General features: G+C 43.6%; 3 protein-coding genes across 3 annotated transcripts; 2 read left to right on the top strand and 1 right to left on the bottom strand.

Moving 5' to 3' along the window:
* Positions 1-4,676: 4,676 nt before the first annotated feature.
* On the top strand, positions 4,677-4,916 carry LOC105944190 (cyclin-dependent kinases regulatory subunit 2-like). The gene has a single exon (XM_045157667.1). It carries the CDS (start codon positions 4,677-4,679, stop codon positions 4,914-4,916), a length of 240 nt encoding a protein of 79 aa, XP_045013602.1.
* An 8,922-nt stretch (positions 4,917-13,838) lies between these two features.
* Chp1 (calcineurin like EF-hand protein 1) lies at positions 13,839-60,787 on the bottom strand. Its single transcript, XM_004660801.2, has 7 exons — positions 60,513-60,787; positions 48,871-48,943; positions 31,321-31,401; positions 27,336-27,463; positions 21,159-21,220; positions 15,796-15,918; positions 13,839-15,669 (listed from the first exon to the last, which is right to left on the bottom strand). The coding sequence occupies exons 1-7, from the start codon at positions 60,577-60,579 to the stop codon at positions 15,616-15,618; spliced, it is 588 nt and encodes a 195-aa protein (XP_004660858.1). The 5' UTR covers positions 60,580-60,787; the 3' UTR covers positions 13,839-15,615.
* Positions 60,788-61,392: 605 nt separating this feature from the next.
* Positions 61,393-112,868, top strand: Exd1 (exonuclease 3'-5' domain containing 1). The gene is made up of 12 exons (XM_045156981.1): positions 61,393-61,428; positions 67,261-67,446; positions 74,005-74,073; positions 78,130-78,187; positions 78,455-78,582; positions 89,576-89,634; positions 93,044-93,130; positions 98,132-98,236; positions 98,669-98,749; positions 109,510-109,653; positions 110,958-111,149; positions 112,335-112,868. Exons 2-12 carry the CDS (start codon positions 67,314-67,316, stop codon positions 112,866-112,868), a joined length of 1,590 nt encoding a protein of 529 aa, XP_045012916.1. The 5' UTR covers positions 61,393-61,428; positions 67,261-67,313.
* The last annotated feature ends 1,855 nt before the right edge of the window (positions 112,869-114,723 follow it).

Below are 114,723 nucleotides of genomic sequence, written 5' to 3'. Positions count from 1 at the left end.
TCCCTTCTCTACTCCCTATGCCTCCTCCTCCCCCTCTCCCTCTTCTACACCACATGCCTCCTGCTTCACCGCCCACTTTCCTCCTACCTATGCAACTCCCCACTCCCACTTCTTCTCCACATTCCTCTTTCTGCTCCCCATGCCTCCTTCTCCTCCTCTTACTCCAGTACTCTTCATGCCTCCTCCTGCCCCTATCCCATTTCTACTCCACATGCTCATCTCTTCCTCTCCTCCACCCATACTCCCCATGCCTCCTTCTCCACCTCTTTCTCTTCTACTCCCAATGCTTCCCTTTCCCCCTCTCTCTTCTACTCCAAAGCCTCCTTCTCCCCACTCTGCCTTCCCTACTCCGACATGTCCTTCTGACCTCTTTCCCTTCTCTGCTCCCCACACCTCCTTCTCCCACACTTCCCTGCTCCCCAGGCTTCATTTTAAGCCTTACAACCCATATCCCCTTCTCACCCATAATCCTCCCCTGCTTCCTACACCTCCGGTTCTCCCAGGCCCTCCCCTGGCCCACACTACTATTCCTACCCTACTCCATCCCCTGCTCCCCACACCTCCACCACCCCTTTCACTCCCCTGCTCCCCACGCTTCCTCCTTCCCATCACCCTCCTCTGCTCCCCACTCCGTTTCCTCTCCTCCTCCCTCCTGTTTCCCAAACCTCCTCCGCAGCCCTTCTCTGTCCCCTGCTCACCTCACCTCCTCCCTCCCTCCTCCCTCCCCTGCTCTGCCCTCCTCCACTTCTCTCCCTCCCCTGCTCAGCACTCCTCCTCCTCCCCCTCTCGCCCCACTGCTCCCCACACTGCCTCTTTCTCTTCTCCCTCCTCTACTCCCCACTGCTCCTCCTGCTGTCCTCCCTCTCCTGTGGCCCACACCTCCTCCTCCCCCCTCCACCTCCCCTGCTCTGCAACGCTCCTCCGGCCCCTGCTCCACACTCATACCCTGCACCTTCTCCCTCACCTGCTAAGCGCTCTGCCGCAGCCGCCTCTTCTCCCTGCCTTGTCCCCCCACACCACCACCTCCCCTTCTCTCTCCCCTGCTCTGCACTCCTCCTCCCCTTCTCCTTCCCCTGCTCCTCTCCTTCTCAATGCCCTGCTCTGCACTCCTCCTCCTATCCCTCCCCTGACCTCTGCACCTACTTCCACCCCTCTCCATCCCCTGCTTTCCAGGCCTCTTCCTCCCACTCTCCCTCTCCTACTTCCCAACCCTTCATCTCCCCCTCACCGGGTCTCCATGCCTCCTTCTCCCCTTCTCCCTTCCCTACTCCTCATTCCTTTTCTCCCCCTCTCCCCTCCCTACTCCCCTCATCTACTTCTCACCCTCTGCCTCCCCTACTCCCCATTACTCCTTCTCCCTCCTTACCTCACCTACACCCCAGCCCTCCTTCTGCTTCCTCTCCCTCCTCTACTCCTCATGCCTCTTTATCTTGGCACGCCCACCTCTACTCCTATGCCCCCATCTACCACCCCTGCACCCACAAATCCTCCTTCCCATACCTCCCCCACTCCTCCTTCTCCTCCTATCGCTCCCCTATTCCCCACGCCTCCCCTCCCATTCTCCTTCCTCTGCCCCAAGCCTACTTCTGCCTCTCCCTCCCCTACTTCCCATGCATCCTTCTCCCCCTCTCTGCCCTGCTCACCACGCCTCCTTCTCCTCCTCACCGCCCCCTGCCCTGCACACCTCCTTCTCCCCATCCCCTCCACTGCTCTCCCCATGCCTCCTCCTCCCCTTGCCTCTTCCCTACTCACCGTGCCTTCTCCCCCTCTTCCTCCCCTGCTATCCAGGTCTCCTTCTTCTCATTCTCTCCATTACCCCACATGCCTCCTTCTGCCCTCTCCCTCCCCTACCCTCCATACCTTCTCCCCCTCTCCCTTCCCTACTCTACATGCCTTTTCTCCCCCTCTTACTACCCTACTCCCCACATCTCCTACTGTCCACGTCTTTTTCCCCCATCGGCCTCTCCTACTCCCCATGTCTCCTTCTCTCCTCTCAATGCCCTGCTTTCAAAGCCTCACTGGCCCCTCTGCTTCCACTACTCCCCTGCTTCACTCTTCCCCCTCACTCCTCTGTGCCTCACACCTCCTTCTCTGCCTTTCCCTCCTGTACTCCCCATGCCTCCTTCTCCCCCTACCCTTCCCCACATCTTCTCCCCTATTAGTCCCATACTCCCCACACCTCCTCTCCCCCTCCCTCCTCTGCTCCCCACACCTCCTTCTTCCTCTCTAATTCCCCTACTCCCATTGCCTCCTTCCCCCCCCTCAGTCCTCTGCTCCCCAAGACTCCTCCCTCTCACTCCCCTATGTCACACAACCTTCTCCCCCTCGGTCCACTACCCCCCACATTTCCATCTCCACTCACTCCCCTGCTTTCCACACCTCTTCCTTCCCCTCTCCCTCCTCTACTCTCCAGGACGCCTTCTCACTGTGCTCCCAACCCTGCTTCCTACTCCTCCTTTTCCCTCATTCCTCCCCTGCTCCCCACCCCTTTTTCACCCTCTGCTTTCCCCACTCCCCACACCACCTTCTCTCCCCTCACTCCCCTTATCCCCATGCCACCTTCCCACCCCTCTACTGAACACTCCCCTTTCTCCCCTTCTCCCTCCCTTGCTCCCCACACCTCCTTTACTCCCCTTCTACTTCCCACTGCTCCTAATCCTCTCTATCCCCCCTACCCCCATGCCTCCTTCACCCACCCTCCCTCTCCTTCTCATCACGCCCCCTTCACCCCACCCTCCCTCTCCTTCTTATCATGCCCCCTTCTCCCTCTCGCCTCCCCTGCTCTGCACTCTTCCTTCTCTCCCTCTCCCACCCCATGCCTACGTCTCCCCCCACCCTCCTCTGTTCCCCATGTCTCCCTCACTCCCTCCCTTACTCTCCACCTCTACTTCCCTCTCCCTCCACCCCTCCACATGCCTCCTCCTCCCCCGCTCACTCCTCTGTTCTCTGTGCCTCCTTCTCTCCCTCTCCCTTCCCTACCCCATATCTCCTTCTGCCCTCCTCCTGCTGCTCCTCATGCTTCCTTCTCCCCCTCTACCTCTGCTGATCTCCATGCCTTCTCTCTGCCTCTTCCTCCCCTGTTCTTCATGCCTCCTTCTCCCCTTCCTTCCCCTGCTCTGCCCACCTCCTCCACTCTCGCTCCCCTACTCCCCACAATTTTTTCCCACTTGCCTCCCCTATTCCCCAGGCCTCCTTCACCCTATCTCCCTCCCTTACTCTCCATGCTTCCTTCTCCCCCTCTCCCTCACCTCCCCTACTCCCTACACGGCCTTTGTCCCTCTTCCTTCTCTACTCCACATGCCTCCCTCACCTCTTCTCCCTCCTCAACTCTCACCACATCTTCTTCTCCCCGTCTCCCCTTTAATCTTCCGCTCCCCATACCTCCTGTTCCACACTTGCTCCCCTGCTGCCCACACCTCCTTCAGCCACTCTCCCTCGACTCCCCACAGCTCCTTCCGATCCCCTCCCTCCCCTGCTCTCCATGACTCCTTCTCCCTCCTCTACTACCCCCACATCCTTCCACTCCCTCTCCCTCCCCTGCTCCCAACACCTCCTTCCTACTCCTCTCCCTCCTCTGCTCCCCACACCTCCTCCTCACCCTTCTCCCTCCCTTACTCCCCATGCCACATTTCCCCTCTCCCTCCCCTACATCCTATGCCTTATTTTCCCCTTCGCCCTTCCCTACTCCCCACGCCTCCTTCTCCCATGCTCACTACTGTACTCCACACATCTCCTGCTTTTTCTCTTCCACCCCTATTCCCCATACCTCCTCCTTCTCTATTCCCCAAATGATGTTTTTGCTTTCAAAACAGATTTGCCAAGGGTTGTACTAGAATTTAGCTGGCTGTTTTGGCTCAACTAAGACTAGATTCTGCTCTACTCCATGTAAAGTAACTGTCTCATTTCTGGCATCTTAAGTCCACTGCTTATAACAAAATTAACTCTTAAGACATATTCCCTACTTTAGGGTACAGCCTCATGCTTAAACAGTGGTTCTCATCTGAGAAAAATAATTTCAAGCTCTAGTTCTGTTTCCAATGTTCTCTGGGTAATTGGTACCCACACAGGTATCTGAACTAATCAAAAATGTTTTCACCCTTGGCACCCTCTTACCATCCATCAGATTTCTATCTGGGGAAACCCAGCAGCACAAAAGGGGAGACTCAGACAGGCTATGAAAGACTCTGGGCCCAGAAAGAGCTGCCAGGGAGAAGGCGAGGCTACCAATGCCTGTGGAGTTGAGCTCCCCACCAGCGTTGATTGACATAGCCTCCAACAGAAGACCAGGACCACCGACAAGCAGGGAGGAAATAAAGTCAGACCACTGAGTAGATGGAAGAAAACCAAAGTATCCTTCCACCCACGCTGGAGAGATGACTCAGTGGTTAAGGCACTTGACTGCCAAGCCGAATGACCAGAATTCGATTCCCCAGTACCCAAGTAAAGCCAGATGCACTAAGTACAGTGGCAGGAGGCCCCCGTGTAGACATCCCCTCCCTCTTCCTCTCTCCTTCCCTCTCTCTTTCTTCTGTCTCTCAAATAAATAAAAATATCCCCCCCCCCCCAAAAAAAAAAAGGTTTTCAAAGATGAGTCGTTGAGCTGCTTGGGAGCGGTCATGTTCGCTGGTACACTCGCTTGGTACGCTTTGTGTTCCGCCGCTGTGCGCACCAGGAGGATGGCCCACAAGCAGATTTACTACTCTAGCAAGTACTTTGATGGGCACTATGAGTACCGGCATGTCATGTTACCCAGAGAACTCTCTAAACAAGTACCTAAGACCCATCTCGTGTCTGAAGAGGAGTGGAGGAGACTTGGTGTCCAACAGAGTCTGGGATGGGTTCATTACAGGATTCATGAGTCAGAATCGCACATTCTTCTCTTTAGACGACCTCTTACACAAGAACAACAAAAATGAAGTACATCTTGGATCCTCAAATCTTTTTCCATTTGAATGTACATGTGTGTGTATATAAGGGTGTAGTATTCAGTGAATACTTGACAAATGTACAAATGATTCATCCATACCTGTGCATGAGCTGTATTCTTCACAGCAACAGAGCTCAGTAAATGCAACTGCAAGTAGGTTATTGTAAGGTGTTTAAGATAGTTTCTAGTCAGTTTTTCTCTTAATATAAGTGCCTGTTTGACTTTACCTGTTACTTTTGTTAAATAAAGTTTGTATGTTGCATTTAAAAAAAATGTTTTCAAACACAGGTGCTAAGACTTCATACTGTCTTATTTTTATTTTTCTAACACTTTCTAGGTTAAATTAATTGGTTGGTTGGTTTGTAAGTTAATTGGTATTGTTTTCAAGACTGGTAACAGGTTCTGCCTGTATTTATAGCTATTAGATAGTTAAAGTATGAGATGCACCCACCTCTATGCCTCAGATATGGCTTATGCTGCCAAAGGAAAAAATTTTAAAAGGTTGGACAAAATGATTTTAAGAAGCTCTGTGCCATTCTTTAAATCTATTTCAATAATCAAATGTGCTCCCTATGTACATACATCCAGGCTGGTGTAACTTCCTTTCTAAGTGTGTTAATCACCTGTGTAGAAGCCAAAGCCAATTGGAATCATCGGAGCAAAAGGCGCCAATATTTTGTCCTGTGCTCCCAGGTCATGAGGCCACTGGAGATGATGGGACCCTCCTACACTGGCCCCTGGTAAATCATCTGTCTTCCTGAGCAGAGAGGATACGGAGACCCAAACGAAAATTAGTATACAGTGTGAAACAAGACAGCCACAATTGAAGAGCAGTCAGTCCTATTGCCTTCCCACAGAAGGGAAAACTACTTGGCCAGCATGGTCCTGACTCCTCCTAACAGACAGAAAACACCAGTAAGCTATGGGGCTACTCCTGGGTCCCTAAAGTCTCCTTTGGAGAGCCATTAGTGACCTCCAAAATTAATCCCTGATTAAATTTTGGCTATCTGCTTGGTCTTAAAACACTCAGAGAGAAATGTATAACCAAAGATAAAAAATACCTTAAATATATGAATGACCTATTATGTAATCAAGAGCTTTTTCAAGAGGGGAAACAAATAAGACCTTAAGACATTTTTCCCCACACGTAGTAGTTTTAATTCTATAATAAAGAAAAAAACAACTATAGATGTCAAAAGGGTTATTTTCAAATCTAAAATATAAACTCTGAGACCAAAAATATATTTGTACAGCCTTTAATGACACCCAATGGCTCTCTATTATCAAGGTTAAATGTTCTTTGTGTTTCTGATAACTCTGCTAATATCTCATCTGTTTTACAAGCCATATGGAAACAGATTCAGGCCATGTCAAACACTACTGTGCCATTCAACGCCCAGTTCTGGAAGAAAATCCCAGCCAGCTCATGCTCAGATGGTCCTGAGAAAATCCAACTCCATCTACCTGGGTTCCCTTGACCTCAAGAAGGACCAGTTTGCTGTGTACTCACTTCTCATTAACTCCTTACTTTCTTTATTGCCCAATAAAACTTTGCCTCACATTCCACGAGTTGATGGTCTTACTTGTGCGACACCAGACCCCATAACTCTGACTTCTTTCGCTTAACATTTTTTAAGGTTTATGTTTCAGAAAGTATCAATACTTAATTTTTGACAACCTGCCATGTTAGCTACAAACCTATTTCATTCATCCATTCATCAGATGCTGGACATTTGTTTCTACTTTTTGGATGTTATGAGTAATGAACCTACAAACATTCCTATACGATTTTGTTGCTTTCATTTCTCTTCGGTATGTCCCTAGGAATGCAACTGCAGGTTATAACAGTCCATTTAAAAAGCTATTTTCGAGGGCCTACACCTATTAAACTCTATCAAAAACGTAAGTGTTGGGGCTAGAGAGATGGCTTAGCAGTGAAGCCTAAGGACCCCGGTTCGAGGCTCAGTTCCCCAGGTCCCATGTTAGCCAGTGCACAAGGGGGCACACGCATCTGGAGTTCGTTTGCAGAGGCTGGAAGCCCTGGCGCGCCCATTCTCTCTCTCTCCCTCTATCTGTCTTTCTCTGTGTGTCTGTCGCTCTCAAATAAACAAATAAACAAATAAATAAATAAATAAAATTTAAAAAAATAAAAACAAAGTGTTATCTCAATTTTACAGGTGCTAACTTACTCTCCATTGGAGAATCTGCTTCTCTTTTTCAGATAGATGCAGATCCTAAGGAGAGAGCTGCCCCAACCTACCTCAAAAGGGGCCCAGATGAAACTAAGGACAATTGGCGAAACAAGCAAGGGTGATGTTTTCCTGATGAACTGGATACCAGCACAAAGGGGAAGGAGACCAACACAGAGAAAAATCAACTCCTCCTACCAAATCAGAGGCCCCCAACACTTCAGCATGAAGCAGACCAAAAATGAACCCAACATGGCTCAGGGAAATTTTGCGGAAGAGGGGGCGGAAAGAATGTCAGAGTCACATGTTGGGTCATGATATGCAGAGACATTTATCATACCAATAACTGTGGACTAACTCCACAATGCACTACCCATTTATATCAACAAGGAGGGTCCATTGGGAGGGGGTAGATCATGGATGAACCTAAACAATGGTACCAAACTGCCTGTATTTGTGGAAAAGAAAACTAATAAATAATAATAAAAAATAAATAAAAAGCTATTTTCCAAACTACCTTAACATGTCTATCGGCAATGGAAAAGAGTTCCAAATTTGTTTTATTTTTGAGACTGAGTCTGATATAGAGTAGGCTGACTTCCAATTTGCTCTGTACCGAAGATGACCTTGATCTTCTTGCCTCTTTCTCCCATGTGCTGGGATTAAAGGCATGTGCCACCAAGCCTCGTTTGTGTGATGCTAGGGATCAAGTCCAGGGCTTCATTCACACTAGGCAAGTCCTCTAACAACTGAGCTACATCCATAGCCCTTAGTGTGAGTTTGTAAAATTACACCTTTGGGGCTGGAGAGATGGCTTAGCAGAGAAGGACACTTGCTTGAAAAGCCTAACAGTCAGGGTTTGACTCCACAGTACCCAAATAAAGGTAGATGCAAAAAAGTGGCCCATGTGTCTAGAATTCAATTGCAGCAAGAGGCGGCCCTGGGATCCCATACTTTCTCTCTCTCTCTCTCAAGTCTCAAATCAATTTAAAAAATACAACTCCATCTTGTTATTTGGAGTATGGGGGGGAGGATATTTTGAAGGTAAGGACTCACTCTAGCCCAGGCTAACCTGGAACTAACTCTGTAGTCCCAGGATGGCCTCAAATTCATCATAGTGATGGTCCTACCTCTGCCTTCCAAGTGCTGGGATTAAAGGCATGCACTACCACACCTGGCTCTTGCTCATTTTTTTTTCCCTTTTCGCAATTTTTATTAACATTTTCCATAATTATAAAAAATATCCCATGGTAATACCCACCCCCCCACTTTCCCCTTTGAAATCCCATTCTCCATCATATTACCTCCCCATCTCAATCATTGTACTTACATATATACAATATCAACCTATTAAGTACACTCCTCCCTTCCTTTCTCTTCCCTTTATATCTACTTTTTAACTTACTGGCCTCTGCTACTAAGTATTTTCCTTCTCACGCAGAAGCCCAATCATCTGTAGCTAGGATCCACATATGAGGGAGAACATGTGGCGCTTGGCTTTCTGGGCCTGGGTTACCTCACTTAGTATAATCCTTTGCAGATCCATCCATTTTTCTGCAAATTGCGTAACTTCGTTTTTCTTTACCACTGAATAGAACTCCACTGTATAACTTGCTCATTTTTTTGTTTTGTTTTTTTTTTAATTTTTATTTATTTATTTGAGAGCGACAGACACAGAGAGAAAGACAGACAGAGGGAGAGAGAGAGAATGGGCGCGCCAGGGCTTCCAGCCTCTGCAAACGAACTCCAGACGCATGCGCCCCCTTGTGCATCTGGCTAACGTGGGACCTGGGGAATCGAGCCTCGAACCGGGGTCCTTAGGCTTCACAGGCAAGCGCTTAACCGCTAAGCCATCTCTCCAGCCCACTTGCTCATTTTTTAATCAGGTTGTTTAGGGGCTCAGTGGTTAAAGGTACTTAATCCACAGCCTGTCAATCAGTGTTCAAATCACCAGACCACATAAAGCCAGATGCAAAGTGGCCAATGTGTCCTTAATCACAGTACACCTAAGGCAAAGCAAGACAGAGTTGGACAAATCCAGAGGCTTGGACTGGAGAGGCGGCTTAGCAGTTAAGGCACTTGCCTGCAAAGCCAAAGGACCCAGGTTTAATTCTCCAGGATGCACATAAGCCATATGCACAATGGGATACATGTGTCAGAAATTCACTTGTAGCAGCCAAAGGCCTTGGCATGCCCCTTCTCTCCCTCTCTCTCTCTACCTGCCTATTTCTCTCTTTCTCTCAAATAAATAAAAATAAAAAACAGAAGAAGCCAGGCATGATAGCATACACCTTTAATCCCAGCACTCAAGAGGCAGAGGTAGGAGAATCACTATGAATTCAAGGCCACCCTGAGACTACATAGTGAATTCCAGGTCAACCCTGGCTGGAGAGAGACCCTACAGGGGGTAGGGGGAGGGTTTGAGGGCCAGCTTGTCTAGCCTTCCCAGTGGCAAAACAAGAGACCCTGTCTCAGACAAGGTGGAGGGAGAGGATGACACCCTGAGGTTGTTCCCTGACTTCTACATCTGCACTGTGGCACATGCGTGTCCATATGCACAGACACACACAAACTGGGTTATTTAGGGCTAGGAATATAGACAACTCAGTGGTAAATGCTTCCTTAACATGCACCAAGTCCTGTGTTCAATTCCCAGTACTGAAATAAGTAAATTCAGTTAGACATGATGAAACACATATATAATCCCAGCACTTGGAATGCTGAAGCAGGATGATGGTGAATTTGAGGCCAGCCTGGGCTACCGTAGCAAGACCATGTCTCAACTTTTGTCTTTTCTTAGGCCTTGTGGATACTAAGTACATGTTCTACAACTGAACTCTCTCCAACTCTAATTATTCCAATCTACCTACCTTTCTTTCTTTTCTTTTTTTTCAAGGTAGGGTTTCACTAGCTCAAGCTGACCTGGAATTCACTATGTAGTCTCAGCGTGGCCTCAAACTCATGGTGATCCTCCTACCTCCACCTCCCAAGTGCTAGGATTAAAGGCATTTGCCACCACGCCTGGCTCTCTCTTTTCTTTTTTAATATTTTTATTTATTTATTTGACAGAGAAAGAGTGTGTGTAGGAGAGAGAGAGAGAGAGAGAGAGAGAGAGAGAGAGAGAGAGGGGGGGGGGGGGGAGAGGGAGAATGGGTGTGCTAGGGCCTCCAGCCACTGCAAACGAACTCCAGATGCATGCGCTCCCTTGTGCATCTGGCTAACGTGACCCCTGGGGAATCAATCCTGGGTCCTTTGGCTTTGCAGACAAATGCCTTAACTGCTAAGCCATCCCTCAGCCCCCGCTTTTTAATTTTTTATTTGAGTGATAAAGAGATAAAGAGAGGGAGAGAGAAGGGAGAAGAGAGAATGGGTGCACCAGGGCATACTGTCACTGTAAATGAACTCCAGACACTTGTGCCACCTTGTGCATCTGGTCCTGAGGAATCGTATCTGTATCCTTAGGCTTTGCAGGCAAGCACCTTAACCACTAAGCCATCTCTACAGTCCCTGTATTTCTTTTTTTGAGACAAGGTCTCATGTAGCCCAGGCTAGAAGCCTGAAACCTGCTATGCAGCTAAGGCTGACTTTGATACCTTTTGAGTTAAATTTTATATATGCTTTGAGGCAGGAGTCCAAAGTCATTCTTTCACTTGTGAATATTCAATTGCTTTCGTTGTACCAAAACAGGATTCTTTGTCACACTGAACTGCTAGGTAGCCTGTCAAGGACCAGCTGATTATAAATGTGAGGGTTTATTTCAAGATTCAAAATTCAGTCCATCTATCTATATCTAATCTAGCATACAAAGGAATAGGTTTCATCATGGTATCTTCACTTACATATATTTCACATACACTTCATATACATTTTAAAATTTTTATTTATTTATTTATTTAAGGGTGACAGAGAGAAAGAGGCAGACCAATGCGAACCTGACTGCAACAGTAAAGTTGGTACCAGAGGAGTGGGATTGTTGTGAGACACCTGATTCTATGGCTTTGGCATTTTGGAGCTGATTTTCAATAGAAATGTGAAAAGATTTGAAACCTTGGCTGAAGAGATGCCATGCAGTGCTGTAAGTACAGCTTGATGGACTACTCTGGTCAGAGTTGAAAGACCTGAATGCAAGAAGAACTATGGACTATGAGATTTGGTTTATGAGAGTGAGAAAGAGCTTTGCTTGGACTGAGCTAGAAGCAGCTTATGTGAGAGGCTTGCTATTATGCCTGTGTCCTGAGAATTTGTGCAGGATTGAATTGTGTAGAAATGGACTGGTGTGAGCAGAGGGATATCGCACAGAAATTAAATCTTTGGGCTGAACCTCCTGCCTGTTCAGCTGCAATTATATGAGATTACAACCACTGGGATTGGGCCAACTGAACTGCACTGGGGCAACAGTAAGAGTGTAGTCTTTTGAGGGGGGCTGAATGCTGAAGGAGTGTCCCATTTTTCAAAGTCTGCTTTATTCCCCCCTGGATTAAACAAATTGACACCCCACCTGGTATTACGGATTATAAGAAATGCAGGAAAGAGAGGGTCACTGAATTTGCAACATGGCCTTGTGTTTTCGAAATGGCCACGGGCAGCATGAAGCAGGTTTGCCTGCATGAAGCCATGAGGATGAATCATGGGTTGCAATGGAGAGGCCAGGACCACAAGACAGCTTCCAGTAATGACAGCTTCCGGTCTTGATAAAAAGTTTCCTAGGACTGTGAGCAGCCTAGTTGGAAGAGAAGAATTGGAACTCCAGAGTTTTATGTTTGCCCTGTTTAAGTCTTGTATTCGTTGAATATTTCTTTGCTATGCCCAATGCCATCTTTTGCAGTGTGAATGCCTATTATGTGCCATTATGGGGTGTGGGAGGGGGATTTTGTGGTATTATGGCTCAGTTAAATGACCTTGGATTATGGGAATGTTTAAACATTATCACGACTGATAAAAACTATGGGGACTTTTAAAGATGGACTGAATGCATTGCATTTTACATCATGGGTGGTTACCAGTATATGGGGGTGTGATAGTTAAGGTGTTGTCAACTTGATCTGTTTAGTAATCCACAGAAATCCCTTTCCGATGAGTCTCAGAGGTTGCTTCTAGGAAGGATCAACTAAAGGAGGAAGTCCTTCCCCCAGAGTGAGTCCTTCCACTAGAGTGGGCGGCCCCGCTCAGAGGGGGACTTGATATAAGGAAGCTCTGGGTGAAAAGAGGCTCTTCCTTCCTTCCTTCCACTTGGCTGCCAGAGCTGCTCGCTACCTTCCAGCGTGGATTGAAGACCGGTGAGGACTGAAGACCAGCATCAACTGAAGACGGCTCCTCAGGAAGCCTCCAGGCTTTCCAGCACCATCTGCAGTGCTGGGTCGGGACTGCTGAGGCTTCTGGACACAAGGACTGAGCAGCTACCAGGCTCGGTGATTCTCGGGCCTGCAACTGCTATTGGACTACTATAAGCTGATCCAATAAATCCCCTTTTTATTTTTTTTATTTTTATTTTCTTTTTGGTTTTTCGAGGTAGGGTCTCACTCTGGTCCAGGCTGACCTGGAATTAACTCTGTAGTCTCAGGGTGGCCTCGAACTTGCGGCGATCCTCCTACCTCTGCCTCCCAAGTGCTGGGATTAAAGGCGTGCGCCACCACGCCCGGCAAATCCCCTTTTTAAAATAATTCATTCTAGCAGTTCTGTTCCTCTAGAGAACCCTGACTAATTCAGGGGGTCTGGGGCAGAATATGGTGGTTTGATTCAGGTATCCCCCATAAACTTAGGTGTTCTGAATGCTAGGTTCCTGTTGGGCCTTGAGAGGCCCAGGCATGAGAACTTCCTGAGCCTAGCTAAAGTTTGGTGATCTGCCTCTGGCCAGCTATGACTCAGCAAGATGCCTAATGGTTTCTGGCCTGCTACTTCCCAGTAAGAGTTGGAATTCCCGCGCACTTGGGACCAATCATCTCAAAGGTTGCGGTTTACTATTGGCCCTTACCTCTCCCCCCATCCTGGAATATGACTGCCTATAACAATAAAGCAAGTTCCTGCTTGGACAAGACTCCCGAATCAGTGTGGTTTTTCTCTGGTGAGTAGGAGAGGTCCTGAGTCATCTGACGTTCACCGAACCCATTGGGAGGACCCAGCGGGCCTGGTCCTTCCTCGGCACTACCTGCTGGGGAGGAGCCTGGCAGGTTCCCAACTGATGGAGATTTAGGAATTAATGCCTCCTGGAGGTAGTGTATTGTTGGGGGTGGACTTATGGGTATTATAGCCAGTTTCTCCTTGCCAGTGTTTGACATACTCTCCTGTTCCTGTTGTCCACCTGATGTGGGCCAGGGGGTGATGTCCACCATCAGCTCATGCCATCCTTTTTCCTGCCATTATGCAGCTTCCCTTCAAGCCTGTAAGCCAAAATAAACCTTTGTTCCCACAATCTGCTCTTGGTCTTGATTTTTGCCAGCAACCCAAACCTGACTGCAACAGCTTACACAGAAAAGCAAACAAGTAAATAAATAAATAAAAACAGAAAAAAGAAACTGAGCCTTACTGGGAACAGTCAGGAAGCAGTTAAAGCTGAAACACTGCCTTTCAGCAGAGTGTGGCCGTAGATGAATGCTTCCACTTCACACTGTAGCCGAGGACACTTCAACTGAGAGTATAGACAGAAACCTGAGCCTGGAGACACCATCTGGGACTGCAAACTTGGTTATATAAAGTTATTATAAAAGAGACAAAAGTCAACCAAATTGTTTTGTTTTAACCACAAGTATTTATTGATGGACTGAGGAACACAATTAATGGGACAATAAGGCACAACTGTGGATTAAAACAGTTTGCTATACAGCCAAAGGGATGGCATAATTTTAGGAACCTTAAATATGTAAATCAAGAAGCCTCTGACGTACCTCGATAACACATCAGTATCAGACAATTCAATTCCTATACATTATTTGATCACAAAGTCAGACTGATACTTCATGAAGAATTACTCATTCATATATACTTAAGCCACTCAACCTGGCCAATCCCCGGTTCCCACATTTACCCATTTTTTTAAGCAACTTAATTGCTGAATAACTGTTTCCATATCTTGGATAGCCTTCCAAAGCAAGGAAACAAGCAAGCAAGGAAGTAATACATCAGAGAAAGTACCAGCCAAGGGCACATAGATGAATAGACTCATACAGACACAGGGTGGGAAGAGCCTGACTCCACGAAGTCTACTCTAAGCTGACTTTAGCAGAAAAGTTGCTCTAGCTTACTCAAAGACCTGTACTGCCATATTAGGAAGTGCCACCAGTGCTAGCATTTGAGCTTCTAAGGGATTTGCAGTGGTTTACCCAAGGAGCAAGGGAGGTCATGTGACCAAGAAACTAATGAGATAATACATTCAATGTTTCTGACCTGTGTTAGGGGCTGAATATGGCTTCCAACATTATCGTTTGCATGTCTCAAACTCACAAAGAATTTTGTACAAAATGTTAGGGACATTGAGGACAATCTTTCCTTCTTTGCACTGGGGTAAGTCAGGCACTTCTGTAGCACATTAGTCTGCTGCAGAGTGGATGCAGGCAGCTTTACAGGGTGCCTCACCTCCATGTTCACTCTGCCATGAGCAGTTCCCCAGCACACGTCAGCAGTCACTGGTGAAGACGGTGTCCCAAAGTGAAGCAAACCTGCAGGCAATGCCTCTTTTCGGGATCACCAACACTATACTTGCATAAGGAGGCGTGTAAGGATGTAAGCAGAGAATCAGCGGCTGGAGGTAGAGTGACCTAGGAAGCCACCTAGGAAACGTGGCTAAAGGCTACCTTCCAAGAGGGACATCTCCACCCAAAAGCCTTTTGACAACAGTGCTGTGCAGGGGACCAAGACAGAGCCTCATTCTTCCAAGAGAAGTACTGGATACTCAATAGTTCCTTGAAAGGCAACACTCAGAGACCCACTAAGTGAAAGAGAACAAAAGTGCCAGGCCCCTGAACTATTCTGCCAAGTCAGAAATGGGTTTAACAGCAGAGCCTGGAGTTTCCAGTACAACAGAGAGAATCTCAAGGCGCAATAAAGAGGAGCGAACGAAAGGCTGTGTGGCAGGGAAGTAGGAAGCAAAGGACGTGTAAGAAGGATGCAGGAGCACGCTGAAGCCTCACTGCAGGGAAGGCAGCATGGCCGCAGTCTCCAGCCACTGGAAGCTGTGCCAGCTGGCTCTTGGCATGAGTCCCTCCCATGTCCTCAACTGAACAGACAGATGTCATTCAACAGCTGAACAGGGAGAGATGCACTTGCTCGTGAAGAACTGGTGATGGATCCTGAACAGACATGGACTGAGGGCACCACTCTGTAACACCCTGTTTGTACACCAAAGGTAGGTTTATGTGGACAGAAGAGATTTGGGGCTGTCATGCAAGAGCCATACCCTGGGAGGAAGGAGATAATAAGGTGAGGTGGGTGGGGCTGGAGAAGAAGAGGATGCTTAGGTTCCAGTTCTTAAATACTAGAAAGCAAGGACAATGTGTCTCTGCCCTTTTAGTGAAGAAATCGGATACTCATTTTCTGTTCAACATCCACCTTCTCCAAAACCTGGGATTGAAAGATTAAAAAAAAAATTATGAAGAGTATTAACACTTTCAAGCACTTTTCCAGACCCCAGTCTGCCCCTCCCTCCTGTGCAAAATTTAACTTAAAATCAAGAGGTGATTGATAGACCTTAACAAATTCTGTGAAAGATATGGCACTGTCCCCATCCTGATCAGCTTCCTGGATTGTCCTGTCTGCGATGCTGCCCAGCTGCTCATCTGAGATATTTACTCCAACCATCATGCGTAGGACCTGCAAACAAAGAGCCTGGAATTATGAAGGGCTAGGGGTGAAAGAGAACCTTACTTTATTAGATATAAGGCCAACTCAATCAATCTTCCTTTGATTCCCTCGAAGTTAACAGCTAGAAAACGGAAATCCTCAGCTTCTCACTTAAGCCACTGTATTTTATTTTGTTTTCCATTTCATTTTAACACATTCCCAAAATTTTTTATTTATTTATTTGATGTGTACATCTGGTGTGCGAGCTGTGAGCATAGCTTAGAGGAAAGTGTCTGCCTAGCATGCATGAGTGCCTGGGTTCCGTATCTCTGATTTCACACACAAAAAAACTGGGTTGAAGCCAGGTGTGGTGGCACATGCCTTTAATCTCAGCACTTGGAAGGCAGAGATAGGAGGATGACTGTGAGTTTAAGGACAGCATGAGACTACATAGTGAAATACAGGTTAGCCTTGGCTACAGTGAAACCCTTACCTCAAAAAAACAAAAACAAACAACAACAACAAAAAACTGGGTTGTACATTTGCAAAATTGTTGTGTTGGAGGTTGGGTGGGGGAACAGGAGTGGTGTGTTCTAAAGATTACCTAATTCAGTCCATTAATGAAGTTGGGACTACCAAAGTCTGAAGTCCTAGGAACTAGTGGCAATGACATGTCTTCTCAGGCTTCTATTTCCAGGCTACTGTTCCTGCCAAAGGTCCACACTGTGACTTATTGCCCCAATAGAAAGTTTATTACCAGAGCTAGTGAGATGGCTCCGTGGTTACGGTACTTGCCTGCAAAGCCCAACAACCCAGGTTTGATTCCCCAATACTCATCCAGATGCACAAGGTGGAACATGTGTTGGAGATTATTTGCAGTGGCTAGAGGCCCTGGTACACCCATTCTCTCTCTAAAATAAATAAACTATTAAAAATATTTAGGGGACGCGGGTGTGGTGGCACGCACCTTTAATCCCAGCACTCGGGAGGCAGAGGTAGGAGGATCACCATGAGTTCAAGACCACCCTGAGACTACACAATGAATTCTAGGTCAGCCTGAGCTAGAGTGAAACCCTACCTTGGGAAAAAAAAAAAAAAAATTAGTGGCTGGAGGAATGGCTTAGCGGTTAAAGCGTTTGCCTGTAAAGCCAAAGAACCCAGGTTCAATTCCCCAGGACCCACATAAGCCAGATGCACAAGGGGTGCATGCGTCTGGAGTTTGTAGTCGCTGGAGGCCCTGGCTGCGCCCATTCTCTATGTCTCTCTCAAATAAATGAATATGAATATATATATTTAGAAAGTTTATTACCAAATAGAAAACTTTATCATTAATTTAATCATTGTTTCTATTTTTTTGGTCTCCCTTTTGTGATCCTAGAAGTTGAAGTGAGGGCCTCACACATTCTAGGCAAGCATTTACATTCTCACATCTTCAACCATCTTTTACTTTTTTTCTTCCTCCTTTTAAAATTTGTTCTTATTTTTGTTTTTGTTTTAATTTAATTATTTGTAAAGAGAGAGAGACATATAGAAGACAGACAGAGAGAATGGGTACACCAGTGCCTCCAGCCACTACAAACACATAGGATCTTCCCTAACCTAGGATGACTTAGAATTCACTATGTAGCATCAGACTGGCCTCAAACTCACAGCAATCCTCCTACCTCTGCCTCCCTAGTGCAGGGATTAAAGGCATGCACAACCATGCCTGGCTATTTTTAAAATTTTTTTAAAAATATTTTTACTTATTTGAGGTTTGGAGAAATGACTTAGTGGTTAAGGCGTTTGCCTGCAAAGCCAACAGGCTTCAATTCAATTCTCCAACACCCATGTAAGCCAGATGGTACAAGCCAAGGAGATACATGCATCTAGAGTTTGTTTGCAGGGGCTAGAGACCCTAGCATGCCCATTCTCTCCCTCTCTCTTTCTCCATGCCTCTTTCTCTCTCTCAAATAAATAAAAATATTACAAAGAGAAAAAATAAAAAATATTTTATTTATTTGAGAGAAAGAAAGAAGCAGGGGGGGACAGAGAGAAAGAGAGAATGGCAGATACATAGAAAGAATGGGCAAGCCAGGGCCTTTAGCTGCTGCAAACTAATTCCAGACATATGCGCCACCTTACGCATCTGGCTTATGTGGGCATTGGGGAAGCGAGCCTTGGTCCTTAGGCTATACAGGCAAGCATTTTAACCACTAAGCCATTTCTCCAGCCTTTTTTTTTTTTTTTTTCTGATTTTTTGAGGTAGGATCTCACTCTAGCCTAGGCTGACCTGGAAGTCACTATGTAATCTCAGGGTGGCCTTGAACTCATGACAATCTTCCTATTTCTGCCACCTGAGTGCTGGGATTAAAGGCATGTGCAACCACGCTCAGCTCTCCAGCCCTTTTTAATTTTTGAAACTAGGTCTCATTAAGTCCAGGCTGGCTTTGAATTCACTCTATAGTTTAGGCTGGCCTTAAACTTGTAAATACCCTGCCTCAGCCTTCCACATACTTAGGGTTACAGCCTGTGCCACCAGGCCTAGTTTTGTATACACACTTGTCAATTTAAGAAAATTTCGCCAGGCGTGGTAGCGCATGCCTTTAATCCCAGCACTCGGGAGGCAGAGGTAGGAGGATCACTGTGAGTTTGAGGCCACCCTGAGACTCCACAGTGAATTCCAGGTCAGCCTGGGCTAGAGTGAGACCCTACTTTGAAAAAACCAAACAGAAAAAAGAAAATTTCCTTCTATTCCTAGATTTATAAGACTATTGTTTTATAAATCATAAATGGATGATAAATTTTATCAAATGCCTTTTCAATGGAAAAGACCATTTTTTATAGCTGGGTGTGGTGGCGCATGCCTTTAATCCCAGCACTTAGGAGGCAAAGGAAGGAAGATCACCATGAGTTCAAGGCCACCCTGATAATACATGATGAATTCCAGGTCAGCCTAAGCTAGAGTGAGACCCTGCCTTGAAAAAAAGGAAAAAATAAAACCATTTTTTATTTTTTAAATAGTTAATACAATTATGATTCATATTGGATAAATCAACTTTGAATTCTCCTGTAAACCCATCTTGACTATGACAAAGCATCTTGTTCACATATTGCTGGATTCAGTGTGTTAATAATTTGTTTGAGATTTTTTTATCTATGTGAATATAAGGAGCTGGATGGTGATTTTTTTTCCTTTTACTATCTAAAGTTTTCATGTCAAAGTTATGCAAGCCTTATAAAATGAGATGAGGAATAAGCAACTATCAAGATTGAAGCATTAAATAATATATAATAAACAGTACCTATTTACAAGTATTTTAAAAATTACTTTGTCAAGAAAGATAAACCTCTCTCTCTGAAAAGCGTCCCGCCCCCACCCCAGATTAAAAGTAGTTTTCTTGATATCTCAAAAGTCCAGGAACACAACTGGGACAAAGTTATTTCTAGCCCTATATTTACTTTCCTCCTCCCAACAAAGGGAGTTGTAACATTAAAACTAGAAGAAGAAAAATCAATCCTCCATTTCAAACACACCTTTCTGGCTGGGCATGGTGATGTACACCTCGGATCCCAGCACTGGGGAGGCAGAGGTCAGAGTAAGTTCAAGGCCACCCTGAGACTACATAGTAAATTCCAGGTCAGCCTGGGCTAAAGTAAGACCCTACCTCAAAAAACAAACAAACACCGCCACATCTTTCTGACTTGATCTGGACTCGCTAACAGAAACTGCAATTCCAGAGTAGCTGCTGCTTTTTTTCTTCTGTACTCACAAGACATAAGTCTGACATTTCATACGATGAACTCTTCTCACTGAAGATAGCCCCACCTCAAAAGCAAGAGGCAAAGAACACTGACCTCCTAATTATCTTTTGAGTTTTGCTTAGATAAAATGTAGATGATTTGGGCTTGGTCCTTAAACTGGTCAACTTCTAAGTAAAGATATTGAATGGCTTCAGATTTGCTTAAGATTGACAGAAACCACTTTTTAGGTGTATCTTGAAACACAGATTTCACCCCGTGGAAATCCATGAATCTACTAGCCTCCTAGGGTCCTCTAGATTCCACAGAACAAGAAAGTTTTCTCCTATCCTGAACTAATAAAAGGCAAGCGGAAAAAAAAAAAAAAAAAAAGGTGAAAACTACGCAGCAACAGTGACAGGAGGAAATCCAGTGACAACCTGGAAGGCAGATTGCCATCCATGGACAAGGAAGGACAGTAAGCGCTGACTCAGAGACACTGGCATTAACAGCCGTGGACTCACCGCATGTCTAAGGAAAGGTGAAGTGACAGAAATGACCCCAGTGTTACCAGAATTAACTGACTGCTAACAAGCTGATGTGGCAATAACTGAGTCATCTGATCTGAATCACACTATATATTCTGCCTCCACCACTCAACACCTAACACACAGTTAGCTTTTACATGGTAGAACCATTTGTCAGGAAGACTTAATGACCTATTTCAAGTGTTTCCATGTCTTCTATTCTGCCCTTTTTCTACAACAATACTCTGTTCAAACAGGGATTAAATAAATGCTTACTGAAGGGAAGAATAATTCCTATCTATAAAAATAAGCAATCTGGGGCTGGAGAGATGGTTTAGTGGTTTAGGTGTTTGTCTGCAAAGCCAAAGGACCCAGGTTCAATTCCCCAGGTCCCACATAAGCCAGATGTACAAAGGGGTACATGCGTCTAGAGTTCAGTTACAGTGGCTGGAGGTCCTGGTACACCCATTCTCTTTCTTAGCTAGTTCGTGTTCTCTCTCTCTTTCTCTCTCTCTCTCTCAAATAAATAAATAAATAATTTTTTTAAAAAAGCAATCAGGCCTGAAGAAATGGCCCAGTGGTTAAGTGAATTTCCTGTATGTGGCCCTGGAACCACCAGAATTTGAATCTCTGGATCACACATGCACAGCTGGGCGTGGCCAGGCATACTTGTAAGCTCAGTTCTGTAGGTGAGCAGAGAACAAGAAAGATCACAGTCTGCTGAGCCCAAGTCTCAAAGCACAGCCCTGGTGGAAAAGTGATGGAGCAGGACACTAATGGTCTAGTCCAGCCACTGTGGGTAAGCACACTCAGCCCCAGATGAGTAAATAGGGCACCCCACCCCCCACACCTCATACAATACACACACACACACACACACACACACCACCACCACCACCACCACCACCACCACACAAATCAAAAGAGAAAGAGCATGAAAAAGAAACAAAAAAAAAAAAAAAAGAAATCAATCAATCAATCAGGTTCCAAAACACAAGTTGTTTTGGAACTTTTCCAACATACCTGCAACAGCTCATCACGGGAGATCTTGTCATCTTTATCCAAATCATATAGTCTGAAAGCAACTGGTGGGAAAATACAGTAAGTCAGTGGAAATTCTGCAGTAGTGTGTTCCTTCAGAAAGAGCTAAACAAGCATGTAAAGGACATTAGACAGAAAACTGAGAGCCAGTTTACAAACTTCCTAAAACAGCTGCCATTACTCTTAGGGCATTATGTCTGAAAGACATTGCAACATTTAAGAGACTGAGACTTGATGTAAGTAACTTAGGTTTTTTTTTTTGTTTTTTTGTTTTTTTTTTTTTTGTTTTTCAAGGTAGGGTTTCACTCTAGCTCAGGCTGACCTGGAATTCACTATGTAGTCTCAGGGTGACCTTGCACTCATGGTGATCCTCCTACCTCTGCCTCCTGAGTACTGGGATTAAAGGCGTGTGCCAACAGGTCCGGCAGTATCTTAGGTTTGATGAAATGTGGTCTCTTTTCCAATACATTAGAAAGAAATCAGCCAGGCATGGTGGCCCACACCTTTAATGAGTGCAAGGCCACCCTGAGACTACATAGTGAATTCCAGGTCAGCCTGAGCTAGAGTGAAACCCTACCTCGAAAAACCAAAAACAAAAAAAAGAAAAGAAAATCTACTAGAGAAAGTACAATGTTCCTTTCCTTGTACTATAATGTTGGGGGGAGGGGGCAATCACAAATGACCCTCAAGTAGTTCTGTAAGGGAGTTTACCTCCCACAAACCATCAACTTTACCATGCACTACCCAGGAAACCAACCATGAGAGCTCCATGGGCACCATAACAATTGACTACACAGCATTGCTCTGGAAATACAGCCACTTTGGCAAACCTGTGTCAAATTTCAAATCAAAGCTGGTAGTCCTGTAGGTTAAAAACAGGAATTTTCACCACAGAACTGATAACAGTGGTATGTTCAGCACTAAGTGAGACATCTCTATTATACCCTCAAAGGTTCAGGGTTCACTGCAGAAGAGGTGTCTGAAGAAATGTAAAAGCCAAAGAAAAGGCAAGACTACATAAAATGCTGTCATCCAGATACAAAGTGGCCTTGATATTCATGACCTCACAGTGCCTCACCCTATCTACACAAGACCTTCATAATACAAGGAGAAAAAAATGATGACATCAAAATAGAAGAGAAGCCGGGCGTGGTGGCACATGCCTTTAATTCCAGCACTTGGAAAGCAGAGGTAGGAGGATCACCATGAGTTCAAGACCACCCTGAGACTACATAGTGAATTCCTGGTGAAACCTTACCTCAACAAAAAAAAAAAAAAAAAGGTTTTTACACATGCCTTTAATCCCAGCACTTGGGAGGCAGAGGATCACTACAAGTTTGAGGCCAACCTAGGATTACAGAGTGAGTTCCAGGTCAGCCTGGGCTAGAATGAAACCCTACTTCAAAAAAAAAAAAAAGAAGACAGACTAGTTACAAAGTAGGGATCCAAAAAAAAAAAAAAAAAAGAAGGGATCCAACTGAAGGGTGAATTTTGGGGAGAAAATGAAGGTAGTGAGAGGGAATGACCATGGTTTATTGTCTATACTTACAGAAGTTGTCAATAAAAGTTTTTTTTGACATACCTGATACTGAAAACTTAAAACAGGGGTAGTCATGAGCCCTAGGGGTGTTATATCTGCTGCTGTCTGGTGAAATGTATATACTATGTGTATCAAACTGCCCAGTAAGCACTTCTCTTAATGTTCATACCCATATATTAATGCTACTCTCACTTTGGGTAAAGAATCTTCTCTTTTTTATTTTATTTATTTATTTTTTCTTTTTTTTCTTTTTCAAGGTAGGGTCTCACTCTAGCTCAGGCTGACCTGGAATTCACTATGGAGTCTCAGGGTGGCCTCGAACTCACGGCGATCCTCCCACCTCTGCCTCCCAAGTGCTGGGATTAAAAGCGTGCGCCACCACGCCCGGCAAGAATCTTCTCTTTTCAGATGGCAGTGACCTTGGGATAACTCAGAAGGTATCATAGTGCTGGAAATAAATTTCTGAAGTACTGAGTAACATCTCAATCACACCTTCCAAGGCTCAGGGTCTAATGTGGAAGAGGTGGTGGAAAGAATGTAAGAGCCAAAGGAAGGTAGGACTCCTTACAATGTGCTCCCTCCAGACATAAAATGGCCTGGATATCCATGACCTCACAGTGCCTGACACTACCTACACAAGACCATCATAACAGGAGGAAAAGATCATGACAGCAAAATAAAAGAGAGACTGAGATGGGGAGGGGATATGATGGAGAATGGAATTTCAAAGGGGAAAGTGGGGGGGGGGAGGGTATTACCATGGAATATTTTTTTATAATCATGAAAATGTTAATAAAACTTGAGACAAAAAAAGTGACATAAGCAGCTATCATTCACTTGCAGCAGAAGAGGCCCTGCATGCCCAGACACATATATGCATGCATGCATACACACGCAAATAAATATATAGTACTTTTAAAAGAGGAAAAAGAAAAGTTTTTTGGAGAGGAAGGGATTCAAGGTAGGTTCTCACTCTAGCCCAGGCTGACCTGGAATTCACTATGTAGTCTCAGAGTGACCTCAAACTCTCAGCAATTCTACCTCTGCCTCCCAATAAAAAGTTTTTTAAAAAGCCCAGGCTGAAGTGATTCATTCATTATTACAGTCTTGCTTTCATCCTTTGTAATTTGTGATAATTGTGCTTTTCTTTTTAATACAAAAAAATGTATAAAAATAAAAATTTGAAAATGCAAAATAAGTTAAAAAAAAAAAACTTGTTTTGTTTGTAGTATTCCTTCTATATACCTACATACCTATTTGAGAGAGAAAAGAGAGACAGAGAGACGATAAAGACACACCAGGGCTTCCTGCAGCTGCAAACAAACTCCTAAAGCATGCACCACTTTGAACATCTGGCTTTAGGTAGGGAATCAAACCTGAGCCATCAGGCTTTCCAAGCAAAAGACTTTAACTGGTTAATCATCTCGCTCTCCAGTCCTTTTTTTTTTTTAACCCCCCTTTTCTTTTTCAGTTTACTTATTTGCAAGTAGAGAGAGAGACAGAATGGATACACCAGGGCTTCCAGCCACAGCTAGTGAACTCCAGATGCATGTACCACTTTGTATATCTGACTTTTTACGTGGGTACTTGGGAACCAAACTTGGGTCATTAGACTTTGCAGACAAGTGCCTTAACTGCTAAGCCATCTCTCCAGCCCTTTTTTCTTTTTTGAGACAGTCTTACTCTATCTCAGGCTGGCCTAGATCACAGTGATACTCCTACGTTTATTTGCCTCAGCCTTCAATACTAGCTAGGCTTAAAGATGTGAGACTCCACACACATTTTTTTACTTACTTTTGGTTTTGTATTTTGAATCAGGGTCTTATATAGCCCAAGCTGACCTTGAACTCCTAATCCTCTGGCCTTCATTTTCTAAGTGCTGGGTTACAGGTATGCACCATTCCAAGAACTGGATTTTTATATAGCAAGGTCCTGATGTTCTCCTGGCTTCCTTATATTCCCTTTTTTAAAATTAACAATAAAAAAAAAAGAAATTGGGGGCTGGAGAAATGGTTTAGTGGTTAAGCACTTGTCTGTGAAGCCTAAAAGGACCCTGGTTCGAGGCTCGATTCCCCAGGACCCACGTTAGCCAGATGCACAAGGGGGCGCATGCATCTGGAGTTTGTTTGCAGTGGCTGGAGGCCCTGGTGCACCCATTCCCTTTCTCTATCTGCCTCTTTCTCTCTGTCTGTCACTCTCAAATAAATAAATAAAAATGAACAAAAAATAAATAGAAATAGAAATTGGGCTGGAGACATAGCTCAGTAGCTAAGGTGCTTGCCTGCAAAGCCTAACCTGGGTTCAATTTCCCAGAACCCATGTAAAGCCAGATGCACAAAGAGGTGAATGCATCTGGAGTTCATATGCAGTGACTAGAGGCCCTGGCATGCTCATATCCATACTCTTTCTCCCTCTGTCCCTCCTCCTCTCTTGCTCTCTCCCTCTCTTCCTAAATCGTTCTCTCTCTCTCCTTGCAAATAAATAAATAAAAATTAGCTGGGTATGGTGGGGCATGCCTTTAATCCCAGCATTCAGGAGGCAGAGGTAGAAAGATTGCTATGAGTTTGAGGCCACCCTGAGACTACATAGTGAATTACAGATCAGCCTGGGCGAGACCTTACCTCAAAAAATAAAGTGTGTGTGTGTGTGTGTTTAAAAAGAATGAAGAGCATTTAGCATTTTTTTAAATGCCCTGGGCTGGAGAGAAGGCTTAGCTAAGGCACTTGCCTGCAAAACCAAAGGACCCAGGTTCCGTTACCCAGGACCCACAAAAGCCAGATGCACAAGGTGGCACATAAGTCTGGAGTTTGTTTGCAGTGGCTGAAGGCCATGGAACACCATTCTCTGTCTCTATCTGCCCCTCTCTCTCTCAAATAAATAAAATCTTTTTTAAAAAAAAATGCCCTGCCCTGGGCTGGAGAGATGGCTTAGCGGTTAAGGTGTTCGCCTGCAAAGCCAAAGGATCCTGTTTCGATTCTCCAGCACCCACATAAGCCAGATGCACAAGGTGGGGGGTCACATGCAGCTGGAGCTCATTTGCAGTGGCTAGAGGCCCTGGTGTGCCCATTCTCTCTTTCTCTCCCTCGTCTCTCTCTCTCTAATAAATAAATTAATAAAAGTAAAATCTTAATTTTTTTTTTAATCTATTTGAGAGAGACAAACACAGAGAGAAAGGCAGAGAGAGAGAGAGAATGGGCACGCCGGGGCCTCCAGCCACCACGAACGAACTCCAGACGCATGCGCCCCCCTTGTGCATCTGGCTAACGTGGGTCCTGGGGAACCGAGCCTCGAACCGGGGTCCTTAGGCTTCACAGGCAAGCGCTTAACCACTAAGCCATCTCTCCAGCCCTTAAATTTTTTTAAAAGCCCTGCCCTAACCCTATTTTTCAAATGTATATAAATATAACATTATGTGCTCTAACCTATTTGTATTTTTTTTGTTGTTGTTTTACCAAGGTAGGGTCTCATTCGAGCCCAGAATGACCTGGAACTCACTGCGTAGCCGATGCTGCCCTAGAACTCACCATGATCCTACTTCCTCAGCCTCCCGAGTGCTGGGATTAAAGGCAGGACAGGCTGTATTTGTTTTATATTTGTTAAATCATCAGGTAAAAACTTGATAGAGCCCGTTTATTCTGTGGCTTCACAAACCTCTCAAGACATCACTAGGCACCTTTTCAAGGGAGGCTAAGGCTCGATTTCATATAGTTTCAGTATCAAGTAGTGCTAAAAGAAACGCAGAAATTCAATTTCAACTTTCTGGAGAAGTGTTGAAAGGGATTGGGCAATCTAGTGAACCACTAGGGCAGAAGGAAATCTAGAAAGTTTCCAAAGAAAGGAGGCAAAAAGCAACTGGCACAAAATGTGAACGCTGCGCCTCTCTACGACTTCAGTTTTATCCGGCATCTACCAAATCCCATGATGAGCACAGGAATAGCGCCTATTCCTCAGGTATGGCCGGGATCCTTTCAGAGCTATCACTCTTGGATCTTGACGGTGCCTGGCACAGAGGAGATACTAGTGCTTGCTTAGCATGTACAAGATCCTGTGTCCTATACCCAGCACCACATAAAATTGGGAGTGGTAGCACACATCTGTAATCCCAGCACTCTAGAGGTGAAGGCAGAAAGATAAGAGTTCAAGACTAGCCTGAGCTACATAAGACCCTGCCTCAAACAAACACAACACACATACACACAAAATCAATGAACTATAGAAATAATCCATAAACCAGGTGGCACACACCTTTAATCCCAGCACTAGAGGGCAGAGGAGGATCATCCTGAGTTCAAAGCTGCCCTAAGACTACACAGTGAATTCCAGGTCAGCCTACACTACCTCAAAAAACTAAATAAGATCCATGAAAGTATAATTTTCAGAAATCCTTAATATCCCACTTTTCACAAGAAGAAACTACAGCCCAAAGCTCTTAAGTAACTAAATTACTATCCAAACACTCATGGCCAAAACATGATGTACCTGGGATTTCAATTCAGCCAGTTCAGCTCTAGAGTCTGAGTTCTTAAACATTCTTCTCTTGTAAATTATATTGAATGAATGGATAAATAAATAAATGAATGAAAGAAAATATTTCAAGCCACATGAGTGAAGCTCCTTACAGTGCAGTTTGTTGCTTCGGCTGTTGAGTGGTTCTGGTCCATTCACATCTTTGCTCTTTTCATTATCCTCAATGGGTCGGAAATGAGCCAGAGTTCTCATGAATCCACGGAAGTTTACCTGGTCCTCTCTGATGAGGAAAGACAACAAACAGAACACTGTGTCAATCAAGGTAGGGTTTCCTGTTTGTTGGTTTCATCTTCTGTGATGTTTGCATTCAAACTTGGTCTCCCACAAGCTAGGTTAGCACTCTGCCTCTAAGCTGGACTCCTACCTCCTGGGTGGGTATTTCTTAAGGACTTAAGAAATGGACAACACTTTGAGCTAGAGTGGTCTGAAATTCACTGAACATTTCTTTCCATAGCAAGGTGCTCATACAATATCTCTATCAAGGCCTCACCCTAACCTTGTGAAGTAGGTCTACTATTCCCATTTATAAATGATTAACCAGGTCAGGGGAAATAACAGGACTTAGTCAGGATCAGCGTTATCAACTGAATTTACATATATATCAATTTTAAAAATGGAGTTAGAGTAGGGCCAGTACTTACAACACTGTTTTGAACTTCACAGCAAGCACCACCTTAGCCATTTCAACCTAAGGACTCCTAAGCTACTCCATATGCCACTCTGAAATAAGGTATACCTAGAAGTACTTTAAATTTAAGGATATTATGAAAAAACTCAGGGGTTTTTGTTTGGTTTTCTGTCTCACTCTAGTCCAGGCTGACCTGGAACTCACTCTGCAGCCCAGACTGGCATCAAACTCACAGTGATTCTTTCAATCTCAGCTGGAATTAAAGGCATGAGCTACCATGCCTGACATTTATTGTTTTGAAATAGGGTCTTATTCCATAGCCCAGTGAACACTAGGGGAACAGGAATATAGCAGTTACCTTCTCATTGCTGAGACAAAACACCCTACCAAAAGCACCATGTGCAAACAAAGGGTTTCTTTCAGCTTACAGTTTCGAGGGGAAGTTTGTTTCATCATGGCAGGAAAAGTATAGCAAAGTGGAAGCTGGCATCATGTCTTGTCACATCAGCTGAGAGGTAGCAGCAAGAGTGAATGTGCCATGGAGCCGGGCATAGTGGCATACACCTTTGATCCCAGCACTTGGGAGGCAGGGGTAGAAGTGAGTTCAAGACCACCATGAGACTACATAGTGAATTCCAGGTCAGCCTGGGCTAGAGTGAAATCCTACCTCAAAAAAAAAAAAAAGAAGAAGAAGAAGACAACCTAAAAATAGTAACAAAAGCCAAGCTGGGCATGGTGGTACATGCCTTTAATCCCAGCACTCAGGAGGCAGAGGTAGGAGGAGCACCATGCATTCAAGGCCACCTTTAAATTACATAGTGAATTCCAGATCAGCCTGGGCTAGAGTGAAACCTTACCTCAAAAAACCAAAAAAAAAAAAGTCAGGTGGTGGCTCACTCCTTTTAATATCAGCACACAAGAAATGCAGAAGAAGGGCTGGAGGGTTTGCTCAGTGGTTAAGGCACTTGCCAACAGAGCCAAAGGACCCATGTTCTATTCCCCAAGACCCACATAAGCCAGATGCACAAGGTGGCACATGCACCTAGAGTTCATTTGCAATGGCTTGGAGGCCCTGGCACTCCCATTCTCTCTCTCTCTCTTTCAAGTAAATAAATAAATAAAATTTAAAAAAATAAAATCAACATTAAAAAAAAATAGAATGTAAAAGTCAAAGGAAGGGTAGGACTGCTTGCAATGCTGTCGTCCAGACACAAAATGGCCTTGATATTCATGACCTCAAGGTGCCTGGCACTACCTAAACAAGACCTTTATAACTGGAGGAAAAGATGACATGAAAATATTAGAGGCTTGTGCCACCATGCCCAGTTTATGTGGAGCTGAGGATCAAACACAGGGCTTTGTGATGCTAGGCAAGCATTCTCCCACACTGAACTACATCCCAGGCCCTTTATAATATTTTCAAATTTCATAACCTTTCTGTATGAATTTACTTCCAAATGAAAGCCTTTTTTTTCTAATTGAAAGCTTTTAAGGTTTAGTTCTACACTAATGATAAACAGATTACAAACAAAGTTCTGAAGACAGGTACACATACTTAGTAAAGTTAAAACAGGGAGGAAGGCAGAAAAAACCTAGTTTAATATATAGGAAGAGGGCTGGAGAGATGGCTTAGCAGTTAAGCCTGTGAAGTCTAAGAACTCCGGTTTGAGGCTGGATTCCCCAGGACCCACGTAGCCAGATGCACAAGGAGCACATGCATCTGGAGTTCGTATGCAGTGGCTGGAGGCCCTAGTGTGCCCATTCTCTCTCTCTCTCTCTCTCTCTCTCTCTCTGCCTCTTTCTCTTTCTGTCTGTTGCTCTCAAATAAATAAATAAAAGTAAACAAAAAAAATTTGTTTAACTTAGGAAGAGAAACAGGAAGACCCAGAGCTACTTGCAACTACACAACCTGCCTCCAAAGCTTCTTTTCAGGTGGTGCTGACCACTGAGATGACTCAAAAGTCACCATAGGGCTGGAGAGATGGCTTAGAAGTTAAGGCACTTGCTGCAAAGCCAAAGGACCCACGGTTCACTCTCCAGGTTCTAGTAAGCCAGAAGCAAGATGATGCAAGTGCGCAAGGTTGCACATGCACACTAGGTGGCGCACACGTCTGGAGTTTGACTACAGTGGCTGGAGACCCTGGCATGCCAATTTCTCCCCTTCCTCCTTCCCTCCCCCGACTTTCTCCTGCATACATGCACAGGTTCCTTCCCTCCCCCCACCACCGGATAAAAAAATAAAAGGCCAGTCTGTTGGGCTTGCCTCAAAAAAAAAAAAAGTCACCAGAATGGTGTGTTCAGCCCTAAATGAGACATCTCTATCATAGCATCCAAGGCTCAGGGTCCATTGCAGAAGAGAAAGTAGAAAGAATGTAAGAGTCAGGCTGGATGGATGGCCTAGTTAAGGTGCTTGCCTGCAAAACCAAAGGACCCAAGTTTGATTCCCTGGGACCCACATAAAGCCAGATGCACAGGGTGGCACAGGCATCCGGAGTTTATTTGCAATGGCTTGGAGGCCCTGGCACTCCCATTCTCTCTCTCAAATAAATAAAATTTAAAAAATAAAATAAAATCAACATTAAAAAAAAAAATAGAAGCTGGGCGTGGTGGCTCAAGCCTTTAATCCCAGCACTTAGGAGGCAGAGGTAGGAGGATCGCCGTGAGTTCAAGGCCACCCTGAGACTACATAGTGAATTCCAGGTCAGCCTGAGCCAGAGTGAGACCCTGCCTCAAAAAACCAAAAAAAAAAAAAAAAAAAAAAATAGAATGTAAGAGTCAAAGGAAGGGTAGGACTGCTTACAATGCTGTCGTCCAGACACAAAATGGCCTTGATATTCATGACCTTAAGGTGCCTGACACTACCTAAACAAGACCTTCATAACTGGAGGAAAAGATGATGACATGAAAATAGAGACACAGCTGGGCGTGATGGCGCATGCCTTTAATCCCAGCACTTGGGAGGCAGAGGTAGGAGGATTGCCATGAGTTCGAGGCCACCCTGAGACTCCAAAGTTAATTCCAGGTCAGCCTGGGCTAGAGTGAGACTCTACCTTGAAAAACCAAAAAAAATAAAAAAAAAAAAAGAAGAAGAAGAAAATACACACACACACACACACACACACACACACACACACACACACACACAAAAAGAGACACTGATTAGAAAGAAGAGATTCAACTGAGGGTGGATTTGGAAGGGGTAAAATGGAGGTGGTAGGTGAGAATTATCATGGTCTATTGCTTATATTTATGGAAAATATCAATAAAAAATACTTAGGGCTGTTTAATATAACTGAGAGGGGTCATGACCTGAAATCACACGTAAGTATTATTATGTTATTATATGAGTATTATTTCAGATTAGCAAACAATTTAGGTTGGACAGCCAAAGGACAGAATGCTAAGGAAACGAACCCAAACAAGAGCAGTCTAACAAATCCCTGACTCACCCCTCTGAAAAGAAGGCATTGATGATTCTGTCTCCCAAGGGGTTGATGGCAAGTTCTGGAATCCTCTGGAAATCTTCCCGGCTGCCAAGAGAATCACCTTGAGTTAGACACTACTAGCTCTGGCATAAACTACTTTAGGTGCAAGAATGTTACTTTCTGGAATTTACTTCTGTGGCAAACTGTAGTGAGTAGCTGCAAAAAATAGCACTTCAATAGATGCCAAGTGGTCCTTGTACCAACTCAGGTGTGGAAGCAGCCACATTTGACTTCGCTACATTCCAGTAAATTCAACTAACAGGTTACATCAATAACCCAACCGATGTGCAAATTCTAAATTGTTCCTTAGTAAATGATTTCTTGAACATTACCATTTTGTACTTAATAACTAAGTCTGGAGAGTGAAAAGCAAATAGAAGGAATCAACCCCCACAGAACTTGAATATGGGTTAAAATCTAGAGGAAACTTCATGTTCCTGTTGGGAAGATCTTACAAGTCCTTACAAAATACACGACATTTGTAAGTGATGTTTTCATTTAAGAAAACAATGCACAAGACACAGTCAAAAGAATGTGGGAACAAGGCATGATGACTAACACCTTTAATACCAGCACGTGGTAGGCTGAGATAGGAGAATCACTGTGAGCTCTGGGTCAGCCTGAACTAGTGTAAGAGCTTGCTGCAAAAATAATAATAATAATTAATTTAATTAAATTAAGCAGAATGTGGGACTGGGGAGATAGTTCAGATTCAAAAATAAAGCCAGGGCTGAAGAGATGGCATAGTGGCTAAGGTGCTTGCCTGAGAAGCCTCAGAACTTATGTTCTGATCTCCAGGTCCCATGTGAGCCAGACACCTGTGACACAAGCTCACAATGTCATTGAGGTGCACAAGGAGGCACACGCAGCTGGAGTTCATTTGCAGCAGCTGCAGGCCCTGGCATGACAATTCTCTCTCTGCCCCCCCCCCAAATAAATTTTAAAAATAAAGCTAGATGGGTGTTTGTTTGCAGCAACAAAAAACCCTAATGTGTGCATACACATTTGTACAAATAATTTTGTTTTTCTAGCCCAGGCTGACCTGGAATTCATTATGTACTCTCAGGGTGGTCTCCAAGTCACAATGATCGTCCTACCTCTGCCTCCCAAGTACTGGGATTAAAGGCATGTACCACCATACCTGGTCAAATAATTTAAAAAAACAATGTGACAACTGATTCCTATACGTTCAGCTTTTCTCCCATTCCTTTCTACAGACCAGAAGTAGAAGTTTTTAACTTTAAACATGGTAAGAGTCATTATGTTCATATAGCCAAAGGATTGCGATGAAGTGACTATCAACTAGTATTCGTTATACACAGGACACATGCTGCTCTTATTCTACACATTACTCCAATTTCATGCCAGTGCTTTATCTGTTCTCTTCTAGAGCTGCAGAAATTGAATTAGAGAAACTTGCACTTGCCACAACTAAGAGACATAAATTCTACTTAAATTTAAGTCTGTAAGTCAAAATAAGTTCTTCTTTGTAAACATAAAACACATTAGTTTCCCCTATTAAACTGTGGTTTTTGAGACAGGGTCTTAATATGTTGCTCAGGGTGGCCTAGAACTCACTCTGTAGACCAGGCCGACCTGAAACTCTTGGTATTGCTGCCACAGCCTCTGACTGCTGAGATTATAGGCCATGTGCCACCACACTGGGCCCATATTAAAGTCTTTTTTAAAATTTTTTTATTTATTTATTTGAGAGTGACAGAGAGAAGGAGGCAGAGAGAGAGAGAGAGAGAGAATGGGAGCGCCAGAGCTTTCATCCTCTGTAAACAAACTCCAGATGTGTGCACCCCCTGGTGCATCTGGCTAACATGGGTCCTGGGGAATTGAGCCTCGAACTGGGGTCCTTAGGCTTCTCAGGCAAGCGCTTAACCGCTAAGCCATCTCTCCAGCCCAATATTTTTTATTTTTATTTATTTATTTGAGAGCAACAGACAGAAAAAGAGGCACAGAGAGAGGGAGAGAATGGGCGCGCCAGAGCTTCCTGCCACTGCAAATGAACTCCAGATGAAGGTACTTGCCTGTAAAGTCAAAGGATCTAGGTTCAATTCCCTAGGACCCATGTAAGCCGCATGCACAAGGTGGTCCATGTGTCTGGAGTTCATTTGCAGTGCCTAATCTATCTGTCTCTTTCACTAGTTCTCTCTCAAATAAAGTTAAAAAAAAAAAAAACTAAGTATTTTCCTAAAACTATTTTAGTTTACATCCTGTGTAAAGAACACAAAATTCTCTGGCTCTTCAAGCATCTGGTGTTCATCTGCAACAGCAAAAGGCCTTGGCAGAACCCCCTCCTGGTTCCTACATACATGTGCAAATAATTTAAAAAAACAACTTTAAAATAATAAAGCTGTCTTGATGGCACATGCCTTTAATCCCAGCAAACACAGGCTGAGGTAGGAGGATCACTATGAGTTCAAGGCCAGTATGGGCTTCAAAGTGAGTTTCAGGTCAGCCTGGGCTACAGTGAGACCCTGCTTCAAAAATGATTTTCTCTTTTTTAATGTATCAATGGTGTGAAGGACAACGAAAGAGACCTGGGGTATAAGCAAGTGATAGAGATGTGCTTAACATACTCAAGGCCTGGGGTTCAATCTCTAACACCAAAACAAGAAAAGACAAAGTAAAGCCGAGGCAGAAGACTGTTCAGGCTAATGAGACTAAAGAGATGCACGAGCACGGATGGGGGCAGCTCAGCTGGCAGAGTGACTGCCTAGCACGTATCAGACCCTGGGCCCGAGCTGGCATGGTGGGTACACCTTTAGTCCCAAGACTGAGGAGGCTGAGGTAGGAGCATCACTGTGAGTTTGAAGACAGCTGGAACTGCAATGAGTTCCAGGTCAGCCTAGACCTGAGTAAGACCCTACCTCAAAAATAAAATTTTTTTTTCTTAAAAAAAGGGGGGGATCCAGGCATGGTGGCTCACACCTTTAATCCCAGCACTCCAGAGACAGACAGAGGTAGGAGGACCACTGTGAGTTCGAGGCCACCCTGAGACTATATAGTGAATTTCAGGTCAGCCTGGGCTAGAGTGAGACCCTACCTTGGAAAAAAAGGGGGGTGCTGGAGAGATGGCTTAGTGGTTAAGTGCTTGCCTGTAAAGCCTAAGGACCTCAGTTCAAGGCCCAATTCTCCAGTCCCACGTAAGCCAGATGCGCAAGGGGGTGTGTCTGGTGTTCCTTTGTAGTGGCTGGAGGCCCTGCCACCCCCATTCTCTATCTATTTTGCCTCTTTCTCTCTCTATTGCTCTCAAATAGATAGATAAAAATAAACAAAAAATTTTGAGGAAAAAAAAAAGACCCTAGGTTGATCCTCAACCTCTCATAACTGGGTAAAGTAGCACAGATTTGTAATCCCAGCAGTTGGGAAGTAGAGAGGATTCAGGATTAGGAGATCAAGGTCATCTATGGCTATATAAAGTTCAAGACTAGCCTGGGCTATAGGAGACCCAAATGTTGAAAACCAACAACAGGGTAGGGCTGAAGAGATGGCTTAGCACTTAAGGCACTTGCCTGCAACACCTAATAACCCAGATTCAATTCCCCCATACCAACGTAAAGCCAGATGCACAAAATGGCATATGCACCTAAAGTTTGTTTACAGCAGCTACAGCCCCTGGCATCCATTCTCTCCCTCACTCTCTCCATGCAAATAAATAAATAAAAATATTCTTTAAAAAACCAACAACAGGGCTCTAGAGATGGCTTAGCAGTTAAGGCATTTGTCTGCAAAGCCAAAGGACCTCAGTTCGATTCCTCAGGACCCATGTAAGCCAGATGCACAAGGGGGCACATGCATCTGGAGTTCGTTTGCAGTGGCTAGAGGCCCTGGTGTGCCCATTCTCTCTCTTGCTCTCTGCCTCTTTCTCTCTCTCTCAAATAAAATAAAATAACGTTTAAAAAGAAAACCACAAAAAGAGGCTTCACTTTTGTACAAATTGTAGCTGTAAAAGTTATATCTCTGGGGCTGGAGAGATGGCTTAGCAGTTAAGTGCTTGCCTGTGAAGCCCAAGGACCCCAATTCGAGGCTCAATTCCCCATGACCCACGTCAGCCAGATGCACAAAGGGATGCACGCATTTGGAGTTCATTTGCAGTGGCTGGAGGACCTGGCGTGCCCATTCTCTCTCTCTCTCCCCCTCTTTCTCTGTCGCTCTCAAATAAGTAAAAAAATAAAAAATATTTTAAAAAATTACATCTCTGGCTGGGTGTGGTAGGGCACACGCTTTGAATTCCAGCACTTGGAAGGCAGAGGTAGGAAGAACACTATGAGTTCAAGCCAGCCTGGGAATACAGTGAGTTCCAGGTTAGCCTGGGATAGAGTGAGACCTCACCTCAAAAAAAGGAGGGCGCTGGAGAGATTGCTCAGTGGTTATGATACTTGCCTGCAAAGCGTAACAACCCAAGTTTGATTCCCCTATAAAGTCAGATGCACAAAATGGAGCATGCATCTGGAGTTGTTTGCAGTGGCTGAAGGTCCTGGCATGCCCATTCTCTACCTTGGTCTCTCTCTGCATGGAAATAAATAAATGAAATATATTTTTTAAATTACTACTCCATCAAAATGGAGAAGAGCCAGGCGTGGTGGCGCACGCCTTTAATCCCAGCACTCAGGAGGCAGAGGTAGGAGGATCACCATGAGTTCGAGGCTACCCTGAGACTACATAGTTAGTTCCAGGTCAGCCTGGACCAGAGTGAGACCCTACCTCGAAAAAGAAAAAAAAAAAAAAAAATGGAGAAGAAAGCACGAGTGCTGCTATTCTAATGGTCCTGTGAGGGATGTGCCAATGGTGTTTTCAACGTGCTCTCCGTCTTCCAAATTACTGGTGAGATAACTGATTGCTAGGCTTACAATAAAAAGTCAGCAAAAAAAAAGAGAGGAAAAAAAAAAAGTCAGCAGGCCAGGCTGTGCACGCCTTTAATCCCAGCACTCAGGAGGCAGAGGTAGGAGGATCACTATGAGTTCAAGGCCAGCCTAAGACTACATAGTGAATTCTAGGTCAGCCTGTTCTAGAGCAAGAACCTCCTTCAAAACAAAGAAAACCATTAACAGGCTGGAGGGATGGCTTAGCAGTTAAAGCACTTGCCTGCGAAGCCAAAGGACCCAGGTTCGATTCCCCAGGATTCACGTAAGCCAGATGCACAAAGGGGGATGTGTCTGAAGTTCATTTGCAGTGGCTGAAGGCCCTGGTATGCACATTCTCTCCCTCTCTCTCTCTTTCCCTCTTCCCCTCTCTCTCTCTCAAATAAATCAAAATATATTAAAATATATATAAGGCTAGAGAGACAGCTCAGCGGTTAAGACACTTGCTTGCAAAGCCTAACAACCTGAGGTTTGATTCCCCAGTACTCATGTGAAGCCAGATACACAAGGCTGCACATGCATCTAGAGTTCATCTATAGCAGCTAGAGGACCTAGAATGCCTGTTTTCTCTTTAATTACAAATAATTAATTAAAATATAAAAAAATTAAAAACAATTATACTCTAACCATAAAAATATAGACATACACTAATCATCAGGGAAATGCAGATTAAAACTACATTGAGATTCCATCTCACTCCTGTCAGATTGGCCACCATCATGAAAACAAATGATCATAAATGTTGGCGGGGATGTGGAAAAGAGGAACCCTTCTACACTGCTGGTGGGAAAGCAATCTGGTCCAGCCATTGTGGAAAACAGTGTGGAGGTTCCTAAAACAGCTAAAGATTGATCTACCATATGATCCAGCTATAGCACTCCTAGGCATATATCCAAAGGACTCATCTCATTTCCTTAGAAGTACATGCTCAACCATGTTTATTGCTGCTCAATTTATAATAGCTGGGAAATGGAACCAGCCTAGATGTCCCTCAACTGATGAGTGGATAATGAAGATGTGGCACATTTATACAATGGAGTTCTACTCAGCAGTAAAGAAAAATGAAGTTATGAAATTTGCAGAAAAATGGATGGACCTGGAATGGATTATACTAAGTGAGGTAACCCAGGCCCAGAAAGCCAAGCGCCACATGTTCTCCCTCATATGTGGATCCTAGCTACAGATGGGCTTCTGTGTGAGAGTGAAAATACTTAGTAGCAGAGGCCAGTAAGTTGAAAAGGAGACATAAAGGGAAGAGAAAGGAAGGGAGGATACTTAATAGGTTGATATTGTATATATGTAATTACAATGATTGTAATGGGGAGGTAATATGATGGAGAATGGAATTTCAAATGGGAAAGTGTGGGGGTGGGGAGGGAGGGAATTACCATGGGATATATTTTGTAATCATGGAAAATGTTAATAAAAATTAAAAATATATATAATATGTACAGACATATTTAAGATGGGATATTATAAAGTAATACTGTATCAGAACACTATCTCTTTTTTCAGTTGTGTGTATGATGTGTATATGTGTTTATGTTTCTGAGGGCTGGCATCCACATAACAGTATGCATGTGGAGGTCAAGGCAACCTGAGGTATCAGTGTCCTCACCTTCCAACTTGCCTGTGTTCTCCAAGTTAGCTGAACCATGACCTTCCAGGATATTCTCTAGTTCTGCTTCCCTTCTCACTGGAAATATAGCTTTTGAATATGGGTTCTGGAAATCTTAAAACATGTACACACTCTTGCATGGCAAGTGCTTTATCCACTGAGTAATCTTCCCAGCCCTGTTTATTTTAATATTTTTTATTCATTTTATGGAGAGTATAGGTGCTCCAGAGCCTTCTGCCACTGCAAGTGAACTCCAGGTGTATGCACCACCCTGTGCAACTGGCTTTATGTGGGTATTGGAAAACCAAGCCCAGGCCACCAGGCTTTGCAAGCAACTGCCTTCAACAAATAAGCTATCTCTCAGCTCAGCTGTTTTATTGAGTCAGAGTACTGCTATGTAGTCAGGACTGACAGGACTTGCTATGTGGCTGGCCTAAGCTTTAGATCCTTCTCCTCAGCCTCTTAGTAACGGGCTTACAGGCAAGCACCATTACGACTGACTCAAAATGTAACCTTTTGGGGGGGGGGGGAAGGGGAGTAAGTTCTAATGTAGCCCCTGATCCTCCTGCTTCACTGATCTACTTCCCAAGTACTGGGGATAGAAGAATATACCACCATACCAAGCAGAACAGTGCTCGATTATTATTATTTATTTCTTGAGCTAGGCCTATAAAGCTGAATACAACTTGGAGCTTATCCTCTTGCTTCCACCTCTCATTGCTGGGATTACAGGCATGTGTTACCACACCCAGTTTATTCAGTGCTGGGTATCAAACTAAAGATGCTTCCCCACGGCCACACAGTTCAGTTTAATGTCTAACAAGCTTAAGTACTTTTAGCTGAGAAGTTTAAATACAGATCTAGTGTCAAGTAGTAGTTACACAACTTGACCAGCATTAGTTCATGGTCAATAATGAGATTTTCCAATATCAATAAGGGCTTACTTCATGTCCTGTAATTGTATTTAACTTGTCTTTAATTGTTTTGTAAGGTAGGACCTTACTATATAGCCTACCTCAGCCCCAAGGGCTGAATGACAAGTATATGCCACCAAGCCTGGCTTTGCTCTAGTCTTAGTAGTTTGTATATACAATGGGGTTCCAGTAACCTGGAACTTTTTTTTTAATTTCATTTATTTAGTTAGTTGAGAGAAAGAGGCAGATAAGGAATGGGTGCACCAGGACCTCCAGCCACTGCAAACAAGTTCCAGAAGTATGCACCACCTTGTGCATCTGGCTTACGTGGGTCCTGGGGAATTGAACCTGGATCCTTAGGCTTCGCAGGCAAGTGCCTTAACTGCTAAGCCATACTCCTGCCTCCACCTACCAAGTGTTGGGATTAATCCTGTTTTCCCTCTTTCTTTTTCTTCCTTAGCAGCACTGGAGATTAAGCCCAGGGCATCAGCCATGCAGGCAAGTCTTCTACTACTAAGCTGAATCAAAGCTCATCTACCTTTCTTTCCTTTTTTTTTGGTTTTTCGAGGTAGGGTCTCACTCTAGAACTCACGGTGATCCTCCTACATCTGCCTCCCAAGTGCTGGGATTAAAGGCGTGCGCCACCAAGACCTGATCTTTCTTTTTTCACACAACACCTACAGGTATGTTAAGAAATTTCTCGTTTTATAAAACATGTTGGAGTGGTACTCTGAAAGCTCCATTCTAACCAAAGCCTTTTGTAGATCCTGCTTTGTTTTCCCATTAGGAACAATTCCTACACAGGGATGTGGAATGCCAAGAATATACACTCTAGACATTCACTCAGCAGAATTTAGCTTCAAGTCCCAGACATGCAGCTACTACTAGGGAGGCTGAGGGAGGAGGATACCTTGAGACCAGGAATTTGAGGCCAGCCTAGAAAACACAGCCAAATCCCATCTCAATAAGTAAATAGATAAGCCAGGCGTGGTGGCGCACGCCTTTAATCCCAGCACTCGGGAGGCAGAGGTAGGAGGACTGCCATGAGTTCGAGGCCACCCTGAGACTCCTTAGTGAATTCCAGGTCAGCCTGGGCTAGAGTGAGACCCTACCTCGAAAAAAAAAAAAAAAAAAGTAAATAGATAAAAGGTGGTTAGAGTTGTAGCTTAGTAAAAATCTTGCCTCACATGCACAAAACCCTGGGTTTGATCCCCAACGCTTTCTAAAACTGAGTCTGTTGTCACCTAGCACTCAGGAAGTGAAGGCAGAAGGTTCAGCAGTTCAAGGTCATTCAGGGCTACATAGTGTGTTCGAAGACAATGTAGGCTACATGAAACCGTGTCTCAAAAAAATAAATAGGCTGAAGAGAAGGCACGTGCCAGCAAAGCCAAAGGACCCAGGTTTGATTCTCTACTACCCATGCAAAGCCAGATGCACAAGGTGGCACATGCATCTGGAGTTAGTTTGCAATGGCTAGGAGGTCCTGACATGCCCATTCTCTCTATCTGCCTCTGCCTCTCTCCCTCTCTCAAATAAATAAAATATTTGCAGTGGCTAGAAGCCCTGGCATGTACCGTCTCTCTACCTGCCTCTTTGTCTCTTTCTCTGTCTCTCAAATAAATAAAAGATTTTTATTTAAAAAAAAATAAGTTGAGCTGGACATGGTGGCATATGCCCTTAGTTCCAGCACTCGGGAGGCAGAGTTAGGAGGATCACTGTGAGTTTTGAGGCCACCGTGAGACTAATTCCAGGTCAGCCTGAGCTAGAGTGAGAGCCTGGCTCAGGAGAAAAAAAAAACTTACTGAAAACCTATAACAGGGGTTGTCATGAGCCCTAGGGGTGTAACATCTGCTGCTGTCTGGCTAAATGTATATACTATGCTCACCAAACTGCCCAGTAAGCACTTCTCTTAATGTTCTACCCATATATTAATGCTACTCTCAAGATGGCAGTGACCTTGGGATGACTAAGAAGACACCATATTACTGAGAAGAAATGACAGAGGAGTACTCAACACTTCAATAATTCTATCTCAACTTCTAAGGCTCAGGGTCCATTGCGGAAGAGGTGGCGGAAAGAACGTAAGAGCCAAAGGAAGGGTAGGACTCCTTACAACGTGTTCCTCCAGACACAAAATGCCCTGGATGACCTCAAAGTGCCTGACACTACCTACACAAGACCATCATAATAGGAGGAAAAGATCAGGACATCAAAATAAAAGAGAGACTGATTGAGAAGGGGAGGGGATATGATGGTGTGATTTGATTCAGGTGTCCCCCATAAACTTAGGTGTTTTGAATGCTAGGTTCCCAGCTGATGGAGATTTGGGAATTAACGCCTCCTGAAGGGACCATATTGTTGGGGGCGGGCTTACGGGTATTATAGCCAGCCAGTGGTTGGCACACTCTCCTGTTCCTATTGTCCACCTTATGTGGGCCAGGGGGTGATGTCCACCCTCTGCTCATGCCATTGTTTTCCCTGCCATCGTGGAGCTTCTCCTTGAGTCTGTAAGTCAAAATAAATCCTTTTTTCCCAAAAGCTGCTCTTGGTCGGGTGTTTTCTACCAGCAATGCAAACCTGACTGCAACAGTAAAGTGGTACCAGGAATGAGCAGAGGGATATGGCACAGAAAAAAAAAGGAAATCTTTGGCTTAAACTGCTGCCTGTTGACCTGAAAAATGAGATATTATTGCCTTTGAGATTGGGCCAACTGACCTGCTCTGGGGCAACAGGAAGAATGTAGGCTCTCTTGAAGGGGCCTGAGTGCTCAAGGAGTATCCTGTTCTTCAAAGTTTGCTTTATCCCCTTCAACATGGTCTTGTGTTTTGGAAATGGCCATGGGCAGTGTGAAGCAGGTTTGCTGGTTACCTGCATGGAGACCCCATGGGGCCATGAGGATGTACTGTGGATTGCAGTGGAGACCCAGTAGAGATGCTGGGACCACAAGATGGCTGCTAAGGAAAGCTGCCCTCTCTGATGAAGTTTTCCAGGACTGTGAGTTGCCTAGCTGGAGGGGTGGAATTGGAATGCCAGAGACTTGTTGCTGGTCAGAATTATTGGATTGGAGATTTGTCACTGGCAAGAGTTGTTGGACTTGAAGCTACAAAGTTTGATGTTTGCCCTGGTTGTTTTAATCATGTATTGCTTGAGTATTTCTTTGCTATGCCCAATGCCATCTTTTGCAATGTGAATGTTTATTCTGTGCCATTATGGGTTTTGGGGGAATTTTCTGGTATTATGGCTCAGTTAAAAGATCTTGAACTATGGGGATGTATGAACATCATTGGGATTGATTAAAAACTATGGGCACTTTTAAAGTTGGACTGAATCTGAATACATTGCATTTTACATCGTGGTTATCAGTTTATGGGGGCCAGGGGCGGAATGTGGTGGTTTGATAAACGTAGGTGTTCTGTTGCTAGGTTCCCAGCTGGTGGAGATTTGGGAATTAATGCCTCTTGGAGGGAGTGCATTATTAGGGGTGGGCTTATGGGTGTTATAGCCAATTTCCCCTTGCCAGTGTTTGGCGCACTCTCCTGTTGCTATTGTCCACCTTATGTTGGCCAGGGAGTGATGTCCAACCTCTGCTCATGCCATCATTTTCCCCTATCATCACGGAGCTTCCCCTCGAGCCTGTAAGCCAAAATAAACCTTTTTTTTCCCACAAGCTGCTCTTGGTCAGGTGATTTCTACCAGCAATGAGAACCAAACTACAACAGATGGAGAATCGAGTGACAAAGAGGAAAGTGGGGGGAGGGAGAAAATTACCATGGCATATTATTTACAATTATGGAAGTTGTCAATAAAAATCAATCAATACAATTTTTTAAAAAGAACTACACCATCATAATAGAAAGAAAAGATCATGACATCAAAATAAAAGAGACTGACTGAAATGGAGAGGGGATATGATGGAGAACGGAGTTTCAAAGGGGAAAGTGGGGGGAGGGAGGGTATTATCATGGTGTATTTTTTATAATCATGGAAGTTGTTAATTAATTTTTTCTTTTCAAATTTTTTTATTAATTAATTTTAAAAAACAGAGCTAAAGGCCAGGCATGGTGGCACATGCCTTTAATCCCAGCACTCAGGAGGCAGAGGTAGGAGGATCGCCATTGAATTCAAGGCCACCCTGAGACTACATAATAAATTCTAGGCCAGCCTGGGCTAGAGCGAAACCCTACCTGGAAAAAAAAAAGCTAGAGAGATAGTTTAATGGTTAAAGCACTTGCCAGCAAAGCCAAAGGACCCAGGTCCAATTCCTTAGTGTCCATGTAAAGCCAGATGCACAAGGTGGCACACACATCTGGAGTTCATTTGCAGTGGCTAGAGGTCCTGGAGTGCCCATTCTCTCTCTTCCCCCCCCCACCATCTGCCTCTAATTAATAAATAAATAAGCTTTATAAAAAATATTGAAGACTAAATAAATACCAGGCTGGCAAAGTCACTGAATCATTAAGGCATGCTTGCCTGTAAAGCCTAAGGACCAGGGTTCCATTCCCCAGTACTCACATAAAGCCAGAGATATGGCACATGCATCTGGAGTTCATTTACAGTGCATCGATTCTCATTTTCTCTCTCTCTCTTCAATAAATAAATGACATATTTACAAAAACAACTGAATACCAAGCACTTCCTCCCACCTCTTCTCTCATGGAGAATTTAGAAACCAGCACTGAGAGTAATACCTAGCACATTTACAGGTAATCACTAAATACCTACCAAATGGGCAACTCAGTCCATTGGTTTTGCATAGTTTAAAATAGTGTTTGAGAGCTGGAGAGATGACTTAGTGGTTAGTGTACTTGCCTGCTAAGCACCCTGGTTTGATTCCCCAGTACTCACATAAGCCATATGCACAAGGTAGTGCATGTGTCGGAGTTCATTTGCAGTGGCTACAGGCCTCAGTGTACACAATCTCTCCATCTGCTCCCCCCTTCTCTTTCTCTCAAATAAATAAATAAAAAGATTTTTTAAAAATAGTGTTTGACTACCTATACAAGACCATCATAAGAGGAGGAAAAGATCATGACATCAAAATAAGAGAAAGTGATTGAGATGGGGAGGGGATATGATGGAGAATGGAGTTTCAAAGGGGGAAGTGGGGGGAGGGAGGGTATTACCATGGGATTTTTTTTTATAATAATGGAAGTTGTTAATAAAAATTTGAAAAAAAAAAAAAGTGTTTGAAAGGTTGACAAATCTTACCTAGATTTTAAGTAGCAAGGGACACTATCTAACATTTGGAATGTTTTCATGTTTTCTCATTTTACAAAGAATTCTCCCATTTTTTTCTAGGAAACAGTGAAAATAAAACACATGTACAAGCCGGGTGTGGTGGCACACGCCTTTAATCCCAGCACTCGGGAGGCAGGGGTAGGAGGATCGCTGAGAGTTCGAGCCCACCCTGAGACTACAGAGTGAATTTCAGGTCAGCCTGAGCCAGAGAGACCCTACCTTGAAAATGAAAAAAAAAAAAAAAAAAAAAAAAAACCACACACACACACACATGTACAAATCAATCTTCTACAAAGAAGGGCTCAGAATTAACATAAATTCTCTATATTTAGTGGTTAAGCCTAAATTTCTGAAGAAAATCTAGACCCAAAATCAAGTGAATTACTAAAGTAGTGAAGCTGGCTTATTCTACTGTCCCTCTGCTGCTGTAACAGTGTGTCATCAATGACCTAAGGAGACAAGTTCATATTGGGTTGGGCTCCAAAGTCAACATCAGTTTCTAACTGCTAATCAAGCATGATTCCATTGGAAAATGTGAAATCACTGATGAACACAGACCTGGGAACACCACTGTCACCAGCATAGGCATATTAAAAAAAGTGTCAACAGGGCGTGGTGGTGCATGCCTTTAATCCCAGCTCCCTGAAGGCAGAGGTAGGAAGATCACTGTAAGTAAGCCCAGACTGACCTGGAATTCACTATGTTGTCTCACGATGGCCTCAAACTCACATTGATTGTCATACCTCTGCCCCCCACCTCCACCAGCACAAGGATTAAAGGTGTGCACCACCATGGCCAGCATGTTTTTTTAAAAAGAAAAATGGGCTGGAGAGATGGCTTAGCTGTCAAGGCGCATGCCTGAGAAACCTAAGGAACCAGGTTCAATTCTCCAGGTCCCACGTAAGCCAGATGCACAAGGTGGCACATGCATCTGGAGTGCATTTGCAGTGGCTAAAGGCCCTGGCGTGCCCATTCTCTCTCTCTCTCCCTCCCTCTCTCCGGCTGTAATAAATAAAAATAAAATCTTAAAAAAAAAAAAAGCCAGGTGTGGTGGCACAAGCCTTTAATCCCAGCACTTGGGAGGCAGAGGTATGAGGATCACTGTGAGTTCAAGGCCAGCCTGAGACTACACAGTGAACTCCAGGTCAGCCTGAGCTAGAGTGAAACCCTACCTCAAAAGAACAAAAACAAAAAATTAATTGATTGACTGATTTTTGAAGGGGAAGAGAGATGGAGAAAGAGAATGGGTATGCCAGGATCTCCTGTCACTGCAAATGAGCTCCAGACGCATGTGCCACTTTGTGCAACTGGCTTTTTGTGGGTACTGGAAAACTGAACCCTGGGCCATCAGACTTTACAGGTCAGCACTTTAGCTGCTGAGCCACCTCTCCAGCCCCAGTGTTCTTTTATATTTGTGTTCTTTTTTTCCCTTTGAGGTACGGTCTCATTCTAGCTCAGGCTGACCTAGAACTGACGTTATAGCCTAAGTTGGCTTAGAACTCATGTGATCCTCCTACCTCTGTCTCCCAAGTACTGGTATTAAAGGCATGAGCTACCACACCCAGCTTTATAGTGTTCTTTAAAGCATTTTAAACACAGAAGTTTTGGGGGAGGGCGGCTGGAGAGATGCCTTAGCAGTTAAGGCACTTGCCTGGGAAGCCTAAGGACCTAGGTTTGATTCTCCAGGTCCCACATAAGCCAGATACACATGATGACATATGCATCTGGAGTTCCTTTGCAGTAACTAGAGGTCCTGGCACACCCATTCTCTCCCTCCCTCCCTCCCTTTCTCTCAAATAAATAAATAAATATAAGAAAAAAAAATTTAAACACAAGAGTTTTTAATCTCAATGAAGTCTAACTTCCATTTTTGGTATGTAGATATCCTATTGTATAGTGTTGAAGATACTATTAAAACTATGGGACAGCTGTGACTGTGACTAATGCCAGCTACTCAGGAGACTGGGGCAGAAAGATCTCAAGTTTGAAGCCAGCCTGGAATTTAGTGAGACCTTGTTTCAAAGTACAATGTGCCTAGGGGTGTTAACTCAGTGGTAGAATGCTTGCCTTGCATGTAAAAGACCCTGTGGCCATTTCCCAGCACTACCAAAAAAAAAAAAAAAAAAAATCAAAACCTGAATTAGTGAGTAAAAAAAAACTAGTAAGATGAGAAACCTATTTTTTTCTTTCAGCCATGATCTTTATATTTTTTTGGTTGTTACTGCTATTAAAAGATAATCGTTGCTGGGTGTGGTGGCACACGCCTTTTATCCCAGCACTGAGGCAGAGGTAGGAGGATACCCGTGAGTTCAAGGCCTCCCTGAGACTACATAGTGAATTCCAGGTCAGCCTGTGCCAGAGTGAGACCGTACCTTGAAAAAAAGAGAGAGAGAGAATCATTAAATTTTCCTGCTCCATGATGGCAGCTTATGCTGTCAGTTCAGTGAAACCAAACTGACAGGACGGGAACAAATTATTCTACCATTATTTTAGATCTTGGCTATCAAATCTGAAAATCTAAGGCTAGAATGAGACCCTGATTCAAAAAAACAAGAACCAAAAAAAGAAAAACAAGTTTGGAATGCTCAATTACAATGGCCAGGCATGCATGGTGGCCCAAGCCTCAATTGGCAGCACTCTGGGAGGCATTTGTAGGGGGATTGCTGTGAGTTCAAGGCCAGCCTGAGCTAGAGTAAAAACCTACTCAAAATAATAATCATAAACTACAATGATATTCCACTTCACACCCAACAGTATAGCTAGACTATAAAAGAAATGTTGGTGAGGATGGAGGGGACTAGCACCCCGACAACTGGGAGTGGTGACTTGTTACAATCCTGGCACTCAGAAAGTTGGACTGCTGTGCATTTGAGCCCAACCTGTGTTCAGAGTTAGGTGCTGTCTCAAAAACACAAAGAGGGCTGGAGAGATGGCTAAGCGGTTAAGCACTTGCCTAGGAAGCTTAAGGTCCTCGGTTCAAGGCCTGATTCCCCAGGCCCCACGTATGCCAGATGCGCAAGGTGGCACACACATCTGGAGTTTTTTGCAGTGGCTAGAGGCCCTGGTGCACCCATTCTCTCAAGTAAATAAATGATGAAGAAGAAGAATAAGAAAAGAGGAGGAGGAGATGGAGGAGGAGGGGAGGAAGAAGAGGGGAGGAGATAGAGGAGGAGAAGAAAAGATAAAACTAGTACCATCATAAATTGTGGTAGAAATGTCAAGTAGGACAGCTTCTGTGAGAAATGGCTTGGTGGTTCCTCAAAAGTTAAACAAAATTGCTACCTGACCAACAATTCCATTTGTAGGTACCCAGGGGAAATTAAAATGTTCCAAAATAGCACCATTCACAGATTATAAAAGCTCTACACACAAATGTCCACCAACTAGTAAGAAAATGGATATACAAAGTGCTGTGTCCATATACGGGGGTATTATTCAGTCCTAAAAGGTCAGCCTGGGCTAGAATGAAACCCTGCCTCAAAAAAAAAAAAAAAAAAAGATAAGGGCTAGAGAGAGGTGTCTCAGTGGTTAAGCATTTGCCTGCAATGCCTAATGACCTGGGTTAGATTCCCTAGTACAGATGTACAAAGTGGTGCATGTATCTGGAGTTCGTTTGCGGTGGCAGGAAGCCTGGTGCACCCATTCTCTGTCTCTCTCCTTGCAAATGAATAAATAAAATTTTTTTAAAAGAAGAAAAAGCAACAGCAACTAGGTATAGTAGTGGATGCCTTTAATCCCAGCCATGAGTTTCAGACTAACCTAAGGACTACCTGGTGAATTCCAGGTCATCCTAGGTTTGAGAGAGACCCCAGTGGGGGGGGGAGGGGCTGAAAAAGAAAAAGAAAGACGGGCTGGGGGATGCACACCCATAGTCCCAGCTCTCAGGGAGGCAGAGGTAGAAGGATTCCTGAGAGTTCAAGAACAGTGGGGCTACAGAGTGATTTCTAGGTAAGCCTATGCAAAAGTGAGACCCTGGGGGGGGGGGGGGGAGAAAAATGCCTCTAGATACATTGTTCATGAGTAGCAAAATGGCCTTCGGATGAAAACTAATCTAGACTAAACTACTGCATATCTTGTCTAGTATTAATATACATATAATATACCCTCGTGCTATGGGTTGGGACAAGAGAGAAAACAAAGCAACTTAGACCATCTTGGGTCAACTTCATCAAAACCAACATTTAAGCCAGGCATGGTGACACAGGCCTTTAATCCCAGCACTTGAGAGTCTGAGGTAGGATCACCATGAGTTCCAGGTCATCATGAGACTACACAGTGAATTCCAGGTCAGCCTGGGCTAATGCATGGTAAACCCACATTGCGGGGGAGGGGGGAGACAATGTTTAGAAAGAGCTGTGAAGCAATGCTAGTGAAGAGAGCTGACATCTTGAAAATACATTCCTAGGACTGGATCCTTGGCCACCCAAACTAATAAGAGTTGGACTAAAGCAGCAAACACCTACTGATAAACTTGCTATCACTGTTCTGCTTATTTAAGACCTTTGTGGACCAATGCTGCTTAAACACCAGGACAGAAATGACCCTTGCCAGGGCTGGAGAGATGGCTTAGCTGTTAAGGCATTTGCCTGCAAAGCCCAAGGACTCAGGTTACTTCCCCAGATCCCACGTAAACGAGATATATATGGTGGTGCATGCATCTGGAGTTCATTTGTGGTGGCTAGACGCCCTGGCACATTCTCTCTCTCCCTCTCTCATAAATAAAGTTAAAAAAAAAAAAAAAAAAGAAATGGTCCTTGCCTTCCACATGTTGAGAGACTCATCCTATCTACCATGGGGATAAAGGCAGCTATTCAAACCCTGCTAGAGAATTTCTGGTTTCTGTGAGAAAATCAGGAAAGGAACTGCCCACCTGAGAGTCCCGTTCTCTCCTTTGTCCAGGCTGGTGAACCGGCTGTACAGGCGAGTAATCTGACTGTGGGAAACTGAAGAGCACAAAATTAGTCCCATGTGAAGTAGACTTCCAGTCACACTACACCCACAGCCACCATCCAATGCTTCAGTGTGGGAGAGAAGGGGAGAGGTACAATTCCAAGTCTCCTTTAGAGGGTCAAAGCAGAGAGTTAACTAAAGAGTGAAAGGATCTAGAAAAATAACTAAATCAAGAGCAATCAAAATTGGCTCTAACAAATGAAGTTTGAACTTAATGAAAAATATATGAGGCCTGGAGAAATGGCTTGGTAGTTATGGCACTTGCCTACAAAGCCTAAGGATTCAGATTTGATTCCCCAGTACCATGTAAGCCAGATGCACAGGGTGGCATACATGTCTAGAGTTTGTTTGCAGTGCCTGGAAGCCCTGGCATGCCCATTCTCTCTATCTGTTTCTTTCTCTCTAAATAAATAAATAAATAAAAATAAGTTTGTGAGCCGGGCATGGTGGTGCATACCTTTAATCCCAACATTTGGGAGGCTAAGGTAGATCACTGTGAGTTTGAGGCCAGCCTGAAGCTACATAGTGAATTTCATGTCAGCATGGGTTAGAGAGAGACCCTACCAAAAAAATAAAGAAAAAAAGAAAGAAAAGAAAAAGCAGGCTCGAAGATGGCTTTGCAGTTAAGGTAAAGCCTAAGGACCCATGTTCAACTCTCCAGATCCCACATAAGACGGATACCCAAAGGTGAGGCAAGCACACAAGGTTGCACATGCACATAAGGTGGCACATGCTTCAGGAGTCCAGCTGCAGTGCCTGAAAGCTCTGGTGTGCCAATTCTCTCTCACACTTGCTCTTGCTCTCTCACATTTAAAAAAAAAAAAAAGCGTGAGACAGCCAGGCATGGTGGTACATGCCTTTAATGCCAGCACTCGGGAGGCAGAAATAGGATTGCTGTGAGTTCAATGCCAGTTTGAGATTATATAATGAATTCCAGGTCAGTGTTAGCTAGAGCAAGACCCTACTTAAAAAAAAAAAAAAAAAAAAAAGTGGGCTGGAAGGATAGCTTAGCAATTAAGGCACCTGCCTGAAAAGCCAAAAGACCCAGGTTCAATTCCCCAGGACCCACATTAGCCAGGAGGCACATGTGTCTGCAGTTCATTTGCAATGGCTGGAGGCCCTGGAGCACCCATTCTCTTTCTCTCTGTCAAATAAAAATAAAATATAAAAAAATGTGTGAAAGGAGGGGGCTGGAGAAATGGCTCAGCAGTTACAGGTACTTGCTAGCAAAGCCTGACAGACCATGCCTGATTCCCCAGTACTAACAAAAAGCCAGATGCACAAAGTGGCATGTACATCTGATTTCATTGGCAGTGGCAATAAGCCCAGGAGTGCCCATTATCTATCTATCTATCTATCTATCTATCTATCTATCTATCTATCTACCTACCTACCTACCTACCTATCCTCTCTCTCATAAATATTTTTTAATTCAGAGTTGTTAATCAGTTTGTCATATCAGACTACCATTGCTAATTAGGCACCTTATTAAAAAGTGGGGCATTATTAGTCTGGGGAGATGGCTCAGTGGGTAAAGGGCTTGCCACACTGGCATTAAATAAATAAATAAATAAATAAATAATTTTTAGAGCGTGATTTTTTGATTCCTAGCACACACATAAAAGTGCCAGGAGTTGGGCTGGAGAGAAGGCTTAGCGGTTAAGGCATTTGCCTGCAAAGCCAAAGGCAGGTTCAAGTCCCCAGGACCCACATTAGCCAGATGCACAAGGGGGACACATGCATCTGAAGTTTATTTGCAGTGGCTGGAGGACCTGGCACACCCATTCTCTCTCTCTCTCCCCCTCCCTCTCTCTCTCTCAGTCTCTTTTTCTCTCTCAAATAAATAAATAAATCAGGGCTGGAGAGATGGCTTAGCAGTTAAGCACTTGTCTATGAAGCGTAAGGACCCCGGTTCGAGGCTTCATTCCCCAGGACCCAGGTTATCCTGATGTACAAGGGGCACATGCATCTGGAGTTTGTTTGCAGTGGCGGGAGGCATTGGTGCACCCATTCTCTCTCTTCCTCTCTCTCTCTCTCTTTCATTCTTAATAAAAAATATATATATATAGTAGATCAACTTAGGAAGATGTCAACATCTGATGTCCACAAACATACAAGTGCACCCACCCACACACACACACACATACAAACTGTAGGAACACAGTAAATTTTTGAAAATGCAAAAGGGCATTTTTAGGAAACAGTCTAGTCTCCTGGCAGATTGAAATTAAAAAGGAAAAAAAGGGCTAGAGGGATGGCTTAGTGGTTAAGGCATTTGCCTGCAAAACTAAAGGACCCTGGCTCAATTCTCCAGGACCCATGTAAGACAGATGCAAAAGGTGGTGCATGCATCTGGAGTCCATCTGTAGTGGCTGGAGGCCCTGAGGTGCCCATTCATATTCTCTCTCTCTCTCTCAAATAAATTTTAAAAAATATATAAAAAGGAAAAAAGAAGGGCTAGGGAGATGGCTCGGCAGTTACAAAGCCTAACAACCCCGGTTCAATTCCCCAGTATCCACATAAAGCTGGATGCACAAAGGCACATGCATCTGGAGTTTGCCCACAGAGACTGGAGACCCTTGCATACTCATTCTCTCTCTCTTTCTCACTCTGTGTGTCTCTCTACTTGAAAAAAAAATTTTTTTTAAAAGATTAAGGTTTACTGAGACCACATAGTGAATTCCAGGTCAGCCTGAGCTAGAGTAAAACCATACCTCGAATAACAAAAAATAAGTAAAGTAAAAGATTAAGGTTTAATCATCAGTATTTTAAGAAAGGGGAAAAAAAGAGAATGAGACTACAGGAGGAAAGACTACAGCCAAAAAGGGTATGACAAGTTCAGACTATCTATACATTCAAGGGTTAACTGAAGTAGTTCTTCTGGTACTTGTCCTCCCCTGGCTCAAGGAACAGTGCTTGGAACAATGGAACAAAGTAAACAGGGCAAGAGGTAAAGTGAGAAGCCAGTGACTCAGGGCTGGAGTGAGAGAACACACCAGGTTATCTGTGAGCTCTTCAGCATTGGTTTCACTCTCAGCAAGGAGCTCTACTAAGAACTAAAGTGAGCAGAAGAGGAGGAAGAAATTAGAACAGCTCCCATCCAGGGCAGAAGAAAGAGGAGTCGGCTGCTAAAGGAAACAGACACGGACTGTCACAGCCAGGCAGGTGTGAGTAGCTTTCAGTGGACTGTAAGCTCCTGAAGGCTCTGATTTCATTCATAGTACCACAAGGGATAAGTAAATGGGGATGCGAGGAATTGATGAAAGGAAGAAGCATGGAAAGCTCTGGGCACTTGGCAAGCACAAAAAGTTAACCACTCTCATCTCATTGTCCCTACATAGTGAATCTGAAGGCACAGTTATACTGCTTTGGGAACTACTCCCCACCTTCCTCCTGACTCTGCCAGTCAAAACTGCTTTCTTAAGGAACCTGACTAGTTTATCCTGGCCTGGCCTCTGGCCTCAAAGGCTACCCATGTACTAAAGTTCCTTTTTTTAAGCTTCCTTTTCTCCCAAATTACTTCATATATAGGGTCAAGAGAGAAGCTATTTTTAAAAAACACCTTCTTTGGGAGGGGAGTGTTTTCTCAAGGTGGGGGTCTCACTCTGGCTCAGACCCACCTGAAATTCACTATGTAGTCTCAGGGTGGCCTTGAACTCACAGCGATTCTCCTACCTCTGCCTCCTGAGTGCTGGGATTAAAGGCGTGCGCCACCACACCTGGCCACCTTTCTTATTTTTTAAAAAATTTATTTTGTTGTATTTATCTGAGAGAGTGAGAAGGGGCACACCATGGCCTCTTGCCACTACAAACGAAGTCCAAACACATTCACCACTTTTGTGTGTCTGGCTTTACATGGATACTGGGGAACTGAACCTGGGTAGCAGGCTTTATAAAGCAAGCACCTCTAACAGCTGAACCATCTCTCAAACTGCTAAGCTTCATTTAGAAAAAAATACACCAGTAGATGAATACTAAGTTTCCCAAAAAGAGGATTTAGAAAAAAAAAACAAAACTTTGTTCATAGTATCAGCATTTCTGTTTTATTTAATATTCCACCTAACACTAGTCATTTCTACAATTCATATAGTTCTTTTATTTTTATTTATTTGAGAAAGAAAGAGGCAGATAGAGAATGGATGCACCAGAGCCTCCAGCTACTACAAACAAACAGGTAATACATGCATCACCTTGTACATCTGGCTTATGTGGATACTGGGAAATTGAACCTGGGTCCTTAGGCTTTGCAGACAAGTACCTTAATCACTAAACCATCTCTCCAGCCCTCTGTAACTCATATAGTTCTAACAGCTTACTTTTAATTAATTCTAATTTTAACATATTGGTTTGGGGGGTGTTTTTGATTTTTAGTTTTTTGAAGGGGGGGCGGTCTCACTATAGCCCGGCCAACCTGTTAACTCATTTTGTAGCCCAAGTTGGCCTTGAACACAAAGGCTTTGCAAGCTAGCACCATCTCTCCAGCCCATTTATGCAATTTTAAATTTGGAAAAAATGTTATGATCACCAGGTGAGGTGCCTTTAATCCCAGCACTCAGGAGGCAGAGGTAGGTGGATCATGGTGAGTTCAAGCCTACCCTGAGACTACATAGTGAATTTCAGGTCAGCCTGGGCTAAGGTGAGACCCTACCTTGAAAAGCCAAAAAAAATTAAATTAAATTTTTAAAAAAGTTATGATCTCTACCTACAATTAACAAATGAGCCATTTAACAGCTTCTAATATAAATCACTATGTAAAAGAATAGACACAGAACCCTCTCATAGTATTTTAAAACTCATTAAAGGGATATTAGCTTATGGCTTCTTGAGTTCAGAATGCACAAAATAATTACGTATATAAATGCTAAAGCAGGGCTGGGGACATCTCCAATGGTTACAGGTGTCTGCTTGCAAAACTTGATGGCCTGGCTTCAATTCCCCAGTATCCATGTAAATCAGATGTTATAATGATATAGGTAAACATAGCTTTGTTAACAACAGAAAACTTTAAAGTGGGTGCTAAGTCCACTGGGACAAAAATACAAAGCAACCCCCAAAGCATAGAGCTGAGGTTACCGACATGTGCAACCTTGGCTTTTTACATGGGTGCTAGGAATTGAACTGTCTACCCAGACCCAAAATCTTAAATTCTTTCTTTTCTTTCTTTCTTTCTTTCTTTCTTGCTTGCTTGCTTTCTTGTTGTTGTCTGAGATAGTGTCCTGCTGATCTGGTACTTGCTATTATGCTGACCAGTCTACCCTTGCACTTGTAGAGACCCTCTTGCCTCCCACTCCTAAGTGCTGGGATTAGAGATATGAGCTATCACACCTTTTGAAACTGCAAATCTTTTTGTCATGTGAAAATATAAATTCTAGAATCTGAATCTGGGTATGGAGATGCACCCCTGTAATCTCAGCATTCAGGAGATGGAGGCAGAAAAGAAATCCAAGGTCATCCTTGCCTACAAAGTGAGTTTGAGATGAGCCTAGGCTTCATGAGACCTTATCTACCAGAAAAAAAAATTTTAAAAAGCATGCCTTGAGGCAAAGGAACCAGGATCTCCAGTGAATTCCAGGTCAGCCTGGGATAGAGCAAGACCCTACCTCAAAGGAAAAATAAAATTAAAAAACCTTCTGAATCTGATAGGTCATAACAAGTGTCCCATCTCGCTACAGCCTAAATGATCTGTTCCTTAATAGTATTTGTTGCAGATTCCACATATCTCCTTCTTGTAGCATATTTTGTATTTGTATTTTTTCTCTCCTCTTAAAAGCAGAAAACTCGCCGGGCGTGGTGGCGCACGCCTTTAATCCCAGCACTTGGGAGGCAGAGGTAGGAGGATCGCCATGAGTTCGAGGCCACCCTGAGGCTCCATAGTGAATTCCAGGTCAGCCTGGGCTAGAGTGAGACCTTACCTCGAAAAACCAAAAAAAAAAAAGACAGAAAACTCAGGGCTGGAGAGATGGCTTAAGTTAAGGCACTTGCCTGCAAAGCCAAAGGACTTAGGTTTAATTCCCTAAGACCCACATAAGACAGATGTACAAGGTGGCGCATGCATCTGGAGTTCATTTGCAGAGGCTGAAGGCACTGGCACACCCATTCTCTCCCTGTCTTCTCCCTCTCCCAGTCTCTCTCAAATAAATAAAATAAAATATTTAAGAGGGGGCTAGAGAGTGGTTAAAGCGCTTGTCTGTGAAGCCTAAAGATCTAGGTTCGACTCCCCAGTAACCACATAAGCCAGATACACAATAGTGGTGCCTGCATCTGGAGTTTGCAATGGCTAGAGACCCTGGTGTGCCCATCCTCCCTCCTTTCCTCCCCCCTTCCCCCCCCCGCTATATATATATGTGTGTGTGTGTGTGTGTGTGTGTGTGTGTGTGTGTGTGTGTGTATGTACATGTTTGTCTCTTTCTCTGCGTCTCTCAAATAAATAAAAAAATATAAAAATAAGCAAGCTGGGTGTGGCAGCGCACGCCTTTAATCCCAGTACTCAGGAGGTAGAGGTAGCAGGATCTCAGGGCAGCCTGAGACTACATAGTGAATTCCAGGTCAGCCCAGGATAGAGCAAGACCCTACCTCAAAAATAAATAAATAAATAAATAAATACCCAGAAAACTCAGCCGATTATCTTCATAGCTGCTGTTAAAGTTAGTGATCTTTTACATGAGTAATTCTCTAAACACTCTATGCACCAAATTCCTTTCCCTCCCACAAAAAAAAAGTTCCTCAGGGTCTACTCCCTCTGAGCCCTGCTCTTTAATTCAACACATGGCTTTTCTTTCTGTTTGTTTGTTTGTTTGTTTGTTTGTTTGTGTTTGTTTTTGTTTTGTTTTTTCGAGGTAGGGGTCTCACTCTAGCCCAGGCTGACCTGGAATTCACTATGGAGTCTCAGGGTGGCCTCGAACTCACAGTGATCCTCCTCCCTCTGCCTCCGCCTCCCAAGTGCTGGGATTAAAGGCGTGTGCCACCATGCCCGGCAACACATGGCTTTCTTACCCATTTCTGGCAAGTGTCTTGGCCAAAAACTAGAAAAATATAGAACTTATTATCATAACTTCAAGCCTGCTAAAGATTTAGCTAACTGCATTTCCAACTGAATAGGAGACAGAGCTCAAAGGGTCTCTTACATACAGAACATTATGATGTGAAAAGGAAGGCCTGAAAGAGGTCCTTCAGTTGGAGGCAGTGGCACCTAAAAGCTGAAGGTTGTTTCTTTTCTGTCGTCGTTTTTTGAGGTAAGGTTTTGTTCTAACCCAGGCTGACCTGGAATTTACTATATAGTCTCAGGGTGGCCTCAAAGTCACAGCAATCATCCTACCTCTGCCTCCTGAGTGCTGGGATTTAAAGGCGTGTGCCACCACGCCCAGATAAAAGCTGAGTTTTAAGAAACTGTTCTCAAGCAATTTTCAATGTCAGGCTTGTACTCTTGGAACTGCAGAGAAACCCACACCCTTCATATCATCACTATATACTTTCAAACAAAACCTCACCTGTTCAACAAATGCCTTGCCCATACCCACGTGACACACACCTGGCATGAACTATGTCTCATAGTTACAGCAATCCACACCAGGTTATTCCTACAGCTAAGTGAACTAAGGGTGTTTTACAGAAGTTCTCAAGACATTATGTCCAATTACATCTTTTATTCAAATGTGTTGACTTATAAAAATGTGGAAGTTCATACCTTTAATCACAAGGCTGAGAGAGGATTGCTGAATCAGAGACCAACCTGGGATACAGAGTTAAGTTCTTGGTCAGCAAGTCTAGAGTGAGACACAACTTCGAAGGAAGGAAGGAAGAGAGGGAGGGAGGGAGGGAGGGAGGGAGGGAGGGAAGGAAAAAGGGAAAGAGGGAAGGAAGAAGACAGAGAAAGGGAGGGAGGGAGGGAGGGAGGGAGGGAGGGAGGGAAGGGGAGAGAGAGAGAGAGAGAGAGAGAGAGAATAGTGGCACATGCTTTTAATCCCAGCACTTGGGAAGCAGATGTAAGAGGATCACCATGAGTTCAAGGCTACCCTAAAAGAATACATAGTGAATTCCAGGTCAGCTTGGGCTAGAGTGAGACCCTACCTTGAAAAACCAAAACTGAAAAAAAAAAGAAAGAAATATCAGCAAGGGGACTGGAGAGATGGCTTAGCAGTTAGAGCACTTGCCTGCAAAGCCAAAGGACCCAGGTTCAATTCCCCAGGACCCATATAAGCCAGATGCACAATGTGGTGCATGCAGCTGAAGTTCATTTGCATTGGCTGGAGGCCCTGGCGTGCTCATTCTCTTTTTCTAAGTAAATAAATAAATATATATAATGGGAAGAAGTGTTTTAGTGGGAAAATGTTGTAGTCAGGTTTGCATTGCTGGCAGAAGTCACCTGACCAAGAGCAGCTTTGGGGAAAAAGAAAGGGTTTATTTTGGCTTACAGACTTGAGGGGAAGCTCCATGATGGCATAAGCAGACATCAACCCCTGGCCAACATAGGAGTACAACAGGAAAGTGTACCAAACACTGGCAAGAGGAAACTGGCTATAATACCCATAAGCCCAACACTAACACTGCCACCAAGAGGTGTTAATTCCCAAATCTCCATCAGCTGGGAATTTAAGAGAACTGTAATCCCAGTACATGGGAGGCTGAAGCAGGAAAATCTCAAATTTGTGGCTAACTTGGCCTAAACAGCAAGATTCTGTCAAAAGAAAAGGAAAAAAAGAGAAACTCTGTGGATGGATGATAACCAGATGAACTGAGGATTCAATTCCTAGGGAAGAGGAATGGCTTTGTAGCAGACTAGAGGAGAAAGTTCCTGGAAGCCACCCAAAATGCTCTAGGTTAAGTTTATCTAAATTGAATCCAGTCATGCATGCATCAAGTCCCAATTCCAGTCCTCTGCAAGGCCAGCTCACAAAGACTCTCTCTTCCCCTAAGTCCACAAGATGGGTGCCACATGATTTCCGCTCTCAAATGCCATGATGCTAATCAGAACATGAGCTTATCTCCCAACAAGGTTGTGGAGGTCTCTGTCACTGTCTGAGACCTAGTATAATATGAACACAGACACTGATTCACTAGGCTTGCTCGCTACCTGCGTACACTTGCACTCATTCTGGAGAGCGTCTCTCTCTTGCTGGAGTGGGTCTCTGGCAAGCAGGAAAACAGCTCTCCCAAGACTACTGAGATTTGTCCATGAACCCATGAATCTCGTAGTAATAAACAGTCCAATTGTCAGAGCCTTTTCATTTCATCAAACATCAAGAAACTAGGATGAGCCGGGCGTGGTGGCGCACGCCTTTAATCCCAGCACTCGGGAGGCAGAGGTAGGAGGATCGCCATGAGTTCGAGGCCACCCTGAGACTACATAGTGAATTCCAGGTCAGCCTGAGCCAGAGTGAGACCCTACCTCAAAAAAAAAAAAGAAAAGAAAGAAACTAGGATAGGCCAGGTGTGGAGGCGCATGCCTTTAATCTCAGCATTCGGGAGGCAGAGGTAGGAGGATCGCCATGAGTTCAAGGACACCCTCAGACTACATAGTGAATTCCAGGTCAGCCTGAACTAGAGTGAAACCCTACCTCGAAAAACCAAAAAAAGAAAGAAAGAAAAAAGAAAAGAAAAGAAAAGAAAAGAAAAGAAAAGAAAAGAAAAGAAAAGAAAAGAAAAGAAAAGGAAAAAGAAACCAGGCTGGGATTACTGCTCCCTTCATTATGAAGCACAAACAGCTTTTCCCGGCTGGGTGTGGTGGCTCATATACTCTAAAGGAGATGGCAGGAGGATCACCATGAGTTCAAGGCCAGTGCAAAAATGGGCTGTGTAGTGAGCTCCAGGCAATCCTGGGCTACAAAGAGTCTGTCTCTAAAAAATAAAACAGCTTTCTTCCTCCTCAGTACACTTCCTCCTTATTACACTATTTTAAGCACAAAATGCTTTAATTTAGGTATCACCTTAGACTTAAAGTAGTCATTATATTTACAAGTGTTCAGAGGTCATGGCCACAAAATGTAGTAAAAAGCTTGCTGAATCCAAACTGCCTATATTTCCACTCCTGAAGCCAGTATAAACCATAAAATGACCATAAGAGTAAGTGACCAAACAAGTATTGAAAGCTGTAAATAGCTAACCACTTTCTGTCATTCATTCAAAACTGTGAGGAGGCCTTGCCTTGGTCAGTGGTGAAGTCGTCATGGTTAAAGGACTATGGAAAAGCTTAATGGCCATATGTTAGTATAGTACAGTGAAAGAAGCAAACCAATCAGATAAGAGGTGGGACTAGATAACATCTATTCCAAGTTGAAGATTCTAGAAAGTTAAACTTGTCAGACAGCCAGAACAGCTTTTAATTTATCCAAGACCAATATCCCCTGAGTAATTCTGCAGTTTCCACAAGTACTACTCAGTATTCTTCACCATCATTTTACTTGCTAGTCATATCATTATCAAAGGCAGCTATGAAAAGAGAAATTACAAAATTTATAACTCAACAAAAGTCTCAAAGGATTACTGAGAAAACATTGTACGTATCAATACAATTGTGCATAGATTACATTGTCAAGGGCATTTCAAAAATATGATGGTATACTCAGGTTTCTGAATTCCTAAAGCCCTTTTGTTCTTCTGTTCATGTTAACAAGAAAGTATAGTTTTTTAAAAAAAATCCAGGGCTGGAGGGATGGCTTAACTGTTAATGCATTTGTCTGCAAAGCCAAAGGATCCAGGTTTGATTCCCCAGGACCCACATAAACCAGATACACAAGGTGGCACATGCATCTGGAGTTCGTCTGCAATGGCTGGAGGCCTTGGGTGCCCATTCTCTCCCTCCCCTCCCCCTGCCTCTTTCTCTCTGTCATGTAAATAAATAAAAATAAAACATTTTTTAAATATATGGGGTGGACAAATTTTTCAAAACAATCATTCCTAGTACAGATTCAGATTTTTGGAGTACATCTAATGTCAGTAGCGAATACATTCAGTGCACCCGCAGAAATATGTTGACATGTGAAATTAAAACAGTAAGTTGCATCAATGTAGGTTTTAAAAAAAAAATGATGGTCACAATACCTGTGCTTTTCTCCAAAATTCAGATTGAAAATTAGCATGCTCTCAAAACCCCTGGCTGTCCCCAGTCACCCAGTAACATCTTTCAAACCTTACTCCACAGTCTGGCTTTCTGAGTTTAATTTCCCCAGTTTGTTTTCCACACAGTTGTCAGTGGTTTAGCTCCTTGCTTCCACAGGAACCACTCAGTGAACTGGCTTCTCCGATTTTCACTACTGTTCAGGGTGCTTCTTCATGGGGAGATTTGGTTAGAGGGGGAGATTAAGGAAGGTTGGGGTTTCATAGGGGGTGCAGAGGATCTGTGCTCCACTGGCAATCGAGCCTCCAGTCTTGGGGCCACAGTATGATTCCGGGAAGCTAGAACTGGACTCATCCTGCCCTCGGTGCCCCAGAGCTCTAGCATCGGAGGCCGCGGAAGACCCCCGAAGTCACAGCACCCCAGAAACCCCAGCTCAGTGACAACCACTCTGAGGCCTGAGGTCAGACTGGGGCTCCAGGCCGCCTTCCCAACCCCCGGCCCGAACTCACAGCCAGTCTCCTTCTTAATCTCCTCAAGCTCTTCGTCCCGCAATAACGAGGAGGCCCGGGACCCCATCACCGTGCCTGGAGTTCCTCTGCGAGCCGCAGCGCCACAAGCAAAGGAGGCGGGAGAGGAGGAAGGGCCAGGGGTCAGGAAGGGAGAGGGCAGCTTTCCTCCTGCGGTCCGGGGAGGAAAACCAGGGGTGGCGCGCGGGGGAGGAGACCTGGAAATCAGCCAATCAGGAGAGAGTCCCCGCCCAGCGCAGGAGCCCACGTCAATGCTGGGAGTTCCAGCCCCGGAATGAATCAGCCCTGGGTCCGGCTGGAGACAGACTCCGCCCCACCCCCTCCCCCGGAACCACGGCTGCCACCGGCCTTAAAGGAGCAATGCCACTGTGGCGCTTCCGACCGCAATTAAAGGGGCAACACCACCAACCCGCCCCACCCCACCCCACCCCCGGTTGCCAACAAACCTGAGGTAGGCCGAAAAGTATGGCCAGCATATTTCACAAACAGGGCTTTTGACTCCTGGAATCCAACCTTACACATGGCAGGAATCCCATACAGAAACAATGAAAAATGGATAAAACTTCGAGCGAGGGAAAAACCCTAGCGTGCCATCCCAGGGAACTTCTTGTGAGGCTTCGTGTCTCCTGCGCTATCTGCGCTCTGCCGCAGTGGGGCGCTAGCGAGCACACCCGGAGCCGATCACTGATTGGCTCTTCGTGAAAGGCGTACGTGCCGCTCTGCGGTTTGATTGGTCCGCGCAGCGAGCTCTTCTCCACTGCTACCGGACAGCGCTTTTATAACGGCCGCAGCCTAGCTTGAAGCGCCTCAAAGGCTTCTTCGTTAGCCGGGTTAGTCCTAGACTGAAGTTCAAGAAACTCACCATTTGAAGTCCGGATTCCCAAAACTTCGTTGCGAGGTGGGAGAATTACCCTAAAGGTGAAGGACCATCATTTATTTGAAGTAGACCTGGTGTGGTGGCGCACGCCCGTAATCCCAAGCATTTGTTAGGTATAAAGACTGCAAATTCGAATCCAGCCTGGACCGTATAGGTAAAAAGCTTAAGAAACTTTTGGCCTCGGGATAACACAAGACTGTAATTCCAGCACTGGAAAGGTGGAGGCATCCTCACCTACATAGGGAATGCAATCCAGCCTGGGCTATATAAGGACCTTATCTTGTTTTTAATAAAATAAGAGAGAAAGAAAACCGGGCGTGGTGGTGCACGCCTTTAATCCCAGCACTCGGGAGGCAGAGGTAGGAGGATTGCTGTGAGTTCGAGGCCACCCTGAGACTCCATAGTGAATTCCAGGTCAGCCTGGGCTAGATAGTGAGACCCTACCTCAAAAGAGAGAGAGAGAGAGAGAGAATGGGCATGCCAGAGCCTCCAGTCACGGCAAATGAACTCCAGATGCATGTGCCACCCTGTGCATCTGGTTTACATCGGTACCAGAGAATCGAACCCGGAAAGGATTGTATCTTTAATGAAAATTTTGCATTCTTCTGGGTTTTTTTTTTTTTTTTTTCCGAGGTAGGGTCTCACTCTAGCTCAGGCTGACCTGGAATTCACTATGTATTCTCAGAGTGGCCTTGAACTCATGGTAATCCTCCTACCTCTGCCTCCCGAGTGCTGGGATTAAAGGCATGTGCCACTACGCCTGGCTTTCTGTTTTATTTTTAAGACAAGGTCTGTGTAGCCCGAACTGGCCTAGAACCATGTAGGCTAGGCTATCCTTGAATTTCCGGTGATCCTGTCAGCCTCCCCCAAGTGATGAGATTACAGGTGTGAGCCAATATGTCTAGTTTGTGTTTTATACTTAAGGCATGTCCTTATTTGTTTAAAAGAAAACGTTAAAAGCCTTATCTTAGAATACACCCTCTCAAGTGAACCAGTGTTTTCTTGTGACATCACCCAGCTCCTCTCTTTGCCCTTTGTTTAGAACCAACTTAAGATATGGAAGATCCCAATTCTTGCCACTGTTTCTTGGTACCTAATAACTGAGAAAGTCTCTTAGCAAGCTTTCCCAAGTCAATTTGAACTTTAACTTTGCAATGCTGAGTCCTCTTGGGTTCCCTGCCCACTGAGTTCCGAGTCTCACCCAGTTGTTTTCCTGATTGACCCTTCTAGTCTGAAATTCATGAGATCAGCCTTACTATCCAGATGGTAACTTTTGACTCCACCAGTCAAAAAATGGAGGGGGGAGCTGCTGAGCGTGGTGGCACATACCTTTAATCTCGGAACTTGAGAGGTAGCAGGATTGCCAGGAGTTCGAGGCCACCCTGATACTACATAGTAAATTTCAGGACATCCTGGGCTAGAGTGAGACACTAGCTCGGGGGGAAAAAAAAAAAAAAAACACTTGGGGTTTTCTTTTCATCTTGCAAATTGATTGTTATCAGAAAGTCTGACAGTCTACCTGGAAGCCCATCTCTTGATTTTTTTTTTTTTTTTTTTTTTTTTTTTTGGTTTTTCGAGGTAGGGTCTCACTCTGGCCCAGACTGACCTGGAATTCACTATGGAGTCTCAGGGTGGCCTTGAACTCATGGCGATCCTCCTACCTCTGCCTCCCGAGTGCTGGGATTAAAGGCGTGCGCCACCACGCCCGGCCCATTTCTTGATCTTGATGTTACTTTTTCCTTTCTAATTTTGTTTTGTTGTTTGTTTTCCTTTCTAATTTTGATTCTAACCATTGACAGCTGTATCCTGTCAACATTTTTGGGAGTTGGGAGTAGGCAGACTGGTGGCTCAGGCTTGTAATCTCAGCACTCTGCTGAGGCAGGATACTTACAAGTTCAAAAAAGTCTGAAGAAGTCAGAGAAATCCTGCCTCAAACAGAAAAATCTCTTTGCTGTGTGTTACATCTTTTTTCTGATACAATACTTCTTTAACATTTATTCAGGGTTTTTTTTTTAATATTCAAAGCATTTCACTACTTTTCATTCTTGGGTACGGTGGTAGTTTGAAAGTCAAAATGGTCCCCACAGACTCATATGTTTTGAATACTTGGTCATCCACTGGTGGCAGTTGGAGAAAGTTGTGGAATCCTTGGGAGGTGAAGCCTTGCTGAAAGAGGTGTGTCATTGGCGAGTCAATCCTTGAGGGTTATTTTTCTAGCCACTGGATGTTCAAAGCTGGTTCGCTGGAACTAAACCCTTTCTTCCCATAAGCTGCTTCTAGTCGGGCCATTGGTTCCAGCAACAAGAAGGTAACTGCTAGGCCAGCCAATATTGTAGACATTGTAGCCTTCTGGGTGACACATTCTCAGGATAGCTCCTCCACCCCCATTCCCCCTACAGGGCTCCAGTGCTAGGCCTCCCTCCTTCAAGCAGCACCTGGAGCTTCAAGAAGGTAGAACCATACTTGGTGGATGAGTTGGAGTCATCATTGGAGACTTGCTTGGCTTCTCTTGTGAGTTAGAATTATGTGAATGGCATTGAAAAGGAAGAAATTTGAACTAGTGTCAATCAGTGTATCCAGAAGATTCTGGACATTGCAAGACCAACAGAATGATTTTTTCCTTAAAAAGAAAAGGTTGGGGCTGGAGAGATGGCTTAGCAGTTAAGCGCTTGCCTGTGAAGCCTAAGGACCCCGGTTCGAGGCTCAGTTCCCCAGGTCCCACGTTAGCCAGATGCACAAGGGGGCGCACGGGTCTGGAGTTCGTTTGCAGAGGCTGGAAGCCCTGGCGCGCCCATTCTCTCTCTCTCCCTCTATCTGTCTTTCTCTCTGTGTCTGTCGCTCTCAAATAAAAAATTTTAAAAGAAAGAAAGAAAAGGTTGCAGTTGTCTGCTCAGAAACTGGAGCAGGTTATCAAAGAGGATGGATCAAAACTAAAGAATGAATTGCAGTGGAAACACAAACATGCCCTGTTACAGAAGCACTAGACAAAGCTGGAGGACATCAGTGTGCAGCACAAGAAAACAACTGAAATCCCTCAAGACTCCTGGGACTGTCTCTAGCAGGCATCTGCCTTAGCCTATGAAGCAGACCTAAGAATGTTCTGGCCAGAGAGGCAGCCCTGCATAGTTGGCAAACTTCCTTTCTTTCAAACATGGCATTTTGGAAGAACTCTGATGAAGAATGACTGAATTTTATGTTCCCACCTATTATTTTATGAGAGCTCACCTTCACAAGCACTCTCTCTGTTATCTGAGAAAAGGTCTCTTTTATAGTCAGCTCCACATTGCTGAAATGAACATCTAACCACAGTTTATGGTAGGCAGGGATTTGCATCCGGCTTACAGATCCAGGGGAAGTGACATCAAGGATGGAAGAAGCTGGCTCCCTTTCATAGATCCAAGCAGAGAGCCATCACCACCAGAACTCAAAACTGTTCTGCACACATCTTTGGGCTGGAGTCACATCTTTCCCCAAACACCTTAGGGCTTGACTCCAGGATCTGTCCCCTAGGGCACCTTCTCCAGCATGCTGCTAGAGACTTAGGCAGGAAGTTTAACCTTAATTAAAAATATCTGAGGGCTAGAAAGGTTGCTTAGTGGTTAAGGCACTTGCCTATGAAGCGTGAGGACTCATGTTTGACTCTCCAGGTCCCATGTAAGCCAGACATGCAGTGACTCAAGTTCTCAAGGTTGTACATGCACACAAGGGGGTGCATGTGTCTGGAGTTCAATTTCAGTGACTAGAGGCCCTGGCATGCTAATACTCCCTCTCTCTCATTCACTCACTCTCTCTCACATAAAACAACAAAAATGTCGAGGTCAGCCTGGGCTAGAGTGAGACTCGACCTTGAAAACAAACAAACAAGCAAAAAGTGGGGCTAGAGAGATGGCTTAGTGGTTAAGGCACTTGCCTGCAAAGCCTAAGGAGCCAGGCTCAATTCCCCAAGAACCACGTAAGCCAGATGCACAAGTGGCACATGCATCTGGAGTTCATTTGCAGTGAGTGGAGGCCTTGGTGTGTGCCCATTCTCTCTCTACTCTATCTGCCTGCCTTTCTCTGTCTCTCTCAAATAAATAAATAATATTTTTAAGTCAGTCTGTTGGGCTAGCCTCAAAATAACAAAAATACCTAAGGCTATGGGGTGGTGGGGACATACTTTCACACTTAAACCACCTTAGCCTTCTTAATGCTAACTTCTTGGGTACTTTGTAAAGTGCATATGTCTTTTGTAAGTGAAGTAAGGTTTTGTTTTGTTTTTTCCCCCTCTATCAAAAAAAAAAAAAAAAAAGATGAAGGTAACTGCTACAGTATCCTAACTTTAAGCTCACTCTATAGCCCAGGCTGACCTCAAATTTGCAGAAATAATCTGACTCCATCTCGAGCACTTGGATTACAAATGTGTGACACTCCATTTCTCTTTTTAAATGGAAGTTTGGGCTTGAGGGATGGCTTGGCAGTAAAGGCCTTTGCCTGTAAAGCCTAAGGACTGCTGTTCAAGTCCCCAGCATACATGTAAAACCAGATGCACAAGGTGGCACATGTGTCTGGACTATGCAGTGACTAGAGGCCCTGGTTGTGCCCATTCTCTCACTCTCTCTCTCATATATACATAGAGCCTCTAGAGGCTGAAGAGATGGCTCAATGGTTAAGGCATTTGCTTAAAAAGCCTGAGGGCCCAGGTTCAATTCCCTAGTACCCACATAAAGTTAGATGGATAAAGTGGCACATGCATCTGGAGTTTGTTTGCACTGGCAAGAGGCCCTGATACACCCATTCTCTTCCTCCCTCCCTCCCTCCCCCCCTCTCTCTTTCTCTCTCTCTCTCTCTCTCTCTCTCTCTGCAATAAGTTAAATATTTTTTAAAGTCTCTAAATGGGGCTGGAGTGGTGGCTCAGAGGTTAGGATGCTTGCAAAGCCTGACAGCCTGGGTTGGATTCCCCAGTACCCAGATAAAACAAATACACAATGTAGTACATGTGTCTGAAATTCATTTGCAGAGGTAGGCACACCCATATTCATTCTCTCTCTCTCTATCTACTTGCAAATAAATAAAAATATGTTTTAAAGTCTCCAAATGTTCTGCTAGTTTAACAACAGAAAGGTAACAGTATGCCCACTTATTAGACAAAGAAGCCAAACTGAACCTACCTAAAGCCTTCCTGTCTTCAGTTTCCCATGTATGAATTAGAATTTTGCATCCCATGGTTCTTTTCTTTCTTTCTTTCTTTCTTTCTTTCTTTTTTTTTTTTTTTTTGAGATAGGGTCTCACTATGGTCCAGGCTGACCTGGAATTAACTATGTGTCTCAGGGTGGCCTCGAACTCACAGTGATCCTCCTCTGCCTCCCAAGTGCTGGGATTAAAGGCGTTCGTCACCACACCTGGCCTCTTTCCTCATTATCATTCTAAGATGATGAACAAAATGACTATTCATACTGTATTCATTGGGGTTTGGGTTTGTTTTTTTTTTAAAAAACATGAAACAGAATGAATGGGCATGCCAGAGCCCATGTATGTGCTACCTTGTGCATCTGGCTTATGTGGGATCTAGAGAATTATCCTTAGGCTTCACAGGCAAGCGCCTTAACCTATAAGCCATTTCTCCAGCCCCACTGTTTTAACAAGGTGGTCTTACTTTAGCTCAGGCTAACCTGGAACTTACTCTGTATTTCCAAGCTGGCCTCAAACTCACAGTGATCCTCCTACCTCTGCCTCCCAAGTGCTGGGATTAAAGGTTTGTACCACCAGTATCATACTGTATTCTTCTTATACCTTAAACATACAATGGAAAAGCCAAAACAAAACATACTTTCAAGACAATCTCCCCAAATAATAATCTCTTTATTAATTTTCAAGTGTTTGGATGCCTGAAGAAGATTCTTTGAAGACTGCCTTTGGAATCAAAGGACATGGATCCCAGCAGTGACTACCATTTCCTCAATCAGATACTGTGGAGAAGAGTGAAACTCACGTTGATTTCTGGCATCTTTGAGGGCGTGCTTCAGCATGTAGATCCTAACAAGATTGTCGTCCTGAAGAAAGGTTTATTCTATTAGCCATATTCTTCTAAGAGATCAGGGGCTGAGTGTGAGTGGTGACGGTAGGCTCCATTAGGAACTGGGAAAGTAGCATTATTCCTACAGGGTTTCAATTATTAGATTTTTAAAATTTCTCTCCATATGAAAAATTGAAAATAATTATTGTTAGAATCACTTTTGGCTTCAACAGAAAAATTACAGAGATAGTAAAGAGTTTTTAAATGTTTCCCATGCAAAAAGAGGTCTAGAAGTAGGCTCCTGAGGAGCAGTGCCCTAGCTGAAGGACACTGCCATCTCAGTGATTATCTGTCATTGTCATGAGTCACAGGCTGTCTGCCTCCCAGCTTCAGTACTGATTACTAATGAGAGAAAAAGTCAGGAACAGACAAGTGGAAGAGATTAGTGGAAACAAGGTATGGGAGAGGGAACCTGAGACTCCACCTCCCAACACCTCCATGTGTTTACTGTCCTGGAGGCTCCAACTGATAGAAGTTTTATTGAGCTAGACTATTGACCTGCTATGGTCATTGCTTTCTTCATGATAAGTTTAAGTTTACAATTGAAACAAATTATAAATGGCATTTGAAAGATTAGTGTTACTTATTAAGCCATATTTTGTATAAAAGTGGGTTTTTATGGGACTCTTAACAGGCTTTTGTAACATGCATTCAATGATCATTGAGTTGTTTTATATCCAAAGTAATGTACTTGGTTCCAGGGATATATTATAGTAATAACACTGTCCCAGTCCCCAAAAAAATATAATCTAATAAAGAACCAGCTAAATTTGCAGACAGGTATTTTTAAAAAGTGAGTAGTAACATACACCTGTGTTCCTAGCTATTTCAGGAGATTGTCATCTGAGTTTGAATCCTCATTTGTTTTATTGCCAATGTGACCTTGAGCTGGTTATTTTACCTTTCTGGGTCCCAGATTCTTCCATGATGAAGACACTGGAATGCTGCCATTGTGCTACAAGAAAATTAAATGTAGACAAATTGGAATGAGTGTTCAGTATAGTAGTTCTAGGTAATTAGAAAAGAAGTAAGCACAAGAAGATGTCTGCAAGGCCAGGCATGGTGGTGCACGCCTTTAGTCCCAGAACTCGGGAAGCAGAGGTAGGAGGATCACCATGAGTTCGAGGCCACCCTGAGACTACATAGTGAATTCCAGGTCAGCATGGACTAGAGTGAAACCCCACCTCAAAACACGCCCCCCCCCAAAAAAAAAAGAAAGAAAATGTCTTTAAGCTAGAATAAGACTCTACCTCCAGAAAAAAAGTCTTCAAGGTGGGTATGGTGGCTCATACCTATAATTCCAGCACTTGAAAGGCTGAGGTAGAAGGATCACTGTGAGTTCCAGGTCAGCCTGGGCTAGAGTGCCAAAAAAGAAGAAAAGAAAATAATGTTCTGTAAATCAATGTAAGAGAAGACAATATTGCCAAAGGTTGTATGTGAGTCAAGTTAGATGAGACTGTAAAACTGTTTGGAGATTCTAGTGTAGGAGCACAACTATTTGAATGCCCTTTACCAAAGAATGGGGCTGGGAAGGGGTGTCATGCCTTGGGAAGGGTCTACATGAAACTTTGTGGGAGGGATGAGACACATGTCTAATCAGCCAGATTTGCCAGTAAACCCTAGAGCTCAATCAATGGGATGGCAGATGCTACAGCTAGATCATCCTCACATCCTGAGAAACTTGTTGAATTTGACAAACAAGCAGTTGGTACTTTGACCTCAAGAAGAACAAAGTCACTAGACTAGTGAGGGTGAAGCTCAGTTATTTGTATTGCTGATGGGCCTGGAACTAGACAGCTGGTATGAGTACTTCCATTAGAATGCTATGTGTGCTGGCTCACACCTGTAATGGCAGCATTTGGAAGGTGGAGGCAGGAAGATCAGGAGCTTAAGGACAGCTTCAACTGCACCATGAGTTTGAGGCCAGGCCAGGCTACATTAGAGCCAAGACAACAAAGCCATCAGGCTAGCGAGATGGCTCAGCAGTTAAAGGAACTTGCTTGCAATGCCTGCCGCCCAGGTTTTATTCCCCACTACCCACGTAAAGCCAGATGCATAAAGTGGTACATGCACCTAGTGTTAATGTCATTCTCTCTATCACTCTCTTTCTCTGCTTGCAAATAATTAGGTAAATATAAAACCATGGGCTGGAGATATTCCTTAGCAGTTAAGACGCTTGCCTGCAAAGCCAAAGGACCCAGGTTCAATTCCCCAGGATCCACATAAACCAGATGCACAAGGTGGTACATGTGTCTGAAGTTCATTTGCAGCAGCTGGAGACCCTGACATACCCATTCTCTCTACCTGCCTGCCTGCCTGTCTCTCTCTCTCTCTCTCTCTCTCTCTCTCTGCCTCTTTCAAATAAATAAACATTTTTAAAAAGAATTACAAGAAAAGAAAAGAAAATTGGATTTTAAAAAAGCAGGGGGGCCGGGAGGCAGAGGTGGGAGTATTGTGAGTTCGAGGCCACCCTGAGACTCCATAGTGAATTCCAGGTCAGCCTGGGCTACAGTGAGTCCCTACCTCAAAAAACCAAAAAAAAAAAAAAAAAAAAAAAAAGCAGGGGGGAAAAAAACAGGGCTGGGAGACGGTGTGTGGTGGCACACGCTTTTAACCCCAGCACTCAGGAGGTACAGGTAGGAAGATTGCCATGAGTTTGAGGCCACCCTGAGACTACATAGTGAATTGCAGGTCAGCCTGAGCTAGTGTAAGACCCTACCTCAAAAAAACCATACCAAAAAAAAAATAAAAAAACAGGGATATAGCTCAGTTGGTAATGTGCTTGCCTAGCATGCACAAAGCCTTGGGTTCAATACCCTGCACTGCATATACTCGGCATAATAGCACATGCCTTTAATCCCAGCACTGAGAAAGTGGAAACAGGAGGACCAAACATGGAAGAGAGCTGGGCATGGTGGTGCACACCTTTAATCCCAGCACTCAGGAGGCAGAGGTAGGAGGATCACCGTGCGTTCAAGGCCACCCTAAGACTACATAGTGAATTCTAGGTCAGCCTGGGCTAGAGTGAGACCCTACCTTGTAAAACCAAAAGAAGAGAGACTGATTGAGAGGAAGAGGGGATATGATGGAGAGTGGAGTTTCAAAGGGAAAAGTGGGGGGAGGGAGGGAATTACCATGGGATATTGTTTACCATTATGGAAGTTGTCAATAAAAAATATTGATAATCTTTTTTTAAAAAATGGGGCTGGAGGGATGGCTTAGCAGTTAAGGTGCTAGCCTGCAAAGGACATAGGTTCTATTCCACAGGACCCATATAAGCCAGATGCACCAAAAGAAAAATTATTGGAGAGATGGCTCCATGGTTAAGTATGCTTCCTGCACAAGCATGAAGGCCTGAGAGAGCCTGAGACTGCTTGAGTTCAAATCTTAGGTCTTACATAGCCTTGTCCACCTGTAATTCCAATCCCACAGAGGAGCAGAGATGGGAGAATCTTCAGAGCCCTCCAAGCTCCAGAATTAGGAAAACAATTCTGGCTCAAGACCAGGAAGAAAAGTGATATAGCAAGACCTCTACCACAGACAAGTATATGGGGTGCCACAAGGGATGCACACACACACACCACACACATACCACAGGCAAAGGAAAAAGCTGGAGAGATGTTTCAGTGAATAAAGTTCTTGCCATAAAAGTATTTGTTGGGCGTGGTAGAGGTAGGAGGATTGCCATGAGTTCGAGGCCACCCTGAGACTCCATAGTGAATTCTAGGTCATCCTGGACTAGAGTGAGACCCTACCTCGAAAAACCAAACAAAACAAAAAGTATAAGTATTTGAGTTTGGATTCTCAGGACCCATGTAAAGCCTGATGCTATGGTGGTTATCTGTAAATTCAGCACACCTATAGCAATATGGGAGGCATAGACAGGAGAATCCCCAGAAGATTGCAATCCAGCTAGCTTGGCCAACACAGTGGTGAACAAGAGACCCTGCCTCAAACAAGGTGGGTGGTATGGCCCACCAGAGACTGTCCTCTGACCTCCATAATATACCATGATATATGAGCTCCTGAACTCACACACACATACACAACAATGGCATATTATAGACATGCCATTTAAACTTCCCCTAACTCGCAGAAGAACCAGAAGTTAGATTGTTAGTCTGTTATTTTATTTATTTATTTAAGTGAGAGAGTGAGCGCGTCACAGCCTCTAGCCACTGCAAATGCATGTGTCACCTTGTGCATCTGGCTTACATGGGAACTGGGTAATTGAACCTAGGTTCTTTGGCTTTGCAGGCAAGCATTTTGACTGCTAAGCCATCTCTCCAGCCCAGCCTGATACTTTTTAAAAAATTTTTTTGTTCATTTTTATTTATTTATTTGAGAGAAACAGACACAGAAAAAGGCAGGTAGAGAGAGAGAGAGAGAATGGGCGCGCCAGGGCTTCCAGTCACTGCAAACGAACTCCAGTTGCGTGCGCTCCCTTGTACACCTGACTAACATGGGTCCTGGGGAACCAAGCCTTGAACCGGGGTCTTTAGGCTTCACAAGCAAGCACTTAACCGCTAAGCCATCTCTCCAGCCCCAGCCTGATATTTTTGAGTATGTTACATGACATGAGACAGGATGTGAGCTCTAGAAGTACCCAGCTACCTTAATTTTATTTCTGGAGCTAGGTGAAGTAAAAATAAGTATCAGGTGCTGGAGACAGAGGTCAGGAGTTAAAGGCACTTGCTTGTAAAGCCTGAATTCAATTCCCGAGTACCCACATAAAGCTAGATGCACAAAGTGGCACATGTAGCTGGAGTTCATATGCAGTGGGCAAGAGGCCCAGGCATGCCCATTCTCTCTTTTTTTTCTCCCTCTCCCTTCTTGCTAATAAATAATTTTAATATATTAAATAAATAAATATAGACCTGGAAAAATGACTCAGCAGTTCAAGTTACTTGCTTGCAAAGCCTGATGGTCTAGGTTTGACTTCCCAGAACCCAAGTAAAGCCAGATGCACAAAGTGGTACGTGCATATAAAGATCATTTGCAGCAGCTGGAGGCCCTGGAATACACATTCTCTCTCTCTCTTTTTCTCTAAAATGAACAAATTAAAATATTTTATAAATAAATATCAAATAGTCCTTAACTCTCAAAGTCTTAAATTACTTTCAGGATAATTTTTTCTTTGTTTGTTTTCCTAGGTGGGGTCTCACTCTAGCTCAGGCTAACCTGGAATTCACTCTGTAGTCTCAGGGTGGCCTCAAATTTATGGCGATCCTCCTCCCTCTGCCTCCCGAGTGTTGGGATTAAAGGTGTGTGCCACCACATCCAGCTTGTTTTGTCTTTTGAAGTAAGTAGGGCTTCACTCTAGCCCAAGCTGACCTGAAATACACTATATAGTCTCAGGGTGGTCTTAAGCTCATGGCGATCCTCCTATCTCTGCCTCCCAAGTGCTGGAATTAAAGGCATGCACACCTGGCTGAGAAGTTTTTTTTTAATACTTTTTTTTTTTTCCGGGCATGGTGGCACACGCCTTTAATCCCAGCACTCAGGAGGCAGAGGTAGGAGGATCGCCGAGAGTTCGAGGCTACTCTGAGATTACAGAGTAAATTCCAGGTCAGCCTGAGCTAGAGTGAGACCCTACCTCAAAAAAACAAAACAAAAACAAAACAAAAAAAAAACTTTTATTTTTTATTTATTTATATTCACAAGGGGGAAGAAAGAGAGAGGGAGAGAATGAAATACAGACACATGCCACTTTGTGTATCTGGCTTAACATGGGTATTGGGGAATCAAATGTGGGCCATCAGGCTTTACAAGCAAGCACCTTTAACCACTGAGTCATCTCACTAGCCCCAGGAGAGTTTTTAGTTCAGTGTACTGCTGCTGCTCTTTTTAGTTTCTTCTGGATCAGAAGTGTACTTTGTCTTTATACTGCTTGTTTCTATATTGTAGCTTTGTAATTTACCAAGCCTCATTCTTTGAAGAAAATAATTAATGTGGCTGGAGAGATGGCTTAACAGTTAAAGCACTTTCCTGCAAGCCAAAGGACCCAGGTTCAATTCCCCAGTACTTACATAAAGCCAGATGCACAAGTGGCACATGTGTCTAGAGTTTGTTTGTAGTGGCCAGAGGTTCTAGAGAATGCCCATTTTCTCTCTCCCTTTCTTTCTTTCTCTCTCAAATAAATAAAAATGAAATATCTTTAAGAGAAAATGATTAAGAAATTTTTTATAAAATTCATATTTCAACACTTTTTTGTAAATTTTTATTTTTTTATTTTAAATAGAGCAATTGAGAGAGAGACAGAGAAAATGGCGCGCCAGGGCCTCAGCCACCGTAATCAAACTCCAGATGCTTGTGCCACTTAGTGGGCATGTGTGACCTTGTGATTGCCTCACCTTTGTGTGTCTGGCTTACATGGGATCTGAAGGGTTTAACATGGGTCCTTAGGCTTTGCAGGCAAGTGCCTTAACTGCTAAGCCATCTAGCTCTCCAGCCCTATTTCAGCACTTTTAAGAGGTATCTCATTATCTTCCAGATTGGAGACAGTAGTATTTGTTACTCACCAAATAAGTTGTTTTCTATCACAGTGAAGAATGTGGAAACAGGCCGGAGTGTCCCAGGAGTGAAGATATTTTTTGGGCATGAAATTGTAAATGGTGAGTTTTATGTTCCCTTAATGCTAACTGTAGTAACTTTATCTTTCTGCCTTATTCCAGTATTTGTAGTAAAACGGGATGTTCTCTTACCTTTAATATTGAGTTTATGAACTATTGTGGGCTTTTTTGGTTTTTTGAGATAGGGTCTCGCTCTGACCCAGGCTGACCTGGAATTCACTATGTAGTCTCAGGCTGGCCTCGAGCTCTTCTATACTCCTATTTGTACCTCCCCATGGACTGGGATTAAAGGCATGCTCCATCATGCCCAGCAGGCTTTTTTTTTTTTCTTCCCTGAGGTTGGATCTCACAGGCTAATGTGGCACTCACTCTGTAGTTCCAATAGGTGATCCTCTTATTTCTGCCTCCTGAATGCTGAGATTAAAAGCATTATTTTATTTTCATTTTATTTAGTTAAGAGAGCAAGAAAGAGAGAGAATTGGCATTTCAGGGCCTCCAGCCACTGCAGATGAATTCCAAATGCATGTGCTACCTTTTGCATCCGGCTTGCGTGGGTCCTGAGGAATCAAACCTGAGACCTTTGGCTTTGCAGGCAGTTGCCTTAACCACTAAACCATCTCTCCAGCCCTGTGAACTTTTAAAATGGTCTCTGAGCTGTACATGGTGGCACAAACCTTTAATCCCAGCACTCAGGAGGCAGAGGTAGGAGGATCACTGTGAGTTGGAGGCCACTGTGAGACTACATAGTGAATTCCAGATCAGCCTGGGATAGAGTGAGACTGTACCTCAAAAAACCAATAATAACAGTAAGAATAACAAACAAATTTTTTAAAATAATGCAAGATGTGGTGGTGCACGCCTTTAATCCCAGCACTGGAGAGGCATTTGAGACCACCCTGAAACTACACAGTGAATTCCAGGTCAGCCTGGACTACACTGAAACTCTACCTCGAAAAAAAAAAATTATTTTGTGGGAGGGTATATGTATATATGTATAGGCTCACACATGCCACAGTGTACATGTGGAGATCAGAACACAACTTTAGGGTCTGTCCTCACCTGTCATTTGAGGCAATGTTTCTCAGTCTGGATTCTCCTTGTCCTGTTCTTTGCTGTGCTCATCACAAACTTCTATAAATTCTTGTCTCTGAAAACCATCTTGCTCATGTCAGTGTCAGTGTGCTGGGATTATAAAAGCCCACCAAAGCTTCTGGCTTTTTACATGGGGTCTAGGAATTAAACTCAGGTACTCCAGCTTAAGTGGCGAACACTTTATATACTGAGCCATAGATCTCCCCAGCCCTTTTATTTGATGAATATTCCATGAACAAAATAATCTGAACAGAACTAGAATCACTGTGGCTTTATAGGACCCTGAACAGGAAAGAATTGCTGTGCTTAGAAGCTAATTAAATATGACAGGTTCAAGTTCACCATGCATTCCCAACTCCTTTTCTGAAAACTTGAAACCAAATATCTCAGAATCCAGAATTGTTCTGAATTATTTTAGAAAACATAACTCAAATTACATAACATCTCAAGAGGGTCTCAGTAGCACACTGTAACAAGACATGTTTCTCCAGAGAATAAAGCAACACAGTAAAGAGCTGGTCAGGTCATCAGAAGAATTACACAATTGTACTTTTCAGAGATTTTTGGATTTTAGAATATCAGAAAACAGTCTGTCACTATTTCTGCTAATCAAAGCCGTTTGACAAGAGTAGGTGCACTTGTCTACTTGATGGTGTCATTACAGAAGCTCATCTAGTCATTGGACTTCAGATAAGCCAAAGAGAACAAGGACAGCAAATGTGCCATACACTTTCACGAACTCAGGCAGTTTCTCCTGCTGCCCTCAAGCATAGTATAGATCAGTGTAAATGGGAGGGGGTGGCGGTGGAAGCTCTGAGACCTCTTAGCAGTCTGCATTTCTTTCTTTTTTCTTTTTAACTTTTTTTTAGATTTTTTAAAATTTTATTTATTTATTAGAGACAGAGAGAGGGAGAAAGAGAGAGAGAGTAAATGTGCACACCAGGGCCTCTAGCCACTGCAAACGAACTCCAGATGCATGAGCCACCTTGTGCATCTGTCTTAACGTGGGACCTGGAGAATCGAGCCTGGGTCTTTAGGTTTCACAGGCATGCACCTTAACTGCTAAGCCATCTCTCCAGCCCTGTACTTCTTGCTTTAGGAACAGATCTGAGGAAAGAAGGGAGAAAGAAGGTTCCTGTAAACAAGATTTGACTCATGCGTCAAAGATTGCTTTGCAGGCTGGAGAGATGGCTTAGCAGTTAAGGTGTTTGCCTGCAAAGCATAAGGATCCAGATTTGATTCTCCAGGACCCATGCAAGCCAAATGCACAAGGTGGCACATGCATCTGGAGCTCATGTACAGTGGCTGGAGGCCCTGGCATGCCCATTCTTTCTCTCTCTGTGTCTCTTTCTCTCTCTCTCTCTCTCTCTCTTCCTCCCTCCCTCAAATAAATAAATAAATAAATAAAAAGATTGCTTTGCTTTGCTTTGTTTTACTCTGTCAGAAAATTAGAACTTAGGAGTTGACAGTATCTCCAAATTACTGACTAGCAGTCCAGAGCTACTTCAGATTGGACAAGTCTGGACAGCCACCTAGCTAGTCTTTGTCACTGAGTATGTTACCAAACATGCTGTTTGTTCCATGGACATCCTTTTATAATGGTGGTGTGGTGGTGACAGCAATAAATAAATAAATAAATAGAAGCTAGGCATGGTGGTGTATGCCTTTAATCCCAGCACTGGGGAGCCAGAGGTAGGATTGCTGTGAGTTCAAGGCCACCCTGAGACTACATACTGAATTGCAGGTCATTCTGAGCTAGAGAAAGACCCTACCTCAAAAAACAAAATAAATAAATTTTTTAAAAAAAACTGTAAGGGTGCAGAGATGGCTCAGCAGTTAAAGGCATTTGCTTGCAAACTCTGACAGTCTGGATTCAATTCCCCAGTTCCCACATAAAGCCAGATGCATAGAATGGGTCATGCGTCTGGAGTTCCTTTGTAGGAACAAGAGGCTCTCATGTACCCATTTCCGCCTTCCTCCCCCTTCTCTTTGCAAATAAATTATATATATATCACTATGAATTACACACATAGGCACCTTGGGACAAATGAGTGGGCGTGGGGCTAGGAAGATGGCACAGTAATTAAAGGCACTTTATTGCAAAGCCTGCCAGTTTGACTCCCCAGTACTAATATAAAAGCCAGATATAGGCTGGAGAGATGACTCAGAAGTGAAAAGTACTTGCTTAAAAGCCTGATGATCTGGGTTCAATTCCCCAGGACCCATTTAAAACCAAATGTCCAAAGTGGTGCATGCATCTAGAGTTTCTTTGCAGGAGCAGGAGGTCCTGGCATACCTATTCATATTTATTCATTTCCTCCCCCCCCCCTCTCCCCCCCCCCCGCAAATATTTTTAAAAGATAGCTGGGCACAGTAGTGCATGCCTTTAATCCCAGCACTCAGGAGACATAGGTAAGATGGCTGTGAATTCAAGGCCAGCCTGAGACTACATAGTAATGAATTCCAGGCCAGCCTGGGCTAGAGCAAGGCCCTACCTCAAAAAAAAAAAAAAAAAAAAAAAAAAAGTGGGCTGGCCATGGTGCCACGTGCCTTTAATCTCAGCATTAGGGAAGCAGAGGTAGGAAGATTGCCATGAGTTTGAATTCAGGTCAGCCTAGGCTAGAGTGAGACCCTACCTTGGAGAGAAAAAAAAAAAGCACAAAGGGGATGCTTGAACCTGGAGTTAATTCACAACAGCAAGAGGACCTGGCATACGCATTCTTTCCCTCCCCGCACAAATAAATAAAAAGGGTAAGAGGAGCTAAGGGACGCTATGGAGAGGTTTTTAATCCTGTTAAATAACCAAGAGGCTAAGGATATAATGCTGGGAATCTATAGTACATTAGATAACCTAGTCCATTTTTCTCTATTTATTGCTGTCCAGTGGAGTCCTATGTGAACTGATATTTCACTTACAATTACAGTCCACAATAGAATTGGGTGTGTTGGGTGAGGTGGTGAATTCCTTCACAACTGGAAACTCATAAACCTTTGCTTGTTTTTCAGTGGAACTACTAGATGAAGTGGAACAAGGTGCATTGGGAGAAAAGGCATCTTCTGTTAGGTATTATGAGGTCATTTTCTTCAATATGAGAGTTTCCAAAAGTGCACATTGGGGTGGAAAGACTTCTGCTTGTTACTAAAATGCCATAAAGGATAAAATGAGAAGGAAAATGAGGGCATCTTCTATGTCTAATAGCATCCCTGAGGAACAGATGCATGAATAGATCTTACTGTTAATAAATGGGAAAATCTGAATAACATCAGCAACAAAGGCCAAGTTCACCTGAGTGTTACTATTTGTTGTTATTTTTGTTTTTGGTGAGGATAGTCTAAATACAGAAAGAGCCAGAGTGGATAAAATGAAAGATGAAGACCTGAATGTTTGTGAGCCTGTTTCAGCTGCACCAGAGGTACCAACCACATCTCTGCTGAATGACCTCAAATACAGCCCATCAGGTGAATACTGAGCCCTGACTTTGCTCCCCCTCCCTCTCCAGCCTTAAAATAAATAAATGAAATTCTAAAACTACAAAAAAAAAAAAATCATTGCTAACCAAAATGTGAGAACAGCATTAATCAAAGACCATAAATATCTACATTTAGAAGGCTTTATGTTATTGTGGTTTTCAAGAAAGGGTCTCACTCTATCCCAGGTGGACCTGGAATTCACTGTGTAGTCTCAGGGTGACCCTTGAACTCACAGTGATCCTCTGCCACCCGAGTGCTAGGATTAAAGGCATGTACAACCATGTCCGATGCCAGAGGCTTTTGACTTAAAACTTTTTGGAAGCAGTCTCACTGTAGCCCAGGCTACATTGGAACTCACTCTGTAGCTCAGGCTGGCTTTGAATTCACAGCAATCCTTTTACTTCAGCCTCCCACCAAGTGCTGGGATTATAGGCATGAGCCACCATGCCCAACTGGGAAATGTGTTTTAAACTGAGAAAGAACAAAAGCCCTGGTAGGATATACCAGGAACTTGAAGTATCAGCAAGGAGTCAGTATATTTGTACCAGGAGGAAAGAAAGAGGAATTGGCAGTGAGGTAAGATTGATGGGTTAAAGAGTTCATAGATCCTTAAAGGGATTTAGAACTTTACTCTTAAGTGAGAAGGGTAGCATTTTGAAAAGCTATTGGATGTGTGTGTGTGTGTGTGTGTATGAATGAATGAATGAATGTAAGATGGTATGTGTGTATGGTGTATGCTCTTGTGGTACCCCACGTACTCACTACAGTAGGGAGAGTGTAGAAGGGTCTCGTCTGCTGTGGCCAGAGTACAATGTTGGATGTCCCACTCCATGACACTTCCTCCATGTTCTTATTTGAGCCAGAGTTTCTTACTGATACCAGAGCCTGAGTGATTCCCTAGTCTCTGCTCCCCTTTATATGACTGGAGTTATAGACCCTTGTGGCCACCCCCAGCTGTTTATGTGGTATATAGAGATTTTTACTGGTTTCAGGACCTCTCAGGCCCTCATGCTTGAGCAGGAAGCCCACCTGAGTCATTTCTCCAGCCCTGATTTTTTTGTTGTTGAGTTTTTTCAAGGTAGGGTCTCACTCTAGCCCAGGCTGTCCTAGGACTCACTCTGTAGTCTCAGGCTGGCCTCGAACTCACAGCTATCCTGCTTCCTCTGCTCCTGAGTGCTGGGATTAAAGGCATGTGCCACCACATCCAGCTAATTTCTTAAATTTTTTTGTGACCCACTGAGTCTGAGAGTGGCTTGCATGAGTGGGCGTTTATGTACTGGAGCATGAGAAGCTTACCAGTGTCTATACCACTGAAGAAAATGTTTCCCCCTCCCTCAGCAACCATTAATTGCCAATAACTCCTCAGGGAGTTGTGGAGGAGGCAGGGGTTCATGAGCCTCTCCACCATCTGCAACTGAATGTTGTGGGCCTATCCTGTGTAGGTCTTACACAGGTAATGACAGTTGCTGAGAGCTCGCAAATGCATTATCATTTCTAGAAGACAGCATTCTATGATGCCCCCTCCCCATTCTCTGCTTCTTACACTCAACAGTCAGCACTTTGATGAAGTTTGAGTCTCCACAGTAGTCACTGTCAACTGTAAAAAGTTCTGTGAAGGGCTGGAGAGATGGCTTAGCAGTTAAGTGCTTGCCTGTGAAGCCTAAAGACCCTGGTTCGAGGCTTGATTCCCCAGGACCTACTTTAGCCAGATGCATAAGGTGGCGCATGCATCTAGAGGTGGTTTGCAGTGGCCGGAGGCCCTGCCATGCCCATTCTCTCCCCCCCCCCCTTGTGTGTGTGTGTATGTGTCTGTCTGTCTGTCCCTATCGAATAAATAAAATTAAAATCTAAAATATATTTTTAAAAAGAAAGATGGCTTAGCAGTTAAGGCACTTACCTGCAAAGCCTTAGGAGCCAGATTAAATTCCCCAGTTCCCACGTAAAATCAGATGCACAAGGTGGCACATACATCTGGAGTTTGTTTGCTGTGGCTAGAGGCCCTGGTGTGCCCATTCATTCTCTCTCTCTCTCTTTCTCTCCCTTTTTCTCTCCTTTCCTCCCTCCCTCCCCACTCCCTCTTTCTTTCTTTCCTTCAAATAAATAAATAAAATATTAGGGCTGGAGATGGAGAGATTGCTTAGTAGTTAAGGCACTTACCTGTGAAGCCTAAGGACACAGGTTCATTTCCCCAGTATCCACGTAAGCCAGATACATAAGGAGGCATATGTATCTGGAGTTCATTTGCAGTGGCTAAAGGCCCTGGAATGCCCATTCTCTCTCTCTCCCAAATAAATAAAATATTTTTAAAAAGAAACTTCTCTGACCAAAGCTGATGATAGCAGCATTAATCTGTGGGCATACTCATAAATATTTAAAAGAATTTTATCAGCATGACATGCTCATTTCGCCCAACAAAGTAATAGCTTTCCTCCTATGAAACGGGAGGGAGCTGCTGTCAGCAAGCTCTACTGGCTGTATTCTTACCCAGGAAGCAGTAAGGAATTAACTGTTCCTGGGCTTCCAGGCAATCACAGTCCAGTAGGAGAGAGGAAGAAATGTAACAAACTTTATTGCACAGGAATCAAAATTGCAGCAAAGACAAAAACAGCAGGAAATCTTAGTTACAAGCAAGAACAGCACATTATTGGGAAAGGATGGGATCCCAAGGGCTGAATTCTGGGGTGCATGTATGTTGGGAGCTGTGTCTACCTATAACTGAAGGTGTCCTAGCTGATTGTTGAAAGTTTAGTAGTAACCAGGAGATATCAATTGAAAGAACAAGTAAGGGCTGGAGAGATGGCTTAGCAGTTAAGGTGCTTGGCTGCAAAGCCAAAGGACCTTGGTTCAATTCCCCATTACCCATGTAAAACCAGATGCACTAGATGGCACATGTGTCTGGAGTTCATTTGCAGTGGCTATAGGCCCTGGCATGCCCATTCCCTCGCTCTTGAATGTTTTCTCTCTCTCAAATAAATAAAATAATTGCAAAAAAAAAAAGAAGAAAGAAAGAAAAAAAAAGGAATGGAAAGAAAGAACAGGTGAGCTTGACCAGCAAGCCAACCACAGAGAAACATTAGAATCAGCCAACTGTAACTGAACCTCCCTAGCCAAAATTTTTTCTGGCTTAATTCCTAGAGTCCTGGATTTCCAAAGCTTCAGCTTGTCCTCAGTCAGCCATGCAATTTCTCAGTTTCTATATAATTCCCAGAAGCAGGGCACTTCTCTCACTAGGGCCTATAAACCTCCCCATCGATAAGCTTTTTTAAAAGATTTTATTTATTTATTTTCAAGCACAGAGAGAAAGAAAAATAGAAGAAAGAGAGAAAATAGGCATGCTAGCTCCACATGCATGTGCCCCTTGTACATCTGGTTTATGTGAGTCCTGAGGAATTTAACTGAGGACCTTTGGCTTTGCAGGCAAGTGTTTTAACCACTAAACCATCTCTCCAGCCCCTCATCCATAAGCTTTTGGCAGGGTTCAGTACTGGGCGTGAATTCCCTCCCCTGGCAAGGGGGTGGTGCATGCCTTTAATCCCAGCAGTTTAATCCCAGACTGAATTTGAGGCCACCCTGAGTCTACATAGTGAATTCCAGGTCTGCCTAGACTAACTCAAGACTCTACCTTGAAAAAGAAACAAATCTAATCATAAAGTCATTGGTTATCTCCATAACAGTTATGCCACTTGTGCTTCAGTAGGCACTTCTTGCCTGGCTGGTTGGTTAGTATGCAGTTCAATCAATTTAGTAAGGCTGATGATGATTTTACTCCCCCAGCAGCCTGCATAGCACCTTCTAGCACAAGAAAGCTATCCAGCAGGGAGGAAGCTTTCAGCTCAGTTCCAGCTTGATTTCTCTATGTTCTACAACCAAAGCATGTGGTATGTTCAGCAATAAGGTCATATCATCTAGTCCTGATAGGCAACCAAGAGCAGTGGCAATCACCTGTATTGTTTGGGGGCCTCAGGGGCCTCTGTGACCACCAACTCACTTGGAGGTATCCCACCCCTATCACTGGACATCTCCTTTAATAACCTATGCCTTCTGGAAGCAGTGTTATCCACCCACACGGGATTTCTGTTCTAACACTCTACATATGTATGTATGTATTATTTTTTCAAGGTAGGGTCTCACTCTAGCTTAGGCTGACCTGGAATTCACTCTGTAGTCCCAGAGTGGCCTCGAACTCATGGTGATCCTCCTACCTCTGCCTTCCAAGTACTGGGATTAAAGGCATGCATAACATGCCTGGCTTTATGAACATTTTTTTTAAATTAGCTAACAAAGAAGTCGCTTTTTGTTTGTTTTTGTTTTTTTTGAGGTAGGGTCTCACTGTAGCCCAGGCTGACCTGGAATTCATCATGTAATCTCAGGGTGGCCTTGAACTCATGGTGATCCTCCTACCTCCTGAGTGCTGGGATTAAAGGTGTGAGCCACCACACCTCCATATAGCTTTTTACTATGCCTTTAGTTTTAGTTAATGACTCCCCACTCCCTCCTCTCTCCCACCCTCCCTCACCACTATTAATGACAGTTTTGAAGTTCAGCCTTCCACTGGAGGTCTTGACCAGTGGAATAACATGATTTAGGCTCTTGAATTCTTGGGTTTTTTTTTTTTTTTTGGGTTTTCTTTTAAATTTATTTGCAAGCAGAAAGACAGACAGAGAGAGAGAGAGAGAGAGAGAGAGAGAGAGAATAGACATGCTAAGGCACTAAGGAATTGAATCCAGGTCACCCAAATCATTAGGCTTTGCAAGCAAGCACCTTTATAGCTAAGCCACCTCTCCAGCTTGTTGTACTTTTTTCTTTCTTTTTTCTTTTTTTTCTTTTTTTGTACTTTTTTCAATAAAAGCTTCTTTATTATTGAGAGTGAGCACATATATAATTTATACATGATTGTTGCAGTCTGGTTCGCATTGCTGGTAGAAATTACCCAACCAAAAGCAGCTTGTGGGAAAAAGAGATTTATTTTGGCTTACAGGCTCGAGGGGAAGCTCCACGATGGCAGGGAAAAATGATGGCATGAGCAGAGGGTGGACATCACCCCCTGGCCAACATAAGGTGAACCTAGCAACAGGAGAGTGTGCCAAACACTGGCATGGGGAAACTGGCTATAAAGCCCATAAGCCGGCCCCCAACAATCCACTCCCTCCAGGAGACATTAATTCCCAAATCTCCATCAGCTGGGAACCTAGCATTCAGAACACCTAAGTTTATAGGGGACACCTGAATCAAACCACCACAATGATATATAAAATTTTGAAAAAAGAAAACAAAATCAAAGTGCAAGTAATTTAACCTCACCCACCAGGATAATCAACTGATAGACCTTCCTTTTTTAAAAAACAGAATAGGGGCCCAGAGAGATGGCTTAGTGGTTAAGCACTTGCCTGTGAAGCCTAAGGACCCTGGTTCAAGGCTTGATTCCCCAGGACCCATGTTAGCCAGATGCACAAGGGGGCACATGCATCTGGAGTTCATTTGCAGTGGCTGGAGGCCCCGGTGTGCCCATTCTCTCTCTCCCTCTCTCTGCCTCTTTCTCTGTCACTCTCAAATAAATAAACAAAAAAATTTTTTTTATTTTTAAAAATTAAAAACAAAAACAGACTAAATGGGTGAGAAAGGGAAAGGGAAGGGAGGGAAGAGAAGGAAAAAGAGGAAGAGAGACAGAAAGATAGAAAGAAAGGAGGGCTCCCTAGTGGGAGCGTTAGTATAAATAGACAACTGGTTGACCTCATAACATAATCCTAGCATTCAGAAGGCAAAGGCAGGATAATCACCATGCCTGTTTGAAGCTACCCTGCCTAACAGAGTAGAGTGAAACGCAAGTCAGACTGAGAGATTCACACACACATACCCACCCAAGACTTCCTAAGGTTCGCCTCCACAGACACATGCACGTGTACAGATGAATCAAAGAGACAGGCATCTTGTTTTGTTTCTTTGTTTTTGTTTTTGTTTTTTGAGGTAGGGTCTCGCTGGAATTCACTATGTAGTCTCAGGGTGGCCTTGAACTCATGACAATCTTCCTACCTCTGCCTTCCCAGTGCTGTGATTAAAGGTATGTGCCACCACACCTGGCTTTTTTTTTTTTTTCTGGTGGAGGAGTTTCCAAGGTAGAGTCTCAGTGTAGCTCAGGCTGACCTGAAATTCACTGTGTAATCTCAGGTTGACCCCTGAACTACAATTCTCTGCCTCCCAAGTGCTGGGATTAAAGGCATGTGCCACCACACCCGGCTTGTTGTTGTTTTTAATGCACATATGAGTATGGGCGTGTAGAGGCCCAGCAACCTCAGATGTCATCCTCAGGAATGTTGTCCATCTCCTTCGAGACAGGACTCTCATTGGCCTGGCTGGCCCACAAGCCTTGGGGAAATCCCTTGTCTCTACCTCCCTAGCACTGGGTTTGAAAGCACATGCCACCACACCCAGCATTTTTTGTAGGAGCTGGGGATGAATTCAGATCCTCTTGTTCATGAGGTTACCATTATACAGACTGAGCTCTCTCTCCAGTCATTTGTTTTGTTTTTGGTTTATTTTTTGTTCTTTTGGTTTGGTTTGGTTTTGAAACAAGGTCTCAGGTAGCCCAGGCTATCCTCAAACACTCTATTGTAGCTAAGGATGACTAAACTACTTTGTTGTGGTTTTTTTTTTTTTCCTTGCCTTGCCCCCAACTGAACTTCTGATCCCCCTGCCTTTGCCTCCAAAATTCTGGGATTACAAGCATGTGTCACCACACCCAGTTAATGCATGCTGGAGTTCAAACCCAGTGCCCAGGACTTTATGTATATTAAGCAAGTTCTCTACCAACTAAGCTATAATACCACCACCACCAACACCAGCAGCAGCAGGATTTTTTGTGACAGAATATTGTTCAGGCTGGTCTTGAACCTGCAGTACTCTTGCCTATGACTTCCAAGTACTGGGAGTAGTATACCATCACACCCAACCTAATTTCCATTTACTTATTTATTTATTCATTCATTTATCAAAATAGAACCATAAGAAGTTTATGTTCCTTTTCAAAATGTTCTTGCTAGGGATCAAAGCCAGGGCCTTGCACATGCTAAGCAATCACTCCACTGTTAAACTTTATCCCCAATCTTCTAACTTCTGTTTTAAAAACATTACTCTGGTAATGTGGGTACTGAGAGCAAGGCAAAGGTAAAAGCATAGATGGATTGTAGTATATGGAAATAATTTTTTTTAAACAAGGTTGCTCTTTATATAGCCCAAGCCAGTCTCAAGGTCACAGTCCTGCCTCATTCTCCTGATTACTAGAATTATAGGCATGTGCCACCACACCATGCTATTGAAATAATTTAGACCAGTGGAGATGTTGACTTGTACTCTGGTCTTGGCAGTGGAGTAGGTACAAAGTATTAGAATTCTACATGTTTGTTGTTTGTTAAAAGTGAACCCATAGGATATAAGAATAGATTAGAGCCAGGCGTGGTGGTGTACACATCTAATCCCAGCACTCTGGAGACTAAGGTAAGAGGATCACCATGAGTTCAAAGCCAGTTTGGGCTGCAGAGTGAGTTCCAGATCAGAATAAGACCCTGTCTCAAAATATAAAAATAAATAAGTAAATAAGCCTAGAGGTTAGAAGAAAGATCTGAGGAGATAAAACTTCAGGAGTCAACCAATGAATTTTAAAGCCTTGAGGCTAGATGAAATCAATAAAAAAGTATTAATGCAGAGGTAAAAGGTACTTACTGGGTCTGCCATTCTGGGACACTCCAACACCATAGGGGTTGTAAAGTATCTTAAGTTAGAAGCTGGTAGACTGTCTGTTGGTAGAGTACTTGTCTGGTATGTACAAAGCCCTGGATTCAATCCCAGCACCTGAAAAACGGGGCATGGCAGCACTCCTATAATCCCAGCACTTAGGAGGTGAAGGCAGAAGAACCACAAGTTCAAGGTCACATGAAACCCTATCTCTAAATAGATGAGATTGGGTACATTCAGGTTGGTATGACCTCAGATACCACAGTTGCAGCTCCCTGTCTGTAAATAAATAAAAAGTAAAAACAAGCCAGACATGGTGGTACACATCTTTAATCCCAGCACTCAGGAGGCAGAGATAGGAGGATCACCTTCAGTTCAAGGCCACTCTGAGACATAATGAATTCCAGGTCAGTCTGGGCTAGAGTAAGACTCTACCTTGGGGGGAAAAAAAAAAAAAAAAGTAAGAGCAAAGGCTTGAGAGATGGTTTAGCACTTAAAGGGCTTGCCTGAAAAGCCACAGGACCCAGATTTGATTCCCCAGTACTCATGTAAAGCCAGATGCACAAAGTAGTGCATGCATTTGGAGTTCTTTTTCAATGTCAGGAAGCCTAAATTATTTCAATATTTTCTCTTATCTGCCCCCTCATAAAGTAAAATAAAAATATTTTTTTAATTTTTATTAGCATTTTCCATGATTATAAAAAATATCCCATGGTAGTTCCCTCACTCCCCCCCCAAAAAAAATATTTTTAAAAAGTAAAAGTAATGAGCCAAAGGAAGGGTAGGACTCCTTACAACGTGCTCCCTCCAGACATAAAATGGCCTGGATATCCATGACCTCACAGTGCCTGACACTACCTACACAAGACCATCATAAGAGGAGGAAAAGATCATGACATCAAAATAAAAGAGAGACTGATTGAGATGAGGAGGGGATATGATGGAGAATGGAATTTCAAAGGGGAAAGTGGGGGGGAGGGTATTACCATGGGATGTTTTTTATAATCATGGAAGATGTTAATAAAAATTGAGAAAAAAAAAGTAAAAATAATTAGCTGGGAGTATCTAAGTAATTCCAAAAGTATGGATATTGACCCTTCTCTAGGACTTATTTATTTTTCGTTTTCTAAATCCTTTCTTTTTATTTATTTATTTTGAGGTAGGGTTTCACTCCTAGCCCAAGCTGACCCGGAACTCACTAAGCAGTCTCAGGGTAGCCTTGAACTCATGTTGATCCTCCTACCTCTGCTTCCCTAGTATTGGGATTAAAGCATGTGCCACCACACCCGGCATATTTTTTCTAAATTATTTATTTGCATGTGAATGTGTGTGGGTCTCTTGCTCCAGCAGATGATTGCCAGATACTTAAGCCACTTCTTGTACCTGGATTTATATGGGTGCTGGGTAACTGAACCCAGGTCACAGGCTTTACAAACAAGTATCATTGACCACTGAGACATCTCCCCAGACCCCATAAACTACTACTACTTCTTATGAAAACATCTTTAAAAGGTAAATGAGGGCTACAGAGATGACTCGGTGGCTAAAGACACTTGCTTGAATAGCCAGGCAGCCCAGGTTCAGGTCCCCAGCACCCATGAAAAGCCAGATGCACAAAGTGGCCCATGCATCTGGAGTTTGTTTGAAATGGCAGGAGACCCTGATGTACCCATCCTCTCCCTACCACGCCCCCATTGTGTGAGCAATGTCTCATTAATTAATTAAAACATTTTTTTAGTTGGCATGGTGGGCACGCCTTTAATTCTAGCACTTGGAAGGCAGAGGTAGGAGGATTATCTGGAGTTCAAGGTCACCCTGAGGCTACATAGTGAATTCCAGGTCAGCCTAGGCTACCAAAAGAAGAAAACAAAAAAATTAACTATGTGTGGTATCTCACACCTTTAATCCCAGCACTCAGGAGGCAGAGGTAGGAGGATCACCATGATTTTCAGGCCACTCTGAGAGTACACAGTGAATTCTAGGTCAGCCTGAGCTAGAGTAAGACCCTACCTCAAAAAAACAAAATAGGGCTGGAGAGATAGATGGCTTAGCAGTTAAGCGCTTGCCTGTGAAGCCTAAGGACCCCGGTTCGAGGCTCGGTTCCCCAGGTCCCACGTTAGCCAGATGCACAAGGGGGCACACGTGTCTGGAGTTCATATGCAGAGGCTGGAAGCCCTGGCACGCCCATTCTCTCTCTCTCCCCCTCTATCTGTCTTTCTCTCTGTGTCTGTCGCTCTCAAATAAAAAATAAATAAATAAATAAAATTTTTAAGTGCAAGACTTACCAAGGTGGTTAATGCCTATACTCCCAATGCCCAGGAAGCTGAGGCGGGAATCTCCATAACTTCAAGGTCAGCCTGGTTTACACAGTACATGACACCCTAGGTTTCATGAGACCTCAAATTTTAAAAAAGAAACAACAGGGCTAGAGAAATGGCTTAGTCTGCAAAGATGACTTGCCTGCAAAACCTAAAGACTCATGTTCAACTCCCCAGATCCAACATAAGCCAGATGCACAAGGTGATGCATGCACACAAGATGGTATACATGTCTGGGGTTTGATTGCAGTGGCTGGAGGCCCTGATAATTCTCTCTCTCTCATAAAAAAAAAAAAAAGGAAAAAAGAAACAACAATAAAAAGTACATGACTTCGAAGCTAGAAAGATGGCTTAGCAGTTAAGGCACTTGCATGCAAAGCCAAAGGACTTAGGTTCAATTCCCCAAGACCCACAGAAGCCATATGTACAAGGGGCCGCATGCATCAGGAGTTCATTTGCAGTCTGGAGGCCCTGGAAATCCAGTTTCTCTCTCTCTCTCTCTCTCTCTCTCTCTGCCTATTTTTATCTCTCTCAAATAAATAAATGATTTTTTTAAAGTACATAACTTGAGGTATTTAATACATAAACCTGTGACAACTGGATCACAGGCCACAGGAAGTAAGTAAATCATTCTTTGTTTTTAGGTTTTTTGAGGTAGGGTCTCACTCTAGTCCAGGCTGACCTAGAATTCACTCTGTAGTCTCAGGGTGGCCTCATGAGTGCAGGGATTAAAGGTGTGCACCACCCTGCCTGGCTTGAGTAAATCATTCTTTTTGTTTATTCTCAGTTGACAAACAGGAAAGTAACTGGTAATTAGTATTCACTGTATTTATCTGTGTGAGGGACTGACATAGGTGGCAATGAATATAGCTAAAATTAGTGAGAGGGCTATTGTCAAGGAAGAAAAATATATTTAATGTCGTCCTTTCTTGTAGAGGAAGAGGAGGTGACATACACAGTCATTGATCAGTTCCAGCAGAAGTTTGGTGCTGCAGTAAGTATTGTTCATAGTCATTTCCATATACATATGTGTGTGTGTGTGTGTGTGTGTGTGTGTATGTATAATCTGTGTTTTATAAATTTTTTATAAATTTATTTCTCTTTCAACAGCACAGGGTTTATTCCAGTTAAACGCCTGTAGAGAGTGGGAAGAGGAACCTCCAGACCCCATAAATTTGTTTTCTTTATCTTTGAAAAGCCAGGCATGGTGGCACACACCTTTAATCCCAGCGCTCGGAAGGCAGAGGTAGATGGATCACTGTGAGTTCAAGGCCACCCTAGGACTACATAGTGAATTCCAGGACAGCCTGAGCTAGAGAGTTGAATGAGATCCTACTATATACCAGGCTGTTAGGAGATCTGGGATAAAACAATAATCAACACTAAATTGTAGCCCTTAATAAGGAGTTTATATTCCAGTGTAAGAGATTAAAGAAGTAATTATAGGGCTGGAGAGATGGCTTAGCGGTTAAGCGCTTGCCTGTGAAGCCTAAGGACCCCGGTTCGAGGCTCAACTCCCCAGGTCCCACGTTAGCCAGATGCACAAGGGGGCACACGCATCTGGAGTTCGTTTGCAGAGGCTGGAAGCCCTGGCGTGCCCATTCTCTCTCTCTCCCTCTATCTGTCTTTCTCCCTGTGTCTGTTGCTCTCAAATAAATAAATTTCAAAAAAAAAGAAGTAATTATATACCCATGCATGTACACATACAGATTATCAGATGGCAATGATTGCTATAAAGATAAAGATATTTTCTTGTAAAACCTGCTGGCTCGTGTTCAACTGCCAACCACCCACGTAAACCAGACACAAAAAAGTGGTACAAGTGAGAGCTGGGCATGGTGGTGCATGTGTTTAATCCCAGCACTTGGGAGGCTGAGGTAGAAAAATACCTGCATGTTGAAGGCCAGCTTGAGGCCACAGAGTAAGTTCCAAGTCAGCCTAGATTAGAGTAAAACTCTGCTTCAAACCACCCCCCAAAAGTGGTGCAGCCTTCTGAGAAAAAGTGACATTGAAGTGTTTGGCACCAAATGAGACATCTCTATCACACCCTCCAAGGCTCAGGGACCATTTCAGAAGAGGTGACAGAAAGAATGTAAGAGCTAAAGGAAGGGGAGGGAGGAGTGTTTACAATACTATCTTCCAGACACAAAATGGCATTGATACTCATGACCTCACAGTGGCTGATGCATAATAGAAAGAAAAAATTGATGACATCAGCTTGGCATGGTGATACTTTAAGTAAAAGTGCCTTTAATCCCAGCACTTGGGAAGCAGAGGTACAAGATCAGGCCAACCTGAGACTACATAGTGAATTCCAGGTTAGCCTAGGCTATAGTAAGACCCTACCTTGGAAAAAAAAAAAAAATGATGGCATTAAAATAGAAGAGGACTAGTGGGAAAGAAGGAATTCAGTGGAGAGAGGATGGGAAGGGGGGAAGGAAGGCTGGAGATAGGAGACTATGATCATAGTATATTGTCTCTATGAAAGTTCAGAAGACATTTTATATACATATATACATATACATACATGTTTAGAGGGCAGTTTGGTGGGAATAATATATCCATTTACCCAGACAGCAGTAATAGTTTCTCCCTTGGGCTTGTGATCGCTTCAGCACAGGCTTTTCACTAGGTTCTCAGTACCAGGCATGTATTTCCTTCAGGCCTCAAATTCAATCAGAGAGCAGTTGTTTTCCTCCAGAATACACATGCCACCATTGTATCAGTTGGTACCTCTGCCTCTCGAGTGCTGGGATTAAAGGCGTTCACCACCATGCCCAGCTTAAACCTTTTTAAAAAGTATTTTTGCCAGGCATGGTGGTGCACACTTTTTTTTTTTTTTTCTTTTTAGCACTCAGGAGGTAGAGGTAGGAGGATCACCATGAGTTTGAGGCCTCCCTGAGATTACATAGTGAATTCCAGGTCAACCTGGGTTAGAATGAGACCCTACCTTGAAAAAAAAAAAAAAACGTATTTTTGGCTAGGTGTTTAAGGCATGTGACTGCAAAGCCAAAGGATTCAGGTTCGATTCCCCAGGACCTATGTACACCAGATGCACAAGGTGGGGCATGCATCTGGAGTTCATTTGCAGCAGCCAGATGCCCTGGTATGCCCATTCTCATTCTCTCTCTCTCTCTGTCTCTGTGCCTCTTTCTCTCTCAAATAAATAAAATATTTTTTGAAATAAAAAGATGAGCTAGAGCCGGACGTGGTGGCGCATGCCTGTAATCCCAGCACTGGGGAGGTAGAAGTAGGAGGATTGCCATAAATTTGAGGCCACCCTGAGAATACAGAGTTAATTCCAGGTCAGCCTGAGCAAGAGTGAGACCCTACCTTGAAAAACCAAAAAAAAAAAAAAAAAAAAAAAATGAGCTAGTTGGGTGGGTACATGCCTTTAGTCCCAGCATTCAGGAGGCAGAGGTAGGAAGATGGCCAGGTCAGCCTGGGGCTATCAAGTGAGTTAGTGAGTTCTTGGTCAACCTGGGCTAGAGTGAGTCCCTGCATTAATGTGTGTGTATATGAATATATATGTATATTCCAAGCCAAGTGTGATGGTAACACCTGTAATCTCAGCACCTCAGAAGAGGAAGATCAGGAGTCCAAAACCAGCCTTGTCTACATAGCTGAGCTGAAGACCATCCTGGGGTACATGAGACCCTGTCTCAAAACAAACAAGGGCTAAGGATGTGGCTCAGTGGAGTCTTCCTAGTATACATGAAGTCCTGAATTCAATCCTCAGAATTGCATAAACCAAGTGTGGTGGCATGTGCCCATAATCCTAGCACTTGTGATATAGAGGCAGAGGTATCAGAAGTTCAAGGTTGTCCTCAGCTACTTAGTGAATTTGAGGCCAACCTGGGCTGCATAAGACCCTGTCTTTAAAAAAAAAAATTAAAAACAGGACTAGAGAGAGAGCTCAGCAGTTAAAGGTGCCTGCTTCCAAAGCCTAATGGCCTGGTTTTGATTCCCCAGTTCCCATGTAAAGCCAGATGCACTAAATAGTGCATGCATCTGGAGTTGGTTTGCAGTGGCAAGAGGCCCTGGCATACCTGTTCTCCCTCTTTCTCTCTCTCTCTTTCTCCACTCTCTCTCTTTCTCACTCACTAAATAAATAAGTATTTTAAAAAGAAATGGTGGCACATGCCTTTAATCCCAGCACTTGGGATGCAGAGGTAGGAGGATTGCCTTGAGTTCGAGGCCACCCTGAGACAACATAGTGATTCCACGTCAGCCTGAGCTAGAGTGAGACCCTACCTCGAAAAACCAAAAATAAATAAATAAATAAATAAATAAATAAAAATAAAAATAAAGGATCCTCTTTGTTTATCACTTGCCAGTTTCTGTGTGTCACTCATGAAACGATGGCACAATTGTGCCCTGGCACTTCTTCCTCCTATTCCTAGATGCTGCACATCAAGAAGCAGAGCGTTCTGGGCGTGGCTGCAGAAGGAGCTAATGTGTGTCGTCATGGGAAGCTTTGTTGGCTTCAGGTAAAAGGTTTTCATAAAGTTTTTTAAATATTTATTTATTTATTTATTTATGAGAGAGAGACAAAGAGGCAGTGGGGGTGGGGGGTGTGATGGCCACACCAGGTCCTCTAGCCACTGTAAATGAACTCCAGACACCACCTTCATCTGGCTTATGTGGGTACTGGGGAATCGAACCTGACCCTTAGGCTTCAGAGGCAAGCACTTTAACTGTTAAGCTGTCCTCCCAGTCCAATTTTCATAGATTTTTACTTTGAAATAATTGTTTTACTTTTGTTAAGGTCTCGTGTAGCCCAGGCTTACCTCCATCTCAGCTACATACCTAAGGCTGGCCCTGAACTATCTGTTCCTCCTGCCTTTACCTCCCAAGAGCTGGGATTCCAGGCATGCACCACTATACCCACTTGTGGTTTATGTATTGTAAATTGTCTTATTTTTGTCACTCTGTAGCTTGTTTAGAATGTCCATTCTTTTAGTACTCAATTTTATTCTTTCCAAAAAGAACGCCAGAGCTATGAATAGGCCTAGCATTCCTGAGGTCCTGAGTTCAAACCCAAGCATTGTAGGGAGAGGGAGAGAAAGGCAGTCACCCCTGATGGAATGATTCCCCTTTACAGCTGTCATTGCTGTCTCTTAGGCTCTCTAGAGGTCATCCCCAGCTCTCTTCTCCCTGTATTACATTAAAAAAGACTTTCTTCTCTGTCTGAGGTAATAACTTTGTGCATCTAGTCTCTGATGCATCATTTTAGCTTCCCTAGACCTGAGAGATGTGAAGCCAGGGCCCCATTGTATCAAAAACTGCCTCCATGTGCCTGGGGAGTTGGCTCAGTCATTAAAGGCATTTGCTTTCAAAGCTGGTCAGCCTGGGTTCAATTTCTCAGCCACCTACATAAAGCCACACAGGCATTTAATTGCAGCAGCAAGAAAAAAAAAAAAAAAATCAAGTGAACCTTAACAAGCTAGAGAGTCGTAGTTCTTGCTTTGGGTCAAGGCCCGCAGTATCAGAGTTGTTGAAAACAAGCTGCACCTCATCCAGTGTCTTCCACACTTGATGTTGGCTGCTACCTACACTCACTGAGAGACTTTTTTTAACAGGTACTCTTCTTTAAAAAAAAAAAAAAAAAAAAAAAAAAAAGGTACTCTTTTATTCCCTCTCCCCTGCTCCCATTTCCTTGGGGCTCCCCTCTGTGCAGTTATGGGATTTACTGTGGAGTCATGAAGGCCTCAGTCAGTCCCAATGGGGTAGTGGGGGAATCATGCCTCAGGGTATTCCTCCCACTTGGACTCTTACAACTCTTACAACCTTTCTGCTCCCTCTTCCGCAGTGTTCCCTGAGCCGTGCCAGGTCTGTGGGCAGTCTGATTTAGTGTTACGTTCTCTGTAGCCCCTGGATTTCTGCTTTGATAGGCTTTACTTGATCACCATGTCTAACACCATCACCCTGGAGCTGGTTATCAGGCGAGTAGTAAGAGCAGTGCTCATGCGCCGCTTCCACTGCAAGTTCTCCTGGGCCCTGGCAGATGTAGAAGTGGCAGATCTCTGTGGTAGGCAGTCAGTGATCCTCTTGTCATTGATGGATTGCAGCTTTCTTCCATTTTCTGTGCCATCTGTAAAATAAAGCAGATTTCCCAACTAAGAGTGAGAGCAGTTTGGGTTAAAGGGGGTATGCAAAGCTATTTGAGAGATTTTTTTGTATGCAAACCCACTCTTCTCCAGAGTGCAGTGGGGGCTTCTTTCTGAAGCCTGGGTTTCCTGGCTATGGGAATCTGACTTGGTTTCCAGTACCAGGTATGAGTTCTGTCCCACTGACTGGGCCTCATGAACAACAGAAACAGTTGATTACCCATAGAGGCTGTGTGCCACTATTACACAAACGTGTTCTTCTTGTCAGGCTGGTTGATTTCATAGTCTGCAGGGTCCCCTGATTATTCATGCTGTTGGTGACCATTGTCCTCCAGAAGCTCCCATGGGGCTTTTCAGCACTATGAGGACTAGCCGGGAAGGAGCTATGTTTTCTTTCAGTTCCAACGTGATATTCCAATGTCCTGTGACCAGGGCCTGTGGATCTTAACTTTTAGCTCTGGCAGTTAATCAAGTGTTTTGGCAGTGGTCTACATTATTTTGGGGATCTCATAGGTCTCCCTGGCCAAAAGTTCACTGTGGGGGTAACCCAAATCTGGTCCTGGTAATTACCGACCAGAGTCCATGGTTTTAAGAAGGGTAAGCTTTTTCCACTTTCTGTCCCGACTATTCCCCCTCCCCCTTTATTGGTGATTATATCTTGTAGAATGCTAATCAGAATTGGGATTTCTATAGGACTGATCCATGTTGTCTTAACTTTTGTAAAATTCCCTTTCCCTCCAAGACCTCCTAACCCCCAATATTCTGTCCTCCCCTAACTTGTCAGGTAATTTCTCTCCTCTAAGAGACTTTGTTTTGTTTTGTTTTGATGTGTTCTTTTGGCTTTGTTTGTTTTTTCAAAGTAGGGTCTCACTATCGCCCAGGCTGACCTGGAATTCACTATGTCTCAGTCTCAGGATGGCCTCAAACTCACAGTAATGCTCCTACCCAGAGTGCTGGAATTAAAGGCATGTGCCTTTTTTTTTTAATTTAGGATTAATTTAAGGCTATTTTCATTAAGATTCACTGAATGCCAACAGTTTAACAACGAGGAAGTTAAGTATTAGGCTGGAAGGATGGCTTAGCGGTTAAGGTGTTTGCCTACAAAACCAAAGGACCCAGGTTTGATTCCCCAGGACCCACGTTAGCCAGATGCACAAGGTGACTCATGCATCTGGAGTTCATTTGCAGTGGCTAGAGACCCTGGCATGATCATTCTCTCCTTTCTCTCTCTCTTTCTCTCTGTCAAATTAATTAATTAATTATTTTTTTGTTTTGTCTTTTTGTTTTTCGAGGTAGGGGTCTCACTCTAGCCCAAATTGAAGCCGGGCGTGGTGGCGCACGCCTTTAATCCCAGCACTCGAGAGGCAGAAGTAAGAGGATCGCCGTGAGTTGGAGGCCACCTTGAGACCCCATAGTGAACTCCAGGTCAGCATGGGCTAGAGTGAGACCCTACCTCAAAAAATGAAAAAAAAAAAAGAAGTATGTTATGCTGTGACTATTTTTTTTTTCTTTTCTTGCAAGCAGTTTTATTAAGAAGTGAAAGCAAAAAGCTCCCTGTAAACTGAGCCACACACCTTTAATCCCAGCACTTGGGAGGCAGAGGTAGGAGGATCACCATGAATTTCAAAGCCACCCTGAGGCTACATAGTGCATTCCAGGTCAGCCAGGGCTAGAGTGAAACCCTACCTCAAAAAATAAAAAAATTGGGGGCCCTTTTTTCCTGGGCCATTTTTTCCTCTCTCTGCAAAGCTGGGAGCAACATTTTTTGAGTCCTTGGACAGTTTCCAGATACGAGCTCAGAACTTGAGGTTCCAGAAAGCGATCTAGAACCCTGATTCTCCCTGTTACAAAATGAATTATAGCTGTAGCCACACAGATGAACTATTTTTGTTTGTTTGTTTTTGTTGTTTTTTGAGGTAGGGTTTCACTGTAGCTCAGGCTGACCTGGAACTCACTCTGTATTCACTGACCTGGAATTCACTAAGTAGTCTCAGGGTGGCCTTGAACTCACGGCAGTCCTCCTACCTCTGCCTCCTGAGTGCTGGGATTAAATGCATGTGCCACCATGCCCAGTCAGATGAACTGATTCTGAAGGGTAATAGCCCAGATAAACACTGTCTAGAAGACAGCTGGGGAAGATGCCATTGTTTCTTCTGTTGTGTAACTTTTCACTCCAAGAAGAGTGATCGACAGCTGTGCAACCTCAATTTCATTGTAGTTGTGTTGCAAAGCAGCATTGTGGCTTTGAGGGAAGTTCTAGGGATGTTGCTGGAGAAGCAGAAGGGCCATTTGATCATGTGATATACATTAAGAGACCAGTAACCTATGGCCCATGGGCTAGATGGAAACCAAGGACTGGCTTTCTATGGGCTACAAGCTGAAGGATTACAAGAACAGCAACTAGAGGCGCATATGTCAAAGAGACCATGTATCAACTTTACAGAAAAAGTTCAGTGCTTACTTTTTGAGATTTAGTCAGAATCAGTTAAAATTTTTGAGATTTTTAACTTTATTTGCAAACTAACAGGAGGGACACTGCTGGTGCCATGGCTTCCGGCAGAAGACAGAATTCTTCAGGATCAGAAATTAAAGCCTCTAACTCAAAGCAAGAACTGTCATTTACACCTAGTTCCTCATATCCCTTTTCCCACAGGGCAATATGCAGAGAGCCAAGTACACAATAGTTGATAGGAATTTGGAGCTCAGATAACTGCAGTCTTTTATAATGGCATCAGACAAACCTGCTCTTTGCTAGCTGGGAGACATTATCTCAATAGTCTAGGGCTTTTTGCTATCCATTCAATAAGAGATGGTCTGTATTAGTTGATGCCTCTGTTTTCAAGACAAAGAGAAACACGTGGAGAGGTGGAGAGAGCAGCCAGTACTGTAAATGTGACCCAAGGTGCTGCCTTCTTCATTCCAAGCTTGATCTGTGACCCAACATGTTGTTTTCAGTCTTCTTTATCTTTTAAAATAGATTATTTATTTATGAGGAAGAGACACATAGAGAGAAATTGAGAATAGGCACACCAGGGCCTCTAGCCACTGCATATGAGCTCCAGACACATGTGCCCCTTGTGCATCTGGTTTATGTGGGTCCTGAGGAATCGAACCCAGGTCCTTAGGCTTCATAAGCAATTGCTGTAACTATAAGCCATTTCCCCAGTCCCCTTCAGTCTTCTTTTAAACTTTAGAGGACACAATAATTAAACATTAGAGTTTCTGACAGCAGTTTTAAAAATTATGTAAAAGAAAAAATAAAAATTTTTAAAGTTCCCTGTAGCCAAGAGAGGCCCTGAAGAGATTGCCTGTGACTTTTACCCTTGATCCTCAGATTCTCTTCTCCAGTCCTGCCTTATCCTATGGTATTGTCTATCGTAGGTTGCTACCCACAGCCGAGTTTACTTATTTGACATTTTCCTTCTTGGAAGTCGTGCTTTCAACAATGGGCTTCAGATGATATTAGAAGACAAGAGAATTTTAAAGGTGAGTATTACAATCAGGTCAACGTTGCTGGTAGAAATCATACAACCAAGAGCAGCTTCTGGGAAAAAGAGGTTTATTTTGGCTTACAGGCTTGAGGAGGAAGCTCCATGATGGCAGAGGAAAACGATGGCATGAGCAGAGGGTGGACATCATCCCCTGGCCAACATAGGATGGACAATAGCAACAGGAGAGTGTGCCAAACACTGGCAAGGGGAAACTGGCTATAACACCCATAAGCATGCCTCCAACAATACACTCCTTTCAGGAGGCATTAATTCCCAAATCTCCATCAGCTGGGAACGTAGCATTCAGAACACCTAAATTTATGGGGGACACCTGAATTAAACCACCACAGTGAGCGTGTAAGCGGATTTCTGTGGTAGGGAGATTAGCAGCCAAGTCTAATCACTGTCTCATGATTTGATTCCTTAGGTTATCCATGATTGCCGCTGGCTTTCTGATTGCCTCTCTCATCAGTATGGAATCATGCTCAATAATGTCTTTGATACACAGGTACATGAAGGGGCTTGCTTGATTCAAATCAGCATACAGAATCCCATGGTGGCACACACTGTTTGTCCCAGCACTCTAGAGGCTGAGATGGGAGGATGGCCATAAGTTTGAGACCTGGTTGGGTTTGATGGCACACTCCTTAAATCCCAGCACTTGAGAGGCGAAGGTAGGAGGATTGCCATAAGTTACAGGCCACCCTGAGACTACATAGTGAATTCCTGGTTAGCCTGAGCTAGATAAGATCCTAACTTGAAAAAAAAATTGAGAGCTGACTAGGGCTACAAAGTGAGGTCCAGGTCAGCCTGGGTTAGAGTGAGACCCTGCCTCAAGAAAAAATAAAAGAGATAGAAAAAAAAAAAAAGAAAGAAAGAGCTGGGCATTGTGGCACATGCCTTTAATCCCAGCACTCGAGAGGCAGAGGTAGGAGGATTACCATGAGTTCAAGGCCACTGTGAGACTACATAGTGAATTCTAGGTCAGCCTGAGTTAGAGTGAGACCCCACCTTGAAAAACTAAAAAAAAGGAAAGTGTTGCTGGAGAAATAGATTAACGGTTAAGGCATTTGCCTACAAAGCCTAAGGACCCATGTTCAACTCTCCATGTCCTATGTAAACCAGATGTATAAAAGGTAACACAAGTGTGCAAGGTTGTACATTCACACAAGGTGGCACACACATCTGGAGTTTGATTACAGTAGCTAAGGCCCTGGCGTGCCAATTCTTTCTCTCTCTTGTACGCATACTCTCTCACATTAAAAAAAAAAAAAGGCCAGCCTGTTGGGTTTGCCTCAAAAGAAAGAAAGAAAAGGTTCCTTTTCTAAGAAACATTTGAGCCCCTGCCCTTTTTTGGTGCCTACTTCTCACATAGGATGTTTGTTTAATTTGTGAGAAATTTGGCGAAGTATAAAAGCACAACAGAAAAGTTACTTGAAATGATTGGGGCTGGGTAGGTGGCTTAGTGGTTAAGGTATTTGCTTGCAAAGCCTAAGAACACATGTTCAAATCTCCAGGTCCCATGTAACCAGATGCACAGTGATGCAAGCATGCAATGTCGCACATGTGCACAAGGGGGCATACACATCTGGAGTTCATTCACAGCAGCTGAAAGGCCCTAGCGTACCCATATTCTCATTCTCTCTCTCTGCCTCTCTCTCAAAAATAAAAAAAAAATGATTAAGAAAATTTTTTTTCTTTTGCTCTAAAAATTTGTGAAATAAGATTCATACTCCCAAAGCATTCAGAAACTTGAGCAGTTTGAGGGTCATTGAGAAATTTGACATGAGAGATAGTATGAAATGAATGATCATGTTTCTGCCTTTTAGCACATATTTATTTGAGGGGGATGGGTTGTTTTGTAGATACCTCCAAACTTGTTCTGGCCCAAAATAGCTTGATGACCTCCAATTCAACCTTATCCAAGAGACTTTAGAGAAATGAGAAATTTCATGGCTATAGTAGTAGCTCTTAGAATTGACATGATATTCTTATTTGACTGATAAAGCAGTAAAACCATTAGTTTCCATTATCTTTAGTCTCAGGGTGGCCTTGAACTCACTAGGATACTCCTACCTCTGCCTCCTGAGTGTGGGAATAAAGGTGTGCGCCACCATGCCTAGTTTTGGATTAACTTAAAAAAATATATGTTTTATTTATTTATTTGAGGGGAAAGGATGGATAGACATGCCAGTCAAACAAACTCCAGATGCATGTGCCACATTATTTTTTTATTATTTTTATTTATTTTTGTTGATGACTTCCATGATTGTAAACAACATCCTATGGTAATTCCCTCCCTTCCCCCATTTTCCCCTTTGAAACTCCACTCTCCATCATATCCCCTCTGCCTCTCAATCAGTCTCTCTTTTATTTTGTTTTTGTTTTTGTTGTTTTGTTTTGTTTTGTTTTGTTTTGTTTTGTTTTGTTTTGTTTTGTTTTGTTTTTGAGATAGGGTCTCACTCTAGCCCAGGCTGACCTGGAATTCACCATGTAGTCTCAGGCTGGCCACATACTCATGGTGATCCTCTTACTTCTGCCTCCCGAGTGCTGGGATTAAAGGCATGCACCACCATGCCCGGATCTCTTTTATTTTGATGTCATGATCTTTTCTTCCTATTATGATGGTCTTGTGTAGGTAGTGTCAGGCACTATGAGATCATGGATATTGAGGCCATTTTATGTCTGAAGGAGCACTTTGTAAGGAGACCTACCCTTGCTTTGGCTCTTACATTCTTCCCACCACCTCTTCCACAATGGAACCTGAGCCTTGGAAGGTGTGATAGAGATATTTCAGTGCTGAGCACTCCTCTGTCACTTCTTTTCAGCACCAAGGTGCCTTCTGAGTCACCTCAAGGTCACCACCATTTGAAAAGAGAAGGTTCTGTAGCCAAAAGTAAGATTAGCATTAATATATGGATATGAACATTAAGAGAAGTGCTTACTGGGCAGTTTGGTGAGCATAGTATATACATTTAGACAGACAGCAGCACATGTCACACCCCTAGGGCTCATGACTACTCCTGTTGTAGGTTTTCAGTATCAGGGATGTATTCCCTCCCATGGAGCGGGCCTCCAGTCCAATTAGAGGGCAGTTGGTTTCCCCCATATCAGACGTGCCACCATGGTACCCGTTGGCACATTTGGCCTGGTTGGCCAAATATAAGGCTTGCAGTGTCCACTGTTGAATATCTCCACTGGTGATTTCTCTTTCTCCCATTGAACTGCACGCAGCATAGCTTTTTCCAACTTTCTGTCAGCTGGTCTACATGGAAGAGGTTTTCAGCTCAGCTCCATCAGGATTTCTCTGTGACCTTGCAGCCCAAGTATGTGGAGTCTTCAGCAGTAGGGTCTTGCCATCTCTTCCTGGTGGGAAACCAAGGGCCTTGGCAATGGTCTGTAATGTTTTGGGGGCATCAGGGACCTCCCTGGCCAACAACTCACTGGAAGGTATCCCATCCCTGGCACTGAAATTTTTCTTAACAGTCTATGGCTTCTGTGTGTTCCATTGCCCAAAAGCATGTGCCACTTTGTGCGTCTGGATTTACATGGATACCAGAGAATCAAACCCAGGCCATAAGGCTTTATAAGCAAGCACCCCTTAACCACTGAGCTATCATTTTTTTGCCTGCGTTTTTTTTGTTGTTGTTTTTGTTTTTTGTGGTTTTTTTTTTTTTTTTTGAGATAGGGTCTTTCTGTAGCCCAGGCTGACCTGGAATTCGCTATGTAGTCTGAGGGTGGCCTCCAACTCACAGCAATCTGCTACCTCTGCCTCCCAAGTGCTGAAATTAAAGGCATGTGCCACCACACCCAGCTGAACTGGCTTTTTGAGACAGTCTCACCCTGTAGCCCAGACTAGCCTGGAACTCACCTTATTCCTCCTGTCTCAGACTGCCAAGTATTACAATTATAGGCATGAGCCACCACACTACACTGAGCTGTTCAATTATTTTGGGGCATCAATCCCTAAAAGTTCAATATCTTCTTGTTATATGTGGCTCATTTTTGTTCCTTATGCCTCTGCTTATAATAAACTTTATACCATTTTTTTTGTTTACTGTGCCTTTGGACTTGACATTAGGGTCTTTGAATATCCAGTATAGAAACTGCTTTCATACTATGCTTACTGCAGAATGTAGGAGCATTGCTTAAAGCCGTTGGGCGATGTTATTTTTTGTTTGTTTGTTTGTTTGTTTGTTTTCCTGCTATGCTAGATACTGCACTGCAGGGCTTTTCACATGCTTAATAAGGCACACTGCCATTGAGCTATGTTCCTAGGTCTGCTGTCAGTCTTTTTTAAAAAAAAATATTTTTTATAGCCGGGCATGGTGGCGCACGCCTTTAATCCCAGCACTTGGGAGGCAGAGGTAGGAGGATCACCGTGAGTTCGAGGCCACCCTGAGACTACATAGTGAATTCCAGGTGAGCCTGGGCTAGAGTGAGACCCTACCTCGAAAAACCAAAAAAATATATATATTTTATTTATTTATTTATTTATTTATCTGACAGAGAGAATGCATGCTAGGGCCCCTGCCACTGCAAACTAACTCTAGACACATGCACCATTTTGTGCATCTGGCTTTAAATGGGCACAGGGGAATCAAACATGGGCCATTAAGCTTTGGAAGCAAGTTCCTTTAACTGCTGAGCCATCTCTCCAGCTCATTGTCAGTCTCTTGATTATAGCTTACATATGTTGTCTAATGAAGACTTTGGCCTATCTTTTCATGTTTTTCCTTTCAAATTTCCATAGTACAAATAGCAAGGATTCAGAATTTCACTAATTGGTTTTCCTTTACCTCAGCATGTTTTCTTTTGTTGCTGGAACTAATCACTTTTCCCTGGTTAAAAGTTAGGGATGCTGGGTATGGTGGTGCACATCTTTAATCCCATCTCAAAACAAGGACTCACGGAGCTCAGGCTGGTTTTAAACTATCTATGTAGCTAAGGATAACTGTGAACTACTTTTTGGCTTTTTAAAATTTTTTTATTGCTAGCTTCCATAATTATAGACAATAAACCATGATAATTCCATCCCCCCTCACTTTCCCTCACATAAATCCACCCTCAATTAAATAAATGCCCCTCTCAATTAGTCTCTCTTTCATTTTGATGTCATCATCTTTTCCTTCTATTGTGAGGGTCTTGTGTAGCTAGTGCCAGGCACTGTGAAGTCATAAATATCCAGGCCATTTTGTGTCTGAAAAATTACATTATCAGCAATCCTACTCTTCCTTTGGCTCTTACATTCTTTTCATCACCTTGTCCTCAATGGACCCTGAGCCTTGGAAGGTGTGATAGAGATATTATGGTGCTGAACACTCCTCTGTCACTTCTTCTCAGCACTATGGTGACTTTTGAGTCATCCTGGTGGTCACCACCATCTGAAAAAAGAGCTTTCTCTACCAAAGTGAGAGTAGCATTAATATATGGGTATGAACATTAAGAAAAATGCTTACAGGGAAGTTTGCTAAGTATAATATATGTATTTAGCCAGACAACAGCAGGCATTAGTCCCCTAGGGCTCATGACCTGCCCTGCCATAGGCTTTTGACTAGATTTTCAGTACCAAGCATGTATTATTCCCTCTCATGGAACGGGCCTCCATTCCAATTAGAAAGCAATTAGAAGCCAGGCATCGTGGTATGTGCCTTTGATCCCAGCACTAAGGAGGCAGAGGTAGGAGGATTGCCGTGAGTTCAAGGCCACCCTAAGACTACATAGTGAATTTCAGGTCAGCCTGGGCTAGAGCGAGACCCTACCTCAAAAAACAGAAACAAAAAAAAAAAAAAAAGGAAAAAGAAAAGAAAAGAAAAGAAAAGAAAAGAAAAGAAAAGAAAAGAAAAGAAAAGAAAGCAGTTGTTTTCCCACATAACAGATATGCCACTATTGTACCAGTTGGCATATTTGGCCTAGCTGGCCAATCTTAAGGCTTGTAATGTCCACAGCTGTTCATCACCATTGACAACTTCTTCCTCAAATAGGGCTGCATGGAGTGTATCTTTTTCCAGCTTTCTGTCAGCTGGTCCACAGAGAGAATGTATTCAGCTCAGCCCCAGCTTGATTTCTCAGTGATCTGTAGCCCAAGCATACGTAGTCTTCAGCAATAGGGTCTTACCATAAAGTTCTGGTGGGGAACCAAGATCCTTGGCAATGGTCTATAACGTTTTGGGAGCATCAGGGACCTCCCTGGCCAATAATTCACTGGAAGGTGTCTGTAGCAGACAGCCTCAGGTCGCCTAGATGAACTTCCAAACCAGGAACAGTTATGGAAGAATATAAATATAGATAGAAAGGAGGTTCTAAAATGGCAGAAGAAGCTGGCCTACTTTCACATGCCTGAGCAGAGAGAGAAACCAAAATCATCACCAGCACAGGCAAGCATGCTTCAGAAGCCCAGGCAGAACTCAGGCACTTTGCATATCTTTAGGCTAGAATTTCAAATCCACCCCCTCACCTTAGGGCTGGACCCTAGGATCCACCCAATGACGCCTCCTTCAGGCAGGTGGCTGCAGATGTAAATTATAAACTTTAATAAAATCCTGAATCTGTTGGAGGTCATCCATTCAAACTACCACACTATCCCACCTCTGGCACTGAAATTTTTCTGGTAATACTCTATGGCTTATGGTTGTGCCATTGTTCAAAGAAGTAGGTTCCCATACAGCTTATTCATAATGTCTTAAATTTTGGTTGGCCCTTCTCCCACCTTTCCTTTACTCAATCTCTCCCCCTGATCTCACTTAGGCCATTGTACCTGTTCATCTACTTACATATATATATAGTACCATCCCCTTAAGTCCTCTCCTCTCCTCCCTCCCTTATCCCCTTTCTAGCTTACTGGCCTCTGCTACTGATTTTTACTCCAATTCACATACAAATCTAAACATTTGTAGCCAGGATCCACATGTCAGAGAGAACATGCAGTATTTGGCTTTCTGGGTCTGGATTACCTCACTTAGTAGAGTCCTATCCAGATCCATCCATTCCCCAGCAAAAATTTTTGAGGCTAATCCAACAGACTGGCCTTTTATTTTGAGAGAGAGAGAGAATTAGTGTGCCAGGGCCTCCAGCCACTGCAATCAAACTCCAGGCATGTGCACCATCTTGTGCATGTGTGCAACCTTGCATGCTTGTGTCACCTTGTGCATCTGGCTTACATGGGACCTGGAGAATCAAACATGAGTCTTTAGGCTTTGCAGGCAAGTGCCTTAACAGCTAGGCCATCTCTCCAGCCCTCCCTGCAAATTTTATAATTTCCTTTTTCTTCACTGCTACATAGAACTCCATTATATAAATGTACCACAACTTCATTATCTCTTCATCAATTCAGGGACATTTAGGTTGGTTCCATTTCCTAGCTATTGTGAATAGAGCCACAATAGACATGGATGGGCAAGAAGCCTTAGGATATATGACCAGGAATGGTATATCTGGGTCATATGGTAAATGTATTTTTAGGTGTCTCAGAAACCTCCACACTGATTTCCACAGAGGCTATACAAGTTTACATTCCCATCAGAAGTATACAAATGTTCTTCTTTTTCCACATCCTCACCAACATTTATTGTCATGTTTTCTTGATGATAGCTATTCTGACAGGAGTGATATTGAATCTCCAAGTAGTTTTAATTTGCATTTCCCTAATAGATAAGGATGTAGAACATGTTTTTAGATGTTTATATGCCATCTGTATATCTTCTTTTGAGAACTTTCTATTTAGTTCCATAACCCACCTAGAATTCACAATTCACTATGTACTCTCAGGATGGCCTTGGATTTACAACTATCCTCCTACCTCTGCCTCCAAAGTGCTGGGATTAAAGGTGTGTGCCACCATGCCCAGCCCATAACTCATTTTTTTATTGGGTTGTTTGATTTCTTTTTTTCCTCTTGTATTTTGAGATAGGCTTTTACTCTAGTCAAGTCTGACTTGGAATTCACCATGTAGTCTCAGGGTGGCCTCAAACTCACAGCGATTCTCTTACCTCTACCTCCCCAGTGCTGGGATTAAGAGCATGCACCACTACACCTGGCTTGATTTCTTTTTTTTTTTTTGAGGTAGTGTCTCACTCTAGCCCAGGCTGACCTGGAATTCACTATGGAGTCTCAGGGTGGCCTCGAATTTACAACTATCCTCCTACCTCTGCCTCCCAAGTACTGGGATTAAAGGTGTGTGCCACCAAGCCCAGCTTGATTTCTTATTAATTAATATTTTTAGTTTTTTATATATCCTATCCTCTATTAGATATAGAGCTGGCAAAGATTTTCTCTCATTCTGTAGGTCTCCTCTTTGCTCTATTCGTAGAGTCCTTTGCTGTACAAAAGCTTTTTTAATGTGAGTGAAAGAGAGAATGGGTGCACCAGGGCCTCCAGCCACTGCACTCGAACTCTAGACACATGTGCCCCCTTGTGTACATGTGCAACCTCGCACGCTTGCATCACTGTGAATCAGGCTTATGTGGGACTTGGAGAGTTGAACATGAGTCCTTAGGCTTTGCAAGCAATTCTCCAGCCCCCCCCCTTTTTTTTGAGGTGGGGTTTCAGTCTAACCCAGGCTGACCTGGAATTCACTACTACAAACTCATGGTGATCCTTCTACCTCTGCTTCACAAGTGCTGGGATTAAAGGTATGCGTCAACATGCCTAGCCTACGAAAGCTTTTTAATTTCATGAGGTTGATTAGTGGTTTTACTTCCTGAGCAACTGGGGTTATATTCTGAAAGTCATTGCCTATCCCAGCATGTTGCAGTCAAAACCAACACCTGGAGGTGATTCTTGACCTTCTTGACTTCTGATCCTTCTGCCTGGACCTCCCCAGTGATGGTATTACAGTTGTGTGTCACCACACCTGCTTCCTTGTAGTTTTTAGCAACTAGTGGCCACTTTCATTACTTTCTTTATAGCTCCTTCTACCACATTCAAAGTATACCATTCTACAGCAGGTGTGGCTGTGAATACCTGTACTCTCCACACTGGAAAGGTGGAGGCAGGAGTATTCCACTTAGCAAGTTCAAGACCATCCTGCCTCAAAAGTTAAAAAAAAAAAAAAAAAAAAAGCTAGGGGGGAGATGGGTATGACCTTTAATCCTAGCACTCCCTGAAGCAGAGGTAGGAAGATCACCATGAGTTCAAGGCCACCCTGAGACGACATAGTGAATTCAAGGTCAGCATGGGCTAGAGAGACCCTACCTCAAAAAACATAAAAGGGGGCTAGGTAAATGGCTTAGCGGTTAAGGCATTTGCCTATGAAGCCTAAGGACCCTAGTTCAATTCCCCAGGACCCACATAAGCCAGATGCACAAGGAGTGCATGTGTCTGGAGTTCGTTGGCAGTGGCTAGAGGCCCTAGCATGCCCATTCTCTCTTTCTCTCTACCTCTTCCTCTCTCTCAAATAAATTTTTAAAAAGGGGGGGGGCTAGAAAGATGGCTTAGTAGTTAAGGCATGTTGCCTGTGAAGCCTAAGGACCCAGGTTCCATTTCACAGTACCCACATGAGCCAGAGATGTACAAGGTGGTTGCATGTATCTGGAGTTTGTTTGCAGTGGCTTGAGTCCCTGGCTTACTCCCTCTCTCCCTCCCTCTCTCTCTCTCTCTCTCTGCCCCCTCCTCTCAAATAAAGTAAATAAGTAAAATTTTTTAAAGTAAATAAATAAATAAATAAATAAATAAATCTTTGTCTCTACCATTGTCACCCTCTATTCTTTGTCTTTTGACCACATCTTTCTCCATGTCCTTAAAAGAATACTTGCCCTGAGGAAATGGCTCAGCAGTTAAAGGCACTTGCTTGAAAGCCTGCTGATCTTGGTTTGATTCCCCAATACCCATGAAAAACCAGATGCACAAAGTGGCATGTATGTCTGGAGTTCATCTGTAATGGCAATAGGTTCTGGCATGCCCATACTCACTCACTCTCCCTCTGACTCTCAGATAAATAAGTAACATTTAAATTTTTTTTTTTTAAGGTAGGGTCTTCCTCTAGCCTAGGCTGATGTGGAATTTATTGTGTAGTCTGAGGGGGCTTTGAACTAATGGCAGTCCTTCTACCTCTGCCTCCAGAGTGCTAGGATTAAAGGAGTACACCACCACACCCAGCTTAAATATTTTTATTTATTTGTAAGCATCTTAACCAATGAGCCATCTCTCTAGGCCAGTAAGTAACATTAAAAAAAAAAAAAAAAAAAAAAAAACCTGTATTCTGGGTGTGGTGGCAGAAGCCTGTAATCTCAGTACTAGTCAGCCTGGATTTAGCAAACTTCCTGTAAGATCAAACAACAGTCACACCTTCCAAGGATGAGGTCAAGGACATCTTTTGTTGATTTTTATTTTATTAATTTATTTATTTTAGAGAGAGAGAGAGACAGAGAGAATGGGTGTGTCATGGCCTCCAGCCACTGCAAATGAACTCCAGACACATGCGCCACCTTGTGCATCTGACTTACATGGGCCCTGGGGAATCAAACCAGGATCCTTTGGCTTGACAAGCAAATGCTTTAGCCAGTAAACCATCTCTCCAGCCCTTTTGTTGATTTTTAATTTTTTGTTTTTATTTTTATTCAAATATTTGAGAGTGATAGAGAAAGAGGCAGAGAGAGAGGAGAGAGAGAAAGAATGGGTGCACCAGGGCCTCCAGCCACTGCAAACAAACTCCAGATGCGTGCGCCGTCTTGTGCATCTGGCCTAGGTGGATCCTGGGGAATCGAGCCTCAAACCGGGGTCTCACAGGCAAACGTTTAACCGCTAAGCCATATCTCCAGCCTTTGTTGATTTTTTTTGGGGGGTGGGGTTTGAGGTAGGGTTTCACTCTAGCTCAAGCTGACCTGGAATTCACTATGTAGTCTCAGGGTGGCCTCAAACTCACGGCGATCCTCCTACCTCTGCCTCCCAAGTGCTAGGATTAAAAGCATGCGCCACCACGCCCAGCTCCTTGTTGATTTTTTTGAGACAGGGTCTCATGTAAGTCAGAATTTCCTGAAAATTACTATGCAGCCAAGGGTGATCTTGAACTTCTCATGCTCTGGCCTTCACCTCTCATGTCTTGGGATACAGTGGTATACTACCCACTTGGTTTATGTGATACTGAGGACCAAACCCAGTCCTTGTGCAGGTTAGGCAAACCTTCTGCTGTCTGAGCTACATCCCCAACCCTTAGAGACAATTTTCTAAATATATTACTGACCCAAAATTATTTTTTTCTGTTTGTTTTTTTTTTTCTTTTGTTTTTCATTTTCTGGTTTTTACTAACTGGGTTGTTTGTTTGTACCGTAGGTAGCAGATGTCCTTCAGTTTTCCATGGAAACAGGTGGCTTTCTTCCAAACTGCATCAGTACTTTGCAGGAGACTTTAATCAGCCACCTTAAAGTTGTCCCTAAATATCTTTTCTTTCTAGAAGAGAGACAAAAACTGATTCAGGTGAGTTTTTTGTTTGTTTTTCAAGGTAGGGTTTCACTGTAGCCCAGTGCTGACGTGAAATTCATTATGTAGTCTCAGGATGGTCTTGAATTCATGGCAATCCTCCTACCTCTGCCTCCTGAGTGCTGGGATTAAAGGCGTGCGCCACCACACCTGGCCCTGATTCAGGTGAGTTTTACCAACTGTCTCTGTGGTTTAGTTTCTCAAGTGTGTTCTTGGCAACATGAAGTGCCAGTTCAACATAGAAATGACAGCTGCTTTGTTAGCACTGCCAGACATTTTTATACTAGTTATGAACAGTTTGTGATTTCAAGTGGATAGAAAACAGGGTTCAGCTGGGTGTGGTGGCACATGCCTTTAATTCCAGCACTCAGGAAGCAGAGGTAGGAGGATTGCCATGAGTTTGAGGTCACCCTGAGACTACATAGTGAATTCCAGGTCATCCTGAGCTAGAGTGGGACCCTACCTCAAAAAAACAAACAAACTGGACTGGAGAGATGGCTTAGCAGTTAAGCGCTTGCCTGTGAAGCCTAAAGAACCCAGTTCGAGGCTCGATTCCCCAGGACCCACATTAGCCAGATGCACAAGGGGGCGCACACATCTGGTGTTCTTTTGCAGTGGCTGGAGGCCCTGGCGTGCCCATTCTCTCTCTCTATCTGCCTCTTTCTCTCTCTGGTTGTCGCTTTCAAATAAATAAATAAAAGTAAAACGAAATTAAAAAAAAAAACAGAAAGAAAGAGGGAAAACAGGGTCCAGATCTGTTGGATATTGGTTAAAAAGAAGTCTGAAATAAATTTTCAAGTTGAAACAAGGGAAAACTTTTATAGGAATATGAACTGAAACAGTGGAACCATAATCATCTCAGTTTTTCCCAAAGTAATATATATTTTTCTTGAATACAAACCAAGCTTCTGAACTTACTGTCTTACACTAAATGTCATATACTAAAATTTGCTTCCTCCAACTCTTTGCTTTTTATGATACTGAGAATGAAACCCAGGGCTTTGGGCATGGTGGTAAGCACTTTACCATTGACTTATATCCCCAGCCTGCTCCCTCCAACTTTGAAGGAAAAGTCTTGATGTGGTAACAAACTTTCCCACCCCACTCTTATATGATCTGACTCACACACACTGTACATGTAGCGATGTGTGTGTAAACCCACTCAGAAGGCTACTGGTTATGTGAAAACTGAAGGTAATAGTAAAAGAAAATGACAGTGTTTTCAGTTAAGCAACTCATAAAGAGTTATTTTCTTTAAAGTTTTGCTTTCTAGTCTTAAAAAAATTTTTTGATATCTCTAGGAAAATCCAGAAGTGTGGTTTGCTCGACCTCTTTCTCCTTCTTTATTGAAAATTTTGGCCCTGGAAGCAACCTACTTGCTCCCCCTTCGTTTGGTACTCCTGGATGAGATGATGTCAGACCTAACCACCTTGGTGGACGGGTATCTAAATGCCTATCGAGAAGGTTCTGCAGACCGGCTTGCAGGAACAGTGGTAAGTGCAGCTTTCTATGGGAGTGTCTTTAGTACTTCCTTCTCTGCCTGTTCCTCACAGAGGGTATGGTGAATCCATTGTGGGTTTAGGTTTGTGTGTTTTTGTTTGTTTGCAGTACTAAGGATTGAACCTAGAGCCTCCTACATTCTAGATAACTCTACATATACAGCCCTTATTTTTGTTAAGAGAAGGTCTCATTGAGTTACTTAGTCTGGCCTTGAACTGTTTAGTCAAGGAGCTCTTGATCTTTCTGTCTCCACCTCTCAAATTCTGGGATTGTGGACATACACCACCATCCCCATCCTAATACTAGTCAGTGTTTCTGTAATGAAAAAGGGTTCACAGCTGGAGAGATGGCTTAGCAGTTAAGGCACTTGCCTGCAAAGACTAAGGACCCAGGTTCAGTTCCCCAGGACCCACATAAGCCAGATGCACAAGGTGGTGCATGCATCTGGAGCTCGTTTGCAGTGGCTGGTGGCCCTGGTGTGCCCATTGTCTCTCTTTCTCTATCTGCCTCTTTCTCTTTCTGTCTGTACTCTCAAATAAATAAATAAAAATAAAAAATTTTAAATAAATAAATAAAATATTTAAAATAAAAATATTATTTTTAGCTGGGCGTGGTGGCACATGCCTTTAATTCCAGCACTCAGGAGGCAGAGGTAGGAGGATTGCAGTGAGTTTGAGGCCACCCTGAGACTCCATAGTGAATTCCAGGTCAGCCTGGGCCAGAGTGAGACCCTACCTTAAAAAAAAAAAAAAAAAAAAAAACTTTAAGTCAAGCATGATAGCTCACACCTTTAATCCCAGCACTAGGTCTGGAGGGATGGTTTAGCAGTTAAGGCAATTTCCTGCAAAACCAAGGGACCCAGGTTTGATTCCTCAGGACCCATGTCAGCCAGATGCACAAGGTGGTGCATGCGTCTGGAGTTCGTTTGCAGTGGCTAGAGGCCCTGGAGCACCTATTCTCTTTTTTTTTCTCTCTCCCCTTTCCTCTCTGTCAAATAAATAAATAGAAAATAATAAAATATTTGAGAATATTCAAAAGTAGTCTGATTCCATTGAGGACACTAGAGGGTGCTGTAGGAACACATTTGAATGAATTCTCAATCGCCCATTCCCTAGCCAGGATTTTTAAGTACCATATTCAGAAGTTAGTCACTGTAACCCCATGATTGTTTTCCTTAGCCTACGTGTATGGAGCTGCCAGAAGAACTGCTTCAACTCAAGGATTTCCAGAAGCAGCGTCAGGAGAGAGCTACAAAGAAGTATACAGTGGATGCACAAGGACTCTTGATAAGGACAGCTCTCCACCCAAAAAAATCAGTGATGGATGTAGCAGGGAAAGAGGAACATGTCAGAGGCTTCTTGTTTTGTAAAAATTCTAGGGTACGCAAAACAGCAAGTGATATATGCCAGGAATCTTATAAGGATGTGAATTGTTTGGATGAAGAATCCAAAAAAATGACAGCAAAATCTCAATATCAACCTCTCATAAAAGAAGCCAATGAGGATATCAGTAGCAGACTAATTTGTCCTGAGCCCAAGGGGCCAGAGGAACAGAGAATTACTGAGAAAGAACATGTTGTGATACCAAAGCCTGAGTGTCAGGCAAATTTTTCTTTGAAAGAAGAGATAGAACAGTTACTTAGGATGGAAAACAAGGAAACAATTACATTCACAAATCATGACACTTCAGGGTCTCCTTCTCTTCTTCAGTAAACCAAGGTGTCACCTTTCATCCTCCAAAAAAGCTGTGATTTCCACACTCTTTCTTTCAGCCTTGGAGGAGACAGATTCACAGGGAAACCTATCTCCAAGTCCATCTTAGGATTTATACTTTGTCCTTGAGGCCTTAAAGGAGACTTGCCTCCACTGCCATCTGGGGCCTGTTTCCATGCTGAAGCTTTTCCTGGAGTACTTTGGTTAGCTCTCAGCCAAAGGCTTCTGAGAATTGTACCCTTTTGCTTACTGCTGCATTCCTGGTACTCGAGTTAGGACAGAAGGAGTACATCAAGTAATGAAAGAAGCAAAACTTCTGATTACGTTGCTGTGCAGAAATGTTCCCAATAGCCAGAGTAGATTCTTTCTCATAATTTAGGCTTAAAGAATTTGAAAAAGTAAAACAAAAAATATCTTGAACTTAGTATGAGAATCTAATTTTATTTTTATTTATTTATTTTTATATATTTTTTCAAGGTAGCATCTTGCTGTAGCCCAGGCTGACCTGGAACTCACTCTGGAGGTGACCTTGAACTCACAAGAATCCTCCTATCTCTGCTTCCCTTCCCAAATGCTGGGATTAAAAGTGTGCACAACCAAGCCTAGCTGTTTTTTTTTTTTTTGTTTTTGTTTTTGTTTTTGTTTTTTTAATTTTTGGATTTTTTTTTTCTTTTTTTTTTTTGAGGTAGGGTCTCACCCAGGCTGACCTGGAATTCACTCTGTAGTCTCAGGATGGCCTCAAACTCTCAGCAATCCTCCTCCCTCTGTCTCCCAAGTGCTGGAATTGAAGGTGTGAGCCACTACACCTGGCTTTTTTTTTTTTTGGTTTTTTGAAGTAGAGTTTCACTGTAGCTCAGGCTAACCTGGAATTCACTAAACAGTCTCAGGGTGGCCTTGAACTCACAGTTATCCTTCTTCCTCTGCTTCTCAAGGGCTGGGATTAAAGCCATGTCTGGCAATTTCTTTCTTTCTTCCTCCCTTCTTCCCTCCCTCCCTTCTTCCCTCCCTCCCTTCTTCCCTCCCTCCCTCCCTCCCTCCCTCCCTCCCTCCCTCCCTCCCTCCCTCTTTCTTTCTTTCTTTCTTTCTTTCTTTCTTTCTTAAGAGAGTGAGTGAGAGCAAGAAAGAAAGAAAATTGGTGTGCCAGGGCCTCAGCCACTGCAATCAAACTCCAGACACTTGCACCACCTACTGCACATATGCAACCTTGCACTTGCATCACCTTTTTGCATCTGGCTGATGTGGGATTTGGAAAGAGATAGAACATGGGTCCTTAGGCTTCACAGGCAAGCGCTTTAACCTCTAATTGATCTCTCTAACCCTATTTTATTTATTTTTGATTTTGGATTTTTCAAGGTAGGGTCTCACTCTAGCCCAGGCTGACTTGGAACTCACAGCAATCCTCCTACCTCTGCCTCCTGAGTACTGGGATTAAAGGTGTGTGCCACCACACCTCACTAAGAATCTAATTTTGAAATTTTGTGGAAAGGCTGGGGTATAGTTCAGTATAGTTTGTCTAGCATGCACAAGGCCCTAGTACCACCAAAAAGTACAAGGGGAGTAGTCAGTAAAGTGCTTGCCTTGCTAACAGTAGGGCATGATCTTGATCTTCAGTATTCACACAAAGATACCATGCATGATGGCACATGCTTGTAACTCATTAAAAAAATACTTTTACTTATTTGAAAGAGAGAAAATGGGGTCTGGAGAGATGGTTTAGCAGTTAAGGCACTGCAAAGCCAGAGGACCCAGGTTTGATTCCCCAGGATTCACATAAGGGAAATGCACAAAGTGGCACATGCATCTGGAGTTCATTTTTCAGAAGATGGAGGCCCTGGCATGCCCATTTTCTCCTCTC

This window comes from Jaculus jaculus, chromosome 8 (assembly GCF_020740685.1).
Source record: "Jaculus jaculus isolate mJacJac1 chromosome 8, mJacJac1.mat.Y.cur, whole genome shotgun sequence".
In the NCBI taxonomy this organism is placed as follows: domain Eukaryota; kingdom Metazoa; phylum Chordata; class Mammalia; order Rodentia; family Dipodidae; genus Jaculus; species Jaculus jaculus.
Note: the sequence above shows the minus strand (reverse complement) of the source record. Positions and strands in the feature narration are given on the sequence as shown.

Excerpts from the sequence above, each read along its gene's own strand:
- LOC105944190 (XM_045157667.1), top strand. The coding sequence starts at position 4,677 with ATGGCCCACAAGCAGATTTACTACTCTAGCAAGTACTTTGATGGGCAC.
- Chp1 (XM_004660801.2), bottom strand. The coding sequence starts at position 60,579 with ATGGGGTCCCGGGCCTCCTCGTTATTGCGGGACGAAGAGCTTGAGGAG. Across the intron at positions 31,402-48,870 it reads GGAGAGAACGGGACTCTCAG|CCGGGAAGATTTCCAGAGGA; the intron begins GTGGGCAGTTCC and ends TTCTCTTGGCAG. Across the intron at positions 27,464-31,320 it reads AATGCCTTCTTTTCAGAGGG|AGAGGACCAGGTAAACTTCC; the intron begins GTGAGTCAGGGA and ends TTTCCTCATCAG.
- Exd1 (XM_045156981.1), top strand. The coding sequence starts at position 67,314 with ATGGATCCCAGCAGTGACTACCATTTCCTCAATCAGATACTGTGGAGA. Across the intron at positions 78,583-89,575 it reads CCTCAAATACAGCCCATCAG|AGGAAGAGGAGGTGACATAC; the intron begins GTGAATACTGAG and ends CCTTTCTTGTAG. Across the intron at positions 93,131-98,131 it reads GGAAGCTTTGTTGGCTTCAG|GTTGCTACCCACAGCCGAGT; the intron begins GTAAAAGGTTTT and ends TGTCTATCGTAG.